This window comes from Neomonachus schauinslandi, chromosome 11, assembly GCF_002201575.2.
Source record: "Neomonachus schauinslandi chromosome 11, ASM220157v2, whole genome shotgun sequence".
NCBI classification, from domain to species: Eukaryota; Metazoa; Chordata; class Mammalia; order Carnivora; family Phocidae; genus Neomonachus; species Neomonachus schauinslandi.
The window spans coordinates 43437502-43581680 of NC_058413.1; the positions used below are offsets into that span (position 1 = coordinate 43437502).

At 42.8% G+C, this 144179-nt stretch overlaps 2 protein-coding genes across 8 annotated transcripts; one reads left to right on the top strand and one right to left on the bottom strand.

The window, feature by feature from the left end:
- Positions 1 to 20382: 20382 nt before the first annotated feature.
- On the top strand, positions 20383 to 74541 carry BTBD10 (BTB domain containing 10). Of its 2 annotated transcripts, none has more exons than XM_044919302.1 (8): positions 20383 to 20483; positions 52202 to 52395; positions 54946 to 55231; positions 57483 to 57585; positions 59277 to 59397; positions 67348 to 67545; positions 70094 to 70204; positions 73422 to 74541. In XM_044919302.1, the coding sequence occupies exons 1-8, from the start codon at positions 20383 to 20385 to the stop codon at positions 73730 to 73732; spliced, it is 1425 nt and encodes a 474-aa protein (XP_044775237.1). In that variant the 3' UTR covers positions 73733 to 74541. The 2 variants fall into 2 exon arrangements, with proteins under 2 accessions (XP_044775237.1, XP_021541459.2); XM_021685784.2 differs by lacking the exon at positions 20383 to 20483 and adding an exon at positions 25295 to 25419.
- Positions 74542 to 75297: 756 nt separating this feature from the next.
- ARNTL (aryl hydrocarbon receptor nuclear translocator like) lies at positions 75298 to 106337 on the bottom strand. 6 transcript variants are annotated; one of them, XM_044919622.1, is made up of 18 exons: positions 106181 to 106337; positions 105155 to 105307; positions 104564 to 104584; positions 102797 to 102835; positions 102435 to 102476; positions 100963 to 101120; positions 99124 to 99203; positions 94516 to 94608; positions 93041 to 93158; positions 91256 to 91405; positions 88621 to 88867; positions 87419 to 87525; positions 85944 to 86094; positions 84984 to 85072; positions 83368 to 83476; positions 80632 to 80725; positions 76867 to 76969; positions 75298 to 75959 (listed from the first exon to the last, which is right to left on the bottom strand). In XM_044919622.1, the coding sequence occupies exons 2-18, from the start codon at positions 105292 to 105294 to the stop codon at positions 75799 to 75801; spliced, it is 1902 nt and encodes a 633-aa protein (XP_044775557.1). In that variant the 5' UTR covers positions 105295 to 105307; positions 106181 to 106337; the 3' UTR covers positions 75298 to 75798. The 6 variants fall into 6 exon arrangements, with proteins under 6 accessions (XP_044775557.1, XP_021541457.1, XP_021541456.1 ...); XM_021685782.1 differs by lacking the exon at positions 104564 to 104584 and having other exon boundaries at positions 88621 to 88864; XM_021685781.1 differs by lacking the exon at positions 104564 to 104584.
- Positions 106338 to 144179: the final 37842 nt, after the last annotated feature.

A 144179-nucleotide genomic window follows, 5' to 3' on the forward strand; every position in this document is an offset into this window, starting at 1 on the left:
CTCCGGACGACTGCCTTTCACGGATCCAGGTGGGTTAATAGCCGCCAGCTGAGCCCGCAGTGGCGATTTCGGAGTTTGCTCAATTGAGGGAAACCTTTTCCCTGAGCACTCAGGGTCCCAGAGCTATTTCTCTAACTCTGGGCTGGAGACGCTGTCCGTTTTTTTCTAACGGTGACAAGAAGTCGAAGGAAAAACGTGGGACTCAAAGGTTTGAGGGTAACTCTGCTCGCAGCCACTCAGACTTCAGGATCGCCTTCAACCCCAGGCTAACGTCTGTGAGAGTAGGCGCCCGGCACTCTGAGACCCGAACCCCCAGGCACAAAGCCCACCCCAAGCTGCCGCTCCCTCAATTGCCCACACCCCTAGCGCCCCGCCCACTCCCGGGCGTCTAGCCGCCATTCTCGCGAGAATACTGCTAGCCTCGCCTCTTCGGACTCCGGGCTCTCGCGAGAAGAAGCTTAAGAGCCGGCCTGTAACCCGCCCGGGCGGCTCTGCTAGCCGCAGCCGCTTGACTGGGCGCCGCCACAGACACCTCCGGAGGGATCCAATTGAGGAGGAAGCGGAGGTGTCCCTTGCCCCCGCCTTTGCCTAGGCCCTCCGTGGACACTCAAGAGGGACTGCAGGTTCGAGGGTGACTGGTCTCAGCTGGGGAACTCGGTGGGGGCGGCGCCGGAGGCTGGGCTTGGCTGGGCGAAGGAGGAAGGGGGCGGAGGGCGAATCTGGGCTTGAGCGCGGGGCTGCTGTGGTGGTGGTCTGGGCGGACGTCCCAGACCCTGCTAGGAGACCGTGGGTGGGGTTCTGGGCTCCGGCAGCCGGCACCCGATTCGGAGAGGCAGGGGTGGGGCTTGGGTTTTCTGGATGCTGTTTTTGGGTTGGGAGTCCCGAGGCCTTTCCTCGGGGATGAAGGCGATACCCTCCTCATCCCTCCTTCCCAGGGCTGAGCTACCCCGTGCCCCGCCCCTTTTTCTGTCACCGCTGGGCTAACGTAGCGACATCCTCAGGAGGGCGCATCACAATAGGGGATAGAGTAGCAGGTAGTCTCCCTTTGGGTGAAGAGGAGACTCCAGTCATGTGCTGCGTGGTTTTATGCTGTTAACAGTATCACGTATGGTAAAGCTTTGTTTTCCCAAAACCTGCACAGAAAAGCTGCCTGTTTTTTTCTTCTTCAGATGCAAATCCCCTAACACCCTTTTTCCTCGTTAACGGGGTGCGGGGAGACGAGACATCATTTGGTAATTTGTTAGTGTGGGGGCAAGGAGACCATCCTTGGGTCTCGTAGGTTTCGTACAGTAGTTGTCAGTATTTAGAGTCCATGATGAAAAGTCACTAATCCACACTTGCTAAAGCCAGAGCCTGACTTACTTGTCTCTTGGTGCACTTAGCATATAAAAATTAATTTAAAATTTCTTAATCTTTAAGAGTCTTCATGCTTTTTGTTTAAATTAATCTCAGTGAAACAACCCAGTATATTGATTTTATTTGGACAATTAGGCATTCCCCACTCCCCCCACACAAATTTAACCAAGAATTTTTAGAAAGGGGATTAAAGATAAATTTTGAATGAAATAGACTGTAGAGATTGGAATAAGAGGTCTAATGGAGAATGCAACCATAAGGACCAAAAAAAAGTTTCTGTGCTGGAGACACGGTCCAGGACTGAAGTCCAAGCCTTGAAAAATGAGGACTGCAGTTGTCATTTGAATGTAAAGTGGAAAGCGGTAGAAAATATTTGGGAAAGGACTTGATGGTGATTAAGACCTAAAAAGTGCGTGAGAATTATTTTTGAAGGTGTAAATATGTTTTATAAATTTCCCAAAATTTCTCAGAGTTTGACCTATCTACTATTGTTATATATAAAGAGAAAGTTAAGAGGGGGAGAATCTGAAGCATGGAGTGTGGTAAGGAACCATGGAGTTAACATAGTGCTTAATCAGGAAGGTTTTTAGTGTCTCAGTGTTTTTGAGTTTTTTTCACCTTTTTTTTTTCTCACTCCCAGAAAAGCTTTCAGATTGGCTTTTTACCTTTATGTCACCCTTCACCAGTCTGAATTTTTTTCTTTCTTACCCTTTCTTCTAAGCCTTGTGAAAAATTTTTATTATTGAGTTGCAAACCAGCAAGATCTGCTTTGTGGTTTTTTACGTTTAGGTGACGTGGTGAAGTGTGAGAGTGAGCTGGAAAATATGCACCTTTCGTAGGAATATGTTATGAATAGCAAATTCACATGCCTTCAGGTACTAGGCAGATGAAAATTAGTGAACTGCACTAGAGAGTTTATGCTTTATCTTAGAGGGACATCCGGTTATCACGTCCACCTGATAACTGCCATACATGAATGTGGGCCTAGTTTTCAGCCTTCTTTTTTTTTTTTTTAAGTCATGGTTCCTTGGCTAAATTTTCAGCCTTCTTAATAGAACACAGGAAATCTAGATTTTTACTTGTAGTCTCTTGATTGTTAAAAATATTGACAACTAAAAACAATTAAAAATAACTTAATGTGGCCCAACCAAACCCAAGTCTATCAGTAGTTGCATCCTGCTTTCCAGTTTTGGACCTCTGTTATAGGTCAGAATGAATAAATTTTACAACTGGAAAAAAAAAAGATTTAAAGCAAATATGCCAATTAGTTTGGAATTTCAAACCTAGGAGGATTTGAGAAAAATGTCTAATTGAAAACAGTAGATAAGTTTAATAGCCAAATTTAACAGCCTTGAAGTATAGTATGGCAAATGGAATTGGTACTTTTTTAATGTTTTAACTATGGAAACAACCAAAGAAGAAACTTCTCAGTATTTATGCTTTAATAACTAATAATAAGCTGAGCAAAGCTAATTTATAGGTATCTTGTAAGGAAATTGATTCACCAAGAGGCCCCTTACTGTACTTGCAATTAATACGTGAAATTAAATTCAGGAGACCCTCTATAAGTCATCTGTAGGTTTGAATGTTTATTGGTTGCTCTGCCATCCCACATTGTCTTCCCAGTCATTGACTTTTACTGGAAGCAATATTAGTTTTTTGGGTTCTGTTCCTGGCAGATGGGGTGAGGGGAAGGTGTATAGAGATAGAAAGAAATGGGGTGGGGAGAGTGTGATGTGAAGACTCATGTTCCTCTTCTTTACATTGTATATTAAAAAATTGATTTAACTAGTTTTTCTTGTAAGAATAGTTATTTGGACTAAGCACAGTGCATTACACATAGAGCTTAGTGATATTTGTAGAATTGAATCCCATGGATTAAAGCACATTTACCCATTAGTGGGAAATACTTTAATCACATAATCTGATTCATACTTAGTTGGACTGAGGGGAATGGAGTTTAGAGGTCAGACCAAGAAAGAAGTGGACCTTAGGCATATTGAAGGCAAGGTGGGGAGTCTTTGCAGGGGATGAGGGTGAGAGAGGAGGCTAGGTGAGGGAGAGAGTTTTGAAAAGGAAGATAAAATGGTGAAGTACCCTTTCATCTACTGTGCAATTTTACAAAGAGCTCTACCTTTTACAGCTAAATTTACCATAACTCATACAAAGACTACAGAGAATATTGGTTTTTCATGAGGACCTCTTGGGTAGTTTGCAGACTTGATTTTCTTCCTTTTAACCCAGTCTTCTCAGGTCAAACTAGTCTATTCTCTCTTCATCCAGTCCCTCCTCCTCTCTATAGTATAGGAAGTGAAACAGGAGATGTGAATTATGTTTGTGAGGTGTTGTTGTTTGAGTTTTAAAATCATTCTGAAGAATCTGTTGTATACTTGTGGAGATTATGTTTGTTGAAGGGGGAAACATCATTTTTCCATCCCCATGTTTCTACCATGACTTGTGAAGTTACTCTTTGAAGTGCTAGCCGCCCCCCCCCCCCCTTTTTTTTTCCCCCAAGTGCCTTCCCAAGAAAGCATTAGGTGAAGTGAGAAGGGATTGAGTGTGTTTTTGCTCAGTGCTTTCTGGTTCTGTTTTTGGAACTCCAAGTTCTTAGGATATACATTTTCTGTTTGTCTGTATGGTAGATTTATCTGAGCAGGCTGGGCCCTATGAGGGAAAAGGAAATGGAATATCTACAAATCTAAGTAAGTTTAATTTACGTTTGAAGTAATAGGAAGCTTTTTTGGCCACTGGTTTTAGCTGTATTTTTATCTTTATTTGTTTGACTCCTGTGTTTTGTTTCTTTGCTTGGTTATGAACCTACAGTAAGGGAGGAAGAGATACTTAGGGGTGTTCATTAATGGAGGAAGAATTATTTAAGATTTTTTTTTCTTCTTTTGGATAGAATGTTTGCTAGGGTTCAAGCTGATGTTACATTTCTCCTCCTATGGCTTGCTCTGGTTTACTTTGGCATCCTTGAAACACACGTCTTGCTAAGCAGGTAGCAATCTAGAGCACAGAGATGGAAGGCAATCAGAATTCAGAGATCCTCCCTGGGAGAGGTTTAAGAGGTTAGTAGATGTTAGTCATAGATGATGGCAATACAGTGAGCTGAGTACTAGAAACAGCATGAACTTGATCATAAAAGAAGAAAGATTTTATGTGGAATACGTGACCTTATGTAGATTGCTAAAGATCAGTAAGATGCTAAAAGATATCTTTGCCTGTCAAAGCATCTTTCTTTGCTCTTAATTACTACTTTATATTTTTCTGTTTGAAAATGTAAAATATCTGGCACTTATTTTTGTCTTTATAGTTGAAATGAATTATCTATTAATATTTTGGGTCACAAATTGAAATTAACATTTAGTATTTGGATGGGGATGAGTCTCATAGTGAATCACTGAAGTACTTGATTAGAAAGTATAAATAACACTTTTCTGAGGTCATTTTAAATTGTAAACATACTTCTCTGCTTGTAATACCCTATTTGGGATCATTTAGATCTGGATTTAAAGCCAAATGTTAGCTCTGTGAGGTTACTTAACCTCTATGAACCTTTGTTTTCTTACATGAAAAATGGAGAGAGAGCACAATTGTCATGAGTTTGAGAGTGAAATAAAATAAAATATGTAAAAGTGCTATGTAAATAGTAAAGTGAATATCACTTATTAGCACTTTGTTCTGTGTTTATGCTCAGAAAATAGCCAATGATCTTGAAACACACCCATCAGGTAAATTTACTTTTACATCCAGCTATCTCTTTTGGAGGGAAACAAGTTCAAATGGCTACTTACAGCCTTGCCATATGACACTTCCACTAGGAATTAGAAATGTTTTTTTCTTTTTCTTTATTCTAGTCAACATTGAACAATAGAAAGCTCTTTTTCTTGCTTTTCATGTTGGCATCCATTGACTGATAGCTGGTATTCTATGTAATTTGAATGCCAGGTAGAATAGTAGCAAAAAGGGAAGGGAGAATACATTGGAGAGATGGTTTCGCATTTTAAAAATCATCTATTAGGATACTGTTATTTACTTCTAAATATAAAATTATTTTTATTTGGATTGTTTCCCTTTTGTTTCTTTGACTGTTACTGTTATAGCAGGTAAGTAGGAAATTATCCTATGTTTACTATTTGTAGATTACATTAAATCTCACCTTAAAAATAAGTTTTAAAGTTCACATACCTCAGAATGTGAATCTGAGATTTCAGGTGCAAAATTATGCAACAAAATATTTTTACAATTTTCTTATTCTTGAATGGTCATACAAATAGTGCTGTATTATTTTAAAGGTAATTATTTCATTCAGGGCAGTGTGCTTTATGGAATGCAAGATTGAATTTGATTTTTCTCACATCTAGAGAGCAAACACAATCTGCTCTGTCCTTTTGGTTCCTCATTTGTTAGAGTTTTCTTAAAGAAGTTCCTATAAGAATAATGCAATATATGTTAAAAAAAAAAGAAGAAGAAGAAGATAGCAGGAGGGGAAGAATGAAGCGGGGGAAATCGGAGGGGGAGACGAACCATGAGAGACGATGGACTCTGAAAAACAAACTGAGGGTTCTAGAGGGGAGGGGGGTGGGAGGATGGGTTAGCCTGGTGATGGGTATTGAGGAGGGCACATTCTGCATGGAGCACTGGGTGTTATGCACAAACAATGAATCATGGAACACTACATCAAAAACTAATGATGTAATGTATGGTGATTAACGTAACAATAAAAAAAAAAAGTTCCTGTAAGATGGTAACTGTGGGGCACTATTGTTTCCTTCTTACTGAGTATTCCAAATTGCCGGAGTTTCTCTTCTGAAAAAGAATGTCAAGTTATTAGAAAGTAGTGGAATTATAAAACCATAATACACAAAGTACTTTAAATCATTAATACTCTAATTTTTGGAAGAGCAGATTAAACCCTCTTACCTGATTTTGATAGAAGTTACTGGCTGGTAGTAGGGAAGCTGAAAATAGAATATAGATCTGCAAGTCTCCTGATTCTGAGTGGTTTATTTCAGTTATCTCCCTACTGGGCTGTATGTACTTCTGGGAGTGTATGGAAAACTTATTTGTTGTGCCATTTTTTTTTTTTTTTAGATTTTATTTATTTATTTGAGACAGAGAGAATGAGAGACAGAGAGCATGAGAGGGAGGAGGGTCAGAGGGAGAAGCAGACTCCCTGCCGAGCAGGGAGCCCGATGCGGGACTCGATCCCGGGACTCCAGGATCATGACCTGAGCCGAAGGCAGTCGCTCAACCGACTGAGCCACCCAGGTGCCCTGTTGTGCCATTTGAAGGAATAAATAGAACTTCTATTTATATATATTTAAAATAATCTCTTTTTCATTACCATTTTTTTGTTTAGTATATATGTTACTGGTAAGACAGTATAAATACATTATTTATATTCATGTATATATATATATATATATGCAACTGTTAATTGAACTCAAAACATTAAGGGAGAAAGTCATATTTTAGAAGAAAAGTGTTGTGACATCTTTGATCATTGCTTTCATGTATCATTCATCAATCAGTGAATGATATTATTTAACAGCAGTCTTGAACACTTGTTGGTTTTGAAATTGTAAGAATACTTTGAAAATTACTTCTAAAAATATATTTTTTGGAGTAATTTCTTTCTGACTATAAAAGTATAATGCATTGCATGCAATTTGGGACATTAAGCAAAGAGCAAGGAAGAAAAAAATGACACTGTAATCCCATGGCCCAATGATAATTGCTTCCATCCCCCCCCCCCCCCCCCAAATTGGGATCATTCTGTATTGTAGTGACTTCAAATTTTTATTTTGAGAAAGTAAAAGAAAATTTGAATGATAGAACAGATACATAGATTTAAAAATTAACATTTCTTTACTCTTTTCACTCCCCTTCTATCAGAAATGCTTTGATGAACATATTTTTTAGGATAAGGTTAAAAATAGGGGTTCTTGTGCCAAAATGTATGATACCTTGCAAGTTTTACAATTCATATTCCCACGAACTTGAGTAGTCATTTTCTCTATACTTTAGCCATCACTGGTTGTCATTAAAACCAACCAATCAACAAACCTTTGACAATTTGATAGGTTAAACATCTCAGATTTAACTTGGGTTTCTTATATTACTACTGAGGTTGAATATTTCTGCTTTTCACCTTTTTTGGCCACTCATATTTTTTTTTTTATAAATTGCTAGTTCATGAACTTTGCCCATAGTGTTGAGGTATTTTAATATGGATATATAAATATTCTTATATATTTAAGATTTTAATTCTTTATTTTGTATTGTAAAACTTCTTATAGGTTTTCATTTCTATTTTATTTATTTGAGTTTTTATGTGGTCTAACCTAATGCTTCTTGAAGCCTGTGTACAGTCCTAATTCTGATCTCTAATGACGTTTTCACCAGTTTTTGTTGAGAATGTTAGCATAAATTGGCTGGCAGCACATTCCTGTTTCACAGACTAGCAGTCTGTCTTGATGGTGTTTTTCTTTGATTTGAGGCTTAGAAATTCCTTATTCTGAGAGTCAGATAATTATTCACTTATATTTTCTCCTTGATTTTTTTTTTTATGGTTTTATGTTGTACTGTGAAGTTTTTTTTTTTTTTTTTGAGATTTTATTTATTTATTTGCGAGAGAGAGAATGAGAGACAGAGAGCACGAGAGGGAGAAGCAGACCCCTCGCCGAGCAGGGAGCCCGATGCGGGACTCGATCCCGGGACTCCAGGATCATGACCTGAGCCGAAGGCAGTCGCTTAACCGACTGAGCCACCCAGGCGCCCTGTACTGTGAAGTTTTTAATGTGGAATTTGGGAGAGATAAAACATGAAGAAGGAAAGGATCTTCTCAAATAATTTTTTTAGAACCTATCTAACCTTGAATCTGTCTATAACCCAGCTATCTTTCTCTTAGTGATTTGAAATGCTACCACTAACTTTTATTTTCTGGGTATAGCATTTTGATGGGTTGTATATTAAATTTGAGAGACTGTATATAGTATGGTGGAAAAAACACTGATTTTGACTACAGAGATGTGTATCTATGTCTCGGTTTATTTATTCGCTATATGACGTTAGGTAAATAACATAATCCCTTTAAGCCTAAGCCAATTTCTCAATTTTTTAAAAAGACATCTCTTGTGTCTTAGAGGATTGATATGTGGATTAGCATAGATAATATATATGAAAATCCAACTTTTTATCCAAGGTTCCCTGAATTAGGTGTATCTAGAAGACCCTGTGCCTCAATCCTACTTGAAAAATCTCACTAGATATTTTGCTAGAGTTCACTTAATGCTGAAACATATTTAATCTACCACCGGTCTGGTAAACTTCCCCAAGGAGGATGGCTTTGTCTTTTTCTTTCAAGAACCCATTTTGATATGTCTTGGTTATTACTTACTATTCTAGATGGAGGTATTTAATAAGAGGTGAATGAATTTGAGTGACATGGCAATCCTTTTTATTGCTACTAAATCTGCAATTACATTTATAATGGACATCTACCATTTATTTAAATAAAGCCAAAGAAACATTAAATGGTGCATTTTTGAACATGGTAGTAGTAGGCCTTTTAATTATTTATTTAGAATATATAAATACATGGTTCAAATATCAAAACTATATAAAAAGAATACAAGTTTTGCTTACATCTGTATTGGTTTCACCCCATTCCCTGTAGATAACCATTTCTATTAGTGTCTTGGTTATCCTTCTAGAATTATTCTTGCAAAAATAAACAAATATATTCGTATTTATGTGTGTATATATATTTATATTTATTTATTCACAAAAGGTAACTGTGTACTACTTGTTCTTCACTCGTTTTTTTTCCCCCACTTAACAATATATCTTGGATATTAATCCATAATAGCACATGGGAATCTCTCTTATTTGTTTTGTTTTTTTAGAGATAGCGTGCACCAGTGAGGGGGGAGGGCCCTGGCAGTGGGAGAGGGAGAGAGAAAGAATCTTAAGCAGGCTTCATGCCCAGCTTGGAGCCTGAAGCAGGGCTCACTTTCATGACCCTGAGACCATGACCTGAGCCAAAATCAAGAGCCAGATGTTTAACAGACTGAGCCACTCAGGTGCCTCTCCCTTATTCTTTTTTATTTTTATTTATTTTTTAAATTTTTTAAATTTTTTAAAGATTTTATTTATTTATTTGACAGAGAGATAGCGAGAGAGGGAACACAAGCAGGGGGAGTGGGAGAGGGAGAAGCAGGGAGCCCGATGCGGGGCTTGATCCCAGGACCCTGGGATCATGACCTGAGCTGAAGGCAGACACTTAAGGACTGAGCCACCCAGGCGCCCACCCCCCTTATTCTTTTTTATATATGTTTAGTATTTCATTGTGTAGATGTACCACATTTTATTCATTTAGCCTTTGCTGATGCACATTCAGACTGTTTTTAGTCTTTTGCCATTACAAATAAGGCCACAGTGAATATATTTTGAATATTTTGATTAGTATTTGTGGAGTTTATCTTCAGGATAGATTCTTACAAGTGGGGCTGGTAAACATTTGTATAATTTAGATATTGCAAAATTACTCCCCATGGGGTTATATCATTGTTTTTCATTAGCAGTGTATGAGAATGCAGAGAATATCTGGTTCTCCCCAATGGTCAAAATTGGAAGTGTTATCTTGCATTTCTTTTATGAGTTAGGTTGAACATACTTTCATAGATTTAAGGCCATTTGCCTTTATTTTTCTGAGAATTTCCCACGTCTTTTGTGAATCCTCTATTTTGGAGGAGGGAGCTTATCTTTTTTTTTTTTTCCTCTGTCTTTTTAAAGAGTTCTTTATATAGTAAAAAGTATTTAAGTTTTGTTATTTCTGCTGTTTTTTGCAATATTGTATGATTTCAACTTTTACATTTAGATAGCTGATTTTTTTGGAGTTTATCCTAGTATTTGTGAGGTGTGGATTCAGTTTTATGTTTTCACAAATGTTTGTTTATCCATTTGTCCCGATACCACTTATTAGTGTCTGTCTTTTCCTCAAGTGATTCGAGAAACTACTTCTTTATCATATATCAAATTTTCTTATGTTTTAGGGATTTATTTCTGAACCTTCTCTTCTGTTGGTTTGTCTATTCATATACAAGTACAACCAACTTTTAGTTTTTGAAATAAGCCTTAATGATCTCTGAATATAAGAAAATAATTTTTATTTTAAGTTGAACACTACCTATAATATTAGACACAAAGATAAATAGTGTGTGTGTATGTGTGTGCAGGTATTTTGTCTCAAGGCAAATTTTAGATTCCTTAATCTAATAAAAGATTCCATTTAGAGGAAAATAACTTTTTTGGCGGGGGGGAGGCGCCGATATTCAGCTTCCAACTGTGCTGGCATATATGGTAGTTAACTAGCTACATACTGCTCTTTAAATTTAGATTAATTAAAATGGAAAATTAAAAATTTCCTCAGTTGTAGTACATTCTAAGTGCTTAGTAACCACATATGGCTAATGGCTACTTTTCGGACAGTGCAAAAATAAAACATTTTCATTATAACACAAAGTTCTGTTGGATAGCACTGTAGTCTAGAACTTGAATCATACTTAGGGTCTTTTCTGGCCTATTGAATTGATGGCAAATAAACAAGCAAAAATCTGAAAGGAATAGAAGGTTATGGGAATAATGAAAAGGGCAAAATGGAACAGCATAATAAAGGTTATATAAAGAAAATATGTAACTTATTTTAAAAGCCTCACAGAGTAAAAAAGAAGAAAACACTGTTTAAAATTCTGTTTAAGGGGTGCCTGGGTGGCTCAGTCTGTTAAGCGTCTGCCTTCGGCTCAGGTCATGATCCCAGGGTCCTGGAATCAAGCCCCGCATCACATCGGGCTCCCTGCTCCGCCGGAAGCCTGCTTCTCCCTCTCCCACTCCCCCTGCTTGTGTTCCCTCTCTCTCTGTGTCTCTCTCTGTCAAATAAATAAATAAAATCTTTAAAAATAAAATAAAATAAAATTCTGTTTAAGGGGTAATGTAGGAAAAAAGAAAACATTGTTTGAGTCTGACTTTGTTTAAAGGATGCTGGTTCTTAGGAGTTGAATGTAATCTCCTTTGTTTTAGGCACTTCATCAACTTATTGGACATTTGCCTTATATTAAATTTTATCTCAAGGTGATATGTTTCAATTAAGATGCTTCCAGTTTTGAAGGCAAAATTTGGTCATAGAAGAAAAGGAAAAAGGAACGTACGCACAGAAAACAAAACAAGATTTTTTTTAGAATACAAAAAAATCGTGTCTTTTAGTGAGTTTTAAGAATTTAATACTGTGAACAGCATCTAATTCTTTACAGTGCTATCCATATAATGCAGGTAATTAGAAAATGGGTAACATATGGAAAGATTTTCAAACATTTATTGATCTGTTTAAGATGGGATAAAACAAAAAAATGAAACATTTCTTGAAGTGTTAATGCCTTGAATAAGAAGTCAGCAAAATTTGAATAGAAATTCTATAAAGTTAGTTATCTCAGAGATTTTATCTCGGGGTCACCTCTGGAAGATCAAGGGCTGAATGTGAGTTGACTTTGGAAGTCAGATTTTGGTGGGATTAGATAAGGAAGCCCTTTAAGGAAAGACAAAGTTCCCTACTTTTAATGGGAGTTCCATGCAATTTTATTAAATCTGTGAGTATCTCTAGCAGTTAGCAAAATGCCTGAAGAGGTGCTAAGTACTTAATGAATAGATTTTTTTTTTTAAAGATTTTATTTGTTTATTAGAGAGAGAGGCGGCGAGAGAGGGAACACAAGCAGGGGGAGTGGGAGAGGGAGAAGCAGGCTTCCTGCGGAGCAGGGAGCCTGATGCGGGCTCTATCCCAGGACCCTGGGATCATGACCTGAGCCAAAGGCAGACGCTTAATGACTGAGCCACAGAAGCGCCCCATTAATGAATAGATTTTGAATGAAAACATAAATCAATTAAATTTGATATCATGGAACTAGTTACACAAAATTTAGTCACATATAATCTGGTATAAAAATATCCTGAATAAAGTTCTCAACTTTATTTACTTGCCTTACTTTTACTTTTAAGCTAACAATGAAATAATTGTTTTCATTTAAGTACTTTAATGACATAAGGTTTTGATTTAGTTCTTAAAACTGTTATCAGCAGTTGTGTCAATACATAGCTCTTTGATGACCCTGAATAGTCTAAGGGTTTTTTTTGTTTCTTTTGTTTTTTAGAGAGAGAGAGGGAGGGGCAGAGGGAGAGAGAGAATTTTAAGTAGGCTTCACGCCCAGCTTGGAGCCCTACATGAGGCTCGATCTCATGCCCCGAGATCATGACCTGAGCCGAAACCAAGAGTTGGGCGTTGGACTGACTGCACCACCCAGGCGCCCCTTTCTAAGGTATTTTTGATGTTAAGTAGAACAGGGAGGGTCAGTTCCCTGGAGAAATTAAGAAAATTCAAAATGAGTAGAAATACGATACCTAATCATTCATCCCCTACTCAAATGTTGTGATTATTTTCAGTTTGTTTGTTTGGAACCAGGACATGGATGATACCATATTCATCTTTTTTATTCCAACCATCTAACACATTATAGGTGCTCAATAAATGTTGAGCAACTACCTAGGAATTCTCATTGTCTTCTGTGATCTCAAAAGGCAAATAGAAAGTCATGAATGAGCTAGTGAAATATTATGCAAATTCTGCATTCAGTAGTCTACTAGAGAAAGTCAGCAATGTCCCCAGCACTATGTTATTATATAAGGTTTCCTGACCCATCTATTTTTTAAAACAATTTGATTGGCAGTTATAGGTAATAGATAAAATAATGGTAATGAGAACTGTGTTGTTTTCTTCACATTTAAGGAAATTGAGGGCTTGGAGGTTAAGAAGCTTATACAAAGTCATACAACTAGTTGTATCTGATTCCAGAACCTTTTTGTCTTAATCACTTACTATTGTGGCAGAAGTAGAAAAGTTCCCACCAGTTTTCATTATCAAAAGTTTATGTATATCTTACGGCAGTGGGAAGATAGCTATTAAGTATCCTTGGGATGGTAATGGGGGCAATAGGATTTACGTTTTTTGATTAAAAATGGGTTTAAATATGTCATGCTAGTATGTTTGATAATTATAAGTATTAACCATCTCTACTTGTTTTTTTTTCTTCCTAAATTTCTTTGTAAATTTACATCCAGTAAAATTCTCTGGTGTATGGGTCTTACGAATTTTGTTTTTCTTTAACTCACAACCCTGAGATTAAGACCTGAGTTGGTATCAAGAGTTGGATGCTTAACTGCCTGAGCCACCCAAGGTGCCCCCAGGTTTTAAAAATTTTGACAAAGGCATACAGTTGCATAACTACCACCACCACAATCCAGATACAGAACAGTTCCATCAGCCCCCCTCCGCCTCAAAATTGTTCTGTCCTTGGCTGTTCTGTTCTATATCCCTATCTTTCTGAGAATGTTATAGAAATGGAATCATCTGTATGCAACCTTTGAGACTGTCTTCTTTAGCTTACCATAACGCTTTTGAAATTCCATTTTGTTGAGTGTATCAGTAGTAACTCCAATTACCAAAATGTATCATTAGATGCTGTCCTACCTGTGTCTACAGATACGTTCATTTTTTTTTTCTCAGTCTTTCTCTGTATTCTTTGGATTGGATAATTTCTACTAATCTGTTTTCAAGTTCCCTTATTTTTTTTTTCTCATCTTGTCTGCTACTGTGCCCATCTAATTGCAATTTTCATTTTAGTTCTTGCTCTTTTCACCTAGAGCTGAATTTTTCATTTTTTGATAGTTTTTCACTTCTCTATTGAGATTCCCTGTCTGCCGGTCACTAAGACCCCCTTCTTATTTTAGTTCTTTGAATATATTCCCTTAATTGTTTACATGTAAGGTTTGAAGTCATCATTTGCTAAATCCTAAACCTGGACCTACTTGGAGTCATTTTTCTATTGATTGCCTTTTTACTTTATTATTTCTTTGCCTCTCATAATTTTTGGCTGAAACCAGGGCATTGTAATGTTCTCATGAGCATTGATTTTTTTTGTTCTAGTGGTCCACTAACTTGCCTGGACTCAATCTGCGAACATTCTTTCCCAAGCAGTGTATACTAGCTGATTATCTGTGTTCAGTTCTACTTCTTCCAGCTACTTGTTTTTCAGATTGGTCTCTTGGGAGTGGGTGGAGGAAAGTTCTCTTCCACCTGTGTAATTTGGTGGTTAGCCAAAAATTTGGGCTGAGATTACATTCAGATTTTGGAGCTCACCCTCTGTGTGGTTCCTCTACTTCTGGGTATTCCCTCTTAATTTCTAGCTCCTCTGCCTGACACCCTAAGCTAGTAAGGCCTTCAACTTTCTGCTGCTTGGGCTGTGTATGGTTGGGGAATGCACTCAGTTTAAAAAGCATCAAACTCATAGATCTTATGCCTTGCAGTTTCAAGGGTAAATGCCTCTATTTTACTGCAGAGGCTACCTGGGGTCTCCCTTTCATACACGTGTAATTTAGCTGAGGGGACTTTATGCTCAGATTTTGGGTCAGTACCTCTATGTGGTTCTTTCATTCCCAGTATATCTGACTTAAATTTCCAGCTGCACTTCCAGCTCTGAAGTGTCTTCTCTACTACTTTGAGCTGTATGCTGTCTGGTTTCCTTCGCCATATTTGTAGGGCGTGGGAAGGGCACTTAGCATAAAAACTTCCCTCTGAACTCACAATTCTGTTCCCTTTCAGAATACTCTTCTTTCACTACTTTGTGCTTTGGGACATTTGTCAGTGCTTTTAACCTGTAGTTTTAAAAATATTTTATCCAGATATAAATCATTGTTATCTGCAAGGGGCTCACATGATCACTCACTTGGCTGCCTTTGCAGGAGGTTTCTTTTCACCCCTCTGGTGTACTTTTCTTTTGAAAGTTGCTTCCACCTCTTCTTTTTCTTTCACAATTATCTGTAGCAGTATTCACTCTCTCCAGCCTCTTCACTTCTTGATGTAGTTGAAATATCTTCTGCATATTTGGCTTTCTGTGCAGCTGAAGGCAGTCCTTGGCTCCTAGCCCTGGCATCACTCTGTGATTTTGTTCTTTTCATTGTTGTCCCTCTTACCTATCAGGTCTTTCTCTCCAGTAACCACCACACTTGAAGAATTACTTTGTTTGCAAAGTTTAAGAGAGAAAAACAATTTTATGTTAATAGGAAAGTTCTCATGTAATGACACTAGTTAGGGTGAGATCTCAATAGGATGGACAAAGCCAAAGATGGCCGAAGTTAAAAAAAAAAAAAGAGAAATCTGCTGGCAATAGGAGCAAACAGATGAATTTCTGTGTACCTAGCTTGCTACATTGGAAAGAACATGGGCTTTCTGTTAGACAATTCTAATCTTAGCTCTAAAATCTCCTCATCTGTGAAACAGGATTATAATATTAGGTTGTTGCGAGCTTTAAAAAGGAGAAAATTAAACTTCCTAGCTCATTGATACATAGTAAAGATGGAATAAATAGTTTCTATATGCTACCCTTTAAAAAAAAATCCTTCTATGGATCATTGCCATTAATTAATACTACCTGGAAATAATATCCCAAAGGCCGCTTATTTATTTATTGTAGTCCTGAAGATTCTATTCCCCCATCCGCCCTTTTTTAGATGATAATATCCAAGAGAAGAGAAGTTATCAATTGCCTTTTTCCTAGCTTTTGGCAGTCTCCTGAATGCATGTCCCTAGCCAATAGGCCAAATTGTTCTAGCCTCTGTACAGATTATTTCTAAAGTATTTAGAATTTAGATTATTTCTGTCATACCTAAAAGTAGCAGTGAACTGTGACATGTTTTCTAAGAACTTTTGTTTCCAGTAGTCCAGTAATTATTTTTTTGATGATTACAAGATCCATACAATAATAAACTTTAGTTTGCCTTGTATGAAGTAGACATTGGGGAGCCAAGAGTCATATTTTATCTTATTCTTTTTAAAGATTATTTATTTATTTGAGAGAGAGTGAGAGCGAGCATGCACGCGCACACACAAGTTGGGGGGAGGGGAGAGGGAGAAGGAGAAGCAGACTCCGCACTCAGCAGGGAGCCTGACATGAGGTTTGGTCCCAGGACCCTGGGATCATGACCTGAGCCGAAGGCAGACACTTAACAACTGAGCCACCCAGGCACCCAGATAGATGTTAAAGTTTTAATGAAGGCAGCAGCCTTATGAATGAAAAGGGAGAGGGGCGCCTGGGTGGCTCAGTTGGTTAAGCATCTGCCTTTGGCTCAGGTGGTGATCCCAGGGTCTAGGGATCAAGCCCCACATCCGGCTCCCTGTTGGGCGGAGAGCCTGCCTCCCCCGCTCCCCCTGCTTATGCTCTCCCTGTCAAATGGGTAAATAAAATCTTAAAAAAGAAAGAAAGAAAAAAAAAGGGACAGAAGGAATCAAAAGAAAGTTTTGAAGTAGACTTGATGTTGGGAAGTAAGTCAAGGATGACTTCAGGGTTCTTAGTGAATAGAGGTGACACTAGCTGATGTGGGAAGCCAAGATAGAGCCTGACATTGTTGAATTTGGGGTGCTTATTGAAGAATTCAGGTAGAGATCATGAAAACAGAGTGTAGGTAGTGTATAAAATCTGGTTTTCCCAAGGGTTTGGTCCTCATGGTTTTGTCTGCTGTCCCCCTGGACCCAGCAAATGATGATGGAATCCTGAAGAACGCCCAGACTTTAATGGGCATGAAAAGTTGGGGTAATAGTGCAACAACTATGCAGGTAGGAGAGAGACACAGGAGTAAGTGGTATACGGAGCCTTTAACTGAAGCTTTTTTGCCTTACTAGGGTGAGTTTTGGAGCACAGGAACAATGTCCAACTTACTTTAGCATCTTAAAATAGATTAGTAACTGTATTTGGTGTTCCATAAGTTCTTGAATGAATGAATGAAATAAAATATAATGTCACCAACTATGGTGCAGAGATTGGTTAAGATAGATTATTAGACATTTCAGGAGCAGCTCTTTCTGCCCACGGGTCCTGTCCCCAGGCTTTAATAAAACCACCATATTGCACCAAAAAAAAAAAAAAAAGATTATTAGACATTTCAAAATAGTATATAATGTGTGACATTTGCCTTTTATCTATTTGTAGTTTTATCTGTAGCTTGTTGATAACATTTGAAAATAATAGGAGCACATGTAGGCAAACACAGGAATATTTTTTCCAGGTATCTCAACTTGAATTTCACTTGTTTTTAGCATGTTTGTAGCCATGACTATTGGGAGTAAGGATTGGGGAGAAGTCTTTCACATGGTGATATCCGAGTTTTAATGACAAATGAAATATAAATATGATTTTCCAGTTGACCTTTTTGATAGCTTACATCTGAAATTCTTTACTTTCTTGTGTCTAGCTGTAAAATACATGCTTATTAATTTTAATAGGATTGATGAGTAAGACATACTGGTATTTCCTTTCTGCTAGATACATGCTACCCATTGTAAAATGCTGGAAAATGTGGATCTGAATTTACCTTATGCATTCTTTGTGGTTGTATGTTTTAGTCACTTCCTCCTATGGTTTAGGATCATTCTTCTCTCAGTGGACATCTTTGGATATCCATAGAGGTGTGTCTTACAATAGTTAAGGGTTAGGAGGAGATAAAATGCTCTTGTAAAGAAATGTTAATTCCTGAAATAGCTTACTGGAAGACCTATAAAGTAAGGAAAAAATGTTCTAAATCTCATTCTACACCTGCTAAGCCTCTCTACATTTTTTTTTCCTTTTTATCAATTTTTCTTTTTTTTTTTTTTTTTAAGATTTTTATTATTTAACAGAGAGAGACAGTGAGAGAGGGAATACAAGCAAGGGTGTGTGTGGGGGGGGGGCAGTGGGAGAGGGAGAAGCAGCCTTCCCACTGAGTAGGGAGCCTGATGCAGGGCTCCTTCCCAGGACCCTGGGATCATGACCTGAACCGAAGGCAGACACTTAAACCAACTGAGCCACTCAGGTGCCCCGACTTGGACGTCTAAAGAGTTTCTTTTTTTAGTAAATACATTTTAATTTTTATAATTAAAAACAAGTGAGATTGAGATTTTTTGTTTTTAAAATAATTTTATAGTTTTTATGTTTATCTGATATCTGATTGATTTTTAATTACTCAGTGATCCTTAAAGAAACAGGTCTCCTTTTTCAGGAGCATTTGGCAAATAAACTGTGTGACATTTGCTGGCAATTTGAGTTAGCCATTGTACCGTTCTTCCCCTTCCCCTTTTCTGTTTTTTTTTTTTTTTTTTTAAAGTTTATTTATTTATTTATTTAAGTAATCTGTACACCCAGTGTGGGGCTCTAACTCATGACCCCGAGATCAAGAGTCTCATGCTCTTCCAATTGAGCCAGCCAGGTGCCCCCCTTTTCTATTATTTTGATAGACCATTGACCTTATATATTTATATATTTATTATATTAAAGTGTTCACTTATTGTAAGATTTTCTTTCTTTTTTTCTTTTTTTAAAGATTTTATTTATTTGATAGAGAGAGGGAGAGAGACAGCGAGAGAGGGAACACAAGCAGGGGGAGTGGGAGAGGGAGAAGCAGGCTCCCCGCCGAGCAAGGAGCCTGATGTGGGGCTTGATCCCAGGACCCTGGGACCATGACCTGAGCCGAAGGCAGAAGCTTAACGAATGAGCCACCCAGGCGCCCCTATTGTAAGATTTTCAGTTGTTTTTGGAAAGAAAGTACTAATTAACTATGAAGAAAAAATTATCAAATAGCAAAACAGTTTCTCTAAAGTGGAAATATTTTTTTATTTTTTATGTTATTCTTTATGGAAGTATTTCTTTTTTATGAGCTCTGAGATAAACTCACAATTTTAATAAGTTTACCTTTGACATTTTTTGTGAGATTGTACTGGAATTTTTTATGAAACTCAGTAAGTATAGAATTTTCCCAGTTCTGGATTCCTTTTGACTTTTATGCATAACTCCCCCACCCTTCCCTCTATCAAATCCATCTTAGAAAAGTGTATAGAAAGCATACAGAGTGGGTGTCAGGAAACCTGGGCTCTGGTACAAATTATAGAACTTTTTTCTAATTGTTTCACCTCATTTGGTTTTTCTTTTGGTGTTTGCAGTCTCTGAACATCAAATTTGATCTACTATTTCCAAACAAAATATTCCAGCCTGAGCATTTTTCAAGATCAAGACTTCATTCTGTATTATAAATTCTCATTGTTCTTTATAATCCTGCCATTTGCCAACATTGTGACCATTGACAAAGTTACTAAACTACTGAGACTGTTTTCTGTTTGTGGGGATTATAAGGTGATTGTGAAGATTAAATTGGATAGTGAAATATACCTCAAAATACTTAGTTCAGGTATTCTGTAAAGCTGTTAGTTTTCTTATAATTTTATGATTATAATAGAAATAACAGTCACAAGTCTCACATATGAAAAGTCATGAAGTATATGAATCAGATCAATACAATATTTTTGTGGTAATTACAATGTAAGGAAACATCATGATGTTACATTCTTTTATTTTTAAGCCCACACTAAGTTTCTATTCAGGGTCTTTTAACTTGATTAAAGAAATAACAACTTTGTTACTTGGTTTTACTAGATGCTTTGTTAAGCATCTTAAAACTTTTAGTAATTAAATGTATTCCAGGTGAAATTTTGTCTGAAAGAATAATTCTGTGGAATTGTTTTGCCTTTTTTGGTTCAATATTAATGTTTGGAAGCATGAGGTACCCAGATGGCAGTTAAGGATATTTAAATATAAATGGCACTCTATTAAACTGTTGCATAGAGAGTAGCAGATTTAATAGAAGAATCAAATGAAAAGTACCTAAAAAGACTTCTGGTGTTTATTTTAATCTCATTTGTGGCATTTTTTATGTCTAGTATTTTATAATCCTGTTCATCACTTTAAAAATATGTCACAGTAATGTCAAAGTATGTAAAATTCTTGACTATTTTATTTTACGTGGAATAGATTTAAAGGTCAACACTACTCTTTTATGTAGGTTATGGGTGCTACATATGTGCTTTCAGAGCAGTAGTGTGAGGAAGCTTGAAGTGGGATGGCAGGACGGCCTCATCCTTATGACAGTAACTCCAGTGATCCAGAGAATTGGGATCGGAAATTGCATAGTAGACCTCGTAAACTTTATAAACATTCAAGGTAGGTAGAAAATATGTATTTCACATATCAAAGCTCTGATAAAATTGACTTTTATAAAGAATCAAACTGCATTTGGTTGTGGCAAGTCCTGTCAGAGGATGGGGGCTGGTTTACAAAAAATAATGGATGTTTGCATTTCTCCTTAAAAAACTTTTACAGAAACATTTCTTTTTAATCTTTTTATATTTGTAATTATTTGAATTTTTGTTTCTGTTTCTGAATAATGTTAAAATCTCCTTAGTTGACCCCATGAATAAATACTGTAATTAGACTGTGAACTCTTGCAAGACAGGTTAGTTCTTTGTATTTAAAACTCTCTAATCAGAATTTATTTTGTGTTCTAAACACATTGTGTGTGTAGATTATACATAATAATTTACAGGCTATGTCATACTGTCTTGTCATCCTAATACTAATGGTAATATCAGTCTTTCTGCAATGATTCTACTTGTTCATTTAAAGTTTGATGCATTAAATGAAATTCATCTCAAAAATTTCTGCCCATTTGTATATGTAAAGCTTTCATTTTGTACTCCGTGACTTAATGAGGAATACCTCATTTAGAATGCTTTATGATTTGATATTTTAAGGTGTTAATTAGCAGCTCATAAACCTTACACATTACAGGTATGTAAGCATGTTTTCATAGAGTATTGTGCTTTTGTAAATATTTACTTAGGGGATATTATCAAACATTTAACTTACTTGAGTGTAAAATTCTCCTAATCACTGATAACTGTTACCAGTTTTCTTAAAAAAAAAATAAAATTAAAACATGCTGTGATACTGAAATCCTTTTTGTAATTTTAAAGAAATAATTCAGGTACTCTTAAACTATATACTACAGCTAGAAAGTATGAGTAACTGGTACTTTTTAAGTCTCCTGACAAGATGTCTATCTTTATTGTGGACTTTTAATGTAGTGAGGTCTAGAGTGAAAAAGTTAAGTTGACTTATTAATTTATAAGTGCACAACAATGATATGAATGTTTTTGGTTTATTTGTTCATTTTTGTGGTGTGTGTGTATATGTGAGTGTGTGTGTGTGTATGTGTGCTTTAGCTGATGCTCTAGTACTTTTTCTCCATCCTGCTTATTATATGGGTAATTATTTTGTCTTTGAGATTAAAGAGATACTAGTTTTATCTCATTAAGTGTGGGATGTTTTTATCTGCTATGTTGTATACATTTTTCCAGGCTAATTCTGTGTTATCCCTCTTAAGTTCTTAATATTTTTCTGCCAATGTACAGTACTGTATTATAAATGAAGAGATGAAAGGTCAAAATAAGCTGTTGTTTGCTTTATAAAAGCTAAATGCATCAATAAGGAAAACTAATAGTACTTTTTCATTCCTGTTGTTTCATTTCAAAAATAACAAACATCATAGCTCTTCCTAATATCTATAACATCAGTAACTTTTTGGTGCTCTTCTCAGGTAGACCGTAGATTGGTTGTTTAAATGAAAAATATTAAAGAGAAATAGAAAATAAATACCAGTACATGATTTGTTTTTAATGGAAAGACCATGAAATCCTTAGTTTTTTATTTTATTTTATTTTATTTATTTGACAGAGAGCACAAGCAGGGGGGAGCGGAAGGCAGAGGGAGTGGGAGAAGCCGGCTCCCTCCTGAGCAGAGAGGGGAGCCCCCCCATGAGTATTGATCCCAGGACGCTGAGATCATGACCTGAGCTGAAGGCAGACATTTAACCGCTTAACCGCTTAACCGACTGAGCCGCCCAGGCGCCCCCTTTGAGCTTATTTTAACCTCATTCATGGAAATTCTGCCCAAGGGAAAACAGCTTATTTTTAGAGACCTTTTGTTCTTATGCACTGAGCATACTTTAAAAATATATGCAATTTGACTTTTAAAAAATGGTATTCTTTTAGTTGATACTAAAATAATTGGGAAGTTTTAAAAACTAACAACCAACAAGTGTTGTTGAGATACTGCACTCAGTTCAGGAGAGATTCAGAAGTTTTTGTCAGGGTACCATCATGGAATGCTTAAAATCCACTTACGGAACAATTAGAGGACAACAGGGCACCAAACTGTGGTAGTGAGTTGTAGTAAAATTAGAGTTCAAAGAAGGAATCAGTATCAACGGAGTAATAATGAGACTTGAGCTAATCCTTGAATGATTAGGTAGATTGATGGACATTCCTGCCAGGGACTTTCTGGAGATAACCTTGACTAGATTTGAAGGTGGAGCTCTATGAATAGTATTACTTTCCCCAATTGACATATGAAAAAAAAAATGAGGTTAATAAACTTGCCCAAGACCATGCAGTTTCTCAATGGCAAACCTAAAATTTATAAACAAGTTTCTCGTTCTTTTTATTTTTAACATTTGCAGTAACTTATTATGGTATATTTTAAATACAAATAAAGTAGAGAAAACAGGTATAATACAGAGGTTATAATACCTCTGTACCCATCTTTCAGCTTTAAGTTATATCAACTCACATGGCTAGTTGTGTTTCATCTCTGCTTCTCCCTACTCATCCTTTTTTTGGATCTTGTGTATTTTATTTAGGGATAGTTGAGCAAAAGAAAGCCAGACTAAACACTGGCTTAAGTTAGAGGTTTATTTTTCTTGTATGTAAGTTCAGAGATAGGTAATGCCTGATGTGGATTTAGTGGCTTAAGGTTGTTAGGATCAAAAATTTCTGATTTTCTTGGCTTTTTCTCATGGTCGCAGGATGGCTTACTGTAGCTCCAGCCATCATGTCCACCTTCCAGACAAGAATGAGGTAGAAGGGAGAAGGGGACAGTGGGAAAGGGGTTTCATTTATATTAGGGAATTAAATTTTCTCAGAAATTTCCAGCAGGCATCTGCTTATAAATCATTGCTAGAACTATGTCATATGGTCCTCTCTGGGTCTTAGAGGCTAAGAAATGAGGTGGGCACATTGCCACCTCAAACAGAGTTGGGGATTTAAATTTATAAAAAGCAAATGTCTCAATCTGTTGAGGCTGCTATAACAGAATACCATAGATTGGGTGGCTTATAAACAAATTTATTTCACATGGTTCTGGAGGCTAGAGAGTCCAAGTTCAGGGTACTGGCACATTTGATACATGGTAAGGGCTTGCTTCCTTGTTCAGACAACTATCTTTTTGCTGTGTCTTCACATGGTGAAGGGGCTAGCGATCTCTCTGGGGTCTTTTTAAATAAAGTACTAATCCAGTTCATGAGGGCTTTGCCCTCAAGACCTAATTACCTCCTCACCTCCAACTACCATCACACTGGGGGAATACATTTCAATATATGAATTTTGGGAGGACACAGACATTTAGTCTTTAGCAGTAAAGAGATAAGCATATTTTATTGGTTCAGTTTTTGTGCATAATTTTAAAAAGTTGTATAAATTTATATTTTGTTCTATTCACATTTTGGAATTGCCTGCATTTTCAGATTTTTTTCTTTTATTTTTTTTTTTTTCCTCCCACTTTTCTTTACTGGCAAGGATAAAACTAAACTTCTTGAATTCTAAAAATGATAATAATAGTTACTATATATATGTACTTACCATTGAGGTTTGAGGGTTTGGTGGGCATTGCTAACGTTTCATTTCCATCTAATAAACTTTAAGGTACTTTCTTTTCTCAATTTTTTTTTGAATGTAGATTTGGTAGGTATAGTACTGTGATATAAAAGACAAGACAAGGAAGCTAATCTCAACATGGATGGACTTCAGGGTGCCTGTGTTCCCTATGGCTTAATAAGCCAGTGCATACAAATAAATTAGTTAAAAATTTACTGAACTTTGTTTCTTTCTAAGTAGTTGTATAGTTAATACTTGTATAGAGGAGTTTGTAGTTTGCTAAGAGGTTAAATATCATTTCAGTTGAAGTGTGTTCGGCCTGAATTGCAACAACTTTCTTTAAATTATAAATTACAAGAGTTTTTGCTACTTAAAAAGGGAAAAAGAAAGCACCTTTTCTGTACAACTAACATCAAAATGGCTAGATTGACAATATGCTTAAAAGCTCCTGAATATTTGAATTGGGTAGAATACAACTATTTAAAACTCAGATCTGCAGTCTGCTCAGGTTACTAAAGATAAACGCATCATACATTCAATATCAGACTTTGCCGCAAGGTTTCATTCCCACATACAAGTACGCATGCTCCTTTCTTCTGAGACTGCGTGAAGACTGAGCTTTACAGTTTCCTTTTTAAGTCACTTCGTAGTGCCAGCAGTAGTTTAGAAATAGAAAAGTTTGGTTGCTTTAAAGAATAGTTCTTGAATGGATTCTTAAAGTACAATATTTTTTTCTTTGGTTTCAAAGAGAAGCTTTACTGCCTAGAATGGGTACACAATAAAATATTGAAAGGAAAAAAAGAAAGTTAGCTGTATCCTAGTTTTCTAAAACCTGGCAGGCTGGCACAGCTAGAATTAGCATTACAGATGGCATTTGGCAACATAGCTACATATCACTAAGCCCTCATCTCCTGAGTTTTCTTCAGCCTGTCTATCAATTACAATATCCAATCGCTGCACAGAGATGGAGAAATGGGATGATCACAGCTCACACGATGCTGTTTGGTTAGAAACGTCAGTGCTGCACAACCCACGGCTGAGTCAGTGTCTGTGAGAAAATGAACTGAATTAATATATAGAGGGGGTTGTATCTCTGAACATTTACAGCCTAAATAACCGCAATAGCATTATTACACAGTAGAGGGAGGAAAGCTAGAGGAAGTCTATGGACAGGGGAGGTAGGGGGAGACTGGGAAATTTTCTGATTGTTCAGAGGAATCTTGAAGATGATGGAAATATCAGATGTGCTAAAGTTTCCTAGTAATGCCCAAGGATGCTGATCTGGCTTTCAGTGCTGCATTGTTTGAAAAAGCAGAGTCCCTTTATACTCTGATCTCAGAATTTTTTTCTTGTTTTTGTGTGTCTACCTTGGCATATGCTAAAGTAAGGTGTGTATTCATTTATTACATGATATCACTGGGTTATAATTCTATACATCTATGAATATGAGAGAGATTGAGAAAGATATCTTTGGCCTTTGTTTCATTATGATCATTTACTTTTCTGGATGAAAAAGATCATATATCTTGATTGTCAGCTAAATGGCAAGTTATTTAAAATAAATGGAGTGTGTTTTTATTGTTTTCATGGGTTTGATGCTTTGTTTTTTATTTCGTTTAAAGTCTTAGAATCTTCATGTAACTTGAGAATGCATTATGTTTGGTATTGTTTTTTATGAATATCATAAACAATTCAAGGAAAGAATAATTTAAAGTATTTTTAATATATTTGAAAATTAAATTCAAGATAGACAAATGAAATCATTGAAATAATTTTCTAAAGAAGAGGGTAAATGTATTTTTATTTTTGGATGAATTAATGATTAGCTGAACCACTTATATGCAGTAGTATTTTACAGAATGGAATATATTTGAATGATAAATTTTAACTGGTTAAAATGACTTTTTTTCTAGTCTCTTAGAACAGAGACTCTGAATAGATGATCTAGATGCTGCCATTGAACTAGAGAGTAAATCAGATAAGTTTTTGGATTATTGCAAAATGATTTTCAACCAGGGAGAATTTCTAAATAAAGATAATTGTTCTTGCTGTGAGATTTTAAATCTTAACAGGTTAGCATTGCTTACTTTATTTGGAAATTTTAGCTGAATATTAAACACCTTGGCTATTTGTTTTTCTTTTGTCTTCATTATTCCTGTCCTATTGACCCTTCATTTTGTAGGGGTTTGGGGGGATATACATCTTAAAATTATTTTATTTTTAATGTTTTTAAATAGTTCATAAGAGCCTTTCCTCGAAATGACAGGAAGTTCTTGTGATTTCCCCCATTTAATTTCTAGAAGTTCAAATGGTCATCTTAATGGTTGTCACAACTTATTTGTATGTTTAGGCTAGCTAGTGGTATCTTGTATTGGCTTTTTTTGTGGTTTGGTGTCCAGAAATGTTTTTCTAAGCTTGTTTTAGTAATAGAGTTATAAAAGCAGAAATCTCAAACTAGACCTTTTTGTCTTATACTTGCTAGAATATTTTTCTCTGGTTTTGCTGGTTCTTTTAAAATAATAATGCCTGTGTTATTGTAAAAGTAATACATATTCATTATATGAATTTGATAAATACAAAAAGCACATAGAAGAAAACAAAAATGTTAAAATATTTTTCTTTTGATCATAGCTTAAATATTTTTGCATATAACCTATTTTTTGTATATGTATAAAAATATAAAATCACACATATATTTAAAAGTGGTTTTGAAATATTATTACTGTATGTACTGTTATATAACCCATTTTTTTACACTTAATCATGAGCATTCCGTGTGTCATGAAATAGTCTTCTATAGCATAATTCTTAAGAATTGTGTAGTGTTTTAGGTGTATATATTTTGTAATTTGCCAATTTGAGTTTTCCTGATTTTTGATTAAAGATTAGCATGATTTCACAGGATACATTTCTCTAAAAAAGGAAGAATGTCTTAGAGAGTTAAGTAAAAATGTAATTTTGATATTTTTTCGGACAGAGAAAGATCCTTAGTGTGACTACACAATAAGCTCTTTAAAGATATGCACTACTTTTAGAACAAAGCAGATAGCTAAGATTGCCATAATAAAGTATAGAAAAGAAATCTTTATAACAATTAGGAAAACAGTGAGCTGAGACTTTTAAAAAATGCTAAGACCAACCAAAAGGGTATCTTATATTACATTTAAAAAGGTAATCAAGGTAAGTGTAATAATAATAATGCCTGACAATGAAGGAAGAAAAAAATCCCTCAGCTCTTACTTAGAAGCTTCTTTGTTAAAGAGGAAGCTCAAACCACCACCAATAATAACAATAAAGCAAACATTGCTGTGAAGGACATAAAAATCAACAGGGGTACAGTGATGAAGAATGCATCTAGTTAAATGAGTTATCTTCTGGGTCAGTTGAAACATCTTACATTTATAAAAGGAACTGCCTGTAAAATTTTAAACTTATTGGTATTATTTGTGATTTCTAATGATTTTAGGAGAATACCAGAAGTACTAAAGATGGAGGATTCTAGGTCTGATTTTGAGAAAAATAGATTTTAGAACAAAAAATGAAAAAGATAGTTTATGACTAACTTGAAGAAAAATAGGTTAAAAATGATCCAGAATGGGTTTGCTAAAAATAGATTGTCAGAGCCATTTTCTGATGCAGTTGGTAGACTAGTAGCAATATAATGTATTTGGACTTAAGCTTAGTTTTTAGTAAAGTCTGTTTTTAAATTTTTGGGTGTATGGTGAAGGAAAAAATGAGTTCACTGTAAGTTGTTTGTGTTAATCAACACATTTTTGATTTTGAATGACCCTACCCAAAGATTATTGATCTTGGAAGGTGGCTTTGTTCTTTGCTTTGTCTCATTGCACATCTGGAGAAGGCAAATTATTAAATTTATAGGGGACGATGAAGAAAGAAGGATAGGAAATGATAAATAATCCAAAATGACCTCTGAGTTTGTATTGTTGGACTAAATTTAAATGAATACTTTTTTTGAGATATATAAGGCTTGAAAAACAATAATATACATTAAGTTAGCATGGCTTTACAACATCACACATGAAAAAGACCTGGGGGTGTTTTTTGCCAGTAAATTTGATAGAAAACAAAAGTACAGTATGGCTGCCATCATTCCATTTTCTCACCCACCCTCCCTGCTTAAAAAAAAAAAAAAATCACAGTGGAAAAGGCTACAGCCACTCTACTGTACACCAAAGTATTATTGTCTTTAGTTCTGTGTATATTCAAAGGAAGGATGTGAAGAAGTTGAAAATCTTGTAAGCTTAAGGAACTGATTAGAGGTCTTGGGGGCAGCTCTGATTGATATTAAATATGTGAAGAGTCACCCTCTGGAAATGACACTAGACTTGGTTTGAGTCAGACTTGTTTGAGGTTGAAAGCATGAGCTCTGAAATTGAACTGCTTAGTTCACATCTCAGACCTGCCATTTAATTTGCTATCTGATTTTAGGCGAGTTCCTTAGCCTCTAAGCTTCTGTTTTTCTCAACTGGGGATGGTTTTGAGGATTACATGAAGATACATGTAAAGTGCTCAGAATTGTACCTGGCATGTATTAAATGCTCAAATCTTAGTGTTGTTGTTGTTATTGTTATTTGGCTCTAGCAGATAGAACTAGGCAGTGGTTCTCAACTAGAGGTGTGATTTTACCCCTCATTGGGCTTTGGCAATGTCTGAGGACATTTTTGGTTAATGGCCGGGAGGAGAGAGTACTACTAGTATCTAGTGGGTGGAGGCCAGAGGTGCTACTAAACATCCTACAGTGCACAGGACAGCTTCCCATAACAAATAATTAACTGGTCCAAAACCCTGAACTGGGGTCAGATGACAAGGTTTAATTAAGCTTCAATGTTAAGAAAAATTGTCTTAAGAGTCAGAGCTTTCCAAAGATTGAACAGAACTGTTAAAAAGAAAAAAACCAAGTTACCCTTACCAGTCATTAACAGCAATAGGTCTGCCAATTCATGGGGACTTGATAGATGAGATTCAGAAATTGGATAGGTGTTTGGATTACATGTTCTAAAAGGGTTTTCCTAAACTTAGATTCTGTGTTTCTGTGAGTATTTCTCGGGATATTTAGGTATACTGAATGACCAGTATCAAAGGGTTTCTGATGCAAATTCTTTCATTCTTTAATTTTATCAATCTAATTTAGTTTAGCAGAGTAGTTTAGATTTTTAATTTTAATTGTTTTATTGCTTAAAACTTTAGTATGAGAATAGAGGAGGGAATTTAATGGAATAAGTCAGTTTGTGTTTTCAAAAGGCCATTTGGAAATACAAGTGACTGTTGGATTGCTATTTTTCTCTAGAAACAGGTTTTGTGAAACTAATTCGTTAAAATACTGACAAATGATATATATTTCTAAAATTAGATCTTGTATTTGTACCTCATATCTTTTTTCCACTGGTTGATTTTTCCCCCTTTAGTAATAAGTAGGATAGATGCTCTAAGAGGTTTTTAAAAGTAATTACAGTTTTTTGAAGCACCTTTAAATGTACGTGATTATGTATGCATTATAATATTATTCTCAGTCGTGAACAGCAACTTGCACAAAATACTGAGTAAATATTTGTTGAATAAATGACTAATTAGTAGATACAAAATATATCTGACCATTAATTTAGATCTGTGCAGTTATTAGTAGTGGTTAGCTATATATATATATATATTAAAGATTTGTTCATTATTTTAGAGAGAGAGCATGCATGTGGGCGGTAGGGAGGGAGAGAGAGAATCCCAAGCATATTCTGTGCTGAGTGCAGAGCCTGACGTGGGGCTTGATCCCACGACCACGAAATCATGACCTGAGCCTGAATCAAGAGTCCCGACGCTCAACCGACTGAGCCACCCAGGCACCCCTGGTGGTTAGCTATATTTTAAAACTACTTTATAATTTTCTATGGTAGGGAGTTGCTTGAGACTGTTAAGTATATAGTGATTTCCAATTCCCAAATTTTTATCTCTAACCTGGACCTTTCCCCTGAACTTTAGACTTGTGTGTCTGACTATTTGATATCTTCATTTGGATGTTGAATAAACCTCTCATTCTTTACAATATCTAAGATATACCTACACTTTCCAAACCCAATCTTCCCACTCTCATTCTCACGCAGTAAATGAACTTCCATTCTTTTAGTTGCTCAGACCAAAATAATAGTCATCCTTGACTCCTCTCTCTCACCTCCTACATTTAATCTCTGAAATTTCAGAGTCTTGTTCTTCAAAATGTATAGTCCACTCTTTGCCATGTGCACTGCTACAACTCTCGTCCAAGTCACTTTTAGCTCTCACCTGAACTATTTGCAGTAGCCTCTGAATTGGTCATTTGATTCTACATTTGCATCCTTTCTTCCATTGTCCACTTGATCTAACATAAGTTAGATTATGTAACTTAAATTTCACTGGTACCCATATCTCAGATCAAAAGCAAAAACCATTTATTTAGGTTTTTAAAAAAGATTTTATTTATTTATTTGAGAGAGCGAGTGTGCACATGAGTGAGGGGGAGGGGCAGAGGGAGAGGGACAGGCAGACTCCACACTGAGCACAGAGCTTGATGTGGGGCTGGATCCCATGACCTGAGATCACAACCTAAGAGACTAAGTTGGATGCTTAACTGATTGCACCACTCAGGCGCCCCTGAGCTGATCTTTTAACTTTGTCTTGCTTTCTGTGCTTCAGCTATCTTGGCCTTCTTGAATGCCATAAAAAAGCCAAAGATTACTCTTGCCACAGGGTCTTTGTACCCTCATATATTCTCATAGTTCTGTTTCTCTCTTCCTTAGATCTTTGCTCAGACATCTTCTCCTCAGACAGTGCCCCTTGACCACTCTATGTAAGATAGAACCTCATACCTCAAAATGAGTATCTCTTCTCTTCACCCTGCTTCGTTTTTCCTCATAGCACCTATCACCATATAATATTTAATGTATTTATTTGTATATATTCTGTTTTTCTTTCCTTGATTGTATTAATTTTGAGGGCACAGGCTTTCTTGGTTATATCCATCAGGACTAGAATAGTAAATCGCATATGATTTGTATTCAGTGAATATTTGGTAGATTGCGTGTTAAAACAAATTTTTAAGATAAAGGATAGGAGGGTAAGAGTACTTTCAGTTATTATAGGATTTAGTTGTCATTGTATGTTGTAAGCACCTGATACCTATTGATGAATTATAACTATGCTATTTTTTAGAACTGAAAAAGTTAGCAGTATAACATTTAGATATTATAACTTCAATTCAGAGACTCCTCAGTTTGGAGAGGTGCTTGCCTAGCAACATCTTCCTTTATTAAAAAAGTTCAAAAACTAGAAGCAAAGTAATAGACATTTTGAAAGTTAAAGAAATCTTCAGCTCCTTTGCTGTTTACATGAAATTAGTTTTTATCAGTTGGGAAAACTTTACCCTGGTAGTAAAACATTCAAGCTTTGCCCTTAAGGGGTACTTTTCTGTCAGAATTTTTAGTATCTAGGTCTTCATTTGACTTCACAGAAAAGATGCTCTTCGAGTGGTCATGCAACAGTATATGAAACTTTCTTTTTATTCAAGTATGATCTAATGGTTGAACGATTCTATATATTTCTCATTGCTCATCAAGATACTTTCCTTTATCTATTTCTCCCATTCCCCCTAGCCATCTCCCCTTTGGCAACCACCAGTTTTGTTCTCTGTATTTAAGAGTGGGGTTTTGGGCGCCTGGGTGGCTCAGATGGTTAAGCGTCTGCCTTCGGCTCAGGTCATGATCCCAGGGTCCTGGGATCGAGCCCCACATCGGGCTCCTGGCTCAGCGAGGAGCCTGCTTCTCCCTCTCCCTCTGCCTCTCTCCCTGCTCATGCTTTCTCTCTCTCTCTCTCTCTACCTCTGTGTCTCAAATGAATAAATAAAATCTTTAAAAAAAAAAATTAAAAAAGTGGGGTTTTTTGGGTCTCTCTCTCTCTTTTTTTTTTTGTCTTGTTTCTAAATTCCACAGGAGTGAAATCATATGGTATTTGTCTTTCTCTGAATAATTTCACTTAGCATTATACCCTCTAGGTTCATCCATGTTGTTGCAAATGGCAAGATTTCATTCTTTTTTATGGCCGAGTAATACTCCATTGTTTATATGTATGTATGCTATATATATATATACCACATCGTTATTCATTCACCTATCAGTGGACACTTGGGTTGCTTCCATATCTTGGCTATTGTAAATAATACTGCGATAAACATAGTGGTGCATGTATCTTTTTGAATTAGTGTTTTTATTTTCTTTGGGTAAATACCCAGCAGTGGAATTACTGGATCATAGGGTAATTCTATTTTTAATTTTTTGAGGAACCTTCATACTGTTTTCCACAGTGGCTGCATCAATTTACATTCCCGCCAACAGTGTAAAGAGTTCTTTTTTCTATGGAACTTTCTTGCTGCTGCCACTGCTTCTGCCTTACTTCAGTTGCTGACTTATCTGGCAATGGAATTTTTAAGGAGAAGAGAAAGATGTTAGGATTTAGGACTAGTATTAAGACTATTCTTGGGCTATATTTCTTGCTATACTTGTCTTTAGTGGGGAAATCTGGGATTTAAGTGTCATTTAAAATATTTCTATGGAAAAAACAGATCAAACCACATACTTCAGTTGACTTTTGAGAGCATAGTTCAGTCCTCAGTTGACAGCTGCCCTTTTCGGTAATTAGCCTTTGTTCCTTGGGGAACTGATCATGTATTAAGCAGAACAAAAAGCTTATAGAAAGGCTAATTGACAAAAAAGGGAAAAGATAAGAGAAATTTGTATTAAATCTGTTGAAAATAGATTTAGAAGTTTGATAGCATTTCTTATATCGTCACAGTTAACTGACACTTAACATTTAAGAATGGGAAAAATTTTCTGTAAAGGGTTGAATAGTAAATATTTTTGGCTCTGTGGACTCTAGTCTTTGTTGCAACCACTCAGTTTTGCCATTATAGAGTGAAAACAGCCATTAACAATGTATAAATGAATGGGCATAGTTATGTTTTAATAAAGCTTTATTTACAAAATCAAGTAATGGGTTGCATTTGGTCCATGAACCATGGTTTTACATCTCTTAACACCTTAAAAATGCTTAAAAAAAGCATATGCAAATTCAGTGCTTAACAATATATTAATATGAAATCATTTAAAAGTCTTAGTTAAAAAAGCTAAAACATAGATGTGATACTTGTTATACTAATAAAAACAGCTTAATTCTCCCCAAAATGAAAATAGAAATTTAAAATATTGCTTTTTTAAGGACAGACTAATGGATAGGAACATCTAACACAAAATTTACAAGGATGCTCATCTCATTTTAAAGAAAAAGTAGGTCTTGGGGCACCTGGGTGGCTCAGTTGGTTAAGTGTCTGCCTTTGGCTCAGGTCATGATCCCAGGGTCCTGGGATCAAGCCCCGCGTCAGTCTCCCTGCTCAGGAGTCTGCCTCTCCCTCTCCTTCTGTGAGCTCTCTTGCTTTTGTTCTCTCTTAAATAAATAATAAAATCTTTAAAAAAGTAGGTCTTAAAACCTTGATTAAATGTTTAAAATAATTTGTAAATCATAAATCCATATCTCCATATCTCTCTGTACACACACACACACACAGAGTAGTGTTTGACAAGGAATAAACAACCGATGAAGGGGAACATGCTTACATGCTTAGATATTATATATACCCTGTAACTTCAGCTAAATTCAACAAATATTAATAAGATACACCAGGTTATGATGCTGGTTGCTGGAAGTGTTTAAAGATAAGTAATATAATTCCTCAAACTAGGAAAGTGCTACCATATAAGGTTGTACCATGTGTATTCTACGTAAGGGTGCCATATATAAGTGCATATGATTCACTTTGTAGATATTTTACTTTTGTGTATTTGTTACAACTAGTGTCTGTTTGATAGCAGCAGTGCTTATTAATATCAGTTACTTCTGGAAATTTTTCATGTGTAATTTCTTTCCATTTTCTCTGTTCTCTCTGAACATACATTATTTGAATGTTGACCTCATTCATTATTTTTCTAATTTTCTCATCCTTTCTCTATTTTCTTTGTCTTTCTTTTATTCCCAACTTTATCTTTCAGCCCTTCTAGTAACCGTTAAAAGCTTCTGCTATTGTGTTTTGAATTTCTAAGAACTCTCATTCTCTTTTTTTAAAACAGTATCCCTCTCCTTGTGTTATGGAAGTAATACCTTTTCAAATCACTAGGTTTATTAATTATAGTTTTGCTTTTTTTGTCTCTACATTGTCTATTGCCTTTTTTTTTTTTTTAAGATTTTATTTATTTGACAGAGAGAGAGCACAAGTAGGCAGAGCGGCAGGCAGAGGCAGAGGGAGAGGCAGACTCCCCGCTGAGCGGGGAGCCTGACGCAGGACTCGATCCCAGGACCCTGGGATCATGACCTGCGCCGAAGGCAGACGCTTAACGGCTGAGCCACCCACGCGCCCTGTCTATTGCCTTTTCTATGTTTATTAAACTTCTTATTGTGAAATAGTTTTAGATTTACAAGAAATTGCAAAAATTGTGAGTTCGTGGGTACTGTCACCCAGCTTCCCTTAATAATAACATCTCACTTAAGTGTAGTACATTAGCAAACAAGGAGATTGACATCGGTACAATATATAATACTATAAACTATAGACATCAGTTTTTATATGAACTTTTTTTTCTGGCATATATTCTGTGATATTTTATCAAATTGTTTTATAGATTTGTGTAACTACCTCTACAATCAGGATACATAACTGTTGGCATCACCACAAGCAAACTCCCTCATCCTGTCTCTTTAGAATCACACCCTTTCCCCCCACTTTTAACCTCTGGCAACCCCTGATTTGTTCTCCATCACTATATTTTTGTCATTTTGAGAATATTATATAAATGTAATCAGATAGTGTGTAAATGTTTGGGTTTGGGTTTTTCGTTTCATATAATGCCCTTGTATCCATTCACATTGTTGTACATATCAGTAGTTCTTATTTCTGAGTACTACTCCATTCTACGGATGTACCACAGTTTATTTATCCTTTCAGAGAATGGCGTGGTTTTTGTTACATATTTTGCAGTACTGTTGGACTTTTAAAATTCTATACATATTACTTTACTATTCCCTCCCATCCCCCATAGGAGTTTTTTGTTTCACTGAACAAAATGAAGGAGACCCTTAAATTTCTCTTCAGTCCTTAGGAAACTGCCTGCCATTGGAATCTGTTGCCGTAATTGGAAATTTTATTTTTTTAATTTTTAAATTTATTTTTATTTTTTAAAGATTTTATTTATTTGACAGAGACACAGCGAGAGAGGGAACACAAGCACGGGGAGTGGGAGAAGGAGAAGCAGGCTTCCCGCGGAGGAGGGAGCCCAACATGGGGCTTGATCCCAGGACCCTGGGATCAAGACCTGAGCCGAAAGCAGACGCTTAACGACTGAGCCACCCAGGGGCCCCCATAATTGGAAATTTTAAACAAATTAGGTGGCAAGGTCATAAGCAGAAATTCATACAAAATGAATATTCTGAAGTTTGATGTAAATAGATATTTGCTTCTGAGAGTGAACATTTTAGTAAGATTTAAGTTTTTTTGGTCAATCAACTGCCTGTTGATCTCATGCTTCAAAGCATGATTTTGAAGTTAAGTGAAAAGTTGGTATAAGATAAATCAGAAGCCTTATTAGCTTATGAAGTTCCAAGATTTAAAAATGGAAATGTTTTCTTTTGGTAGGATTTGTGTTTAAGGTTGGTTTATTTAGATAACTAGAGGTGCTATGAGTGGTATTTCTTATTGATGAAAATTGTGATTTTAGAGGAGTCATGATTAAGGATTCTGATTTGGGTTTCTGTAGTAACTATTGGGTAATATTGATCTGTGAGTTGTCAAGTGGTGATCAATTGGAGATGGTAGTTGTTTTTAATCTTATTGTAAAAAGGCTTTTGGTTTCATGAGAACATGAACCATGTTATAAGAGGGAATGCAAAAATCTATGTTGGTTAGTGAAGGAGAATTTAGGATTTATTAGGAGAAGAAGGGCATGACTTTTATTAAGTGTAATTGAAATGACTGACTAGAAACTTCCTGGGAGGATAGCCTTAAGCAAGCCATGTTTTAGCCAAGAGGCCAGTTCTGGTGTAGAGTTTGATAAGTTTTGATAAAGGTATGCACTCAATGAAACTTCACTGCAATCAGGAGATGAACATACCCATCACACTCAAAAGTTTCCTTGAAGTCCTTTTTTTTTTTTTTTAATATTGAAGTATAATTAACATATAATGTTATGTTAGTTTCAGGTGTAAACATATTGATTCAACAATTCTATACATTACTCAGTGCTCACCAGGAAAAGTGTAGTCATCAGACAAACATTATTACTACAATATTATTGACTATATTCCTTATAATGTACTTTCCATCTCTAGGGCTTATTTTATAATTAGAAGTTTGTACCTCTTAATCCCCAATATCTATTTCACTCCTCCCCCCTACAACATTCCCTCTGGCAACCACCATTTCTCGGTATTTCAGAATCTGTTTTTTGTTTGTTTTAAAGATTTTATTTATTTATTTGACAGAGAGAGACAGCGAGAGAGGGAACACAAGCAGGGGGAGTGGGAGAGGGAGAAGCAGGCTCCCTGCTGAGCAAAGAGCCTGACATGGGGCTCGATCCCAGGACCTGGGGATCATGAGCTGAGCTGAGCTGAAGGCAGACGCTTAACGACTGAGCCACGCAGTTGCCCTTGTTTTTTTTTTTTCCTTGTTCATTTGTTTTTTAGATTCTGCATATAAGTGGAATCATATGGTATTTGTCTTTTTCTTTCTGACTTATTTCACTTAGCATTATACCCCCAGGTTCATTCATGCTGTTGCAAATGGCAAGATTTCATTCTTTCCTATAGCTATATTCAATTATAGTATGTATACTACATTTTTTTTATCCATTCATCTATCAGTGGATACGTGGGGTGCTTCCATATCTTGGCTGTTGTAAATAATGCTGCAATAAACATAAGCATGCATATATCTTTTTGAATTAGTGTTTTTGTTTTCTTTGGGTAAATATGAGTAGTGAGATTACTGGATCATATGGTCTTTGTATTTTTAATTTTTTGAGTAACTTTCACCACTGTTTTCCACAATGGTTGCACCAAATTACATTCCCATCAACTGTGTGGGAGGGTTCCTTTTTCTCTACATTTTCACCAACACTTGTTATTTCTTTTTGATTTTAGCAATTCTGACTGGTGTAAGGTGATATCTCATCATGGTTTTGATTTGCATTTCCCTGACGATTAGTGATTTGAGTATCTTTTCATGTGTCTGTTGACCATCTGTAGTCTTCTTTGGAAAAATGTTCAGATCTTCTGCCTATTTTTTAATCTGATTATTTAGGGCTTTTTGGTATTCAGTTGTCTTCATATATTTTGGATATTAATGCCTTATCAGATATAGCATTTGCAGGTATTTTCTCCCATTCAGTAGGTTGCCTTTTGTTTTATCCATGGTTGCCTTTGCTGTACAAAAGCTTTTTATTTTGATGTAGTTTCAGTAGTTTAATTCTGCTTTTTTTCCCCTTGCCTGAGGAGACATATCCATAAATCTGTTGCTAATAAGGTCAATGTCTAAGAGATATGTTTTCTTTTAGGAGTTCTAATCCATCTCACTTTAGGTCTTTAATCCATGTTGAGTTTATTTTTGTGTATCGTGTAAGAAAATGGTTCAGTTTTATTCTTCTGCATGTAGCTGTCCAGTTTTCCCGGCACCATTTATCGAAGAGACTGTCTTTTCCCCTTGTATATTCTTTGTTATAGATTAATTGACTATATAAGCATGAATTTATTTCTGAACTCTCACTTCTGTTCCATTGGTCTTTATGTCAGTACCGTATAGTTTTGATCACTATAAGGCTTTGTAGTATATCTTGAAATCTGGGATTGTGATACCTCCAGCTTTGTTACTCTTTTTCAAATTGCTTTGGCTACTCAGGGTCTTTTGTGGTTCCATACCAATTTTAGTATTATTTGTTCTGGTTCTATGAAAAATGGTGTTGGTATTTTGAAAGAGATTACATTGAATTTGTAGATTGTTTTTGATAGTATGGACATTTTAACGATATTAATTCTTCCAATCCATGAGGATGGAATATCTTTCCATTTGTTTGTGTTGCTTTCAGTTTCTCCCATCAGTGTTTTATAGTTCTCGGAGTACAGGTCTTTCACCTCCTTGGTTAAGTTTATTCCTAGGTATTTTATTCTTTTTGGTGCAATTGTAAATGGGATTGTTTTCTTCATTTCTCTTTTTGCTACTTTGTTATTAGTTTATAGAAATGGAACAGATTTCTGTATATTGATTTGTGTCCTGCAGCTTTACTGAATTCATTTTTCAGTTCTAATAGTTTCTTGGTGGCGTCTTTAGGGTTTGTTATATATAGTATCATGTCATCTACAAATAATGAATTATACTTCTTCTTTACCAATTTGAATGCCTTTTATATCTTTTTCTTGTCTGACTGTTGCAGCTAGGATTTCCAGTACTGTGTTGAATGTAAGTGGTGAGAATGGATATCCTTGTTCCTGATCTTAGAGGACAGGCTCTCGGTTTTTTAATCATTGAATATGATGTTAGCTGTAGGTTTTTCAGATACGGCTTTTATTATGTTGAGGTTTGTTCCCTCTAAACCTGCTTTGTTGAGAATTTGTATCCTGAATGGATGTTGTATTTTGTCAAATGCTTTTTCTGAGATGATCTTATGGTTTTTATCCTTTCTTTTTTTTAATGTAATGTATCACATTGATTTGCGAATATTGAACCACCCTTCCATCCCTGGAATAAACTTTACTTGATTGTGCTGAGTTACCTTTTAATGTTTTGTTGAATTCAGTTTGTTAATATTTTGTTGAAGATTTTTGCACCTATGTTTATCAGAGATCTTGGCCTGTAGTTTTCTTTTTCTGCAGTGTTTTTGCCTGGTTTTGGTCTTGTGGAATGAATTTGGCAGGTGTTTTTTTCTCTTCTGTTTTTTGGAATAGCTTGAGAAAAATAGGTATTAGCTCTTGATGTTTGGTAGAATTCACCTTGGAAGCCATCTCGTCATAGACTGTTGTTTTTTGGGAGTTTTTTGATTACTGATTCAATTTCATTACTAGTAATTGATCTGCTTAAGTTTTCGCTAAGCTTTTGGAAGATAGTATGTTTCTAGGAATTTATCCATTTCTCTTAGGTTGTCCAATTTGTTGGCGTACGGTTTTTCATAATATTCTTTTATAATTCTTTGTATTTCTGTGGTGTTGGTTGTTATTTTTCCTTCATTTCTGATTTTATTTCAGCCTTTCTCCTTTTTTCTTGATGATTCTGGCTAAGAGCTTATTATCAGTGTTTATCTTTTTAAGGATCGGCTCCTGGTTTCGTTGATCTTCCCTATTGTTTTTTAATCCTCTATTTATTTCTGTTCTAATCTTTATTATTTCCTTCCTTCTGCTAGCTTGGGACTTTGGTGGTTCTTTTTCTAGCTCTTTAGGTGTAAGGTTTAGTTGTTTATTTGAGATTTTTCTTGTTTCTTGAAGTAGGCCTGTGTTGCTATAAACTTCTCCCTTAGAACTGCTTTTCCTGTATCCCCAAAATTGTGGGCCCCACTGTGTTTTCATTTTCATTTGTCTCCATGTATTTTTTTATTTCTTCTTTGTTTTCTTGGTTGACCCATTCATCTTTTAGTAGTATGTTGTTTAGCTTCCATGTATTTGTGTTCCTTCCAGATTCATTCTTGTGATTGATTTCTAGTTTTATACCATTGTGGTTGGAAAAGATGCTTGATATGATTTCAGTCTTCTTAAATTTATTGTGACTTGTTTTGTGGACTAACATGATCTGTCTTACAGAATGTTCCATGTGTACTTGAAAAGAATGTGTATGTTGCTGTTTCTGAATGGAATGTTCTGTATATATCTGTTATGTCCATCTGGTCTAATATGTCATTCAGTCACTGTTTCCTTATTGATTTTCTGTCTGGATGATCTATTATTGATGTAAGTGGGGTGTTAAAGTTCCCTACTATTATTGTATTACTTTCAGTTTCTCCCTCTATATCTGTTAATAATTGCTTTATGCATTTAGGTGATCCTATGTTGGGTGCATAGATATTTACAATTGTTATACCCTCCTGTTGTATTGATCTCTTTATTATTTTGTAGTGCCCTTCTTTTTCTCTTGCTACAGTGTGTTTATTTTTTACTTTATTATTATTTTTTTGCTACAGTCTGTTTTAAAGTCTCTCTTGTTTGGTATAAGTATTACCACCCTGGCTTTTTTTTTTTTTTCTACTTCCATTTGCACGGTATATGTTTTTCCAGCCCTTCACTTTTGATCTGTACATGTGTTTAGGTTTGAAGTGAGTCTCTTGTAGGCCGCATATAATGGGTCTTGTTTTTTTATCTATTCAGTCGTTGGATTGGAACTGTTAGTCCATTTATATTTAATAATTATTGATAGGTATGTACTTATTACCATTTTGTTCATTGTTTTCTGGTTGTTTTTGTAGTTCTTCTCTGTTCCTTTCTTCTTCTCTTGTTCTCTTCCTTCATGATTTGGTGGTTTTCTTTAGTGTTATGCTTAGATTCCTTTCTCTTTATTTTTTGTGCATCTATTATAGTTTTTTGGCTTATGGTTACCATTAGGTTCATATTATAACGTGTATAGCAGTTTATATTAAGTTGATGGTCACTTAAGTTCGAACACATTCTAAAAGCACTAAATTTTTATTCCTCTCTCCACATTTTAGGTATGTGATGTCATATTTACATCTTTTTATTTTGTGTATTCCTTGACTGATATTTGTGGATATAATTGATTTTACTACTTCTGTGTTTCAACCTCCATACTGCTTTTATAAGTGATTAATCCACCACCTTAATTGTATGTTTGCTTTTACCTATGAAATTTTTCTCCTTTCATAATTTTCTTCTAGTTGTGGCCTTTTCAAAGAATTCTCCTTGGAGTCCTTTGTAACTCTTTCCTTCTGCCTCTCTCAACCTCCATATTCCATGCCCATACAAGCACCAGTATATTTTCTGACACTGTACATTAGTTTTTGTGTTTCCTAGAACTTGATATTACTGTGTTCTTTTTTGGGTGGTATAGGGATCTAGCTTCTTTCACTCAGCATAATTTTGAACTTGATGTATGTTGTAATTTGTATTAATAGTTCGTTTCTCTTTTTTTGTTGAGTAGTATTCCACTGTATGTATACACCACAAATTGTTTATCAGATTACCTGTTCATAGACATTTAGGTTGTTTCTAGTTTGGAGCTGTTACAAATAAAGCAACCAACAATGTTTGTATGCTTTTATAGACATATGCTTTTATTTCTTTTGGGTAAATAGATAACAAGAAATGGCTGGATCATATGAGTAGTATATATTTAACTTCCTAAGAAACTTTCAAACTGTTTTCCAAAACAGTTTTTAAAGTGGTGGTACCATTTTACATTACCATCAGGAGTATGTGACAGTTTCATTTCATACACATATTCATCAATACTTGATACGACCATTCTTTTTATTTAGCCATTCAGATAGATGTGAAATGGTGTTACATTGTGGTTTTGATTTGCATTTCCTTAATGAGTGATGATGTTCAGCATCTTTTCATGTACTTTTTTTTTTTATCTTTATATCTCAAATTTTTTGCACATTGAGAGTTCTTTATATTCTAGATACATGTCCTTTATCAGATATGTGATTTAATTCTCCTAACAGTGTCTTTTGAAGAGCAGAAGTTTTTAATTTTTTAAAAAGATTTTATTTATTTATTTATTTATTTATTTGACAGAGAGAGCGCACACGTGCGTGAACACAAGCAGGGGGAGTGGCAGGGAGAGGGAGAAGCAGACTCCCTGCTGAGCAGGGAGCCCAGAGTGTGGGACTCCATCCCAGGACCTGGGATCATGATGTGAGCCGAAGGCAGATGCTAACTAACTGTGCCACCCAGGTGCCCCGAAGAAAAGTTTTTAATTTTGATGTTCATCAAACATCAGTTTATTTTTTTTATTTATTTACTTATTTACTTAGTTTTAGAGAGGAGAGGGAGGGAGGGAGGGAGGGAGACTTAAGCAGGCTCCACACCCAGCATGGAGCTCAAGATGGGGCTCAGTCTCACAACCCTGAGATCATGACCTGAGCCAAAATCAAGTTGGATGCTTTACCAACTGAGCCACCCAGGTACCCCTCGTCAATTTATTTTTTAATGAATTCTGCTTTTTTTCTCCTCAAACTTTTATAATTTTAGGTTTTAGATTTAGGATTGTGATCCATTTTTACTTCACTTTTGTATATGACACAAACTCACCTCCCCTCACCTGCAACTCCCCCCTCCCCAGGTGCTGGAGGTAAAGTATACATTGTATATTCATTTGTTTCAGAACTATTTGATGAAAAGACTCTTGAATTGACTTTGAATCCTCGTTGAAAACGAGTTGTCTGTACGTATGTGTGTGGGCCCTTTTCTGATTCATTGATCTAGTTGTCTGTTATTATTATGTCAGTAGCACACTGTGTTCATTCCTCTATCTTTAAGCCTTGAAATTAGGTTGTGTTAGTGTTCCATATCTGTTCTTTTTAAAGTTATTAGGCTGTTCTAGGTCCTTTGCACTTCTGTATGAATTTTAGAATCAGTTTGTTACTTTTGACCAAGAAACCTGCTAAGTTTTTTGGAATTATATTGTGGTTTTTTTTTTTTTTAAGATTTTATTTATTTATGAGAGAGAGACAGTGCGAGCATGGGCAGGGGGAGGGGCAGAAGGACAAGCTGACTCTGCACTGATCATAGAGCCCCAGGTGGGGCTGACCCCAGAACCCCGAGATCATGACCTGAGCTGAAGTCAGACACTCAACTGACTGAGCCACCCAGGAGCCCCTGGAGTTACATTGTATCTATAGATCAACTTGGGGAGAATTGCTGTTTTAATAATGAATCATTTGACTTGTGAACATGGCAAAATTTTCCATTTATATAGGTTTTTTTAAATTACTCTCAGCAATATTTTGTTTTTAGCATGCAGATCTTCCACATCTTTTGTCAGATTTATGCTTACATATTTCAGTTTTTTGATGCTATTGTAAATGGTGTTCTTTTAAAATTTTAATTTCTAGTTTTTGTTGTTGCTAGTATAGTTGACCCTTAAACAACATGGGTCTGAACTGCACAGGACTTACTTATATGTGGATTTTTTTTTTCCCAATAAATATACATATAGTAGTGTAAGTATATTTTCTGTGACTTATGATTTTCATAACATTTTCTTTTCTCTAGCTTACTTTATTGTCAGAATACAGTATATAATACATATAACATGAAATGTGTATTAACTGTTTATAGGGGTAAGGCTTCTGGTGAACAGGTTATTATAGTTAAGTTTTGGGGGAGTCAAAAGTTATGTGCAGATTTTTGACTGTGCAGGGGTTGGTTCCTCAACTCCTGCGTTGTTCAAGAATCAACTGTATGAAAATACAGTTGACTTTGAATATTGATTGATCTTGTATTCTCTAACCTTGTTAAAGTCATGAGTTCTTTTTTTTTTTTTTTTTTTAAAGATTTTATTTATTTATTTGACAGAGAGAGCGAGAGAGCACAAGCAGGGAGAACAGTAGAGGGAGAGGGAGAAGCAGGCTCCCCGCCAAGCAGGGAGCCCGATGCGGGGCTCGATCCCAGGACCCTGAGATCATGACCTGAGCCGAAGGCAGACGCTTAACCATCTGAGCCACCCAGGCGCCCCTAAAGTCATGAGTTCTAGTACCTTTTTGTACTGGAGTCTACAATTAGTGATTGTATTGTCTTCAGATAAGGATGGTTTTACTTCTTTTCAAATCTGGATGCCTTCTAGATCTTTTTCTTGACATACTGTTCTGGCTAGAATCTTTAGTACATTGGTGAGTAAAAGTGGTGAGTGGACATCCTTGTACTGTTCTTGATCTTAGGTGGAGAGTGTTTGGTCTTTAACCACTAAGTATGATGCTGGCTGTAGGTTTTCCATAGATATCTTTTATCCAGTTAGTGAAATTCCATTGTATTCCTACTGTGCTAAGGTTTTTTTTGTTTTGTTTTGTTTTTAAATCAGGAATGGATTTTGTATTTTGCCAAATGTATTTCGTATGTATATTGAGATAGGTTTTTTTCATTAATTTGTTAATATGGTGAATTATATTGATTAAAAGTTTTTTTATTGAAGTATAATTGACATGTGGTAATTGATTTTTGAGTATTCAACCAGTCTCGCATTTTTAGGATAAATCTCATTAGATCATGATGTATTGACATTTTTATCTACTGCTCTATTTGATTAAAATTTTATTTAAAATACGCATATTCTGAGGGATGTCTGTATTTATCTTATATTGGTTTTGGTACTTGAGTAATGCTGGCCTCATAGAATGAGTTAGGAAATATGTTGTCTTCAATTTTCTGAAGGAGTTTATGTAGAATTGATATTATATCCCTCTTAAGTGCTTGGTGGAGTTCATCAGTGAAGCTGTCCGGGCCTGGAGTTTTCTTAGAGGGAAAGTTCTTAACTACAAATTCAATTTCTTTAATAGAAATAGAGCTATTCAGGGGCACCTGGGTGGCTTAGTTGGTTAAGCATCTGACTTCAGCTCAGGTCATGATCTCACGGTCCTGAGATGGAACCCTAGGTTGGACTCCAAGCTCAGCAGGGAGTCTGCTTGTTCTCTTTCTCTCAAATAAATAAAATCTTAAAAAAATAAAACTATTAACCTTATCTGTTTCTTCTTGAGTGAGTTTTGGTAGCTTGGAATTTGTCCAGTTTTTCTAAGTTGATGAACTTATTTGCATGAGATTGTTTATAATACTCTTCTATTACTCTTTTAATTGTAGTGATGTCAGTTTTCTCATTTCTAATATTGGAATTTGTATCTTCTCAATTTTTTTTCCCCAGTCTGGCTAAAGGTTTATAAATATAATTGGTTTTTTCAAAGAAACTAGGTTTTTTTTTTTTTAAAGATTTTGTTTATTTATTTGACAGAGAGAGACACAGCGAGAGAGAGAACACAAGCAGGGGGAGTGGGAGAGGGAGAAGCAGGCTTCCCGCAGAGCAGGGAGCCCGATGCGGGGCTCGATCCCAGGACCCTGGGATCATGACCTGAGCCGAAGGCAGACGCTTAACGACTGAGCCACCCAGGCGCCACCTCAAAGAAACTAGGTTTTGTTTTCATTGATTTTTTTCCCCTATTTTTTCTGTTTTCTATTATTTATTTTTATTTTTATTATTTTTTTAAAGATTTTATTTATTTGACAGAGAGAGAGACAGCGAGAGAGGGAACACACAAGCAGGCGAAGTGGGAGAAGGAGAAGCAGGTTTCTCGCAGAGCAGGGAGCCTGATGTGGGGCTCAATCCCAGGACCCCGGGATCATGACCTGAGCTGAAGGCAGACGCTTAATGACTGAGCCACCCAGGCGCCCCTGTTTTCTGTTATTTTGATTTCCACTCTGATCTTTGTTACTAATTTTTCCACTTTGGGTTTAATTTAGTCTTTGCTTAGTTTCTTAAGGTGGAAACTGAAGTTATTCTTTAGAACTTTCTTTTTTTCTAACATAGGCATTTTAATGCTATAATTTGCTCCCTAACTACTGCTATAATGTCATGCCATTCTACACATTTTGATTATGTTGGGTTTTTTTACTTGAAAATTTTCCATTTTCCCTTTTGCTTTTTTCTTTGCTCCATGAGTTATTTAAAAGGTGTTATTTAGGATGCCTGGGTGGCTCAGTGGGTTAAGCGACTGCCTTCGGCTTAGGTCATGATCCTGGAGTCCCAGGATCGAGTCCCACATCAGGCTCCCTGCTCGGCGGGGAGTCTGCTCCCTCTGACCCTCCCCTCTCTCATGCTCTCTCTCTCTCTCATTCTCTCTCTCTCTCTCTCAAATAAAATCTTTAAAAAAAAAAAGTGTTATTTAATTTCCAAATATTTGGGAAATTTCCATATATCTTTTTGTTACTGAATCTTAATCTAATTCCATTGTAATCAGATCTTATATGTTTGAATTCTTTTGAATTTATGGAGACTTTTTTTTTTTTTTTAAAGATTTTATTTATTCATTTGAGACACAGAGAGAGAGAAAGAGAGCATGAGCAGGGGGAGAGGCAGAAGCAGGCTCCCTGCTGAGCCAAGAGCCTGATGTGGGACTCGATCCCAGGACCCTGGGATCATGATCTGAGCTGAAGGCAGATGCTTAACTATCTGAGCCACCCAGGCGTCCCTGGAGACTTGTTTTGTTGCTAAGAATATCATCTGTCTTGGTAAATGTTTTGTGTGGATGTGAAATAAATGAGTTTTTTGCTCTTACTGGGTTAAATGTTCTGTAAATGTCAGTTAGGTCAAGGCAGTTGATAGTGTTCAAATTTTATTCATCTTTCCTGATTTTCTGTCTATTTGCTCTATTAAGTATTACAAGGAGGTATTAAAATCTCTGAGTATAGTTATGGAGTTCTTGTAATTTTACCAGTTTTGCTTCATGTTTCTTGAAGCTCTGTTATGAAGCAGAAGAACTTTGGGACCTGCTTTTAATGAATATATCCCTTTTTGTGAATGCCTTGGTAATATTCTTTGCTCTGTGGTCTACTTTGTCTGATACTAATATTGCTACTTTTGCTTTCTCTTGACTAGTGTTAGGATAGTTGATCTTTCATTATCCTTTTATATTGAATCTCTTTGAACCTTTATATTTGAAGTGTGTTTCACATAGGCAATGGTATATAGTTAGGTCTGACTTTTATCTCTAGTCTGATAATCTCTACCTTTTATGGGTTAGGCCACTTATATTTAATGTGATTATAGATAATGGTTAAGGTTAAGTCTATCATCTTGCTGTTTATTTTCTGTTTGTCCCATTTGTTATTTTCTCATCCTCTCCCTTTTTCATTTGCCCTCTTGGATTAATTGTATCTTTTTTAAAAATGATTTCATTTTCTTTTCTTTGTTGGCTTATTTAATTGTTGGCTTTGTTTCCTTACTTTAGTGGTTGTTTTAGGGCTTGTAATACACATCTTTAATTTATCAGTCTACCTTCAAGTGATATTACTTGACACAAGAAATGGTTTAAGAGCCACAATAGTGTACTTTTATGTCTCTCGTCCCAAACTATGCTATTGTAGTTATATGTATATGTTATAAGCCCCATACTGTATTGTTATAATTATTGTTTAAATCTTTTAAAGGGATTTAAAATTTTTTTTTTTTTTTAAGACTTTATTTATTTGCGAGAGAGACAAGGAGAGACAGAGAGCACGAGAGGGGGGAGGGTCAGAGGGAGAAGCAGACACCCCGCCGAGCAGGGAGCCCGATGTGGGACTCGATCCCGGGACTCCAGGATCATGACCTGAGCCGAAGGCAGTCGCTTAACCAACTGAGCCACCCAGGCGCCCTAAATCTTTTAAAGGGATTTAAACAATAAAAAAAAACAAACATGTAGTTACTATTTCCAGTGTTCTTCATCCCTTTGTGTAGATTCATATTTTCATCTGGCATTACTTTTTCTTCTGACTAAAGGGCTTCTTATAACTCTTCTTATAATGCCAGTCTGCTCATGATGAATTCATTCATCCATCTTTTTGTATGTGTGTCTGACACTGCATTTCCCTCTTTATATTTGGAGGGTTTCTACTAGATAAAACAAACATAGGTTCACAGGGTTTTTTGTTTTGTGTTTTATTTTTTCTTAAAATGTGGGATTTGTTGTGTGTGTTACATGTAGTTTACATTTCAAGACATGATTTAAATATTTTTTTCTTTTTTCTACCTTTCTTCCTTTATGGACTCCATTATACTTATATTAGGGCATTTGAAATTGACCTGCAGGTCACTCATGCTCCATTTATTTTATTTTTTATAAGGAATACTATATTTATTTTGGATATTTCCTCTGGCTGTGTCTTCAAATTCACAAATTTTTTTTTTTTTTAAGATTTTATTTATTTATTTGACAGAGAAAGAGAGAGAGCGAGAGCAGGAACACAAGCAGGGGGAGTGGGAGAGGGAGAAGCAGGCTTCCCGCCGAGGAGGGAGCCTGATGTGAGACTCTATCCCAGGACCCTGGCATCATGACCTCAGCCAAAGGCAGATGCTTAACGACTGAACTACCCAGGCGCCCTCACAAATCTTTTCTTCTATAATGTGTAATCTTCCATTAATTCCATTCAGTCTATTTTTCATCTCAGATACCATTTTTATCTCTGAAAGTTTGATCTGCATCTTTTTTATCTTCTATATTTCTACATAACCTTTTGGAGGAATATGATTATAATGACTGTTTTAATGTCTTTGTTTCCAATCCTGAGACATGTCAGTTCCACGTTGATTTTGATTGAGTTTTTTCTCTTACAGCTTATGTTTTCCTACTTATTTGCATGCTTGGTAATCTTTTGTTGGATGCCATACATTGTGAGTTTTGCCTTGTTTGGATGCTGGATATTTTTGTTTTTCTATAAATATTCTTGAGCTTTGTTTTAGGATTCAGTTTAGTTACTTGGAAACAGTTTGATTCTTTTCAGGTCTTGCTGTTAAGATTTGTTAGATGTGACTAGCACGGTGCCCAGTCTAGGTTTAATTCCCATTTCAGAACCAAGACCCTTTAGATTCTTTCTCCAATGCCCTATGAATTATGAGGTTTTCCAGTCTGCCCGGGAGAAGTAGGTCCTATATGAGTCCTGGTCACTGCATCTTCTAGTCCTTTGAGTTGGTTCTTTCCCCAGCCTTATGTAGTTTCCTCAGATGTATTTGCTGATTAATACTCAGGTCAGTATTCCAAGAAGACTCTGCAGATCTCTGAAGTTTTCTCTGTGCTGCTCTCCCTTCTCTGGTACTCTTCCCTGAGAACTCTAGGCACCTACTATTCCCAAGCTCTCCAGCTCTGTTTGCTTACCTGAATCTACCAGGTTCTGCCTGGGTTTCACCTCCCTGTTTACTCTGGAAACTCTATTAAGATAGTAATCTGGGGGGGAAAAACAGTAATTTGGAGCAGTTGTTGGGCTTATCTCATTTGTTTTTCATCTTTCAGGGATCACTTTCTTTGCTGATGTACTGTCTTGCAAACCATTGTTTTATATATTTTGTCCATTTTGGGTTTTTTGTTTTTGTTTTTTTTTCAGTTAGGAAAGTCAATTCAGTCCTTGTTATTCTGTCTTGACTAGAAGTAGATGTTGGGGCTGATGTAATCTTCCATCTCCTTACCTGTCTTCAGTTCATGGATCTCTCTCTCTCTCTCTTTTTTTTTTTTTTAAAGATTTTATTTATTTGATAGAGACACAGCGAGAGAGGGAACACAAGCAGGGGGAGTGGGAGAGGGGGAAGCAGGCTTCCGGCGGAGCAGGGAGCCCGATGCGGGGCTCGATCCCAGGACTCTGGGATCATGACCTGAGCCGAAGGCAGATGCTTAACGACTGAGCCACCCAGGTGCCCCTCTCTCTCTCTTTTAAATGCAACATGAGGGGCGCCTGGGTGGCTCAATCGTTAAGCTGCGCTTTGGCTCAGGTCATGATCCCAGGGTCCTGGGATCGAGCCCTGCATTGGGCTCCCAGCTCAGCTGAAAGCCTGCTTCTCCCTCTTCCTCTCCCCCTGCTTGTGTTTCTTCTCTCGGGTTGTCTCTCTCTGTCAAATAAATAAAATCTTAAAAAAAAATAAATGCAACTCATGCAGACTTATCCCCTCTGAACTTGCTTCTCCTCATTTTCTTTTACACATATTAATTATTTTTGCTCTTAGAGTGCTTTTCTGATCTAAAATTATTTAATTAAATAGAGTAGGACATAATTAGTCTTCCATGACATCTGATTTTGAAGGTCTGATTCAGAGTACATTCCATTTGGGAATGAAAAGAAAGAATGGAAGTATGACACCTTTTGCATTTATTTAAAATCTAAACAGTTTAGAGATGAAGCCATAATTTTAGCGAATGAATGCTTAGTAGCATTTAATGTTTCAGTTTTAGAGGTGTCTGGTAGAAACGCTTTTTAAATTAATCAGTCAGTCTCCTTGGCCCTTACTCAAACTGAACATTTGCCTGCATTTGCCTTAGTTGTAGTTATGTTTATACCTTGTCCATTAGATTAACAGTTAGATTCCTACTTAAGCACATTTAAAACTTAATAGCTAGAATAATTTGAGGAGTTATTTTTTTTTATAGGCCTTTTTCTATTTGTGTAGATTGTTTTCTTTTTCCTACTTTAAGACACAAACCAGAAATTCCATTGTTTCTGCTCTGAGGTTTTTAACATAAATGCAGTAGGATCTTTTCTATAAGAAGGAAAAAATTTTGTTCCAAGGATGCAATCCTCTTCTGATCTTTTTCACTAGAAAGAAGGTGGGAGTAGAACTTTTTTTTTTTTTTTCTTGTAGGTTTATGAAAGACAACTGATAAAGGTTAACAGGTTGCCTTTATTTCCCTAGAAGTAACTTTTAGGGTAAATACAAAGTTAGCCTTATCTTTTATCTTTGTAGTCTGTTATAATTTTCATAATGAAAGAAAGATTTAAGATTTGAGATTGAGATTTAAGATTTAAGACTGATTTTCATAATGAAAGAAAACACTAAAATAACAAAGAATTGTAGATAATAAGCCAACAGAGGAGATGTCCCAGAAGCACAATGGGATTTAAAATTGAATCAAGAAGATTTAAATTTTAACTAGTGTGGTTTCAGTGATGGAGTGCAGACTAATATTATGGAGGGGGCACTGGAATGAATCAAAAGGCTTGGGTTACAGTATTGTTAGCATATCCACTAAATACTCTGTGACTCTGAGCAGTCTTGTAATTGAACTTTAATATCTTCATCTGTCATAACTAAATAAACTAGTATTTAATGGGTGATTCTGTTGTGCTAGGTACATTGTTGGTTAGCGTACTTATATTTCTTTGTTTAATCCTCATATTAACCTTACAAAGTAAATAGAACTATATTTTACAGATGAGGAGCTGAGTTTCCAAAATATTAAGTAATACTCAACATGTTGAGCAACTAAGTATTAAAGTACAATTTGTATTGTACTTCTGTATTTCTCTAAAGCCGTGAACTTTCTTCTGTTTCTACTTATAAAAAACACTAGTATTTTTAAGCCATGCACCATGGTATATGATAAGATGGTAAATTTCCAGGCGTATTAGTTCTGGCTCTCTCATTTTTGTTCCTGTCAGTTTTCCTATCTGCAGTGTATTTTGATTATTAAAATCTTATTTGGTTGCCAGCACCTGGTTCACCAGTGATAAACTCAAGTCTACAGTGATGTCTTCTTCCTCTGAGATATTAAAGCATTTATTATCTCTCACTTATTAGTTATATATTTGAAATATATTTAGCAGTTTTATATTTGAAATTTGGGATAACTCTTGAATTGTTTAAATTTCTACATGTTTATGTATTACTGATAGACATCTGTTACTGATACTGATACACATAAGTTCCTTGAGGGAGCTTTTCTACAGCATTGTACACATAGTACATATAACTTTATAAATAATTGTGTGACTTAATTCTATCAACTAGATTAGTTAATCATCATTCTCAGTTATTTACTTCTCACAAGCAAATTTACATAAGATGTTTTAAAATTTTAAATTCTGTAACTTTACACAGCACAATTAAGCTTTTTAAAAAAGAGAAATGCTTTCAAAAAAAATTTTTTTTTCAAAAATTTTGAAAGGAGTTCAATCAAAATCAAGATGAGTTGATTAAAGTAAGCATGTAGGCTTATTTTATTTGGCAAGGAGACCAGTTACTTTGCCCCATAGCTCATTTTTTAAGAGTTCTGGAAGCTGGTGTTCTCTCCGCCCCACCTACCCCCCATCAAAGAGAGCAAAATATTTGAGCAATATTTAGGAGATCTGGGTGGTCTCTAGTACTACTACTATTACTACTAACTCAGAAGTTAATTAATATTTCTGGGCTTTAGTTTTCTCATTCTTAAAAAAACTGAGTTGGGTTATGTGATCTTTAAAGATACTGTGTTCCAGCATGTATAAAACCTGTAAGTTTAAGGTAATTACATTTCAGAATTGTAAGGTAGCATTTGATTCTTAAACTTCAAAATAGTAGTAGTTTTATGTTAATTGCTTTTTTTCTTTAAAAGTATTTGTGATCTCATGTTCCACTATTACGGTTAATTTTCTTTTCTGACTTACCAGTACTCCCTCACGTGTTGCTAAAGCAGTTGACCACACCAAAATGAGTCTACATGGTGCTAGCGGGGGACATGAACGATCAAGAGATAGACGAAGATCAAGTGACAGATCACGAGATTCATCTCATGAAAGAACAGAATCTCAACTCACTCCTTGCATTAGAAATGTTACTTCTCCAACACGACAGCACCATGTTGGTATGTAAAATCAACTAATCTTCCTGATCGTTTTTAAAAGCGTGCAGTTACCTTTTTAAAACAGTAATGACAGTGAATTGTGCCTAGTACTTCAGAGTAAAATGAACTTTAGTTCTATTCAGTTGCTTCTATTTTAGCTTAGCTTCATTCTTGCTATAAAAAATCAACTTATTAAATGAAACTTAAAAGTGAATTTTTTTTGACTCTAGGACAGTTTCATAAAAGAAGTCATGTGACAAGCCTTTAAAACTGTGATATGAGATTTTTAAATCTTCTTTTATTTTTTAATTTTTAAAAATACTTGAGAGAGAGCGAGAGCGCATGCACGAGTGGCAAGTGGAGTGGCAAGTGTCGGGGGCCGGGGAGGAGGGAGAGGCAGAGGGAGAGGGAGAAGCAGGCTCCCCGCTGAGCAGAGGCCCAATCCAGGGCTCCATCCTAGGAGCCAGGGATCATGACCTGAGCTGACGGCAGACACTTAAACGACTGAGCCACCCAGGTGCCCCTAAATCTTTCAAATTGATTTTTATCTTATGTGATACATAAGCAGTGGTTTATTTTTTAAAATTTGTAGTAAACTATTGATAGGAATTCTTGGTTAATCATGGTAGAAAAGGAAGTGAAAGCTAGAATAACCATGTAGTAATTTATTTTGAGTTTTGACAATATTTTAAATTTAATTTAAAAAATAGATGAAAAGGAAGGTGTGAAGTGTTTTGTTTTCTTGGCAAGTAGGTTAGGTCTTTTTCTTCCTTCCTACTCATTTGTATAAATGAACATTATTATATTTCAGATAAATGAATTGTGTGACTAAGAGGTACATTAGCAATGTGAGCTTGCTGATTTTCATTTTCCCTTGGAGAAGGCGCAAATTTAATACCTTGATTTACCATTTGACGTTGTTTTTGATTGTTATAAATCAAAATCATTTATCTTAGGGCTTAATTATACAGAGAGGTTGTCAGGATCTAAGTAGGTCCTCAAAGTCAAACTAGTACTGATAAGCCAAAAATCCATGCAAGTATAAATAGGAGTTGACAGTTTGTTAATATGCTAAGTTCAGTGTCTGGGAAGAGAATAGGAAGATATAATAAATGATTTTATTAATTCAGCAAATTTTGCTTTTGGGATGCTACCAGCATTCTGGAAACGGGCAGTAAAAAGGAGGTGTCAGAATATCTCTGGAGATATAGCAAACCTAATTATATAATCAGTAAAGCTGTACAGAGTGTTCTGAGTAGCCTGAGTCATGAAGGAATTTGGCAGAAGCTGATGAATCTGATGAGATGGAGGTACATTTTTAGGTCACCTTTAAAGTGTAGTTATCTAGCCTCTAAAGGGAACTTATCACAGAATCTTAGTTTTAATTTTCCCTTTATAGAATATTGGAACAGCCAAAGAAAATCTTTTTTTTTTTTTAAGATTTTATTTATTTATTTGACAGAGAGAGACACAGCGAGAGAGGGAACACAAGCAGGGGGAGTGGGAGAGGGAGAAGCAGGCTTCCGGCGGAGCAGGGAGCCCGATGCAGGGCTCAATCCCAGGACTCTGGGATCATGACCTGAGACAAAGGCAGATGCTTAGCGACAGAGCCACCCAGGCACCCCAAAGAAAATCTTCTGAATTTTAACAGTATTTCCTACCTAATTAAAATTATGGATAGTAATTATATGATCCTCTAGAGTTTGTGGCAGTGCTTTTATTCCAACAAAAGTGAGATTGAAAAAAAACCCCAATGTATCATCAGCTATTGAAGCCATTTTATTTGGTAAACATTAAAAGTCATTTGAAAGAATAAATACTCTTTTGTGTTCTTAGTGACCTTTTTTCCTTCCTTTGGGACCTTGTGTAAGATAAATTACTAGTTTGGGGATGGCCTAATTAACATAGTGAGAGTCCAGAGTTTGTACTTTGTGTTCTCAGAGTACTACTAATACTTTCAGTGTTTAGGACAGTTAAAGTTGCTATTTTTATTAATCTTTTACTTACTTCAAGTGCTTATTTAACTTGTAAGACTATTCTGTTCCTTGGGGTTCATATATTTTTAAATAGCATAATAGCATAAAATTTACCTTAATTTTGATCTTAGTCTGGGTGAGCATTAGTCAGCTGTACATCTTTTTAAAAATCTAGAAAAATTAATTTAGAAAACATTTTGATGTTTTAGGTTTTATTCCTGGGAAATAATATTTATGGTGTTCTGTGAAAATGTTACTTGAAATCAAAAAGCAGAAATGCTTTGTTTGATTTTGATTTGATTTTTTTTTTAAAGAGAGAGAGCACGTGCATGCGCATTCACAAGCGGGGTGGTGGGGGGAAGGGCAGAGGGAGAGGGAGAGGCAGCCTCTGCTGAGCAGAGAGCCCAACGTGGGGCTTGATCCCAAGACCCTGAGATCATGACCTGAGCCGAAGGCAGACACCAGCTGAGCTGCCCAGGCACCCAGAAATGCTGTGATTTAAAACAACTTTTCTACATCAGAATTTTTAAAAGATATATGTGGATCTTGAATTTTTTAAAGGACGATTTGCATAATTTTAACATCTTTATTTCAGAACGAGAAAAAGATCACAGTTCCTCTCGTCCAAGCAGTCCTCGTCCTCAAAAGGCATCTCCAAATGGTTCCAGTAGCAGTGCTGGGAACAGCAGCAGAAACAGTAGTCAGTCAAGTTCAGATGGTAGCTGCAAGACATCTGGGGAGATGGTGTTTGTATATGAAAATGCAAAAGAAGGAGCTCGGAATGTAAGAACGTCGGAACGAGTAACACTAATAGTGGATAACACTAGATTTGTTGTAGACCCATCCATTTTTACTGCACAGCCAAATACAATGTTGGGCAGGTTTGTATTATTGCAGTTCTTTGTATTACTATAAAGCACTTTCACATTATTTTACTTAAGCTTTACAGTAAATTGTCTGTTGGAATGTAGTATTCCTGTTTTACAGATGAACTGAGCTTTGGAGGTTAAATGTAACTTGCTCAAGTTAATACAGCCAGAAAATGGTAGAGCCAGATCTTGAACTTGGTTTTATTTCTAACAATCTTTGCTGTATTAGCAGGAAAAACAAACATACTAGTTAATGAAGACAGGGTCCTAAACGATCTCCACAGGTTGAAACCTTAAATTGTATCTAACAAGGTGAATTTAACAGTTAAATGCTTTTTTCACTTGGGGATCCCAAATTCAACCCCCAAATACAGCAGGTATCAACATTGTTTAAAGAAAAAAAAAACAGTTTGGTTAGCTGAAAAGTCAGCATGAATTGTCAGTTTGATATAGATACTTAAAAAAAGGAATGTTATTAACAAGTAGTAGAATGAAGGAGAGATACTTGTAGTCATCTTATCTGTGCTGGTCTAGAGTAAAGGTTAATGTAAAGTTTATAGTTGTGGGAACTGCAGTCTTAAGAATGATACAGGCCTTATAGACTTGATTTTTCAGTGTGTCCAAAACTAGGATCAAATACCTTTTCATTGTAAAATTAGTATCTTTTCCTGTTCACTCTAATATAAAATGGAGGAGCATAGAAATGAAATAGAAATTTATATGATGTAAAAAACTTACGGTTTTTTCCTAGGTTGCATATGAGTAACCATTTAGGATGCCTTTGTGTGTACATGTGATTTCTCTGCATACAGAATAAAAGCTAACATATGACATTACACATTTTGAATAGTTAAATATTCCTTTTAACATTGCAGTTAGACTTTACATCTCTGAGGCAAAAAAACCAAGTATGGCTTTTGTGTATTTTTAGAAGCACAGAGGAAGATTACTGATGGAAGGTGTCAGGAGGATGACTTGACACTATGAATACTTTTAATTTTTACCTAAATTTTAAAGAAACACACTTAAAAAGTAGATATTTGAAATTTTGCTTCATTTGTTAGGCTACATTTTCTTAAAAAAAAAAAAAAAAAAAGCCCAAAATATTTGTGTGTGTGTATCCATATTGATCTGAAAAGCAGAGCATTCTCCTTTTGTAAAAAAAATTTCAAGTATTTGAGAAAATTGCATGACATTTGATTCCTGAAAGACAGTTCTTGCCTTTTTTGTTTTTAATCCATGAAGTCATCTTTTCATGCCAGTTTAGTAAAGCATATCTTTGGGGATGAAAATTAATATTCATGGGAACTGTAAAAAGCAGTTAGCATTCTTTTGGAAACTTTGAAATAAAAAAGCTTTGTTCTTTATAGATTTCTGTGTTCTAACAAAAGAAGAAACTATTTAAATTGGAAAATTGTTGAGTAGAATACTTAAGAATGATGGTATCATTTAATTCGGAGGTTCAACTTCCTTTAACCACAGTTTTTAAATTTTCTTGGGAGTAATGCATTAAACTTTTGATTTTGAAGAACATACTCTGCAAGTTTCCTCTTTTCAAAATACTTACTATTAAAGGGCCAAGAACGTTACTGGAAAAAATAGAAATCTGTATTTTCTTATGTAGAAATTAATATTAAGAGCTTTTTACTCATTTGTTTAAACTTTTGATTTACCGCTTAACTTCCTCATTCCTCTTTACCCGAGCATTTGATTGCTAATTTTTCAGTTCTAGGATGCAAGTGTAAGAATTTTGAGTGTATTTCTTACACGTATAGTTACAGTTGTGAAAAGTGAAACTAATCTGCCTATCTTTTTCCTGCTTTACTGTATGTGTTGCACTATAGCATTAACTTTGCAGTGAAGGCAGCGGTTTTAAGGAAAATGTACTGATAACATGGTTTCCCTTTTCCTTTTTTTTCCCTTTCTGGTAAGATTAGTATAAAAATCACTTTTTCCCCTAGATTGATTGATTTTTTTTTTTCCCCCTGAGAAGAAGGAGCTGAAAAGTTCTTTAGCTTCCGAGCTTTATCAGCTGATTTGTTTGCTTATAGGGAATCTATACTACTATTCCCTCCCATCAGGAAGGAAGTATTTTTAATAATCCTTCATTTATTACATTTGTCAGAATAAATTGCTGATAAGAATTTTTTAACTAATTTACAAATAAATTATAATTCCTTTTTACTTTTGTACATGAAATAAATTTTCCCTTTGAAGGAAGTATCCTATTGTTATATTTCTCAATTATTTACTAATATCATAGGATGTTTGGATCTGGCAGAGAACATAACTTTACACGTCCCAATGAGAAGGGAGAGTATGAAGTGGCAGAGGGAATTGGCTCCACCGTGTTTCGAGCTATTCTGGTGAGTGCTTATTTCTTCTGTGTATTGACTTAATCATAGAACTCCTTTTTGGTAGGTACTTGTATTGGAAGCAGAGTTCTGTTTGGATGTCTCTATGCAGAATATTGTTTTTTTAAAAAAATACCATTTTATTCTTTTTTTATTTTAGTACATAAAGATAATATACAAATATAGGTCAGGGGATGATTCATCTCTTAAGTATAAGTAGGCGGTTCTTTCAAAGGGTTTAGTGGTAATACTTCTGGAGTCATGTTACTCCTCCCTCCCTAATTCTCTTAAATGCAGTAAGTTGATCATTTTTGCTACCTGAGAATAAATGTGATTACTTGAATTCTAATATTTTATTGCATATAATTGGCAATGTGGACAGTTAACACTTAAAAGTCATCTAAAATGTTATTTGTTGTAGGGGTGCCTGGGTGGCTCAGTTGTTAAGCGTCTGCCTTTGGCTCAGGTCATGATTCCAGGGTCCTGGGATCAAGCCCCACATCGGGCTCCCTGCTCTGCAGGGAGCCTGCTTCTCTGTCTCCCACTCCCCCTGCTTGTGTTCCCTCTCTCGCTGTGTGTCTCTCTGTCAAAATAAATAAATAAAATCTTAAAAAATAAAAATAAAAAAAAATAAAATGTTATTTGTTAGCATTTTTGTTTTAAACCTTTTTTTTTTTTTTTGAGGTTTTAACCTTTTATTTTGAGGACTATTTGAATTAGTATTACAGAGTCCCTACTTGTAATTTCAAATCAGTGATAAAGCTTTGATTTATAGTGTGTGACAATTTATGCCACAGTCTGAAAATATGGTTTCCTCAAATAATTTTGGGGAAAGTGGGCAGGGAGGATCCTGGGGTACAAGACAGGAATAGAAGTTGATTTTGATTGGGTTGTTAGTACTTGGGCAAGTACCAGAAGACATCTTGCTTGCACTGGTATAGCAAATTTATTATGTTATTGTGGCTCGGAACCAAGCTTGAGGCAGATCTTCATTTTGGGGGTGTAGGGGGGAGTGCTTTTTCAGCTAGCCATACTTCATTTAACCCCCAATGGAGTTGACAAGTAAAAAAAAAAATTTATGACTCAGCTGTAATTTGGGGGCTAGCCCTTAACAATTTTTAAGGGAGATTTTGGAAATAAACACTATTTATTGTTTGTAATATGGGACACACCAAAGACTAGTATTTGGAAGAAGAATATCTAATTGTGCATTCTGTTTACATATATTAATACTTGGATATGACTTTGAAGTTCTTTACTAAGAACCATAAATCTTGCTCAGTTCTCTAGGTAATATTTAAGGTACCTTAAAATATATCACTTAACTTTTTAAAGTTTTAAAATTTGATAGTAGTTACATAGAAAAATAACTTGTAGAGGGGAAAATACATATGAATTGGCATGATACAGTAGAGAGAAGAAACACATCAGTAACGGGGAGACCTGGGTTCTAATCTTTCCTCTGCTAATAAATAATTGTTCGACTGGGTGACTAAAGGAACCCATTAGGGCCAACGTTTTCTTATTGGTAAAATGCAAAAGTGGTTAGGTGAACTGAGATCCCATCTAACTGTAAAATTCCACAGTTCAGAAATCTCAGAGCTCCACTGTTTCTGAAAATGCTGCCAGCTTAGCCTTAATAGTAAGGTTTTGGCCACCTTGTGCTCTAGATGTTTTATACATTCTTTTTTTTTTTTTTTTAGGATTACTACAAAACAGGAATAATCCGTTGTCCTGATGGTATATCTATTCCTGAACTGAGAGAAGCATGCGACTACCTTTGTATTTCTTTTGAATATAGTACTATTAAATGTAGAGATCTCAGTAAGTATGATGTTTTGTGTGTGAGTGGTTTGTGAGTTACAATATATTGGAATGAAAACCCTGAAAGAGTGCTATTTATGTGGACATCAGATATTTGTTTAATTGGATTATAAAGCATTGTGATACCATGAGGATGATTTATGGAAGCCTATAGAGATTTTTATAAGCTCCTTGTGCAGTTTTCCAAAACTTCAAAAAAATTTTATATACATGTATGTATGTATATTTGTATGTATGTATTTATTTTTGATGGACTCTCGCAGATTTCCTCCTTGACTCCATCTCTGTCATTTGTTGCCAGTCTTTATCTCCCAGCTTGGGAGCCCTGGCTTTGGTCAAGTATGGTATTTGGTTTCACTCCTGAGATCACATCAACCAAAAATTTATAATTTTTTTGTACTTTCCATGTAAGGTAATATCCTAAGCCACTGTGGAAGATACAAATAATTCTCAAAAGCAGTATTTGTCATTAAAGATCTTAGATTGAATACCAAACCCTCATTTATACGAAGGGTTAAGTGACTTTGTCTTAAGAACAGCACACAGCCTCAGAGCAGAGCCTAGAACTTTGGAAATCCTAACTTTTTGATCAATATTTTCCCCTCACCACCTCCCCAGCACCGCTCCCTCTCACCATTTTGCCATGCCTGAGGGAAAAAAAAGGTGATTATACACAGAAAAGTCAGAATAGGAGAATTTTTAGATGTTGACTTGGATGCTGAGTGGTTGGAGAAGTTCAGAAGGAGAGATCATTGCGTGCTAGAGGGATTGGGGAAGAGTTCAGAAGAGACAGGTAGTAAAGAATAAATAGGAATGATTAGAAAGAGTAGAGAAGGAGGCAATTCTAACAGCTGAGATTTTTGGAATAAAAATGCAAAAGAAGTACTTTGGAAAGAACCTAGTTGGGGCAGAGACTTTATATCAGGACCAGAAGGAGATGAGAATAAATAGGTGGGCCACATTGTGGAAGGTCTTTGATCCAAACTAATGTTCTTACATTTTATCCTATATATGGTGGGAAGTCATTTTAAAAGCTTCTTACACGGGGTGCCTGGGTGGCTCAGTCGGTGAAGCGGCTGCCTTCGGCTCAGGTCATGATCCCAGGGTACTGGAATCGAGCCCCGCATCGGGCTCCCTGCTCGGCGGAGAGCCTGCTTCTCCCTCTCCCTCTGTCTGCCGCTCTGCCTACTTGTGCTCTCTATCTGTTAAATAAATAAAAATCTTAAAAAAAAAAAAAAAAAAAAAAGCTTCTTACACGTGGTTATAGCCTTATGTTAATCCCGGACTTATGGTTATCTTTACTTCATTAACCTAAACTCACCTATAGCTTGGCATACCTTCTCAAAGATTGGTGTGTTAGAAACTGTGAATGGGAAATTTTAAATGATTTTTTAAAAGATTTTATTTATTTATTTGAGAGAGAGAGCACAAGCAGGAGGAGTGGCAGAGGGAGAGGGAGAAGCAGGCTTCCCGCTGAGCAGGGAGCCCGATGTGGGACTGGATCCCAGGTCCCTGGGATCATGACCTGAGCTGAAGGCAGACGCTTAACAGCTGAGCCACTCAGGTGCACCGTGAATGGGAAATTTTATTTAAAATTTTAAGGCACCTACTGTATACTTAAATATAGCTGTTTTCTTCATGCTTATTTAAGAGCTAACTCATTGAAAATGTGTGGTCTTATTAAGTCTTCCCCTAAATACTACTTTATTATTGCCAAACATTCTTTAAAGTCTTCATAAAAATATCAATAGGTAGGATAAAGTGGCTGGTCTGCCTCTGAGTCCATTTCTCTATAAATGATATTTAAAAGTTTAAAGTCAAATAAGTAGAGGATACATGTGTAAACTCGAACAAAGTTTCTGTTTTTCCACATCTTAAAAAATGTTTTTACTGAACCATGAACATTAATTACTCTAATTGTAGATCCTTGAGTTCAAGTGTTGTGGTTTTTTTTAATTCATGGGACCATTTTAATTTCTTTTTTTTTTTAAGGTTTTATTTATTTATTTATTTATTTTTAAAAGATTTTATTTATTTATTTGATAGAGAGAGACAGTGAGAGAGGGAACACAAGCAGGGGGAGTGGGAGAGAGAGAAGCAGGCTTCCCGCCGAGCAGGGAGCCCGATGCGGGGCTCGATCCCAGGACCCTGGGATTATGACCTGAGCCGAAGGCAGACGCTTAACGACTGAGCCACCCAGGTGCCCCAAGGTTTTATTTATTTATTTGACAGAGAGAGACACAGTGAGAGAGGGAACACAAGCAGGGGGAGTGGGAGGGAGAAGCAGGCTTCCCGTGGAGCGGGGAGCCTGATGCGGGGCTTGATTCTAGGACCCTGGGATCATGACCTGCGCCGAAGGCAGACGCTTAACGATTGAGCCACCCAGGTGCCCTGGGACCGTTTTAATTTCATTTCATATAATTAGATGTTGAATTTTGGGGACTGTCAGAGAAAAAAAAAAATGATGTGGATTTGGTTTTGTAATCGTTTGGACATAGACCCTGTCATCACTGTTAAGTCTCATTTATTTGTTGTGAAATTAAAGGTAAGTCTTAATGTAAAATATGTATAATAATGGTTTTTCTAGACTTTTGGCTTTTAAATAATTGTAACTGTTTCTAGAATACTTGTAATACATATTTTTAAAAATACAGAAATTCTCATAGACTTTATTAAAACAAAACTATGTAGAATTTGAAGAGACAGAATGGCCTTGTAAAAACATAAAAGGATACTGTAGGTGTAGACGTGAGTCCAAAACTGAATTGTTTCCTATTAATATGTGCCTTTACTATTGGAATGGCATATTACACTAAGATGTCTGTTTGTGTCTTAAAATTATACAAGGAACTCTCTATACCTTTTTGACTTTGCGTCCATAGTGCCTGCCTGCCACATAGTAAGGACTCAATAAACATTTGCTGAATGAATAAATTATTTTATCCCCTCACTCATTTTTTAGGACCCCATTCTAATTGTTGTCATCTTCTCTAGTATAATTAGTCTTTTCCTCTATATAGAGTAATCCTCAGCCTCAAACAGACTCAGATCTGACGTATGTCTGTTGTAGAAATTAAAAAAAATTATTTAAAATATTTTAAGGTTTTCATTGGAATTCTTTGAAGTTAATGTTTTAGAAAATTAACATATTTACTGTCTCTTCCAACTGCTGTCTTTCCGTTTACAAAGTTTTATGTTTTTTATTTCTGCTCTGATCTTATTTTTTGATACTTTGTATTTTTGTTGTTGTATGTAGAGTATGTTTAAATTTTCTGCTAACATATAAGAAAATTATTGAATTTTGTATATTTGTATTTAGTTACCTAACAGAACTCTCTTTATTTCTAATAGTTTTTCAATTGGTTCTCATATATTCTTGGTGGATAATTGGCTCTTTTGTAAATAACACTTCATATATATATTTTTGTCTTAGTGAATTGGCTGGAATATTTTGAACAATGTTTAAAAATTTAGTGGTAATTCTGGCATCCCTGTCTTTGAAGGCATTTTCTTTAGATGTCACTGTTAAGTCACTCCTTTCTTCTTGACTCTTTCTTCCTTTGGCTCCTTGACATCCTTCTTTTAGGCCTTCTGTTTATCCTTCTCTCACTTGATCCTTGATCCTTGATCTCTTGAATGTGCTCATTCCCAAGTGTTCTGTCTTAAACTCCCTTCTTGCTCAGAATCTATACATTTATTCTAATCTACATTTATTCATCATTATGTCTTCAAACACTCCGTATACACTGTGGATTTCTAATACTTTATCTCTAGTTCTTAAGTATCGGCTATGTGTTTCTAGTTTACTATTTAACTTGTAATCCCCCTGCCTCTTACTCAGGCTTTTTGTGAGTTCCATGAATATAGTAAAATAGAGTGATGAACAAGACAGACCTTGTCCCTGCCTTTGTGGAGTTTACAGTCTAGTAGAGAAGAGAGGCATTCGACAAGTAATGAAAAGCGTGAAAAATGTGGTGAAGAAATGAGATGCTATGAAAAGTGTATGGTAAAAGGGCTGTGCAAAGTCATTATCAAGTGACATTAAAGCTGAGACCTAAAGGAATGGCAAGTGGATAAGATGCTGACTGTACCAGGCAGCAGAAAAGGTATTTGCAGAGGCCGTCAGGTTGGGAGGAATATGATATGCTTAAGGCACTGAAAGAAGGGGGAAGTATGGCTAGAGTGGAGGGATGGAGTGTGAGTGGTAAGAAGTAAGGCCAGAGAAGTAGGGAGAAAACAAAATTTGTTAACTGAATAAATATCTGATGACTGTTCATTCTCTACCAGTCTGTTCTAAGTTCGGGGATGTAGCAAAACTTCCTGTTCTGATGGAACTTACACTTTTTTGGGGAAGACAGACAAACGAGGTGAACAAATAACATGTGGTATAGTGATCAGTGCTGAGGAGGGGGGAAAGTAAGGAAGGGGCATAGAGCAGCCAGAGAAACCTTAACTGGAGAGGAAAGCTTAATTTCAAGCAGAGGGTAACAATGATTGCAAGGGTTGAGGCAGCTTGCCTGGCACGTTTGAGAGTAGCAAAGAGTTGGAGTGAAGTAAGTTAAGAGTGTCCGCAGTAGGAGATGGAGGGTAGGAGGGGACCTAGGTCATGTAGGACCCTAATCTTTCGGTTTTTACTCTGAGTGATGTGGGAAGCCATTGGAGTGTTTTGAGCAGAGGAGTGATATGATCTCCAAGGTTGTACCATTTCATGGGAGCACTGTTTACACAGAATTCAGTATAGAGTTGTGCAGTGCTGTAGTCCTGATCTGACTGTGGTTTAAAAGAAGTACTCTTGGCTGTTGTGTTGGAAATGGATTGCGAGGGGAATTAAGGTAAAAGTAAAGGGATATTTAGGAAGCTATTGCCATAATTCAAGTAAGAGATAGTGGTGGCTTAAATCAGGGTGGAAGCGGTGGAAGGTGTCAAATTCTGGATATATTGGATGGCAGAGTTGTCAGGATTTGCTTGGTGATTGAGTTATGAGATGGGGAAGAGAGAGAGGACTTTAATTAACTGGAAATGTGGAGTTGCCATTAAGTGAGATGCGGGAGACTTCATGGGGAGCAGAAATTCAGAAGCTTGATTTGGGACATGTTAAATTTGAAATACTTATTAGACATCCAAGTGGAAGTGGTTAGTGAGGCACTGGGTATACATGTTTAAAGTTCAGGAGAGAAATATGGGCCAGACTAAATTTATGTGCAGGATATATATATGTGTATATATGTATGTGTGTACGTGTGTGTGTGTGTGTGTGTGTGTGTGTGTATGGACTAAGTTGAGGATTTGGGACTTTTATTTTAAGGATAGTATAAGCCATGAAAGATTTAAACTAGAGGAGATGCATAATTTGGGTGCTGTGGGGAAGATGAATTACACAGGGGCAAAAGTAAATGTTGGGGGAATGTAATTAGGTTTTATTCCCCAAGCCCTATCCCCTAATACTTTATCTCTAATTCTTAAGTATCAGCTATGTGTTCCTAGTTTACTATTTAGTGGGGGCATTGGGGATGGAGTGTGTTCTGGTTAAGTATTGCTATGTAACAAACCATTCCAGACTTAGCATAAAGTATAATTTTTATTCTGTGTGTCAAGAATTCAGACAAGGTACAGCAGAGGTGGTTTGTGTCTGCTTCACGATGTCTGAGGTCTCATCTTATGAATAATTGAAGGGCTGAGGTGACGCAGAAGACTGCAGGCTTCTTCACTCACAAGTCTGCTGCTTGCACTGGGACGACTCAAAGGCTGGGTTCAGCTAGGACTACATGTGGCCTCTGCATGCATCTTGGGCTTCTCCAAGTCTGGAGACTGGGTTCAGCAGGGAAGCACTTGGAGAGTGAGCATTACCCAGGACCAAAGCTAGACCGCAGTCATGCACTGTCACCTCTGCCATGCTCCCCTGGTTACAAGCAAGTCAGTATGACCAGCCTAGGTTAAAGGGGAGGGGAATTAGACTCCACCTCCAGGGAGGAGATGTCCCATTGCAGAAAAGCATGTGGCATAAGAGATTCTGCAGTTATCTTTGGTTAGCGTCTTCCAGAAAAGGAAATGACACAATTCAAGGTGCATTTAAGAGGTGGACTTGATAGGGCTTGGGGAATGGTTGAATTAAGAGATGAAAGAGGAATCAAGGATTCATATATTAATTCTACAAGTATTTAAGTTTCTACTATGTGCCTGCACTCTTCTGAGATGATTTTGAGAAATGGATGGATGATGATGTCATTTACTGGTTTGGAAAACACTGCAGGGAGAGGCAGATAGGATTAAATTCACTTCTGAATATATTGAGTTTGAGGTGCCTGTGAAGTAGCATCCCAGTGGAGATTTCCAGAAGGTAGTTGAATATAATATATCTAGAATATAGAAGACAAGAATTAGTGGAATAAATTTGGGAATTACCAGCATAAGTTACGTAAGAGAGGAAAAGAAAATTGTTTTGAGAAACATCAGTATTTAATGAACAGCTAGAGGAGAAAGGATTGGCAAAGATGATCAAAGAACATCCAGAGGAGAAAGAAAACCAGGGATAATGGCATCAGAGATTCTTAGGGAAGAGAGTGTTTTGGGAAGAGGGTGGTGGTCCCTGTAAGAGATTCAGCCCTGAAGTCAGATAAGAACAGGATCAAAAGGTGTTCATTATTTGTAACAATCTAAAGGTCATTTGGAGACAATATATATTGAGAGCAGTTTTGAGTAGTACTGAGTGTGGAATTGGTTCAAAAGTTAAAGGAAAAAGAACGTGTTGATATATCTAGGAGTTTGGCAATCAAGGGAATGAAAAAGAAGTCATAATGGAAAGTAGCCAGCCTAGAGAGAGGCATGGCTAAAAATGACATGAATTACTTAATCACTTATTATATCACTATATATTATTAATAATACGTAATTAGCAGCCTGTTTTAGGGGGAAAATGCTCTCCCTTGGGAGACTATAGATTAGATTGAATTCTAGTTCCTGTTCTAACCTTCCCAGTAGTTCCTGAACTAGTAGTGCCTTAAATAGGAGAGAGGACACTGCCATTGTCATAGGAAAAAAAAATTAGGTCAATGCAGGTGATTTTGTGATCGTGTATTTGGGAAATTGAAGTTACTCGTTATGTCTATACTTGAGGGTAAAGCGAAATTATCTTATACCCCTCTGACTTCTAGGGTCAGGTCTGCTATATAACTCCTGTACTATGCTGTATTTTGCTTGGCCTTTGCCTTCCTTATCCCAAAGCCAGTTCATTTCTTTTCCTATGCTGAAATATTAATGTTTGTGAATAATTTTCTGAAAAAGAAAACATGGGATATGGAATTATGGGAGCTATTTTAGTTCATATGGACAATCTGAAAACATCCTTAAGATATACTTTTAAAATATAATTGCATATGTTGATGGAAGACAACATGATATAGTAAACTACCCTGGGCTAGGGTGAGGGTGGGGAATTAAATTCTCATTTCGCAGATTCGTTTTATAACATTAGGTAGATCACTTCCTGAAGTATATATATATTTTTTAAAGATTTTATTTATTTATTTGAGAGAGAGAGAATGAGAGAGAGCAAGCACATGAGAGGGGGGAGGGTCAGAGGGAGAAGCAGACTCCCTGCTGAGCAGGGAGCCCGATGCGGGACTCGATCCAGGGACTCCAGGATCGTGACCTGAGCCGAAGGCAGTCGCTTAACCAACTGAGCCACCCAGGCGCCCCACTTCCTGAAGTATAAAATGAAGGAGCTTGTGTTAGATGCTTTTAATTGGCTCTTCTTGCTGTAAGATTCTACAGTTTGTAAAATCTCTTCCTAGGAAAAGTTTTATTGACTAAAGAATAACCACTGTATTTTGTCTCTAGGTTTGCACAGTAGATGCTGAAATAATCTAATGTTTTGTGTGTGTGTTGCTTCTGCTCTTTTACTCATCAGTCATCAAAAAAAAAATCAAGATATTTTTGTGGGTTTCATTTCAGGTGCCCTAATGCATGAGTTATCAAATGATGGTGCTCGTAGACAGTTTGAATTTTACCTGGAAGAAATGATCCTGCCTCTCATGGTAGCTAGTGCCCAGAGTGGGGAAAGAGAATGCCACATAGTAGTCCTTACAGATGATGATGTGGTTGATTGGGATGAAGAGTATCCACCACAGATGGGAGAAGAGTATTCACAAAGTAAGTACTGTGACATGTTTTCTCTCTCTTGAATCATCACAGATTCTGTGTTTATCTTTTAGAATACTGATCATAGGACAGTTTTTATAAAGAAAGTACATTGAACTCTTACCTACGCCAAGAGTCAGCAAACTCTGGCCTGTGGGTCAAAATCCAGCCTCTTGCCTGTTTTTAGAAATAAACTTTTATGTATTGTCTATGGCTGCTTTTGCGCTACAATGGCAGAGTTGAGTAGTTGCAACAGAGACCGCATGGCTCGCAAAGCCCGAAATATTTACTCTCTGGCCCTTTACAGAAAAAGTTTGCCCATCCCTGTCGTGCACAGAAACGGTTTGCTCTTTGTTGAGTATCTGGATCTTGATGGATTTTTTTCTTTGCATTTAGAAAGAAGTCGTCTAGGAAGTAGATTCTGGAGTAAAATAGATTATAAACAATCAGCTGGTTTTTTGGATGAATTGTTATTTGTATATACAATGAGAAGCTACAACACATTGATTTCTAGGGTGACTTTAAGTTCTAACATGTTTCCTTTTTAGTATCCTATGTGTTCCTGGAGGATATAGTGACCCTTCAGAAGGCTTTGTGGAACTATAGTTAGGTATTCTTGAAAGCTTTGTGGAACTATAGTTAGGTATTTCTGACCAAAACAGCTTATCTTGAGCAACAATGACTTTTTCCTTACTATACTTGCAAACCTTTTCTGATTAGAGCTTTTGAATTTTTGGTTGTCAGAAAATTTATATTATTTTTCTTGATGAACCCAGTATAGTATTTTTGAGCTGTTTTATAGATTTGAGAAGATAGAGTTAAAAGAATGATTTGAGGAACTAGGTAAAAATAGGCCAGCATCTTGTTCTGTACTCTGGTCTGTGTTGACTTGGTAAAGAATACAGTTTAAGTAAAAAATACAGAAATATAGGAAGTTCCCAGAATGCTCAATATCTCATTTTTTCATTTTACTTATCCTTGTCTAAAATCAAAACAAAGCAGACTCCGAGGGATTTTCTTTTTGACTTCTAAAGATTTTCAAAAGATTATTTTAACATAAAGTTATGGTAGCACTTTTCAGAATTTACATCGAGATGTTTCCTTTGCATGATATACTTAATGAGTGTTGTGATTCTTCTCTGAACTTGCAGTATCAGACATTTTTGTTGTATTTCTTCATTCCTAGCTTCTTTGTTGACAATAGTTTTCTGTAATAATATGTGGAATAAAAAGTTGAACAAAACACAGGAAAAATGAAAGGCTAACCAAAATTAAAAGAAATATACTAAATTATTTTCCACTAAGAAAGAGGAATGAACAAACCAAAATAAATTGCATTTTAGTTTTCAAGAAGTTTGACTCCGGGACAGTGGTCCCAGCTATGGAACACAGAAATGACATTCTAGTGGTAGAGGAATTATGGTAAACCTGGCTTGTCCTTGTCAGTTGTTGCACTTTCCATGTCTGTGTTTTTGGTTTGTTCTCTTGTTTTTCATCTTAAGCTTTGAAGCTTAAAAAGGACTAGAAACATTTTTACTTAATTTGTCTAAAAATATTTCATTTCGTGCCAACATGTTTCAACCTAAAGAAGATTCATTTGAGGAGGCACAGCCTCTTCAGCCTGATTTTCCTAACTGTGACATTATGACACCATCCATTCTGAGATGTCAGCAAATCTTTATCTTAAAATATCAGTAATCTTAAGGATGTAAATCACAAATTTACCCCCTGAGTAGCATCTGTATACGTATTTTCCTTTTATTGGCTCTTAAACCAGCATGTTTGGTTTGTGAGTGTGTTTTTCTTTTTTTGAAAAAACCTTTGCAGTTCACCTTTTAAGGGAGATAACTCCACCTGAAAGAGAGAAGGCGAGGAAGGTCCATCAGTCTAAGTCCTTGAAGTTCCCAGCACATTTGGAAGACTCAACATGTTGTCAGTGGAATGTCCTTTGCAAAGCCAGTTTGCTCTAAACAGACTAACCGAGGCAGAACATGCTCGAATCTGCCATTTTTAACATCAGTATTAAATGGGGCTGTTCGCCTGAATTGAAAACAGTTTGTGGGGAGGGTTTTTGCCTTTTGGGGGAATTATTAATAGTTGCTCAATCCATGAAATATAAGATGTATCCGTTTTGTCCTCTCTGACAATGCAGTTTTTCCCCTTCCAGACAAGGCCTTGTAGGCATCACAGCAAAGTCCTTTACTTTGCCCGCTTGATGATGATGTGATATTGCCATCTTCTTTTGGTTCTTATTTGAAGAATGTGGGGCAGATCCTATTGCAATAAGTTTGTATATGATATATCTTTCAGAAGGAGATTCTTCCTATGGATTGGGTTACCTGATTGATTATTAAAGCTTTTTTGTTTCAACTTAAGTAGACATTTGCTTATACATTAACTGTACTGAATTATCCTGTCATGTTGGCTAGTCATCCTTTCGCATCACTGCATCCATTTGGGCTTTTAGGGTTGTCAGGCCCCTTTGATGATCAAGATAATTTTAAGTTCATCTCCCAAGTACTTTGATTTTAATAAAATATTTTTGTTTTTTTGTTTCCAGTTATTTATAGCACAAAATTATATAGATTTTTCAAGTACATTGAAAACAGAGATGTGGCCAAATCAGTTTTGAAGGAGAGGGGTCTTAAGAAGATTAGATTGGGAATAGAAGGTAAGACATTTTCATTACTTTCTATTAATTTTCTTTTGGAAAAAAAAAAGCAAGGTTAAAAATCAAATCCCATTTAGAATATAGTTTGAGAAATGCATACTTTGTGAAAACTCAAATGATGACTGAATGAATGCTCATGCAGTAGACCTATAAATAACAAAACTTGGGCGCCTGGGTGGCTCAGTTGGTTAAGCGACTGCCTTCGGCTCAGGTCATGATCCCAGGGTCCTGGGATCGAGTCCCACATCGGGCTCCCGGCTCAGCGGGAAGCCTGCTTCTCCCTCTCCCACTCCCCCTGCTTGTGTTCCTGCTCTCGCTGTCTCTGTCTCTGTCAAATAAATAAATAAAATCTTTAAAAAAAAAAAATAAAAATAACAAAACTTAACTTCCTTTATCTGAAAAGATAGAAAGCCATTAGAAATTATTATTTAGGGGCGCCTGGGTGGCTTAGTCATTAAGCGTCTGCCTTCGGCTCAGGTCGTGATCCCAGGACCCTGGGATCGAGCCCCACATCGGGCTCCCTGCTCCGCGGGGAAGCCTGCTTCTCCCTCTCCTACTCCCCCTGCTTGTGTTCCCTCTCTCGCTATGTCTCTCTCTGTCAAATAAATAAATAAAATCTTTAAAAAAAAAAAATTATTATTTATTCCATAAGATCTCCTAACAACAGGGAGAAGTGAATTTGTCTTTTCTGTCATAGGTCATCACCTGATGCATTTTTGCCTGAACCCATGTAGTGTGTTTGGGCACACGTGTACACGTTCCCGTAAGATTGGCAGGGCTCTTTGCCCATTAGTGATCGTTGGTGTTCCTCAAAGCCCAACAGAACTAAAAACTACTATCTGAAAATGCTTGTAGAAGCATGTTAGTAGCTTACTGGTTCTTAAGATACTTATTTTTAAATTAACTTATTTTCAAATTAAATACAGATTTCAAATTTAATTTCAGCTTTTTGAATGCATACATTTTTAGATTGCTTTTACTTTGTGATTTAAATGGATTTTTCCAGATGCCACGTCAGATACTTTTATTTTAAAGTGTCCTTACTAAGAACAAAGTGTTTCCCTTGGCATAACGTGGCATAGTGTAAAGATTAAAGGTTCTGGAGCCACATTACTTGTGTTCAAATCCTATGACTGAATAATTGTATGACCTTGGCCAGGGCACTTAACTTCTCTGTGCCTCAGTTTCCTCATCTAAAATGGGAGCATTAATAAGTACTTTATAGGGTTATTATAATGACAGAATGACCTAATACCTGAAAAACACTGAAAACAGGGCCTGTCACATAGTGATTTACCAGCAAATGTTTGTGATGCTGATAATGAAGATAATGGTGTTGATCAATGACCAGTTGAGCTGTTGGAGATCACAGTAACGGGCTGCTGAGACATAGGAGAAAGAATGACCAGAAATAGGATCTTGGCAGGAAGGGGAAGAGACTTTGGGTTTAAAAACATAGTGGAATTGTTGACACATTAGCTTCACCAGTGTGTGTTGTCTTCTGTCATGTTGTAAATAGTGGTATTTAGCTGTTTGATTTCAGAGCTAGAGAGAAGGCGCCTGGAAGCTACTGCAGATTAGGAGGATGAGGAAGGCCTCTCTCAGGCAGAGATATTTGAGCTGAAGCTTGATGACAAGAAGGTTGGAACCAGGTTGTAAAAAAGCCTTATACATTATGTGAAGGACTTTGGACTTTCCCTTGAAGCATGAGGAAACCATTGGTAGTTTTTAAGCAAGGATGTAATATGCTTGATTACACTTGTATCAGAGTGGTGATTCTGTGTGGAGGACAGATTGGACTATGATGAGGTGGGAATTTTAAAGACTAATAGTCGGGGCGCATCTGCCTTCAGTTCAGGTCACGATCCCAGCGTCCTGGGATCGAGCCCCGCATCGGGCTCCCTGCTCGGCGGGAAGCCTGCCTCTCCCTCTCCCACTCCCCCTGCTTGTGTTCCCTCTCTCGCTGTGTCTGTCAAATAAATAAAATCTTCAAAAAAAAAAAAAAAAAAGACTAAGAGGAATCAAGGACAAGGGAATAGAGCTGGAGACCTTTCTGAACTCGAGTGCTGCCCTTCAGATGGTATTGACTGGAAGTGTGAAACAAAGAATACATTCTCCAGAGGGTCTTTAATACATTTTTAGCCCTGCTTGCCCCTGAGCCACATACATACAGTTTTTTCTGATTCCAATACAGTCTGTAGCCCATGAGCCCATTGCCTGTCCTCCCCCACCATTGCCTGTTTTTTATAAAGTTTTATTGGAACATAGACATATTCATTTATGTATTTCTGTGGCTGATTTCACTTTACAGTGGCATAGTTTAGTAGTTGCAAGAGAAGCTGAAAATGAGCCTGAAATATTTACTATCTGGCCCTTTACAGAAAATGTTTGCCAATCCCTGGTCTAAACTAGCAATTCTTGCTAGTAGGAGGGAGGGATAGACTTATAATAGTTTCTAAGTAGTATATATCTTTGGAAAAATTGCGTTACTGGTAAATGACTGAAACTTTTCCCTAACTAGAATTGTCTTCACTAATTGTTACTTTTCAGTAATTATCCAAGAAGAGGAAGGTATAATTAATCAGCTTTGGAATTGCCAATCTGAATGAACTGCTTGGTTTTTGGGAGTACTGTTAAAATGATAAAGGGCTTAAAATATTGGCTTTGCTGACCTAGGTGCAGAAGTATACCTAGAACCAGTGAAGCTGGAGAACTCTATAGCTCTTTATCTTTTAACAAAAAAAGGAAAGAAAAAACCGAAGGCAATATAAAGATGAGATTTAGGTTTAAGGAAATTAGAAGGCTAATGTGGCAATAAATTGCAGGCCTCGAGGCCAGATAATCCTGTGAAGGGAGGGGTTCAGGGATATTAGGGATACACAGGTAGAGCCCAAGATGCACCAGACTACATACCATTGTATTTAGGACCTATCCCCTCCAGGTTTTTACTTCAAGAATATTTTTCTGGTGGTTGGTGTATTGAGTGGCTGAGAGGATGGTGGAAGCTTGTGTGAATTGCATCAGTAGGATTTCTGTGTCTGGCTGTTGAACTGATGACCAAGCAGATGGAATATTGGTTTCCTTTCTTTGTTTTGTTTGTTCAGGAACGACAGCCGAAAAACCCTCTTTAGGCTAACTTGGGTGAGAAGTGTGCAGGACTGTGTGCACGCTTGTGTATGTGTATATCCTCAGTTTTTAAAACTTTTCTCTCCTCCAGGTTATCCTACCTACAAAGAAAAAGTAAAGAAAAGGCCTGGGGGCCGCCCAGAAGTGATTTACAACTATGTCCAAAGACCCTTTATTCGAATGTCTTGGGAGAAGGAAGAAGGAAAGAGTCGGCACGTAGACTTTCAGTGTGTAAAGAGTAAATCTATTACCAATCTTGCAGCAGCTGCCGCAGACATTCCCCAGGACCAGTTGGTAGTCATGCACCCAACTCCACAAGTGGATGAGCTGGATATTCTCCCTATCCATCCCCCTTCTGGCAACAATGACCTCGATCCTGATGCACAGAATCCAATGCTGTGATGCTGATGTTCCTTGAAACCATAGCATGCTACTCTTCACGGTGACGCTGCACTCTCCACATTCTGCACTGCAAGGCCGCTCTCTTCATCGTGAGATGCACATGCCAATGTTTAGGATATTGCAGTGTAGGCTTTTTTAAAGACCAAAGGTAGCTGAATGGTTTTTTTTAAATGAGTACAACTCTAGCATCCTGAGGTTCCAGTTATATAAATGTATTTGTTTACCAGTAGGTTTGTGAAATTGGTTCTTTGTATGGGGGAACAGTCCTTTTTCACACATCTCGATATTTTCAGAAGTGGTGAAAATTGGCACCTGGGGTATTTTCAGCTTAGATTGATATTCATCACACCCCAGATAAAATGTAGAATATTATATAGTTGCACTTTATAAATGGTGGTTAAATGGAACTGTTCAAGCCATTTTTATAGTTGTGATGCACAATATAACTGAAATAAGTGCTTCTATCAAAGTATTCCTTCAGTAAAATGTGTATAGTTTGCTGCCTATGATGGGCAAAAAAGGAGTATTTATCATTGGGCTGATTTGAATGATTTGGAGGAGACCCAATGCCCGTATCTTATTTCTCTCCAATGCTGTTTTTGCCCTTTTAGAGTGAGTCACATGCAGGAAGTGTGAACATCAGAGGTGGTTTATTATCCAGTCTGCCTTACCCTTAATCTGTTCAGATATTTATTTACTAATTTTTTTTCCTTAAGAGTTATGGGATAGGAAAATGAAGTGTTTGCTCTTCATTTACTAAATGATTGTAAACTCAAGTTTTTCATCAAAATAAAATTCCACTGTTTTAATGTTTCTGATCAACTTTATAGACACCTTGACCAGATCCTTAGTCTCATAATTAGATTTCCTGTCTTGCTGGCATCCATATAAGTAGAAACCACCGAGTAGCTCATGGAACTCCCGATTTGGTTTGTGTGTGATGAAGCACTTAGATTCCCTAGAAATCCACAGCAGTGTCTGACTGAAAAAAGAACATTTTCTAGTCAAACCTAAGAAGAAGGGTGAAATAACTTTACTAGGTTGTAGGATAACCTTAAGCGTCAGAACCAATTTCTGACACTGGTTCGGTGTTTTGTCCATCATACTGTGCTGCTTTTCTAAGCAAACTATTAGTGCAAAGCTTTTTAAAAAAATACTCTGTGGCCCAACTCAAGAAGGAAGTGGATGGAAGTACTTAGGTGCTTTGGGTCCAGGGTCACTTAATGTGTGAAGCCACACAACCGTGGGCGTAGAGGAGTTGTAGGAAAGCAGCCCATCTGTTACAACTAATCTTGAATTTGTAATTTCGTAGGAGTTGAAATTTGTGTTTAAGCAGTAACATCACTGTACTCACATAAAATTGCAATAATTTGGATAACTATTTTAACAGTACAGCTAAGCTAACAGGGAAATTATGTTAAGTCCTGGAATGATTATCAAAGGCCAGAAAGGCACTGTAAATGTTACTGGCATGGATTGTCCTGAAATAGCCACGGTAGAAAACTGATCCAGCCCTGCAGGACAGGGATTTTTTTCTATTTGAAAGGTGAACAGTATTTATAGAACAAGGGAAACATTTATTAAAAATATTTAACTGTCTAATACATTATACTTTAACCCATATTTATAGTAAAGGATTCTTACAAGGAAGAATAAACGGCTTTATGATACAGTTAGTATAAGAAATATCCACATGGGGGACTTCTTTGTAGTGTAAAAACACCATACATCTGAAATGACCATTTGCATATAAAAGCTACCAATGATGCTTCTGTGCACGATGATTAAAAAATTCAACACAAACAGAATCCAAAATATACAATTAATGCAAGCTATCCACAGCTAGCCCAATAATCAATGATGAGGAAACACTGGAGCAGGCTTAGTTCCACTTTGTCTGAAGTTACACATAGTAAGATTGACTTGTATCAATGGCTCTGAGATGGCTCTTATGAGGACAGTACATAAAAGCTGTTCTCTCTTTATCCAGTAAGCTTCACAGACTGTAAAACTCCACCAGTAATGCACTTTGATACTGTAGCTGTTGCCAAAGCAACATGTAGTGTTTACAGCGGCCATGGCAAGTCGCTGAAGTCAACAGGACCACCCAGCCCAGCATCTGCTTCCAAGAGACTCATTATGACAGCCATCGCTGCTTCGTCATTACTGGGACTGCTTGAGCCTTGGTCGTTTTCTATCATGTCTATGCCTATGTGAGGATTCTCACCTGTAGGGGGAGATAAAGACCGGTCCGTCATAATACCAGAGCATGTTTAACTTTAGTAAGCAGTTCCTAAGCACACTTTTAATAAGTACAATGTTCTTAACAGGAAGGTGGGAATGGCGGAAGAGAATGCTTTTGGAGCTGCATTGCCATAATATATTTTCTTTAGAAACAAAGCGCTGAAAATGCAATAAAGATTAAAAGCATTTGAGTTGACCTCATTTTGATATTCTGACATAACCAGTTACAAGGAGGGAGATACAAAAGGAAAGAAACAGGAAAGTAGGGATTGGGGGGGGGGGGAATCCAGAAAGACAAATAGCAAAAAAGATGGGTGAGATGGGAGAAGCAAACTCTACCACTTTTAATACCCGCTGAAATACTTACTGATCATCCTTCCAGGCTTCATCTCTGACCCTTCATCAGCTCTCCCAATGAAGAGCTGATGGCCCAGGTGGGGGGAAGAGCCTGTATGTATCTAGGCTGCTGGAGTCTCCTTTTGAGCTCCAGTGACAAACCTGGAGGCTCCCTCCTCCCCCGCACTCAACCATTAAACTCAACTTTGAAGATTTAAACCGATTTTAAACCTTTAAACTTAGTTTTTATCAAATTTATCTAGAACTAGCTTGTTTTACTCAGGTTTTTTTTTTTTTTTATTTATCTGAGAGAGAGAATGGGAGACAGAGAGCATGAGAGGGGGAGGGTCAGAGGGAGAAGCAGACTCCCCGCTGAGCAGGGAGCCCGATGTGGGACTCGATCCCGGGACTCCAGGATCATGACCTGAGCCGAAGGCAGTCGCTTAACCAACTGAGCCACCCAGGCGCCCCAACTCATTCAGTTCTTAAAACTAACTTTATGCCAGATGTTGTGCAAGCTCATTGTAGTGGAAAGGAGTAATAATGCTACTTACCAAGAATAGAGGAACTATCAGAATATGGATAACCTGGGTTTTCCTGAGCCTGCCCTGGTAGTAGGCCACTGGAAGGAATGTCTGGAGTCCCTCCATTTAAAATCTACAAACAAAAGTGAAGATTTCATATCAACAGTTTCAACCAGTACTGTACTCAAGATCATCAAGAAAATGAAGCATGTTGGAAAGGTAGGGGGAAAGTGTTCAGTTTCCTATTGGAGGATTTCAAACAAGAAACTGTTAGTAATGGTCACAGTAAGAAAAACCTCTTCCCAAAGTATTTTCTCGGTATAATTCAACCCACACAGGCACTTTAAAGGCTGAATGAAATCCCTAGAGCATTCGATTATCTTGGATCACCTTATTCACATGATTAAGGCCAAGGACTAAATTACCTTGGTGAGCTGATTAGATTTCAGGAGAGGCAGTGATTTCAGATCTTGCCAGTAGGTGGCATTACAAATTTATTTTCCCAATCCAGCTTTTTGGTAGGGAAACCTTTAAGAATTGAGAACTCCAAAGAACTTTTGCTTACATGTATTTATCAATATTTACTATATTTGAAGTTAAAACTAATAAATTTTTAAAATCTAATAAACTTATTAGATGTTAACATGAATAGCATTTTAATGAAAAATAGCTTTTCTAAAATAGCAAAAAGAAATGTCATTTTTAAAAAATTTTTTTGCAAACCAAATGTCTGCCTCAATAGGATTTAACAGGATTCTCATTTTCTGCAGTCTATTTAGATGTCTGATTGAAGTATATGAAGGAAATCAGGTATGTAGTTGGGAAAGGGAGGTCCTATTTAATAGCTTTTTCCAATAACTTTGGTAGTCTTTGATACTACATCAAAACTCAACAAGTGGAAGTTTCTTAAAGATTAGGTGCAGTGTGGAATCGGAAACCGTATCAATGAAATTCTTGTACTCTATTATATAAAAATCCATTGGTATACATTTGCATGATTTTGAAGTATCTTGCTGCATTGGTCATTTGGAAAACACTTGCTGATGTTGACACATTTCATTTATTATAACGCAAAACATCCCCATTGTTAAAAGGTATTTCTGATGATGAGGTAATAGTAAGTTTGGGGAAGCTGTTGAGTTCAAAGTAGCAGATACGAGTTTTCCAAAAACTCTAATTTTTGCTTGAAAGCTAAGTTTTATCATGGGCAACAAATACTGTCAGCTGTCTTCCTTGAACTCACCAGTTCATTCATTTAAATGTATGCTAAATACCCAAGTCTGAACAAGCATAGTTTGCAATAGTAACAATGGTGTCCCTTGACAAGAGCAGTTCCTTTAGCTCATAACTTAGCACGCGGGTACTTTTCCCTGAGACGATGGACCATTGTACTTCAGTATGCAGCACAAGTGCTTTACGCATACTTCCCATTTTGTAACAGTGTTAAAAAGGTTTACTCAAGGATTTTATAAACTATTTTTACTGCTTATTAAGGATATCCTTAAATGAAACTGGCTTGAATTTTTTTTTTTTTATTGTGAGTATATGGTGGTGAAGACTACACGGACTAACTAGTCCTGGTTGGTGCCACTGTCATGATTTTTGCCAAAGCACCAGCAGTTTTACCCAACGCTGCTTTTTGCACTATTAGTTCATGTATCAACACAGTGAGAGGGAAAAAAATGTTTTAGATTATGAAAATAATTTTGACCTTGCAGATCCCTGAAAGGATCTTGCCTCCCTCAGCACCAGGGAGCTGCTGCTTTAACTGAACCTGCCTTAGTGCCTCTGGATGTCCAGACTCCTGGAACCTAGGAGGTGCACTCAGAGCCTCAGTTTTTTAGCTTGACCCTGAATGAAATAACGGTCAAGCTAAATGGCTCATTTTTGGACCTGCTCAATTTAAAAGTGACTGGGAAGGGCTGGAAGCATGGGGCCACCTTTACTCTCCTGGCTTTGGTACAATGCTGCTGTCCTTTCTAACTCTCGTCTTGTTTAAGCTACTCTTACAAGTCCTGTTGCTGAGGGTCAGAATGTATTCAGAAATTTTTTCTGCCAGATCCATTTTTGTAAGCCCAAAGAAAAAAATTCTTCCATTAATGCCTCAAAAATACTTGGGGTTTTGTGACGTAGAGTACAGTATTAGATCTCTGAAGTTGTTGGTGTGGAAAGAATCAAAAGTCAAGAGACCTGACTTTAAGTTTGGGGCTATACTTGTTAAATGATTAGCCCAGCATTTAATATTTGGGAGCTTAGATTTTGCCACCTATAAAGTTGTGAGGCTAAGATGAGAAAATGTACATAGAAGTTCCCTGAGTAATATTTAAGCACTATATTGGCGTGATAACCTTTCAAAACAGGGTAGTGGGATTCTTGGTAATACCAGGAAGTCAAGTGCCTAAAAGTTGAACTGAGAAGCAGAGAAAGGGATACCACCCCAAGGAGATGGTGGATCCAACATGGAGGAAGGACCTAGGGATGTAACAGGAGAACAGGCCTAAGAGAAAAACCTGTAAACAGGGATTGGGATGTACCAAGCCTAGGCTTTATGTGTTGGTGCTATCTTCTGAGTCATTACCAAAAGCCAGGCACTTTCACATATATTACCTCATAACAGGACTTCATATACAAAGATGCTGAGTGTCCTAACCTATTGGAGCCCTGTTATAAAACAAAAGTAGGGCTAAATAATTATACAGGGCCACACAGCTAGCACATGGCAAGGCCAGGCTTCAAGACCAGGTCTGTCTTTCACTGATCACTCTTACCCATTAATTTATTGACTTTGAAACCTTTGCTGGGGGTAGAATCAAAACTTCTTTTCAAAGAGAAATTTTTACAGCAGATTCCTGTATAAAATAAAGCCACCCTGGTAGAAGCAGGAGTCCTTGCCCTCTCTACTCACTAACCACCCTTGCCCCATCCTACCTGGTAGCACCACAGCTCCTGGTAACCTGAGCCTCAGAGGAATGCAGTTCGGAAAACCCATATCCTGCTTTTGATACAATTTGTGTTCTAGGAGTCCTGTCTATGTAAATTACAATATTCTTTCTCTCTGTATGTTTTGGGAGGTAGGGGAAGGAAGACTATGTCCAAAGATTTCTGGATCATCCTAACCTGTATTACCATCAGGCACTACAGATTTATGATTTGCAATTAACATGGCTCTACACTTGTAAATTCTCTGGCAAAGATGAAAACAGATGAGTGGTTTCTAAGCTTATTGATAGTGTAATCTTCTAGCCAACTCTTCATGAGCGCTGGCGACTGATACAGTACTTGTACCCAGTGCTGTCCTATCACAGGAAACCCAGGCAGCAGAGCCCCCACGTAGTCTGCAGCTGCGAAGGCACGGCTTGCCTTCCAAAGCACCAAAGTGCTCCTGCTTAGTATTACCGTTTCCCGTGCCTGCACTAGCGACTAGTGATATTTTCTCCCTTGAAAATTCTTGGCAGTGAACTAGATAATTTTTTTCTGTGAGGTACTCACTAATCCTTCCTTCATGGGAGCTCTTGAATTGTTCCCTCAATGCAGTGGCCTCCCCATTCCTTAGAACATTCTTTCTGCCTTCCCCTATTCACATGGAATAAATCCACTAAGGATATCAGCAACCTCTCTAGCTCCACCCAAATGCCTTATACCTAAACTCACACAGATGCCTTTATTTAAAAGAGGGTCCAACTTGTTTCAGCAACCACAATGGTAATCACATACTCCCACCCCCAACATTTCAGAACTTGGGCAAGAGGCTCTCTGGATTAAGAAGGACCTTAGTTGAAGAGTCATCAGCCTTACCTTCTTGCCTCCTGGAGAAGAGGCATCAGGGGGAGGTGTACTTGTGATGTTTAATGGGCTGGAGCCACAACTGGAAGGTGAGGACCCTCTTATTCTGTCAGAGAAAAGAGGAGTTAGTTATATTGCCTTTCCTTTTCTTCAGTGGGGTGTCAGGGGTGGGGGGTGGGAACAAAGAAGGATGAAGAACTAGAATAGGGATTGGCAAACTTTTTCTGTAAAGGGCCAAATAGTAACTGCCTAGGCTCTGTAGGCCAGAAGGTCTTGATCCCAACTACTCAACTCTTGCCACTGTAGCTTGAAAGCGGCCATAGATAATATGGAAATGAATGGGTGTAGCTGTGTTCCAATAAAATTATGTTTACAAAGCAGGCAAGAAGCTGTTACTTATCCCACAGGCACCTGATCTAGACTGCAGTCCCTGGAGTCCAGCATCTCACTGACAAAGCCTTAGTTTAGAGTTTGGATTTCAGGTTGTTGAGTTTCAAGTAAGTGGCCAGTTTCATTTCTTATAGAATCTAGATCTCAGAGTTGGAGGGGACTTGAGAAGTTCAACCTCTATCTTTGATACCATAAACTAGAAACCACAGCAAGTGATTTATCCTCTTCCCTACAAACACTTTTCAGCTAGTGAATACTCTTAGGAAATGGAAGGTGCTGGGGTGGCTCAGCTACACCTAGAAAGTAGCCTTGCAGTAGGAGGAGTCGAAGGATGAGGAGGAGGGGTAGGAGTAGGGCAACTCTTCCCACCGCCTTCAAAAGCAACAGGTGATGAACAGGGGTTCCAGGCCCTCTCAGCTGGTAGGTTTCTCCTCATAGGAGATTAACAGAGAGAAAGTCTTAGAACTGTAAACCCACACACACGCTCGTCAGGCTGAGGGAGCGCAGGAAAGGAAGGAACGGCCTGGCGGGGAAGCCTGTGTACGGTGGCAGCTGTGTGACCACCAGGCCCTTAGCGTCTACAGGGACGAATACAGCTTCCGGGTTAGCCAGGCAGCCCGCTCCCAAGTGCTCAGCAGTCCTCTGGCCATTGGCCTGCGCCGCCTGGTTCTGTAGACTTGGGAGTGAATAAGCTTTCTCCAGGATCATAAGCTCCTCAAAGGCAGGATACAACTATATGCCATGCACTCTCAGCACACACAGATGGGTACTAATCGCTTACTAAATTGCTGAATGCCTCCCATCTTCCTTTACTTATGTCTAGGAAGCCACTATTTTCCTGGGTTCCCCATCTTGGCATTGCCTTTTCATTGTTATTTCATCTTCTAGTCCTGAAATTACTGATTTTTCTTTGGGACAGTATCATCACTGAGGGATGGGCCTCATTCCTGGGTTATTAAGCATGTTCACCTTCATCTCTTCCTATTCCAATCCAACTTCCTTATGCTTATTAGCATTAACATAAGTTATTATTAACAACATTTTGGACATCCGTTCAGCATCCTACAATGAATGGGGTCTTACAATTTTTTTCCTGTCTAAACTTCAGCATTTTTTATTAGGATTCTTAGCAATCTCCTTTCCTTGCTTCAGCTCACACACACTCCCTTTTTTTCTATTTTCATAAAGAAAATAGACTTCTCAACCACTGTAAGATCCTTGAGGTCAAGGACTGTTTTACACTCTTCTTGGATGGTTTCAAGCAAGGCACAGAGTATGTCCATAGTGGCCAGTAAGAATCTGATTATCACTGCACTCTGCCCTGACATCTTCCTGAAGTAGACCCAAGGGGTCATAGCCACCATTCCCACAGGGTTGGAACAGAACTGTCCTGCCCACTGGGATAAGAGCCCCTCTATGGCCAACTAGAAAACAAGACCAGCTTTTAATTGTCCTGAGAGAATCAATCCAGTGGCAGCAGGGAATAATTTTTCCCTTCTCTTATTATGTTCCATTAAGCGTGCATTCCTAAGGGCCTGGTTACTACCCTCTCCATCCCCCAAATTCAGATGAACATGTAACTGCTTCCCTCTTAATCACTACTCTTAAAGACTCAGATTTAAACAACAATTTCTGGGCACTCACCATATGTCAGTTTCTGTTCTAGAAACGTTCCTGAGACCTCTCACACTCCTAAAGCAATCCTTGAGAGATAGTTATTACCCGCCTTTTATGGCTTAACTCAACAGAGACCAGAAGTTAAGTGAATCTCTTAAGCACAGTCAAGTAGAGGCCCAGAACTCAAACCCAAGTAAACTACTTCCCCTCTCTTTTCATATGGAAAAGAAGCCCTCTCAAGAGAGCTTCTGCTTGGTCTCTATTACTAAAGCTAGGCAGCTTTTTGACTAGAAGCAGCTAATGATTTGTTAAGGCCCAGATCAAGGACGGTCACCGCTCCTGCAGTCCTGTATTGTTAGTGTTCATCCATCCTCATTAGCCCCTTGAGTCATAATACAAAGTAACAAGAAAATTGAGTCTCCCAAAGAATTCCCTTTAACTCTGGCCTGTTTGGGTTTCACTCTTTAAGGCAAGGTTTCTCAATCTCGGCACTACTGGCATTTTGGACTGGAAAGTTCTTTGTTGGGGGTGGGGGAAATGGGAGGGAGGCTGCCCTGTGTACGACACGATGTTTAGCAAGCAGCATCCCTGGTCTCTATCCACGGGACTGTTTAACAGCAACATCCTACCCGATATGACAACCACAAATGTCTCCAGATACCGCAAAACATCCCTTGAGGGGTAAAATGCTCTGGGTAGAGAACCACTGGTTTAAGGGTGCAACTAGAAGGTGTTACTTGCCTGTGGATCTCCATGATTTCTTCAGCAATCATTCGACCTATTTTGCCTGCCCCAGCCCTGGTTCCCCCTGGAATCCCTGGAACAGTGGGGTGGGTCCTCTTTGGGCCACCTACAACAAAGGAATCTGAGAGTGGGAAAGGGCGACCAAGGAAGAAATGCTATTATGCGTTAAAACCAGTTCATCTTGTGATCCACTTGAAGTTCAACCTTCGGGTTACGGCCCAAGGGGCAACAGAGCACAGCTTGTCAGGAAAAGACACTCCAGCAGAAGGCTCAAGTCTGCATCCAGGATCAGAGACCAAAGCAAAGCATCTACTTCCCCGCCCGCACTCAACATCTGTTTCCTGACCACCACCGTATGCAAGCCAGGGTCACAGAGGTAAGTCAGCAGCTCTGCCCTCAAGGAGCTCACAGTCTAACAGGGAGACAGACAAGATGACCAATGGCTGGAACCAAGTGCGGTAAGCTTGACCGGTAAGCCCCAGGCACCCAGCTCCTCCAGGGCCATGGGGCAGCTTCCTGGGAAAGTTTAACTCTGAGCTGAGTCTTGAGAGAGGACGAGAAATTAGCTTGGCAGAGAGGTGAGGACGGGAAGGTATTCCACCCACAGCCACGAATATACACAAGAGCACGGAGGGGGGACGAAACTTGGGAGACTACTCCAGGAGCTCCCTCATGAATGAGATGCAGGGGTAACAGATGACACCACAGGAGCCACCCATCTGATCCTGAAAGGTCTTGGGTACTGTACTAACGGATTTGGATGGGCTCCTGAGCATAAGGGGTGCCAAAGCACTTCCCACGGAAAAGGCACTTGGACTCGGTTACTGGAAAGTCCACTTCACAGAGAATGAATGACAGTGGAGAAGGGGGATTGGGTGGGGGAGTGAGACTAGGGTTAGAAAATTCTCTGCAATGATCCAGGCGAGGGAGATGGAGAAGTCTAACAGGTAGAAAGGACAGGATTTCGTGTTCAGATAGAACGGGCGAGAAGGAGGAGTCAAGGTTTCTGGCTTGAGCAACCAGAGGAGTGCAGAGACTGGGTTTGGAGATGCTGAATTTCAGGTGCTTTTGAGACTCCAGGTGGCTCGGTCCAGGAGGCAGCTGGAGAGACAGACCTAGAGCTCTGGAGACAGACCGGATGTAGGAGTCCCTGGTGGAGACGGGACTGAAGGAAGCCATGCAAGCAGAGGTGGTCCCAGGGAAGGATGAGTCAAGTGCAGAGAGCAGGGGCCGGGGCCGGGAGGGAGCCCCGCTCCGTATAGCGCATAGCCCGGTGCTGACAGACACCCTCCACCCACCACTGGAGCCAGTGACAGTCACCAGAAGGCACCACGTCCCAGTCACTGGGCAACATGGGGGAAAGCCCAAGAGGAGCAGGGAGTTTGCTGTTTCAAGGGCTTCCAGGGTCCAGGCAGCCTCAGGAAAAGCAAAAATTGAGCTCCCTGTATTCCAGGCTCAACAGAGAATATGAGAGGACAACGTCCTTAGTGCTCATCCCCTGGAGCCTCCTTTCTCACATGGGGGCTGGGGACACCAGCTACTTGGGGACAGGGTACGCTGGCCAAAGCGGCTTCTCACGGGCAAGCCCCGATGCCCCTGCAGCCCATAGTTACCTTCTCCAGAGGGCAGCATGCTGTCCATGCTGTGGGGGGACGCTGTGAGCTGCGGGAAGGCTGGGTCCCCGCCTTCCAGGACGTTGGCTCTGTGAACATCCCAGCAATAAGGAAACATGAGTCAGGCCTGCTCAGAACTGTGCACCTTTCACCTTGGCCAAGGTGTCCGGTGTCCACTCTGGACCTGGACAGGCCAGAAAAGGAAGTGTCTGTCTGAGTGGCTCAGCGGGGCTCCTCGCCGTTTGAGGACAGGACGGGCAGCATTCCGGCCTTGGGCCGCACTGCCTGCCTGGGCCTTCCTGGTCCGTACGGGACACACGGTCCAGCAGAGAAGGGGACTGTGGCCGCCCGCAGCCCCCGCTCCGAGGCCTCCTCCCCCGCCACTCTGCAGGGGCACCTTACCCCGGGCCCCCCCCGCCACTCGGCTCCAGCCACGGGGGCTGGGTCCGGACACCACGGGGAAGGAGATGTGCGGAGCAGTTCTGGCCAAAGAGCAGGTCCTTCCCTTCTCGCCTAGCTGGGGGCCGAGCCTCTGAGGCAGGCTTCCGGCTGCCAGCACTGGGGCCACCGGCCTGGCGGGCGCGGACACCCGGCCATCTGCAGCCCGGGCTGCTCTGAACGGGCCGTCAACCCTCCCGTCCACGGCAGCACCAGGGGCGCCCGGGGCGCAGGGCCGCCGGGACTTAAACGCTAACTGCTGCACTGGGCAGGAAACGCTGCTGTCTCCTGGCGCAGTTCCCCAAGCCAGGGGCCTGCGCGGTCTCCGTCTGGAAGCGTGTTCTGTGTTAACACCCCTGTGGGCTTCTGCCAGCCCTGAGGCTTCAGAGGGTATCAGCAAGCTAGTGGGGAAGGCTGGGGTACTCGCTGCCACCCGCGCCCGCGCACCCCTTCCCAGGGAGAGAGCCCCAGGCACCTAGAGCTCGGAAGCAAGGGAGCTTCTGATCCGGGGAGAACACTTACAAAACAACAGTGTTGGTTGAGACAATGTATTCGACTTCCTTGGTCCAAGGGTTCATGAAACTGAACCATCGACTCCGCAGCGTGATGAAAGAACCATCTTTGATTTTAAACTTATAGCAGTTAGTCGTAATCTTTTCTCTCGTCTGTAAAACTGAAAATGGAAAGAAGCCATGAATATGGTTCCCGTAGGCCAACATACGAAACCAGCCAAATCCTAAGTGTGCCAGGTTCCAGAGCCATCACTGTGTCATCAGCCCGGGGCGCGGGCCCTCGGAGAACGGGTTGTTTCCGAGGGCTTCATCCAGAGCCTTTCGGTTCATGTGTGAGTCACTTGCTGTTGCTCAGTGTCTGAAACGAAGGCTATCGACATCGGACTGAGATGAGCCTTGAAGGGAGCAACAAACGTCCCGGGGGCCCGCGTCCTTTCCCCATCACAAAGCCTGATGGCGGAACAGCATTTTTAGGACCTCTGACTCCAGGGGGTCACCCACCTAGTCAAACTTCATTCTTCCATGTCACAAACATGTAACCGGCACCTTTCACGGGCCGGGCACTGGAGAGAGAAGGGAGACAGCACGCGGCCCTGCCCTCAGGAGAGGAACGTGAGAGGCAGCCACGCAGAGGAAGAGATCAAAGCCTCGAGGCAGGAGTACAGGTGTGTGGACAGGAGGGAGGGAAGAACCCAGCAGTGCCCGGCGCGTGGCACGGCCTGGTGGGGGCAGGAAATGAGGAGATGTCCCTGATGCCTCTGCAGGCGGGGGGGGGGGGGGGGGGGGGGGTGAAGCGGGGGGGGGGGGTCAGGGTCAGGAGGCGGAAGGTCCCGAATGCTGGTCAAAGGTTTTAAAGGCAGGAAGTTTAAGGAAGGATGGGATGTTATCAAGCTTAATCCATTGGGGCGTAAACAGGACAGCTATGGAAGGTGGAAGGTGGAAGGTGGGGCAGAAGGGAGCCTGCTAGGAGTCTCTCACAATTACCGGCTGGGCCCAAGGGCCGGAACTAGGGTTGCAGTACCAGAGGCGCAAGAAGGGGCCTCTTTGGAAACGCACGTCTGAGGTGAATGAACGAGGGAAGGGCTCAGGACCGGCTCCTCTCTCGGGAGGCTGGTATGTGCCCACGCCACAAAGCAAGAGGGAAATACAGGAAGCATGGCAGGATTTTACGGAAGAGAGAATCAGATCTGTTTGAGCCATACCAAATCTTTACAGGGTCCGTGTAACAAGACAAGGGATGCTTTCCAGAAAGCGCGCTGTCCTATGTACAGGAAACTGCTAGGCAGTCCAAGGTGGGTTCACTGTGAGGGGATAAACGGGGCCCGGGAACATCAGCCTCTTCTCAGACATGTTTTGGCCTGAAGACTCCTGGCCTGGCTCACTCCCACATCATTGGGGGCAGATTTCTCTGGAACCTTTATGTGGACTAGTTTCAAAGCAGGGGGGCACCTTAAAGTTAAGACCTTTTGTACCCGCCCAGCTTACCTTGCCTATGACATTCTGCGAGATGTCCTATGTCATCTTGGTGAAAATATTCATAACATGATGTGCCTAGAAGTTCTTGTGGTAAATATGCCAAAATAGCTGTTGCCCTAGAGTTTTTTTAAAAAAGAAAGTTATTCAGACAATTAACAGCATCTCTGCAGTGGATGAACCCCACTGCGCTGATGAGAACAAGGTCCAAGCTGAGTGGATGTATTTTTTTTGTGCAACTGAACTTAACCAACACTCTAAAAACAGAGGGAAGAGAAAGAAAAGAAGCCTCTCAAAGGGGCCGTTATCCCAAGAAAGGAGACTTAAAAATGGTAACTATAGTAGTCAGATAAAAATGTGACAGAAACCCAAACCTCAGGGCAAAGCTTCTCCATTTTATTACTTTTTTTTTTTTTTTTTAAATCAAATGGCCAAACATTAGAAGCTCCAGTGGCGGGGGCCACGAGGGCCTTGAAAAGTGGCGGCATCCTTTTCCTGCATGTAGTGACTATTTCTAATAGCCAGAAAACGTAGCAGCCTGTGAATATTCTCAAGGAGGCCACGGAGAGCAAACTGGGCACATCAGGGTCCTCAGCTCAGGTCTACTACTACCATTCCGCTGTGAATGGGAGGCGGCCAGTCTTCAGGTGGGGCCCCAGGTCCTCACCCAGAAAAATGAGACTGGACTAGATCAGTGTTGCCAACGGAGCTTTCTGCAATGGCGATGTTCTTGATCTGTGCCATTAGCCTCACAGAGCGAAAGAGTACCCGTAATATGGCTAGTGAGCCTGAGGAACTTTTAGCTTAGTTTTAACCAAGACTTGAATGGCTGTATGAGATTGCCATAGCCAACGACCATTGCATTGGACAGCTCAGGACTAGATCATCTTTTCCAAGTCCTACATTCCAGAATTTTAATCACAGCCATGGTTCTGAACATTCCACGCACATTCAGACAACATCCTATGCCTACCATTTCTCTCCTGGCCATGGACATCGAACCACGATGTCACCTACTTAGCTGTCTCTACGTGCCAAAGAGTGTTAAAGAGAAAATCTCTGTATCTATGATGATATTCCGAAGGGTCTCATTTTTTAGCAGAGATCCCCATCGCTTCCTTCTCTCTTTACCCTGATGGCCCAGCCTGCTCTGCTTTACTCAGACGTGAAAATCTTACACGATTAGTGTTCACGGGTAACACGCAGACTCTCACCTCTGGTCTACAAAAACAAACTTCCCGTCTATCGCGTGCCGAGACACATACTCCATAGACTTCACCCTGATTTCCCCGTTCACCGGCTGCGGAACCATGTGAGAATGCAGGCGTCCGATGGCGACAAGGCAGCTGAGGTTACAGCCCTCGTTGTCCGGTTCGCTGTCCTCGTCCAGCCCCATCTTTGTGGGTGGCCAGCTCTTCAGGTACCCTGTGCTGTGGATGGTGCAGAAGCTCTTTCGATCTGCTAGAAAGCAAAGTCTGCGGTCAGTGTCAGGCTGGGAGCAAGCAGGCTCGGCAGCCTGGGGTGGGCTGGGATGCGGGGTGGGAGTCAAACAATAAACAAGCTTCACTCTCCAGAAGGGAGACTCCAGAGAGAGAGGAAGGCACGGAAGTGGGCCGCTATCATCCAGCGTCATCTGTGTGGGGCTGGGCCCGTTATGCCAAGAGCGTCACGTCTGCCAAGGAAGAAGTAGCTCCATCTACCTGGGGAGAGGAGGGCTGCCCAGGAAAACCAGGTAGGAGGTGGATCAAGAAGGATGAGCACCAGCTAAGGGACTAGAATGGGCGAAGGTCGAGAAGGTACAAAGCGCGGAGGTGCGTCCGGTATGAGAAGCAACGGAGGGCTTGGCGTGGTTGAAGTGGAAAAGGGGGGCCTGGGAGGGGCTGGACACAGAGCTGGACAGGCAAGTGGGCGCAGATTACTGGGGTCTTAGGCTATTTGCTAACAACCGTGTGTTTCTCAGACAGGGAAAGGGGAGCTTCCAAAGGCACGTAAGTGGGGAAACAGCAAAAGCAAATGGTGCTTTGGACACTGCAGGAGCAGACTGCTAGGGAAACCGGAGGGCTAAGGATCAGGAGGAAGACAGGCAGGAGCGGAGACGGCGAGAGATGGGGAGGGCTGTGCTCTGGTGCCGCAGTGAGGATGGGCAGGCGGGGAAGCACGCGGGAGAAGCTTCTGAGAACTCTTGAGATTTGCTATGGATATCAGAACATTTGGTACGAAAGAAAGAAAATGAACTTTTTTGGAGTGCATGCTTGCTGCTCACAGACTCAGGGAAGAGAGAATAGAGAGTACGCTGCAGAGAAGAGGGAGGATTTCACTTGGGGACACACTCTGGGGAACCACCTGTGGATTTTGACAATAAACACATCCTTATGGAGGGTTTATGAAGCAGCGGGTCTGTGCTAGTTACTGGGAAACCGGGAAACCCATCAGACGCGCCAGCATGGAGTTTCTAGCCCCTGGGGGGAGACAGACGTCCAAGTAACCTGAGGGGGTGAGTGGCGGCCCCGGACGCCCAGCTCTAAAGGACCAGCTGGCTGAAGGCAGCTGGCGGGGGCCGGGGCCAGCAAGAACGGACGGAGACCTGGGGCAGAAAGGGGGGCGAGGCGTGGACAGGAAGTCGGCACAGCTGAGCACCTGGAGTGGCGGGGGGTGGAGGGTGCACGGTCACGGACTCGCAGCTTCTCTCCAAGAGCAGCGGGGCACGCTGCAGGGTTTTAAACAGGGAGCCGATAGAAAGCTGTGCTTCCGAAAGATCATCCTGGCTGTCGTGTGGGGAGATGGCAAGTGTGAAGAGCCGTGGTGAGCGCGCAGGGGGGCCGGGGTCCAAGGCGGATACACACTTCATCACCGTAGTGGGAGACGGAGTGAACCGGGCTGGGGGTGCCTCCCCAGCTTCCAGTATGTGAACTGGGCGGCGACGGTGCCATTTACAGCGCAGAGAAGCTTGGGTGGTCACTCTTACACAGATCATGTTCGAGGAGCCCGAGGATAGCGGAGCAGGCAGATAGAAGTGGGTTTATGGATCCGGAGCTCAAAAGAGAAGTCTGGGCTAGAAATCTAAATTGGGCATTCCTGGCGTATACGTGACACGGCAAGCTAACGGAGTAGATGACATTACCTAGGGGTCAAGTGTAGATAGAAAGGTGGCTCAGGACACATGAGGAGCCAGCAAAAGGAAGTCGGAAGAGGGCCTACCATGGCAGAGGATGGGGGAGACGAGAAGAATGAGGTTTCGTGGAATCCTAGGGGAAAAAATATTTCAAGATGGAAGAAAGACGAAGTGTCCGTTGTGTCTAGCAACAGGACAGTCCTGGGTGAACTGAGCAGGGGTCATTTCGGTGGACGGGCGGGATGCTCGGCGTGGTTGGCACTGTGGCTGAGGGTACTCTTTCTCAACCACTTTAAAGCAGACTGGATTTACATGGAGGAAGCTTTCCCACGAATCGCTGTCTGGGTGACAACCACCAGGGCTTCCCAATCTCTCCTGCTCCCCAAAGGCCCTCCCCAGTAGAGGGAGAATGGCACTGGCTGCAGTCCTGGGGTCTGCAAGGGACCACCGAACCCATGCCCTGCTGAGCCCCTCAGTGCACAAAGCCAGCCTCCCCTGTATTAGGATTTTATTATTTTTTGAAAAGATTTTATTTATTTATTTGAGAGTGCAGGAGGGACAGGGAGAGACTCTGAAGCCGACTCCATGCTGAGCGCCAGAGCCGCACGCGGGGCTCGATCCCACGACTGCAAGCTCATGACCTGAGCTGAAACCGAGAGTCGGACGCTTCACCGACTGAGCCCCCAGGAGCCCCCCTGCCCCACTGTATTAAGATTTTAAAGAAGTGAAGTGGTTACCTTTTTTCTTTGAGCAGGTAGAGGGGAAATCCTTGTCTTCCACCTTTACTGAAGGCCTGTTACACTTCATCCTACAGAAGAAAGAACGTCGTGCTCCAGAACATAATCGAGATGGCCCAGGGGTTATATCTGTTTTAACTGGAAGTCCAGCTGCAAATCAATACACAAAATGTGATAAACTGAGAGTAGTATTGTCTGTCAGGAGGGGGAGTGTGACCTTGAAGAAAGCCTCTTCTTTCCTGCCTCACTGTTTTATAATGACCACACCATTCCTCCTCAGTTTAGGCCATAAAAGATGCAACATGGGGAAGTGGGCCATCAATCTGGAAAGGTCTCCAGATCACCTCGAATGCAGCTACTGGTAGGAGGAGCAGGACCATGATCCTATGAACACTGGATACTGGTCTACAGACCGTGTCCGGGGATAACACGAGCCCACCATGGGGGCGACCATCAGAGGAGGGGCCGCTGCCCGGGGCTCCTGCTGGGTGTCACCCCTCCAGCCTACCTCCCACAGCCACCCCGGGGATCGGAATGCGCACGGGCCGCCCCCCCCCCCCCGCCCCTGCTCGGTTTGCTCCAGCCACAGAGCGGGCGCGACACCTGTGTGTCCATCCAGAAATCGCTTTCCCTGCTCTGTTCGTCTCTTCACCGCCTGGCACACAGTAGTCATCCTTTCAAACGCACCTCAGCTGTCACCTACTCGGTGATGCCTGTCCTCACGCCCACACGAGAATGAGTCGTCTGTTCTCTGTGCCTGGTACTATCTCTATGGCAGAACCTAGTATGCGGGGTGCTGTCTCCTGGTCTCCCTGACTATATGGTGAGAGCCTTAAAGGCAAAGACCAAACATCACCTTCTTTTTCTCCTCACGTCACTACCAAAAACTGCCAGGGCCAGACTATAAAAGGCAACAGGTACCAGGGGCCGTGTTGAACTTTTAGGAACTCAATGAAAATATCACAATACTGCCAATCGTGCCTACTGTGTGCCAGGAACTGCCCCACGGGCTTTATGTATATTAATATATTTAATCCCCGTAACTACCCAATGAGACAGGTACTATTTTGCAGATAAGGAAACGGAGGCACAGAGAGGTTAGGTAACTTGCTCAAGGTCACACAGCTGGAAAAATCAGGGAACCAGGAAGTGGTTGCCAGGAACCTGGCAATCTGACTCCAGGCTCCACCACGTTCTTAATGCTGGAGCCACAGGATTGATGGGAGGAGGGCTACAGGGCCTCACTCAGGAGACATCGGGGGGGGGGATTGAACGGTGGTTCCGCTGCTCAAGAAGGAAGCCAGGAGCGGGAGCCAACTAATGAGGAACCACTTTGGCCAAAGAAACTTTTATGTTTCATGTTTTCTTACTTTTATCTAAGGAGGCTGCATGTGTGTAACTCAGGTAAACCGAGGGAATTTTTTTCGGGGGGAACCAATCAAACTGGCGTGAGCCCTTGAAACTCAGGAGCATACAAGTGGGAAGTTCTAGATTCTGGGGGGGGGGCGGCGGCGGGGGGAAGACTGAAAACCAGAAAGAATCAAAGTAGCTGTTTTTCCTCTCAGTGGATTTGGACATTGAGTTGTTGCTTCTTTATGTGAAACAAAACAAACAAATAGGAAGGAAGGTGGAGGACTGCCTTGAGCCAAAGAGAGCACCTGTGACCCGGATAAAGGGCAGAGAGGAGGGGGGCCAGGGGCCGAGCGTGGCGGCCACAAGCGGCTGTCTTCGCTCGCGGTCAGAGGGAGCCCCGAGGATGCAGCCGCAGCCTTCTCCTGGACTCACTTTTTGCATCTATGAGCCGCTCCCGGGGCGCCGTGTCTGAGGACGAGAGCTGTTCCTTCACTTTGGCGATGTCTTTAGGGTGCAGGTAGTCAAACAAACTCTGACCGATCAGATCATTCTGCGGGGATGAAGCACGGAAACGAGTCAACGGCGCGTGGAACAGAACTTACCCAACAGGTGCTTTGCCTTTGTCTTTCTAAGCAGGAGAATTTCAAAGATTTCCCATGTGAACATGTACACCTGTCCAATCACTCTGCCTAGATAGAGATACAGGGAACGAGGCATTGGGAGTTTGGTTTTGATAACACACGAGGGGAAAAGGGCTTAATTATATGGATACTTCTATAAATAGTTCATGCTCCTCAAAGGCAGGAATCTTTCAACTGCACACATTCCCTTTGATTGATTTCTGATGCCCACGAAAGCCCTTCTAGGGACACAGGGCGTGGGTGCAGACTCTAGCCCGAGTCTCCGTGCTCTTCAGCCGCGACCACCTTCATAACTTTGCTCGAAGACCAAGAAGAGCAAGACACTGTGGACACATTCAACTTACATCCCTTCAAATGTATACACATGTTTTTTTTGATTCTTCTATTCTGCTGCCTTACCAACTTCCCGTGCAAACACCAGCAGGTGAAGGAGTGAGTGAATGAATGGATGAGGAAAAACGCTGGGGACAGAGTAAGTGAAAAACTCTGCTCTAGAAGCTTTTGGGAATGTTTATCTTATTTGATCCTATGAACAATCATAAAAGGTAGGGGTTATTAGGGTCTTTTTTTTTTTTTTTTTTTTTTTTAGAGGAAGCCAAGGTTCAACAGAATTAAAAAGGGATACATCATCACAAACAAAGTATTGGTGGATTCCCAATTGTTTTATTCTCCGGTATTCTATTACCTGCCTTTCCTTGTTAGAGAGCCCCTTGCCTCCCGCCTCCCACCCCCCTTCAGTTGTGGCATAGTCATTGGGTGGCAATAAGAAAGTATAAAGCTGCTGATGAGATCACAGTTAAACCTTCCTGTGAGGGAAACGTGGAACATATGCAAAAGTCTTTTTTCTAGGGGCCCCTGGGGGGGCTCAGTCGATTAAGTGTCCAACACTTGATTTTAGCTCAGGTCATGATCTCCAGGTCGTGAGATCGAGCCCTCCATCGGGCTCTGCACTGAGTGCAGGGTCTGCTTAAGATTCTCTTTCCCTCTGCCCCTCCCCACCATGCACGCATGCACACGTGCTCTCTCTCTCTCTCAAAAATAAATGAATCTTTAAAAAAAAAAAAAAAAGATTTTTTTTTTTCTTCTAGGTTTAAATTCATTTCTCTGTTAAGAAATGACAAATTTTCTGGAAGAAGCACTGGGTGTGTGTGGGCGGACGATACAAGCATCTTCCATGTGACTTGTATATCATAATCATTCTAAAACGTGGGGTGACCTTTCCGGCTGCTGTGAGGCTGCCCACCACCAGCCCGACAGGAGTCATACCTGACTGTAGTTGAGGATCTTGAAGACAGACTCGGAGACAAAGAGGATCTTCCCTCGGTCACATCCTACGACAAACAAAAATCCATCTGCTGCCTAATCAGGAGAAATGGATAATCAATTTATCACACTTTAGGAAACACGATTTGTAATCACTCTGATAGCAAATAAGGACTTGTCTGCTAAGTATCCAAAGCAGAGAACTGTCCTCATTGACAGTCACAGGATGCTCACAACTAACGCATCAGGAGAGGAGGAAGATGCTCTCCAAGGCAGGTCCGGACACACAGATCATCTAATGATTATAGGGGACGGTCCAACTGAAGTAATTTCTGTTACAACAGTGAATTCACTTTACGACTTTTCCTTTGAGGGTATCAAGGTCCGGAGAAGTCCTATTTTATTGCTTTAATTATAACTATGTAGAATCATAGACTCTGAGATTGAAAGGAACCTTTAAGATCAAAACCCCCTCTCCTGTATCCTGACCACCATCTGTCCTCAACGTGAACACTTCCGTGTACAGAGCACGCTCTCGAACAGTGCTTCTCAACCTGGGGAGTGGTGTGTTGTTTGTTGTTGTTTTTATGCTCATGGTCTGGGGTGGGGCTGGATCAGGAGTCTTGTTCTCACCCCTACTCCAAATGATTCTCATGTACAAGGACTGAGAACTACTGTTCTTGACTATCATTTCTTGATCCAGGGCTGGGCTGCTTATATCCTAAGGGAGACAAGAAAAGCAAAGCAAAAATTTCCCCTACATTCTTCTTCCCTCTTCTTCACCTTAAGTACAGATAAAAATCTAAAGTCCCGGGACAGGCGGCTATCGAGGCCGGACGCCGTTAGGCCAAAGCGGATAAGCACTGGAGCCGTGGCGCCTGAGACACTAGGCTCCGTGGTGTGTGTGTGAAAGCTGCCCACAGCTCTGCAGAAGGCCAGCCACTCGGCCCCTGCTGGGGGCTCCCAGTGACGGGGAGGGGGCTCCACACTCAGTCACGTACTTGCATTCATGCTCCGCTCCCACAGTTCTAATTCAACATCTTGCTTTATTCGCCAGTCCTCGGTGTCTTCTGGGGCAAAATCTAGAGGAACTCTATTCCCCTTTCCACAAAAGGGCCTTGGGGGATGTAATATAATTCAAAGAAGTAGGAAACGAGCTAATGTGCCGGAGGAAAATCACGGCACACGCACCAGTGCGGCCATGACGGCGGCAGCAGGGACCGAACCACCGCCCCTGGGACTGTGCCTGGCCCCTCGGCCGGAAGGGAGCTGGGGCTGAGCTCTTCCTAAGCTAGCACAGGGGCGGGGGAGGACAGCGGAGAAGAAGAGACTTTCCAAGCACCATCTGCTGGAAGCCTCATCCAGTCAAGAGCTAGGGTATTAATAACTTGCAGGCAACCTCCCATCTCACAGGAGAAGTGTCTTGAGGCTTTTCACGGATGAAGTGAAGTGGCCCAGAAGGGGCCTCGGAAGAAGCTGCCCATGACATCCTGGAGGGAATGCTGGGCAGAGTTGGGCCTGAACCCGTGACATCAACAAAGTGGGTCTCAACACGTCCAGGGAGAGCGAGAGGGCTCCAAAGGCCAGTGAATCGTCAGTGAGGAGAGGCTCAACATGTTCTGACTCAGTTTCCCTCGAGCAGATAAACGCCACCAGGTGAAGGAGCTGGGCCCAGGGCACAGCAGATGAGCAGAGACTAAGAGAATGCCACCAGCACCACGGGGCCACATGGAGACAGGACAGGCTCCCTCTTGGGGGAGGACAGGCTTAGTAAGGGACACAGAAGCCCTGGTGGGGTCTGCCTAGCTTTCAGAAAATGGGGAGGTGGAGTACCCAGCCATCATCCACTGATCAGGCTGACTGCTCCCTGACACACCATCATGGAAGCCATTTGGAAAGCTCTCAGTAGAGAAAGTGGTCCGTCAGATGCACACTGGGAAGAGAACGCAGAAGTCCAGTTCCCGTGGCCGAACCGCTCAAACACCGTCTGAGCGGACCCTGCTTTCTGTTGAAGCAAATTCCTGGGAACTGGGCAGCTGGAAGTGGCGAGGGATTGGACCGTGCTTCGTCACCACGGACGCACTCCAGGGAGGGCAGAAGAGTTTCATCAGGAGAGAGACATCACCACTGTGTCCTACAGATGCTGGAGGACACGGAAGGGCAGGAAAGGCAAGCCCAAGATGAGGTATTTAGCTTCAATGGCAATGAAAATCCTTGTGCCATACCCTGACAAGTGTGGGCATCAGACAGGAAATTTAGAAAAAGAGAAAATTATTGAGCATTTGCCATTACAAAAGAAGTTTATATATATTATATGTAAATATATATAAACCTGTTATATATAATAGGAACTTCATAAAACACATTTGTGGAGTACCTAGGTGGCTCAGTTGTTAAGCATCTGCCTTCGGCTCAGGTCATGATCCCAGATCCTGGGATCGAGCCCTGCACCGGGCTCCCTGCTCTGCGGGAAGCCTGCTTCTCCCTCTCCCTGCTGCCCTCCCTGCTTGTGCTCACCCTCTCGCTCTCTCTCTGACAAATAAAATTTTTAAAAAACAAAAAAAACCCATCAAATTAGCAGTATGGCAATCAGGACAAACCACAGGATTTGTGGGGCCCAGGACATAATGGAAAAAATGCAGAGACCCTTGTTCAAACATGCTGCCCTTCCAGATGGCAAGAGCAGAGCATTAAACTCCCCGTGTGGCCGCAGAGGCCGCCACCCATGAAGCCAGCCCTGGTGGTTTCTCCAGAGATGCTGCAGACACAGTCTATCTTACCTTCAGCAAGTCCTCCCTGAGAACAGGGACAGCTTTATGAAGGAGGATGGAGAGAGGAGTGCGGAGCTGTGCCCTGAGGGAGGTAGCCCAAGGACCATCACAAACTTGCTGGGACACCCGGCCCCCCCCCCACAATGTGTTTATTGTTGACTTGGATGTACCTAGAACAATGCCACGCACACAGAACTAAGTCTCAGAAATATCTGTGGCATTAGTGAACGAAAGACCTCGAAGGCATGCCTATCAGCTGTACCAGTCACAAGAAGCCTCGAAGGATCACTAACGACAAACTGGAATGTAAGACCGTCCAATAAATAGATTTTGACAGAAACAGAAGTTCAAAAAAACAAACTGCACCAATACAGGATGGAAAAAACTTGGCCTCACAATAATCCCCAAGAGAGTGGGAGGGACGGTATCACAGTGGTCCAAAACGTGGCACTAATATGATGGCTTCTACGGCAAGGAAGGAGCCAGGCCCTTTCAACCCCAGGCCAACCAGACCACAGCTGAAGTTCTGCACTGGGTCCTGAGAGCCACTTCTGAAGGAAAATCTAGCAAATGGATGTGGCTCTGGAAAGTGTGTGTGGCCAGTGCTGATGGGGGACTCTTGCCTGCCTCTACTGGGAGGCTGGAAAAATCTAAATCCTTGCCCTGAAGCTAGTGGTCAATTGACACCTTCCGGAGAAGCTGACGTCTACTACTGGGCTTTTAGGAAGGCATATCCTTTCTTGAGAAAAGGGACAGCTGGTCCAGACCCTCCCCTGCTCCTTGCTTCTGGCTGGTGTGGCTACACCGAGGAAGCCGGCTGCACACGAGCTCGGCACGACTGTTCGCGCAGACAGACAGGGCCTGGTTCCGGCCACCCTCACTGAGCCACCACACCAACCCCTCCCGGCCTACCACAGGACAGGCTGTATTTGGGAAACAAAACCCTGTCTGTTCATCAGGTCATCTGTTCCTTGCAGCTGAAAGCTTTCCAATTGAGAGAACACGTCAGGAGGGGATGGACAGAGAATGCTGGAGTGAGCACGCATGCCAGACTTAGAGGACCGGAAGCCAGGCAGAGCGGAAAGTCAGGGTGATGACAGAGTGGCCTGGGGCTTGAGGCCTGGCAAATGTCTGCTGAAAGCAAGGTGCCCAGATGCCGTAGGGGCTTGGCAAGCGACGTCCACCCTGGCTGTGGGGGGACGGAGGCGGGTGACATTTTTCTGTTTTTCTGTTTACAACTGGCCAGAGGACAGGCTTCTGAATCCCGTTTCTTTCCCTTCAATTTCCAAGTTGGTCTCGCTCCACCCGGAGGCAGACCTGATGCCACGTGGAAGCCAAGTTCTTGCGGCGCCACCTCTCCGCAGAGACGAGCAAGACAAGCGAGCGCGCCGGTCCAGAGGGGAGAGCCTCACCGCCCCCATTTCTTTTCTCCCTTGGGCAGAGGGGTCTTTGGAAGCTTTCTTGCTTTGATGGGATTTTAGTGTCAAGATGTACGCGGATGTTTTTGTGCTAGCGGTTAGGGGAGGAGAAGACAAATTCTCCGTTGTTATCAGTGCCCGTCCCTTTCTAAAACCTTCATGCAGGAATGGGGCTCTTAACTACCTATGTGTACAAAATCCTGCCTCCTTCCATTTAAAAATCACAGTAGCCTGGGCCTTCGATTTTTGTCTAAGCAGGAGTGGAAGGACTGTGGAGACTGTCCAGACAGACAGATGTGGAGACCCGAAAAGACGAAGTCAGCCTCAAAAGGTCCAATGTTTAGACATCAAATTCCCACACTCTGGTACCTCACTCTGAAATTTGTAAGCGTTTATAAGACAAGCTCATAATTATGACATACCCTGAGAATGAGGTGTTTCAATTCATCATCTGACAGAAAAGTTGGTTTGTAGTTTGCTTCTGTGTATGGGTTGGTGGCACCTGAGGGAGAAAAAAAAGAGAGTTGGTACACTTTCTATTCAGGGAATGGCTCATACCACTTCACTGCCTCCGACCTTCCAGATGTCGGCCTTGTCTCTACCATCTGGGACGTCAATGTTCTCTTCTTTTTCCTTAACAGACACAGGGCTAGGTCGGGCTTCGGACAGAATCCATTGAAAAGACAACACTGCTGCCCACAGGGGACCTAACAGGTTTGCTCTGGTCACTGTAGGGGAGCCAAGAGGTCATAGATGGAAGTAAAAATCTGCTTCAAAGAGAGAAGGCAGCTTTGGAAGTCAACCAGCAGAGGCTCCTGGGAGGGTCCCCTCCTCCCAGGGCCGACATTAAGTGCGTTGTCTAGCAGTCCCTCAAATGGCCACGCTGAGCCTTCCTGGGAAATCACCCAGGCGTCCAGGCTCTGAGTAAATAAATATACTGTAGAAGGCATTTAGTGGGAGTGCTTCTTCCTCGGAGTGAGGTAAAGGAGCTTGGCAACCCAGAGAAATGCATTACTCCAGTGAATACAACTCTGGCTCCTCGGGCTGAAAGGGGACAAGATGCTTAAAAGGCCATCCGTCTGGCACCATAGAGAGAACACCGTACGGGAGAACACCGTATAGTAACAGAGAAAAATGCCAGCGGCAATGACCTTGGAATCTGCAAAAACGGTTAGAACGGTGAAGAAATAAAATGGAAAAGATCTGTAGCAATTCCCAGTACCACGGTGAAGGGGGAGGTTGACAGAATGTGTCTGGCTTTCATACCAGCTAACAAGGCACACACTGAGCCAGATCCCTGCTTTTTATGTAACTCGAGATTTGTCCCTCGTTTCCTTCCAATTTAATAAAAATTAGCTTATAATAATTTAAGCCCCACAATCTTCCCTAATAGGAACATTTAGATGCCACCCTCACAGCACAGGACACGATGCTGACGTGTCTGAATAGTGATCAAAAGGCAGACGGAACTGGCTACTCCTTTCTGGCGGCTTTGTGGAAACATAAAGACGCAATTCTTTTACCACGCAGGTCAGAGGTCTGACTGAGCGCCCACTTTCCAATTTCCTCAAAGGGTCCAAGACAGGCCATGGAACATGCCAGGCCCAGCGTTCACTAAAGTGCCTGCGATACTGCAGTTTTCTCCTGTGGTTTGGATAGGTTGCTTCCACGTTTCTGCCTCTGTGTTCTCACCCGCCCCACACTCAGAAAAGAAGGAAAATACTGCCTCCCTCATAGAGAGTCTATCTGGTTTGGGAAAATTCCAGAAACATGAAAATATCATCAGTGTTCATCCCTGACAGTAAAACGCAGCAAGAACCATCAACCAGTGACTCACTCTTTAAAGGAGCCGCGGTGAATTTTTCCCCTTAAAAACAGCAACGGACTTCTCTGCGTCACCAAAGGCACCTGCATTTCTGATGGTGATCACTGGGCGGGTGGGGCCCAACGCACACACACAGGCAAGATGTGGGTCCTCTCTGACATGCACGTAGCCTGCCTACCACATACACGTGCAGATGCGCGCGCAGACCACAGCCTCTACCGCCCGGGGATGTAGGCATGCAAAATCCCAAATGGACACCCACATAAGCTCAGGAATCACTTCATTTGGCATCAGGTCTACTGCTGGGAAGGACAGTTACTCAAGGCTACACATTGGCAAATAATACACACGGTCCTGGGGACTCAGGCACACCCTAGGCAAGGGAGGGAACGTTTGTGGGCAAGGGCATCAAGAACAATAACGCCCGCAGTCTTACCTCGTAGTGTTTTCATGTGCTGAACGGCCATCCTCAGCACAGTAAGTTTATCTAATTTCCTGGACATGGCGTTGCACGTGGGCACCAAAGAAGCCAATTCATCAATGAAGCTGTTCATTTTATCCCGACGCCTCTTTTCAATCTGACTGTGAGCTTCCCTGCACAACAACAGGAAAAATGATTTCTAGAAAATGAAGTCGAGCCTCAAGGAGACAATGACAAAAATAAGTTATCACGGCTTCTGACATTCCCCCGACAGGGCACGTTTAGAATCTGCACAAGGCTTGGAACTCGACTTTTCTACTAAAGGCACCAAAAAAAGTGGCCTCACTGCGCGGCGTCAGTATTGTTTGTATGCTTACCTCATACTTAGAATTAAGAAGAAATATTACAAAAACTGTCTGCTCAGAGTAAACTGGATTGGTAATTTCTCCTTTCTTTTCCTCTTAACCTCTGTAAAGTTGGAATTTAAGATGGGCATGGAAGGAAGGAGAAGGGAGGTGGAGTCTGCAAAGAGCAAAGCATCCAGAATGTCCATGGCGGGGTGGGTGGATCCTGTAGTCCCGCAGAGATCTCTGAGGTTTGTGAGGAGCCCGCTGTGTGGCCTGTCAGAGACTCCCCGACTGAGTCCCTAGGTAACTAGCGCTGCCATCTTTGGATCAACCATGACTCCACCAGGACACAGCAGATGCTCCATCTGTCCCCAAGAGCTTCCTCTGAAGAGTGTCACGCTCTTCCCTCCCCGGAGTGGCTGCCCATCAAGGCAGGAGGATGCGTCCACAGGCACACATGCTCTCCCTGATTGGTTTGCACCTGCCCTTTGTGATTGTCCCCTATGGAGTGCATCACCAGTGGAAAGGTCGTTTGCTGCCATAGCAACAGAGCCACCAAGAGGGACCTCCCACCACAGCTAGGCTGTGCGGGCAAAGCTAGAAGTCTCAGGTCAGTCCGATTCTGCAGCACTGGGTCTGTGTCATGACAGCCTCAGAAGGCCCTAGAGTCACTGGCAGGAGAGCAGACCCACGTGGATGAGGTCAGCAAGTGTGGCTGGAGGCAGGAGGGACCGAGTTCGAGAATCTACTCAAGGGCGCAGGCAGCCCCAGGCCTCCCTTGCTGTACAAGAAGGACCACTCTGAGAGGCAAGGCCTGGCCCAAGAATGGAGTCACTGAGCCAGGTCCACTCTAGAGGGCCCTCGAGTCAGGAAGGAGCAACCTGCTGGGGAAGAGCTTCAGCCTTGCAGGGCTTTCTGCTACTTCCAAAGTCCCCTGCAGGTTAAATGTGCTTAGAAAACCAAGAGTGAAGGCCAACTCAGTGTGGAGAGGACAAGTGGCAGGTGGCCACATCCAGCCAAGGCCCCCACCCCCATCCCCGAAGGGATGCTTAGACCGACAGGGACCAGACACGCACAGCTGGCTCAGCTGCACTCCAGGCGCCCAGAACCAGGACGGTGTATAGACAGGTCCACACTTACCTTGCATTTTTGATCCTTCCTTGGTGCTCTGTGTATTCTAACCTGGAAGGGAAGGGGGAAAGAAAAGCAAAAGATCAGACACAAACCCTGGGAGACTAATGGCAAAGTTACACATCTCTCTTTTCTTCCCAGCTTCATTCATTTCCCTGCTTAATCCCTGTCATCTCTCTCAACACACAAGGGCTCTTGTTATGCACACTGGGGGCTGGGGCCAGGGGAGAGCATCCAGAGCTCCCAGGCTCCCAGCCTCCTTGCTTATCCCCAATCAAGGACACAGGTGGGACCTGCACCAAGTAACAGAACATGTAATTATGCAAGGAAAATAGCTAGCAGGAGGAAGGTCACGACTAGGTTCATGGTACCTTCCGTGAGGGTCGTCTTTGTCTGTGTCCATGCTTTCTCTAAAAAAACAAGAGAGAACACGAGTATCTGTCAATAAAGACATACAAAGCTGCTTCTTACAACATGGAAGGCTCTCATTTATCCAGAAACCAAATAATCAGAAAGTTCAAATATCCACAGTATTGCTGATTGACGCAGACTAGTCAAACAAACACAGCTTGCCCCTACCATGCAACTAGGACCAGTTTTCGAGATGACCAAACAAAAGTTACGTACGGTCATCAATAGAGCATGCTGTTAACATATTTTACGCCATTATTTTGGAAATCGGGAATACAGAGCATTTATGGAAATTCTTAATCAGAGTATCCAAATAACTATAATACCTCATTCCCCTCATCATTCTGGATAAATGGAGTTTATTCATTTGTAAAACATACCAAGCCTCAAATATATGTGTGCATACATATATATTTGGTGGGGGGGGTAAAGTGAGGAGGGGAGACCAAAGAACCCACAAAGCAGCACTGAGCAGAGCCCTGAGGCAGCTTTTCAAAGACACGGATACACAATGTTCTGGTTCTCAGCCAGGTGGGAACCCCCGAGGCCCGAGGAACTGGGAGACAGGGCACGAGTGGGGCTGAGGGGCATGGAGCCCTGGTTGGCTGCAGAGGATCCTGGGGTCACAGCAGGGATCTACCCCCCTTTTACAGACTCCAGAGGTCCAAGTTTCACGGCACCTCACGGTTTAGTAGAAAACAAACTAAAATCCTCCAAGGAAGGAGTTCCAAATCCCCCTGGGGTCAGCTCACACCCTTCTCCAGCCCCTAAGCTTATCACCAGGAGGGCACTCCCTGGCACCTGGGCCTGTCTTTCTCTTTTATCCTGTAAGAACAGAGGCATACGGCCCTTCACACAATGTAGTCTCAAGGGCAAAAACAACTTTTCTCAGGAGCACTGAATCACAGCGTGGGCATTCTAGAACAGGGGTTCCCAACCAGGAGCCCTTGACTGCGTCACAGGCAGAGAGCTTGTCTAGCTAGTCCTAAAGCACAGAAGACAGGATTCAGGCCACAGGGGAAAACCAAAACTCTCCCTCCCCTTTTGTCTTGGCTTGTATCTGGTCACTGAGGCCAGGATAATCATCCCAGGTGAAGAGAGTTCCGCCTGACCGATCAGACACATTTAGCACAATGAAATGACAGGGAAAGGGATGAGGGGTGCTTAATAGGGTCTCCACGAATCATAGAAGATTTGTAAACGGGGTCCATGAGGGAAACCTGGAGCTCTTGGGTGGGGACAAGATTGGAAACCACAGGTTTAGATAGCAGAGGTCTTAGAAGGCACCAGTGACTCCGTCCGCCCAAGACAAGTGGTCCGTGGAAAACATCTCCTGGCCTCCCTGTTGGGGAGGGGCTGCTCCAGAAGAACCCTCTCAGGCCTCACACCCACTTTCCATCCCCTGGGCGTTGGCTTGCTCAATCATCTGGGATCACTTACATATTAATCATAGCATCTCCTAGTGGGCATCTGACCTTCAGCCACTGTGCTCCCCAAATTCGACCTGTGAACTTCAGCAGAGAGGACATCTGCTGTGGGGGAGATACCTCCTTGGAGATTTTTCCCTCATTAAACAAGAGAAAACCTCTTAAGTGGACATGGAGAGAAGATTCCACGCAGTTGCCTCAACAAAACAAAACGTGCCTTTGAATGTTCTATGCGGCAGTCTATTCCCTGGGCGTTTGTACAGATAAAGAGTTGACTGTTAAGTGTGCAAATTTACTTACTCAAAAGAAAAGTCATCAAGTCTAAAAAGAAACAAAAATACTATTTAATAAAACAGGTACATACTAATTTGAATAATGTTTCAGGGCAACACCAATGTTCCTATAGAACTTTCGGAGATGACCTGCACTCACTCCTTCCACAAACATAATTAAGCAACTGAGGTTTTCCTCAGAGAGCGCCTCAGGCAAAGTCCTCTTTGAAACCACGGAGATTACATCCAGGGGCTTAGCCATCTTGCTCAAGGGAGCCAAGGAGGTCAAAGGAAAAGGGTGAAAGGCAGACCTTGGCTTTAAGGCTCTTCCTTTTCCCTTGATGTGGAACAGTTTGGGGAGGGGAGGGGGGGTGGGGTGCCTCAGCAGGGCTGGAGGCTCCCTCCTGCTTGCAATCTAGGGGGAAGATAAAAGCAAAAACAAAACAAAACAAAAACAAAAACAAACCCCACTGCGGGGACACCTAGACTTGGATCTTTCATGTCCATCCCTTTCCACAAAGAGGACCCCTTCTTCCAGGAGGAACAGCAGTTGGCCCCTCGATGTGCAGGGAACGGACACCAAGAGTAGCCAGGGGAAGAGGAGCCCGGAAGGCCTTACTGGTAGTCGGTAGAGCTGCCTTTCCGCTTGCGGTTGCAATCCATGCCGCCTGTGCCGAGGGGGCTGGAGAGCAGGTCGGTGGGGCCCGGGGACATGAAGTCACTGATTGTCGAAGAAATGTCCATTCTCTGGTCAGCCATTGGAGGTCTGGAACTGGTACAAGGAGGCACAAAGGTGATTTCTACATGCTCTTTCTACCGCGGTGGAGGGCCAGGGTGGTCCCGCGGAGGGTCGGGGTACTGGTCTACTGCACTAACACAGCTCCCCCAGGGCCAACTGGATCAGGGGCGCGGCGGGACGGAGAGAGCAGAGGACATGCTTTAGGAGTTAGCATAGATAAAAAAAAAATATGAGGTTAACCTGCATTAAGATTTTATTTGACAGAGAGAGAGAGAGCACAGCAAGGGGAGCAGCAGAGGGAGAAGGAGAAGCAGACACCCCACTGAGCAGGGAGCCCGATGCGGGGCTCGATCCCACATGACCTGAGCCGAAGGCAGACGCTTAACCGACCGAGCCACCCAGGCGCCCCCTGCTCAGATTTCTGATGCAGATCCAAAGTTCAGAGCAAGTGGACAGCTTCTCCTGGGTCCCCGTACCAGGGCATGCAAGAACAATTCCAGAACCCAAGGCTCTAAGACTTAGAGCCCAGGGCTCCTCCCACGGAGGGGACCAGATATTCTCTGACAGTTCTAATTTTATTTACTTCCAGTCCATAAAATAAGTATGATTTACTGGTTATCTTTGTGTTTTTGTTACGACTTTTGTAAAAGTCATAGGAAAGCAGAAAATATCCTTTCTCAGACCGTGGGTCCCTCCCGGGAGCCAGGAAAATATGGTCCCTGTCTATCAGTGGGCCAGGCAAAGTCTGTCCTGCCTTCCCTGACTAGCCTTTGCGCCCAGCATCCCCTGCCAGGAAAACCTGCATCAGGACATAAAGACATTGTAGACCAATTTGCAACACATTTTGAGAATTTATGTTTTATAAGCGTGGAGTCAGCCGGCCCAAAAAAAGAGGCTGCCAAGTACCTTGCAAGGGACTCCGACTCCAAACCAAGTTGAAGAGGGCCGCGCACTGCCCACAGACGGGGTCCCAGCTCCACACCACGTGGCTGGGGCTGTCACTCCCTCTCTCTGGGCTCAAGTTTCTTCATCTGCAAAGCAAGAGGGGACTGTGAGCTCAGTTTCCTGATTACGGTTCCGCCCACAGATGAGTGCACCAGGGTTGGGTGTGGGCTAACTTTTCACTTTCACAACCACTGCCGGAGGGAGCATCTTTGTGCTCTAACTCCAGGCCCTGGAGCTATTATCGCTCAGTCTATAATGTCTAAAAGCAGGACAAAAGGGAACACACATGGTATGTCTTGGTACGTTCTGGAACAGTGTGCTGCCAAAAAGCTCCAATAATTTATATTCCCAACAAGAGCTCCTGTCAATCTGAAGGAAAGCACAAAACCCCATTGGTTTTTACTTGCATTTTTAAATGATTACGGATGCTGTCCCTATGTTTATAGGCATTTCTCTGGTTTCCTTTGTGCCCACTCATGTCCTTCCTACCATATTTTCTTCAGTATGGATGGGACTCCTAACTCATGTTCACCTGTGCACCTGAGCCGGGGGGGGGGGGGAAGCACACAATGAACTGGCCGCTCTCACTTTCCATCCACGACCTCTCACACTTCCAACACCAACCAGCTCTGCCCAGTGATCCTCAACCCCCTGCTCTGTTTGTTCCCCCGCTCTGAGACCAAGAACATCACACCCTCTCTCTTCTCTGCAAGCCTCCGACAGCTCCCCATCCTCACTCTCAGCAGATACTTGGCTCTCTACCCCACTGAGTAAAGGAAGCACATCCACTGGCCCACCCAGACGCTGCTGGTTAGGAACCCCCCCGGCCGCTGCCACCCCCAATGGATGGGCACTCCATCGTCTCTCACTTCTGAAGACCATCACCCCGCAATTCTCTCCCTGCCGCTCATCCTGCACCATCCACTTTCCCCACCCTACTGGATCACTCTCATTTGGATACAAACAACTCTCATTTCGGGGAAAAACCACATATTTTTTTGAACTCCATTCCCTTCTAGTCAGTACCCCATTTCTCTGTTTCCAATGCTTTTCCTCTTACTCAGTATAAGCCAACTCAAATCGGGCTTTTGTTCTCATCATTCCAACAGAACAGCCCCTATTAGATTCCCCGGTGAGCTCCTCATTGCTAAATCCAGTGGCTGGTTCTCCATTCCCTCCCTACTTGCCCCATTCCGACATCTGCTAGATCTGATCTGTCCCTCCTGTCTCTTGGCTTTGGAGAGGCCATCTTCTCATTGTCCCCTTCTATCTCTGTGGCCACTCTTTCCATGCTGGTCTCTTCTGTGGGTTCCTCCCCCTCCCTCACCTCCACATGAGAGTCCTGCAGATGTCCTCAGACTTCCTCTGTCTACAGCCACTCCCTAAGAGATCGGTCTAGCTTCGCTGCTTCCAATATGATCTAGGCTCTGAGAACTCCCAAACTTACAGCTCCAGCCTGGACCGCTTCTGAATTCCAAACTTAAAGGACCATTTCCCTGAGGTCTCCCTTTGAATATACAATAGAGACCTAACTGAAACATCAAACCAAACCCCTGGTTCTCCCCAAGCCAAGCCCCTTCTCACATCAGTAAGTGGTACTTCTGAATGCTCAGGCCCCAAACCTAGAAGTCATCCTGACTTCTTGCTTTCTTTTACAACCTGCACCCAATCTGTCAGAAAATCCCATCAGCTCAACATTTGCAAAGACATCCAAATTTAACCACTTCTCTCCTTTCTCCTTCATATTTCTTCTCAAAGGTCATTTCTGCAGTGAAGCTTCCCTGAATATCCATATACTGCAACCCACCCCCACTCTGCTTCATTTTTTTCCATGGCCCCCATCAATAATCAACTTCTTTATTTACCAGCTTCCTCTCCATTAGACTATCAGCATCAGAAGAGCAGGGATTTTGTTTTACTACTTGCACCCTAGTAGCCTACAACACTTTCTAGCATATAGTAAGTACTCAATAAATAGATGTTGAATGAATAAATAAGTTTGAACATTAGGAATATTTATTCCTTGTTTGTCACAGATGTCATAAATACCCACACCCTTTTTACCTTTTAGCTTGGCTTACAGTATTTGTATGTGATACTAAAAGTGACGTGTTTAAAAAAAAAAAGGCTTTTCACCCCAAAATAGAAATATCCTCTTTACTAATATTTTTATAATTTTATTTATTTGGCACTTAATCCATTTGGAAATTACTTTTGGTAGACTACCTAAGGTTGGAGACTTCTTTCCCTCCAGTGGATAGATAACTGTGCCAACACCATTTACTAGACCAGACATGCCTTCACCAATCATTTGGAATGCCACCTTTATTGATTTATTGTCTATTTCTGGACTTCCTATTCTGTTCCTTTGATCTAGTGACTTCCAATCCAGTACCATACTATTTGTTATAGTGGCCTCATAATACATTCTACTATTAGGTAGAACAAAACCTTTTCCTCTTAGGACTTTTCATTTTCAGAAATTTCCTAGTTATTCCAATTACTCTTTGAGAAGCATTTTATAGTCATTTAATCACGTCAAAGGCCCTGATTGGCAGTTGCTAGAAGTTATCATTATCACGGACAAGAGGAGAAGTAGATGAGGGAGGAGTACAGAGTCCTCCGTTCAGGGTCTTGGCGAGCCTCTGGGCCGCCTGGCAGACATGGGGGGGCCACCTCTGGCCCCCACTCCCTCTTTATGAACAGCTAGACTGTTGCATGAGGTGGACTCTCCCCCAAGTTTTGGGCTGCAGGGAGAAACCACATTTCCTGAAAGAAATACCATGGAAGCTGCCAATGATAGCAGGTGGGGGCTGGGGGTGCGATTTTATTACCTGAAATTACAGTTCTTAAAGCTCAGATCCACCTTGGGAGGAGCAAGGGGCCACTGGACTTATGGGTCACCTCAAAGCGGTTTTCATGTTTTGCCGTTTCCTTTCAGGCAGTCAACTTCTTCCAGAAACCTACAGTGGGGCCCACAAGAAAAGAAAACCCACACAGGTCACTTGCGGAGGGCGTACATGGAACAAGCCCCCGACAGCGAGGGGAGAGGCCCAGCGGGCAGCCTCCAGCCGCCTGCTCAGCCAAACTGCGAACACATGAAGCAATCTGGCAGGAGAGCTCTTCTAGGACAAACAATGCTTTTGAAATGATTAAACATGGATTCTTGGATGCGGCCTTACGAGAAGGATAATGGGACTTTTCATTTCTCCTCCTAGGTCAGGCAATACAATTACTAGCGAACATTTCTTGTGTGCTTGGCGTCAGGCACCGTTCTGACGGTGTTATGTAGACCCACTTATTGAGGCCTGAAAATAATTCTGAGGTAGATACTGTTTTTTTTTTCACTGTCTGGATGAGAAGACGGAGGCAGAGAGAGACTCAAGGAGGACACTCGCCAAGGTCACGCGGCGGGAGGGCGCAGGGGCTCCAGAAGCCGCATCACGGCCAAGGACAGCCGCGCGCCCGCCCGACGGCAGACAACCAGCGACCAGGGCAAGCGGGCGTCCAGGAAGCAGTAGGCCGGACACATGGGCACAGGCCCATCTCTAAGACCGCTGGAAGCAAGGCAAGACGCTTAAAGATGTGTCCGGGAAGCTCAAGCAGTGCGGGCACCCAAAGCGAAGGGGAGTCAGTGGTGAGAAGGCGCCGAGTTAGCAAACGGCCTGTGGCCCTGCCTTCTCCTGCTGGAGGGGCGGGGTCTCCACTCCGCCCTGTGGTCCCTGCGTCTCTCTGAGGAACTGGCTCCACGGGCGGCTGCGCCCGCCCTCCTACCCCCTCCTGGCTCTGTCTTGAGACGGCAAGACTCAGGCTGTGAATGGGCCTTTCCTGACCTTTCTGAAGTGAAACTCCTGGGCTTGCACCTTCTGCTGGCTACTTCTTGCAGCCCTCCGATTACCTGGGGCTTGATCGTGGCAGAGGTCTTCAAATGAATGTCCAGGAATAGGGCTGCTCTTGTCCTCCCAACTTACTCCTCTTTGCTGTCCGATTCAGACACCCTCGCCGTCTGACTCTGGGAGCCAGTCTGGACGCGTGCAAACAGCACGACGGGATCTTGGGCTTCCAGGCCCTAAGCCTCTGTGGAGCAGCCCCCGGACACCAGGTCCCCAGGGCAGTGCTGCCCGAGCGTTTACCATATGCCCTTTCGCCTCGGTCTGATTCCCCACCCAGGTCCCATGCTCTTCTCCAGTCCCCAGATGAGCAATCCGGGACCCACGTGGGCACCCTCTCCTTCCCCCACCCCACTAGCCCTCTGATGGGCAGCCCTAGCTGCTCCCCTCTGTCCCCTGGCCACTGCCTCCATCCAGGCTGCTCTCCTCCCCACATTCGCCCCTCCATGCCCCGGTCACAGAGAAGACACCCCCTTGTTTAAAACACTTTAGTGGCTTTACTGCTCTGCTCCGAGCCTTCCAGAAACGCCCTGCCAGGAAACAGCAAAACTCCACAATGGACTTGCTCGCTCGCTTCTTGTCCTGTCTTACCCTGCTCTGCCCATCTGATGCCCAAAGCTCTAGGCCACCGGAATACTTAAGTTCTCAAGAGCACGTGGCCTCAATTGGGCCCACGCTGTTTTGCAGGCGCGGCTCCCTTGACCCACCTGGTGAACTCCTGCTTTCCTTTCAAGTGCTCTCAGGGAGCACCTGCTCAGAGAAGCCCCCTGGCTCTGCCCGTGCTGCTCAGGCCCTTCTCCTCACACCTGTGGCCCCTCCGCCCCGTGATCTCACTATTGGGGGGCTCCCAGTACCACACCTCACTCACTTTCCCCCACTTCTCTGAAACTTAGACGAACCTTCTCAGTACCAAACTCCATATGAAATTTCTTATCTGGACTCATTGTTCCAGTACTCAAATTTACTTTATAGAAATAATGAATGCTAGCATAAACTTTGGCATTATATTTTGCAAAATAAAATTCAGAAGGCCTTGACTGGCTTTGGGCTCCCTGCTCTTGGGCAGTCTGCTCTCCCTCTTCCCCTCCCCCCACTTGTGCTCTCCCTCTTCTCACTCTCAAATAAATAAATAAAATCTTTAAAAAAAATCAGAAGACCTTTCTTATATGCTTAGACCAAGTAAGGAAGCTGAATCAGCTGTGACAAGTATTTCTGGAAAACTGTTTTCTCTCCAAGAAGGTGTTCTTAGATGTAAGACAATGAATGAAACAACAAAAGAAAAAAAACCAACTCTCTTTCTGTGCTATTTCCAAAAGAGAACTGAGCCCAGGGAGGGGGCTCCAAGAGACCACAGGTAACTGGGAGAGGGGTCCTTGCCCAGGGGAGCTCAGGGCCAGCCTTGGTGCTGCCATCCAAGTGACACAGAGTGAAGACACTCTGGGGAGAGCCTGGCCTGTGGTTCTGGAATCAGGGGCCACATGTGTGCCCACTTCTGAGCTAAAGACTTCCAAAGCGGGGGCGGGGGGAGGCTCCCTGGATGTCAGAGGAAGAGAGGCATGAAGGGACTTGTGCAGTGTGCTTGGGGAGAACTTGGTGGTTCCCCTGGTCCCCCCTCAGTCCCCTCATTCTCCTTGGAGCTCAGGGAGAAGAATCTCAGGGGCTCCACACAGAGGAGCATGGCTAGAAGAGACATCCCAGCCCCGGCTCCCCTGCAGAGACACCTTGGTGGGTGAGGGTGTCAACCACTATTAGGCACCAACAGCAGACACAGCTGCTCCTCTGAGCAGAGCGGGGTGAGGCTGAACAGCCCCTGAAAAACCCACACATGTCATCTACAGGATGACCACCCAGAAGACCACCGATCGCAGACGGGCATCTCTCTGCTTTCCCTCCTCCCTGCCCCAGCACCCCAAAGTGCTACAAGAAGGGGAGGGGGCGTGTAGATTGCATTGCGGTTCACACTCTTAGCTGCCCCTCCCCACAAGGACAGCCTGCAGAACGCCCCAGGCTCAGGCCCGGCCACGTGACTGGCTTGGACTGATGAATGTGAGTGGAAGGGACAGCCCTGACTCTTGAACAGAACTTTACCATGAGTTCCTTTGTCTGTGCCGAGACTGGCAATTTCCTGGATAGATGCTCCTCCTTTTGCCGAGGTCCCGGATGGATAGCAGCACAAGGAAGAAATAAACCTTTGCTCCTGTCAGCTACTGAGATGGTGATGGTGTGTGTTCTAGGGTGACCGACTCTTCTGTCTGCCCCAGAACTTCCCACTTTAGCACTGGAAGTCCTGCCTCCCAGAAAACCCCTTTGTCCCAGACAAACCAGGCCAGTCGGTCACCTAGTGGCTCTGGCCGAATCTATCCCTCATCCTAAACTGACCGACACAGGCAGGATGAAGGACGCACAGAGGGGATGAAGGAACCACAGATGGAGCCCCTGATCTGGGAGGAGGGAAAGGGGACAGAGGTGTTCCCGCCGGACTCATTTTAGCTTCACGATAACCCATCCCTTAATTGTGCTCATCATCCCGGTTTTCCACATAAGGATTGAGGAGGCAAAGCTATCTTGCTCAAGATGACCCAGCTAGCAAGTGGGGACTGCAACCCAAGTGTGTCTGGCCCCATGCTGGTTCTTCTGACTACCACATCACTGCCAGTCCTGCCTCCAAGACCACCCCCACAAAGTAAAATATAATGCCCCCCCAAACAAGCCTTCCTGGGGAAGGCATGAGGGGAAAGAAGAAAAAAGCAATCCTAGTTCAGGAGAGCCACAGAACCTGAACCAACACGTTATCTCTGGGCTTCCTGGCACGCAGGGCGGAGAAGGAAATGTTCAGCCCTCACACACGCTGGGAAGCGTATCCTATCACTTCACGGGGACAGACCGAGCAGGGAGGCTCTCTCAATGGGACCTGAGCGATGTGCTGCCGAATGGCTCTGGGGAAACCAGCCCTGTGAAAGAATAGAGTGCTTCCCCTTTTAAAATGGCACCTCAGTGAAATGGGACCTCTTGCCCCTCCCCTCAGGTGTGCCAGCTTTTGAAGCCCCAGGATGTCACTGGGGCAGTGGCTTTTGATGATGTAGCTTAATAAAAGGGCACGGCTTGGAAAATATGGAGGCTCGTGAGTGGGCATCCTTGATTACCCTGTCTACTAGCTGTCTGCTTACTGATCTGCTTCCCCCCAGCCCCAAACTCCCCAGTAAGGGCCCCTGGGTGGCCATCGCTGCATCCCACAACCTTCACGGGCTGGCCCTGGGCACAGATGTGTTCCGGAAGTACTCTCCCTCCCCGGCCCCGAGAGCCATGGCAGGTGGCCCTTGGCCTCCCCTCCATATTCTCCTGGTGCCCGGCTCCAGGTTTACTGAGGGAATGGATGAGGAGTTGCTCTGGTCTGTTCAGCTGGTGGTGGTCTTTGAGCAGAGGCAAGAGGCTAGAGGGGCTCTGTCTCCTCGGCAAGTCCACCTTGGCCCGCCATGGTTACTCTGGCTGCCTGTGGGGAGTTCAGCTGCCTTGCTTTGCAACAGATGCATTTAGAGAATGTTCACCCAGGGAAACCAGATGCCCTGTGCCTAGGGTAACAGGTGTTTGCATCGGGATCATTCAGCAAGCGTTTCTCCGACCCCTGGGGCACTGGGGACACAGGGAGGAATCCGCAGGCCTAATGTTCAAGATCCCCTCAACCTAACTGGAGAGACAGGGTCTAAATCCAGACGTGACAGCATGCTCACTGCCACAGGCAGAGCCGTGCTTACAGTGGCGCGAGCAGCGCCTCGCACAGGATGCGCCTCGGCTTTTGCTAAATGGCAGAGATTTGCGGAGCCATTCTGACAAATTCCCAGCAGGTGGCAGTCAAGCATCTCGAGGAAGGAGGGCCCTTCTTGGCTGTGAAGCATAAGCAAGGTACAGCAGCAGCGTGGGGGAGAAAAGCATGAGCTTACTGATAAGCTGGTGTGTGCGTGGTGGGGGTAAGGGGAGGAGAAAGAGCGCGGGAGGCGGTGAGGCTTGAAGTGGATGTCTGCCTGGTGGACCGGGTGGTGGGGAGTCCGTTCGGAGCCAGGAGAGCAGCATTTGCAGTGGCTGGCAGGAGCCCCGGGGACCCCTGTTCGTGGTCCTTGTGTACCCGGTCCTCCTGGCAGCTCTAGAGGCTTGGAAATCCTGAAATCAAACACAAAGCAAGGAGGTTGCATTTGGAAGCACTCAGCTTGGAGGGCCAGCTCAGAGGGCCTCACGGGGGCAGGATCTGTAAATCCTGCGGTACTTTGTGAATGAAAACAAGGCTGGTTCTTGTGGGAGAGGTCGCCGATACCATCGATGGAGGAGAGTCTACAGAATTCCAGTCTCCGGGGGCTACTGAGGGCTGTTAGAGGGACTCAGAGATGTCATCAAGAGTCACAGCACAGAGCATGCACCTAACCCTAGCACAGTGCTTAGTAAATGTTGGTTGCATGAATGTAAAAGAGACACTGTCTTACACCTTTGCCAAGTCTATTACTGAGGTATCGGAAGGAGAACATTTCTTCTTTTTTTTAATGTACAGAATAAGAGAGCCTGGCCCTAAAGACTCAGGGGAAGAACACAGTCCACCAAAAGACTTACTGCCTGAAGTTGAAGAAAGTTCTGGAAAACATCTGCATCTTGTTCTAAAGGAAACAAAAGGATGCGCTGCTGTTATTTCATAGTCAACTGCAAGATACTGGGGTGAGGCAGAGCAGAGTCAAGGTTGGGATGGCCTAGGAGGCGCTTTGAGTCTCAGGTTCGGGCTGCGGATGGAGGCAGGCTAGGACAGGCGGCAGGCGTGGGCCCAAGGAGGGCTGAGACTCAGAGAAGAAAAGGGATCCATGCCTTTTTCGAGAATGAGGGCAAGGTTGAGAGACAATGGGAAGAAGATCGAGGGGCGTTTATCCAGAGCCGGCGGGCCAGGCCTGTGAGGCCCCCAGCACCTCTGCAAGCAGGAGCGGGGCTGTGGCTCTCCCCCCACAGGGGGCAGGCAGGCTGTGGACAAAAGGGGAAAATGATGGGCACATGAAAAGCGAGGGCAGGGCCTCTGGAGCCAGACAACCCGGGTTCAAATCCCAGTTCTGCCACCTACGGGGTGTGTGTCCTGGGCCAGTTCCCTGACCTCTGGGAGCTGCAGTTTCTCACCTGTAAGAGGAGGAGGATGCCTCCTCACAGACTGAATGAGCTCCGTATCTGAAAAACACTTAGAATGCTTGTCAGGTTAACTGTGCTTATTGAGATGGATGACCTCACGCTGGTGAGAAAAGGAGGGGTAGAAGGCTGTGGAAAGGTAAGCTCTGATGTCAAAGAAAGCAAACTCAGAAGAGAAATTTTGAAATGAAGGAGCTCAGAAATGCTAAGAGCAGACAGAGGATGTGGGCTTGGTGGTGGAGTGCTAGCAGTGGACATAAAGGAGCTTAACATTGAGGGGATCCAGGACAGTGGGCTCTGGGGACCGCGAGGGAGCCCGTGAGGGGGGCTGGGGAAAGGCTGGAGAGAGGGTCCTGGGGCTGGGGTGGGGAGGGGGGCCGCAGAACAGCCCCAGAGGCCAGCATTTTGAGCAGGAAGCACTGAGGACTCATGACAGTTGGAAAGCTGAGCGTTATTTCAAGTCCAACCCCTTCGTTTTACTTGAATGAAACCAAAATACAGAGAAATAGCTCCTCCTACAGAAAGCTGGGAATTGGATCACGAGAAACTGAAGTCAATGGGTGATAATAACAAAACTTTGAAGCTGCCCAGGAAGGTGAGATGGAGAAAGCACAGGACAGTGCTTTCCCTACAGAGATGGACACCACAGCCGACAGCTACTGCCCAGGGCGGGGCTGCCCGGGGGCTCTGGGGTGAAATAGCGACACCCCAGAAGTGTTGGGGGACAGGGAGGTCGATGTCCCCCTTACGACCCACCTCCCATAGGTCTTGCTGACAGGTACGGAGGCCCCAGATGGTTACCACGGGCCCAAGGCCCTAAAGCAACCCATCCAAGGCAATTTCCTGAGCAACCATATATGCCAGGTCGTTTGTACCGGGAAAGAGTTGAGAATCTGAGTAAATTTCCACCACAGATTGCATGTGGCAGTCCAATTTCAATCGAGGACAATGTTGTAATAATGAAGACACTGTTAGTGTGTGGGTCCACAATCATTCACTACTCTTTCAACAAATATTTACTGAGGGCATCCAAGTGCCAGGCACCGTTCTCCACAACAGGACTGCGGCGAAGACACAAAGGTCCTTCTCCTCATCTGGTATACATTCTGGTGAGGAAGGCAAGCAAAGGAGCCGAATAAGTAAACGACGCTGGGAGGTAGTGAGTGCTGGGGAGAGAGCTCAGAGTCGGGGCAGGAGGAGCTCTGGAGATGGAGGTGGTCAGGATCTGAGAAGGTGAGGCGTGGAGGGGGGAGCACTCCAGGCCAGGAAGAGCTGGCACAAAGGAGGAGAGGGAGCCGAGGGGGTGTCAGAGGACCCGCCCTGGACCAGGGTGGGCACAGACCACATGGTGCCTGGCAGGCCCCTGTAAGGGCCTTGGCTTTGACTCTGAGAGGAATGGAGGGTGACAGGCTCCCACCTGGGGCTCAGCCTGGCTGCAGGTTGAGAAGAGATTGTGGGGAGGGGGACCTGTGTGTGCAGGCGCATGTGGGGGCAGTGGGGCAGCATGTGTGTGCAAAAGCACGTGTTGAGTGTGCACACCTGCCTGCATGTGAGCTTGCACATGCATGTGAGAGAGCGTGTGTGCACGTGCATGTGTGAGAGGACCTGCACATATATGCATGTGAGTTGCTGTCGATTCCTGGCAGATTCTGGAGGAACAGCTAACCGGACTTCCTGATTTTTTCTGGCACGAGGGGCAACAGCCAGTCCATCAACTGCACAAAGGCCCCCAGCTATGGGGGCCACTGGGGGTAGACGTCCAACCTGAGCTCCACTTGCCAGGCTGCATGCCCTGTGCGATAGCTGGAGGAAGAGGGCCCTCTTGCTGTCCACCTAGCAGCCAGGAGCTGTTGGTCGGGGAGCTGCTAAGTGAGAGGCACACAAGACGTCTAAGTTACAGCACAGACTGCAGGGCTGAGCACTGTGTCCCCGCTGCCCACCCATCTGGGGCGGAGACTACCTCCCAGCTACTGAGTGTCAATCATGCTGAGGATGGTGCTAGCTCATGACCTTTCGGGAAAGGCATTATTATCAACATCGTGTATAAGACGGCACTGAGGCTCAGAGAGGTATAGCCACTTGTCTGAGATCACACAGCCAGGAGGGGGAACAGGGACCCAACCCCGATGTGCCCAACTCGAGAGCTGGGCCCCCACACATGCTTTGGTGTCTTCAGGAACTCTGCAGAGAAAAGCAAAAGCTCTGTCCCAAGTAGGAGAAGTAGGGCGGGGCCGGCGTGTGCCCCTCCCAACTCCCTCCTACAAGCCAGGATGTCAAAACGTGTAGCAAGGACAGAATCGACCAGAGTGCTGGGGGAATGGCCGTGTGCCTAATAGATGGTCCTTTCTGTTTCAACTCGCAACTGGAAACCTTTCTGAAATGCACTTGCCCGTCCTGGCGAGCACAGTTTGAGGAAGACGATTTAATCTTGCGATGAAGCTCAAGGCCTTCCTCCAGTGCCCAGATCTCAGATGTTGTTCTGAGCGTTTCCTGACCCCAGGAATGACCCTGCAAGTTCCTCTTTTAGCTCAAACGGAATCAACTTGTTTTCTTTCATTCCTACGCGAGGAATAAAACAATTATTTCAGTGATTTCAGTTTCATTTTTCTGAGCTTTGGTTACAGCAAGGGAGTGGTAATTGTCCAAGGATCTGAAAAAGCATGAGTTCTTGAGGTACTTTTTTTGAGAAAATATTCAGTGCAAGGATCACAAGAAAAGTAAAAATGCAAAAGCTGTGGCAGCAGAAACCACACACTGGGCTTGGATTTTGTGCCAGTCAGTGTTGTTTCATGTAGTTTTCAAAGAAGTAACTCATTCTCAGAGACTTAAATAAATTGCCTGAAATTCTGAGCTCATGAGTGAGAAAGCCAGGATTCACACCCAGGTCAGTCTGATTCGAAAGCTCTGTGGCGGGGAAGGACTATTATCCTTTCTTAATTAAACAAAACAAAAATAAAACCTCCTATGAACCAATAAAAAGACAAACACCTCAGTGGAAAACTAAAGAATAGAAGAGGTAATTCACAAAATTCACACCATTAATTCGTGCAGGCAGAGGCCATAAAACAACATGGTAAAGGGCAGGGAGGCTGGCTGGTTCTCCTTTCTCTAAAAATCTGCAAATGGATGTTAAAAAAAAAAAAAGTATGTGCAGGTGGGAGTGGTGGAAAAAAAACAAACAAACCAGAAACAGCAAAGATGAAGAAACATGATGAAAACCATGTTTCAGACTCTTTAAGATTACATATTTTCTAAAAGGGACAGGGGAAACATCAAAATACCTTATTTCTCTGACAAAGGATGCTATTAAAAATTCTGACTTCCATTACATATTCTTATGTAAAAGGATATTTTAAGAGAAATGAAACCACTTTTTTAAATTCAATTTTTATTTTTTATTAAAGTTTTTTTTCCCCCAGGGGCTAGTTTAAAGACTCATAAAGTTCTACAAGGCTACTGGAAAAATATCTGTCCCCAGGTTCTCCTGCCCGTTCCCCCACCCATTTCCAGAGGCAACCAGTTACGGAAAGCACCTCCACATTTCTGAACAACAGCTTATGGTACCACTCAGTGATGTTCCAGTCTCAACCAGGATCTACCCACTTCTCACCATGGGAGAGGAAAAGGCACCTCTCTTCCATTATATCTGTCATTATAGGCGCACATAGGAACCTACCCTCCCATTCAGCCAACAAAGTTACATAACTATTTGGGGTAGATGAATATTCGGCTTTTATATTTACTATGATCACATAAATCCTAGGCTCAGAGGAGCCATGTTGGATATTCTGACCGCATTCCTTTGTTGCATACCTCTCTGGTTTCCTTTAGTGTTACTTGTCCTTTCTAAAATTAAAAAAAATATGTATGTATATATATTTAACCCATTTGTCTAAGTTTGTCTCAGTCTCCCTTTGTCTCCCTATATTTGTCTAAGTCCCCCTTCAACTTGTTCAAAGAACCCGTTTCTTTTAATTTCAGTTTCATTCTAAGGTTTCTCCGGCTAATTTATAAGCTAATACATACACGTGCATGTGTGCGTGCACACACCCTCTCTCATACTTTCAAAGATTCAATACAAATATTTTTAACATTCTTTTCACTCTCTTGAAATTTGTAAATAGTATAACCTACCAGCACTTATAATTTCAAAAACAATCAACACAATACCCTAACTAAAATACAAAGAAGAAAGGAAAGTTCGTTAAAATATACTACATCCAGAGTCAATATGCAAATGTTGGGTACAGCTACTCTAGAAGACATGATGAAAGATGTAATGAGGTCCTATTTATAATGAACAGGTAAACTTCAGATGTTTGGTAGTTGTGTTCCTGGAAAATTCAGTATATATTAAAAACATGCAAAAATTATGTGTGTTTATGCTTAAAGTGGAGTCAGATTCCAGGCTCAGATACTTGTAAACAGAGTTCCACCTACATGAATGCCCACTGAACTTTAGGAGGTTGTGTAGGAAGTTGGACAATCTTTTGTTCTCCATGGTTTGCATCTAGCAAATCTGCTTCTCCCCAGACAGCCCTGTCCCGCATTACCGGGACAGCCAAATCGCCCTACACATTCCCAAGATGTCCTATAGGGGGCGCTACGTACCTATTCAGAACCAGTAGCTGGTTCAACTCTTACCTTTTCTACAAAGAGAAGGGGCAAAGAGAGTTTAAGATATTTACCCAAAGCCATATAGGAAACCAATAGCAGTCGGGACTAGATAAGGAGAAGGGGCAGACAGGGGAGGAGAAAGGAAATTATTCTAATATTCATATTTATTAATTGCTAGACATTGTGCTAGGTGCCTTTTGTTAGGCTCCCACGGTATCTCGTCTAATCCTCCTAACCTCAGGGGTTAGTTCTATTACCATCCCCAATTTTCAGATACAGACACCACATTTCAGGGAGGTTAGGTCCTTGCTCAGGGCCCCATTTTTAGTAACAACAGAATTCGATTTTGTCCAGTCCTTTTTCTATTACTTTAAGCTGCTCTCCCTCCAGGTGTCTGGGCCCACACCTTGGGGACCAGGTCCCTCACTTTGCTACTTCAATCTTTAGGAAATTGTAACTGGGGTGCAGGCTGTCTGAAAAGCAATGAGCAAAAAGAAAGATGGTTCAATCCCAGCTTCTTGGCCCTTCGGTTTCAGCCAGTGTGTGGCCTGGACCCAGCGGTACCTGAGCACAGGAAGCAGACTCTTGATGAAGTCATAGCCTCCTGCGGGAGCCCGGCCTGACCTGCCAGGGGTCAGGCCAGGACAACCAGTGTGACCGCAGGGACTTTTCCTGCCCCGGAAGGCCCATGCCTCCACAGTCCGTTTCACACTCCACAAGGTGGCAGGCAGCCAAGGGGCTGGAGCCCACACCACAAATGCAGGAAAGGCCAGACAGTGAGCGAGGGCTTGGTCACCAAACTTTGAGGTGTCAGGTGTGGGGAACACTCCAGAACAGTCACTACAGCTTCGTGGCATGTCTGCCTCTGCTTAATTACCCTCCAGATCATCCCTCTGAGAAGATAGTGTTATTTCCACCTTCCAGAAGAGGAAACCAAGACCACAAGTGGCCGGCAGCTTGTTACACAGCTGGTCAGGGGCAGGGCCAGCCCTCCAGCCCAGGCCAGACCGGCCTGACCCCCTCCCTCTCTCCTGCACATTTAAAAACCCCTCCTGACTTATGCATTTCAGAAAAATGTGTATTTGGCACCTACCATCCAGCTTTGGCGGGCAGGTGGGCATCATGTCCCTCCGCCCCATAACTGCCGGGGCTGTCTTGTGGGACTGAACACTGGATCAGGGGCTTGAAGAGGGGATCCCGTCTGATAGTCCTTAGGCACCTTTCTCCCTCCGCTTTCTGGCCACAAAACCGTGACTAAGCACTTTGAACAAGGAACCCATTGCATCAGACTTCATGTTCAGGAAAAGCAAATGCACACAGCCCCTATTTGTCACACTGATCCGAATGCACCCCATGGGGCCTGGCAGAGCTCAGATGAACCCATTTGTTCATGACAGTGCACAGGTCTCTGCCCGGTCGTCCGCTGTGTGCACACAATCTCTGAGGAGGTTTCACAGAACAGGGTCCGACTGGGGCTCCGGTCGAATGATTTCTTGCAAAAAAGTCAAAGTAGGGCCAGCCCCAGTCTCGTGTGCCACGAGCTCACTGTGAGCGCTCGGGGTGCGAGACAGAATAGCCCCTCAGCCAGAAGCGCAAGCGCCAGACCGCCTGAGTCCCCACCTCTGCCCTGCTTCTTACTGGTGCGGCTCTGGACAGGATCGGACCTCTGTTCCTCAGTTTCCCCATGAGTAAAATGAGGATATTGACAGTAGCCACCTCACAGAGTGGTTGTAGGCAGTAATAGAGACATTCATGTAAGAGCTTAGAACCGTGCCTGACCCAAGGTGAGCACTCAGGGTTGCCTATGGCTGAAATGAATACTGACTGTCCCGTCACAGAAAGAACAGCTGAGAGCCCTGCAGAACATAAACCCTGCAAGGGAGATAAAGGGGGGGAGGGGAGTGAGGGGAAGGGGTCCATGAGCACTACTTCCAAACTTCAAAAGTGGAACCATGCCACACCCACGGGCCTTTGTTCCATATTGCTACAAAGGGCTGACCTAGGTCAATGGGGAAACAGAGCCAAGAGGCAGCTTTGGATTAGAATAAAGAAGGATTTTCGAACAGGCAGACATGTCCACAAAGGGGGAGCAGGATGCCTGGTGTGCGGGTTCCGGAGGGGGTCAGGGGCCTGCCTTCCTGTCCTGAACAGTACACAGGCAGTTTTCCTGCCCAGGAGAGTGGCCAGGGGCAGTGACCCCTGACGCCCCTTCCCACAGGACCATTCTATCACTCCGATAACGAGCAAGTAAGTGCTGATAGCCAGGGTGTGGCCCATCAGCCCGAAGGAAGGAGGAGGGACTTCGGACTGTCTTCGTGCACACAACCTTCAGGACTTTCACTTCATTGTCTCAGAACACCATGGAGTGGGGAGGCTTGGTGGCCATGACCAGCAATGGCTCCATGAAACTCAACAGTGTTTCCTGAACACCTGCTGGGTGCCTAGCAAAGTGATTCCCGGCAAGTGTGAGATGACAGAGCTGTGGCAACAAACTATCAACATTTTCTTACTTTGGAGAATTTAAAGACAGCATCAATTACTAAAGCCACTGTTATTTGGGGCACACAGTACGAAGTCATCAGATTGGCCAGCTCCACAGGCAGCTTCCCAGCCATCTCTCTGGCAAGGTTTCAATGTTCTTTACCACCGAAACTTTTACTGACACAATCCCTTGGCCTGGGTGTCCTTGGTCTCCTGGGCTGAGCTGCACACAGGAGGAGATGCTGGGACATGGGGAGACGGCCAGGAGCAGGGAACTAGAGAGAGGAAGGGGCTAATCTGCTCCCTGAAAACTGATTCGGGAAGTATCCTCCATCATGAATGTTATCACCTTTATAAACTACAAAAATGGAAAAATTTTAAAAAGTAGAAAACATTTTGTCATTGAAAAATTATCAGACTGTATAAAAACTACGACACAAATGCAAGAAAAAAATACAAGATTCTGAGACTAAAGCTCATCAGCTATTTCTCAGGTATCTCCTGTACAACTGTTAACTGCTCATTCATAGGTGCCCAGCTCTGAGGACTCAAAAGCAGATCAGCAGCTGGAGGTATCAAAAGATTAAGGAAAAACAATTTATGGAGATGACACCAGAGACATCCTATGTACTGACTTCCAATTCTTTGCACCTCCTGGAAATGCCTGCAAATATTTTTTTTTTTTAAGATTTTATTTATTTATTTGAGAGCGAGAGAGTGAGAGAGAGCATGAGAGGGGAGAGGGTCAAAGGGAGAAGCAGACTCTCCACTGAGTGGGGAGTCCAATGTGGAACTCGATCCCGGGACTCCAGGATCATGACCTGAGCTGAAGGCAGTTGCTTAACCAACAGAGCCACCCAGGTGCCCGCCTGCAAATATTTTTGAGAACCACCGTCTGGAGCAGTTAGGAACTTATAGGGCAGGAAGACAGAGAACATCTCCTTTCAGAGAGAAGGTTCTCAATACTCCACAGGCCCCAGCCTGAGTAACTCAGGCCCCCAATTCGCTGGATCTGCCGGGAAGGCCCTCATTCCTCTCTCCCCACCACGAACCTCCTCTGCCTAGTGGGTTCCTGTCCCAGCCCGTGGCTGTCCTTCACCCTCTGGTTGGCTGTCTGTCTGCAGCTAACCCCCACTGCTGCTTCCTCCCTGTAAGCTCTCCTCCCCACTTGCCCCTCTCCATGCTGACTGCTACAGCCTTAATTTAGGCCCCGGGCACCCCCCTCCAGGCCTACTCACATCCTCTAAAACCACTGGCCTCCAGCACTGCCAAGAGGTGACTTTTCCAGAAGCTTCCACAGTCCATCCTTCCTCATAAAGGTTTCTCTCACTCCCTCTGCCTCCTCCCAGCCGCAAAAAGAGACCTAACCCCCAAGAGCGCCGCACTCTGGCCAGGCACCATGCAGGGCCATTAGCCCAGCGCAAGGCAGAGACAGGGTGCAGCTCCCAGGCCAGCTCTAGCCCATGGATACTGGCTGCCTGGAGAGCTGTACAAAGGATTCTGAGTGTCGGAAAGAAGCCACCATGAGCAGTGACTGGGAGCCCGAGGACTGGGAATGGCCGTGCCCAAGCCACCCGCATGCCATCCCAGTCTGGGCCAGAGCACTCTGCAGCACTCAGACCCATCTGTCCCTGGCCCGTGCTCCAGGCTTGCACTCCCTTTGGTATTCCCATGAGATCTCCTCAATGATCCGCTTTCAGGGCTCCTCCCAGACCACCATATCCACTTGCCCTGGCACCGCCCCGCCGCCATACTCTTCCTCCCCCAATACTCAGCAAACACGCTGCACCTTCTTCCTTTAGAAACTTTACAGCATCCATAAAGCTTTTCCAAATGGGCCAGAGAGCGGCTGATTTGACCTCTGCCTTAGTGTCCAAAGACACAGATTCCCAAGACCCCCTCTTACCATCTCCCCCACTCGTCTGGCCGGCTGTTGTACTCACACAACCCTGTCTACTTAAGCAGATGGTGACTATTGGACTGTCTTGATGTCTGTCTGAGACTGGGAACCCTGCAGGATAGAAATCTGATCTGTTTAGTTCACTGGCTCCAAGCTTGGCACAGGAGGGCTCTGTTAGGGGAGAGCATAGGGACCACAGCCCCAGCCCCGCTCTGCCCTGACCTGCTGTGGGGCCCCGGGAAAGCCACTCTCCTCTCTGGGCCTCAGCTTCCCCACCTAGACTAGGATGTACTTGAGCTAGGGGCCCCTGAAGTCTTGTCCAGCTCTCAGACACTATGAGAACTTGGGCCACAAAGCACTGGATTCGTGTCCTTCATGCTTGTGTGGGTAATAATCACTCAGCAAGATATCACAGGACAGCTCCTTTGAGCGGCGCAGATCCGCCATTGCGGGTATCGAGGACCTCTCTCGGGTATCCAGTGCTATGGGATGTGTGCTTGTATGGCTAAGCATAATGGACAAGGAGGAGTGATTTTATCTTCCTTTGAGAACATAAGTACACTCTTCTATATTTATACATTCCATCTCTTAATTTAGACAGTGTAGAACTTTTTCTGATCAGCACTCACTTGCCAATAATTTCGCTCTACATCTAAATGAAGAATAGGAGTCATATAAGTTCACAGATTGAATGGATGGCTGATTTACAAAGCCCTTAAAATGTGGCTGCAGGCCGACGCTGGCAACCCCATAATTAGATATGGCATGCTCTGTGATGATGTATTTTTTACTGTTTTTTAATAACTCAGTTCTCCTTCTGGGATGAGGGGAAAAATGGAATTTGTTAAAAATAAATCGAGATTTAGTGGCTTTTCAGCCTTCTGCTGCTTGTTGCTCACAATATTCTATAAATAAAAGAAGCCCTGCCCTATAGTGCACTGTAAACACCCACAGACACTCAGAGCCAAATTCTTCCAATTATGACCCTGTACCAGTTGCCAAGCTACTGCAAGGACCCACTTGAAAGGCCGCCATCTAGGCCACCTCCTGATTAAGCCGCCCGGCAGCAAGGAGGAAGGCCTGCTGCTCTGGCACCGTATCTAGTCTGAAATAATTGTTCCATTTTCTTGAAATTAAGCCCTTTCCTTGTGATCGAATTACAGTTCAGAGGTAAATGAAAAACTAACCACCTGTCCATCCGTCCATCTGCCTGGGTCATGTGTACGTAGGCGATCCTGGGCCGTCACATGCTGGGCTTAAGTCAGGCGGCAGAAGGGCCTTCACGACAGTGTCTCTAACTGCACCAACTGCACCGAGCAAATCAAGGTCAAATTAAAGTAGGTCAGCTGGGAACATGACAGGTGAGTCACAGGCAGCCCGCCCTTCTGCTCGGCACCTTTCCTCACTAATCAGTTTGGGTCCCTCTTGTTCAGTGCAGCAGACTGAGCCGGTCACTTAAAAACCCATATTCTACCCTGGGAGGGATGATACTGGGTGTCAGGCTGACGCTCTGTGGTTCAAATGCCAATGCACGAGCTGGGGCGGCCCTGGCTGTCCGGCTTCCGTGGCCCCAACGAGCCCTTAAAACACTGCAGGCAGAGAATCTGGAGATTGCAGAGTGCCACAGTCTCACTGAGAGAGAAATTACTTCCAGTTCCTTAGAAACCGGAATGCTCAAAGTAGCACTGGAGCAAAATGGGCTCCGGCTAGAAACTTATCACCCTCCCTCCTCCCTTCAGTGTCAGCTCCACTGGGTGAGCGCTCCTCTTGGAGCAAAAGGCCCTGCGCCACAGCTCCAGCCCCAGAAGCTCACACTCTGAATGCGGAGCCAATGGGTAAACAAAGGCCGCCCCCAAAGAGAACGGATATGTGCTCTGTGGTCAGATTTTCCAAATTCAAAACTGGGACCTATACTTTAAGGGGGAGAGCTGTTCAAAGCTGGAAAGCCTGGGACTTGGAGGTCACAAAGCATGGAACCTCGTCAGAGAGGTCTCCTCTGGCTGTCCAGTCTCAAGTGGCCCTTCCTGGGGCACCTGGGTGGCTCAGTCAGTTAAGCGTCCGACTTGACTTCGGCTCAGGTCACGATCTCAGGGTTGTGAGATTGAGCCCTCACGGTGCGGGGGTGGCGGCGGGGGGGGGGGGGTCCTGCGCTCAGCGGGGAATCTGCCGAAGATTCTCTCTCTCTGTCTCTCCCCACACTCCAAAATAAATCAATCTTTAAAAAATAAAAATAAATAAAAATAAAGTGGCCCTTCCTGTGACTCACCCACCACCTGTGGGTTCTCGTTTCTTAATTTCTGAAATGGTCTCATTTCTTTGCATCTCCTCGGATTAGAATGTGAGCATCATGAGAGCAGAGACCCCCTCTGTCTTGTTCTCGAATATTTCCAGAGCAACTAGAATGGTGACTGGTTCACAGGTGCTCAACAAATATTCACTGAGGAAACGAAACGAATCCACGCCAAACCTCCAGAAGAGCATTCTATGGACCAATCTCCCTCGGTGCTCACGGCAGTGTGATGAGGTGAAATCATTACCTCTTCTGTAACAATGAGAAAATCAAGGCTCAGAGAGGGTGTGTGTTTTTCCCAGGGCTGCACATCTAATGAGTTCATGGAGCTGGAATTCCAAGCCAGGCGCGAAAAGTTCTAATCCTGGCTTTGAAGTGAGCATCTGTTGCTTTTATAATTTAGAAAAAGCAAAGGGGAAAAACTTTAGAGGAAAAACTATGTATCAGAAAAAGCTTTACATCAAATGATCTAATATATGACAGATTCGGTTCCTGTGTCCCCAGACCTCAGCCCCGCCGCTGTCTGCAGAGGGCATCGGCACCACAGATGCACAGCCAGAGTGGAGGAAGGGTTCCTGAGCCCCCATTATGGAAGGTTCCTTCCTTCCCTTCTGTGGAGCTCGGGAGACCAGGCAGGGAGGGGAGACGCCATTGGCAGGGACACCCGTGACTCCTATTGCTGTGAGGATCAGCAGGCTTACTCCATAATTTGCTGGAAAGTTTCCAAGGAGAGAGAGGCCTGTGAGCAAGTTAGAAGACTATAAAGTGGGCTTGGCATGTGCCTTCCCCCATACCCACACCCTGAAAACTGGAATAAAAAAAAAAAAAGGAAGCACACTTTTTAGGATTGAAATTTCAAAAATCCTAAAATTGAAAAGTAGAGATTTACATTTACCTGAATTTAGAACACTGAACCCTGCTGAAGCTCAGCATATGCACCTTTATAAGCTGTGTATCACAGTACAATTCCTATTAGTCTGATACCGGGGGCCAAAACTCCTCCCCAGGCTGTCTGCTAGATGCAGGCTATGGCTTGAATTAAGTCAGCAGGTCAGTCTCATCAAAACGGCCAGCCAATTCTAGTATGTAGATACACTTCTCAAACACGGGAAAGAAATGAAAATGGCAAATGGTATCGATAAAACAGGTTTTTCCAAATGCTACCAGGATGGCCTAGCAACGCGTGAATACAAACACCCTACAGACACTGGAAGCCCTTCCTGATTGTGAATGAGTGGGGGTAAGATGACAGACAAGCCCATAAGCTAACCTTCTGATTCTGAATTTCTGAGCTAGAATTCCTGGGGGGGGCTTCAGAGCAAATGTCTCATGAACAATGTTGGTCTTGTGAGACTCTGTCACGTGCATTTTTTGGAGGGAGGCTCCATAAATGTCACTAGATTCACAAAATGATCTGTGACCCCGAAAGGCAGGGACACCCACCAGCCCTTTCTGCTGCCACTCCTGTTTTCCTTGGACAATCCTGTGACATAAACAACGACATGGGGAGCCCCCCTGGCTTGCAGAGTAGACAAGATGACATGGACAATCAGGGAAAATTGTCCAAGCTCTTGCCCGAACAGCCTGGCCATGGGACTGCTCAGGTCAATGACTGAAATGAGGTCACTGGCCAGAAGGCACTGAGGAACTTCTGAGCTCCAGCTTGAGCCCAGTGCCCAGGCACAACCAGAAAAGACCAAGAGAGCAACCTCAGGGACAGAAAGTCTTAGGCAGCATGAACTTGGGAGCAACAGCCTGGGACAGGAGACGGAACAAGGGCTTGGCAGCCAGGCAGGCCTAGGTTCAATCCTGACCCCACCCACGTACTAGTCATGTAGCCTCGAGACGTGAGCCTTGAGGGATGATGACGATGACGGTGAAGATGACGACAATGGCGAGGACCACGACAATGAGACAATAATATCTACGATGAGCTATTACTTACTGGCAGCACGAAGTCTAGAGTATAGCAGACAAACGCTTCTATGCTCATGAGATAACACATGTTGTTTACTTTTCACAGTGACACATGACCCCCCTCTCGATTCTGTCTTCTAAGATGTGCAAAAAGAAGGTTAAAAAGATTCAGTAGCATGCCCAAGGTCCACAGTTAGTGGGGATTCAAACCTGGGTCTGTTGGGACTCTAAGCTCCTGCTCTTAACTCCACTGCACTGCCAAGTCTCAGTTTCCTCATCTGTAAAAAGATTAATACTACTCACCCTCGCAGGGTGGGAAGGGTGAGACAGAATGCATGCGAAGTGCTTAACACAGTACCTGGCACTCAGGAGCTCGACGGCGTAGCTATTAATGTAATGTAATGTAATGGCATCTGGACCTTTGGGAGAGAGAAGGACGGTGGGAGGTGGGCATCTGGCCGTACAGATGGTGCAGCATTTCACTTCACGGGGCTCGACAAACAGGATTAGGAACTTTGGACCAAGGCTTCAGAGCCTGGGCTGGCATATTCTCAGTGAGGAACAGAGAGGGACACCTCAGCAGGATGGCTAGGAATGTATTTACTCAGAGATGAAAGGCTTTTCATTGCAAGTTGGAGAGGACTGGGGACTTCTGGAAGAAGGAATAATTCAAGCTCCAAAAGAAAGTTTTCAAGAGGCTGCAGTACCGAACAGCATGGCTCTTCCTGGGCTGCGAATATATGCCCACCGACAACCTGACTCTCTAACACCCCAGGGAGAAGAGTCCCCGTGTGTGTTTGTGGTAAGGGAGATGCCGAACCCCCACGTTATTGGTAAACCCTGTCTGGGACATGGGCAGAGCAGAGGCGTTCTCAAAGAGAAGAGAATTTGTTAGAGCAAGTCTCCTTGGGAGTTAAATATGAGGAAAAGTACTCGTTGCAAGAAGGAACCAAAGACTTAGTGGGGTTATAGTGTATAAGAGCAAAGGGCACGTCTGCAGGAAGAAGAATCGGTCTCACTGATACCGCCATCTTGACTACACTCTGACCGAATGTCTGAACAGGGGACTCTGTAGAGCAGCAGAGTCGCTCCTCAGAGAGCCAACGGCACCGCAGAGACCGTGCCTCCCAGAGCTGACATTTGCTTGAGGAGAAAAAACTCCACAGAGGATTGCTAGCCTCTTCCCAGACCAGCTTACCTCCTGTATTTCTGATAGAGGAATTGCTGTACCAAGTTACCCCAACAGGAACCAAAGATCCTCAAAGGCCTTCACACCCTGTCATCGGTCCCCTCTCCGCCATGCCCACAGCCCTACCCAGGACTCAGCATCAATTTCCTGGACCATTTTAACTGCCTCTAACTAGTTCTGCTGCCTCCTCCTACAGTCCAGCCCCCACACTGCCACCAGCTGGCTTTCTAAAATAAAAGTGCTGACCACGTCACTCACCTCCTGAAAGATGTCTACTAGATTTGCACTGCCTACAGAATAAACGCCAGAGTCTTCACTTGCATTAATTCATTCATTTTTTTTTTTCCCCCCTCACCAATCTAATGTGTGATGATCACCTCCTGGGTGCCAGGCTCTGTTTTATGTCCTGGAGATGGAGTGGTGAATGAGACAGGTAAGACAAGCACCCAGCCTCAGGGATTTACATTCTAGTAGGGTAAGACAAACAGTAAGGAAGACAAATAAATCTATCATATAAAGGCAGGTAGTGATGAGTGCTAATGAAGAGAAATAAAGCAAGGTAAGCGGGCCGAGTGATGGGGCCAGGGGTGGAATAGGACAGTGCATTTTTAGTCCTTGAACACAGTGACCGTAAGTCCATTCCTCTCTGTCCCCCCCACCCTCATTTGAACAGAGACCAGAATGGAATGAAGGTCAGCCAGGCAGGGATGTTGGGGAAGACTGATTCAGGCCGAGAACAGTAAGTGCAAAGGCTCTGAGGCAAGAAAGAGGAACAGCAAGAAAGACACAGCAGCTGGGATGGAGTGAGCAGAGCAAAGAGTGCGAAGTGATGAGACCAGAGAAGCAGGATGGGCTGGCAGGCCATGGCAAGGAGTTCGGCTTCTATTCCAAGGATGCTAGGAAGCCATCGGAGAGTTTTGGCAGGGAAATGACATAATCTGATTTACTTTTTCAAAGGTCACTCTGCCTGATTCTGTGGAAGACTGATAGCAGCGGGGCCAGAACAGAAACAGGGAGACTAGCTGCGAGATGGGCGACATCTGGACGAGGGTAGGGAGATGTGGTGGCTTTCAAGATACACTCTGATGGAACAGCTATCAACAACCCAAGCATTGAGGTGCCAGGGAAGGAGCAGGATCCAAGACAATGCACGTTGGGCCTGTGTAACCAGGGAAATGGGCCTGCCATGTAAGATGGGGAAGATTGGGGGAGGAGTCATATCTTTGCCTTTTTTTTTTCTTTTTAAGAAAAAATATCAAGACCTGTGTTGAGTTATGTTGGGTCTGGGATGCCCATGAAACATCAAAGTGTGGATGCTGGAGTGGGCAGCGGGTATGTGGGTTGGGGCTCGGGAGAAAGGTCTGAGCTCATCACCGTTCGGATGACCACCAGGTCCTCCACCTCTTGGCCCCAGCTCCAGACCCGCCCCCAGGCATCACCTTGTCTAGGCTCTGGCCTCCGCTCTGTGGTTCCCCCTGCCTGGAATGCTCTGTCTTGCACTTCTCTAGGGTAGACTCCTACTCGTCTCTTAAGACTTGCTCAAAAGGCACCTCTTGTCTAAAGGCCCTCCTGACTGCCCTCAGCCCTCCCTTCTCCTGCGGTGCCCCGGCGCGTGCCCCGATGACCTTGGATCACCCCTATTTGCACCTTTCCTCCTTGTGAGCTCCTTGAGGGCAGTGACCGTGAGACTATTCCTCTCTGCAATCCCCTCCTAACATAAGGCCTGCGCGTGGCAAACTGCTAAACGAACGCAGTTCTCCTCTCTGTAACGAGACACACAAGAAAGTACACGCGTGCGCAGTGACGCACACCGCGGCCGCGGTCTGCGAGGCAAACGGGGAACAACGAGGTGTTGCCCCTGGGGCAGTAGCTCAGCTCAATGGGGTAGAATGGTGCCTGCCCTCCAGGAGTTTCCTAACAGTACAAAAGAGCTTCAAGAGATCTAAGGGCTGAGTATCTCGGGGTGTTGCGAGGTGTCATGAACACCACCGCACTGGAGAAACGTGTCTTGGGTCTCACTGCAGAAACACCCAGCGAGTCCAAACCCAAAGCACTCAGGCGTCAGACACAGAGGGAAGGAAACCGCCCTCGTTTACATGGCCTCCTGTTCTCACGAGAGTGAGCCTGGAAGCAGGTCCTCCTTGCGCTCTTTTACAGATCAATCTAAACCACGGAGTATCAGAGCGGTGAGGTGATCTGCCCAAGGTCACAGGGCTGGGAAGTACCGGAGCCAGGATTCAGTCACGTCTTCCTGCCTATGTTCCTTCCAGCACATTCCACAGCCTCCCCCTATCACACCAGCTCGGAGAGCAGCCAGGAGCCTTAGGGACCCATGAAGCCCCAGAGTGTGCCGAGGAAATGGAACTCTGGAGAGGGGTGTGATGTGCCCGCTGTTACTGGGGAGTCACCAGTGGAATGGAAGCTGGAATCCAAGCCCCCGAACCCCGGGCCGGGCTCTGGGAGCACTGCACCTGCACTCTGCCAGATATTTCTTACAGGGCAGAGATAAAGCCAAACACTTTAACAGTCTAACCTATCTGCTTACATGTACCCTAGAAATAAGAGCAAGGGGAATGGGATACTGTCTTTTGTGTCAATGATGACTGCTGTGTGATTCTGGGACCCCCACTAATAAATGGGACACTAAGTGAGGAGCGCTGTCACTGCCCCAGGAGGGTTACAAGACCAGATGCGTGGGTAGCAGTTCTCTCGTTCCCTTGGGACAAATGTTCGCTGCCCACCTACTGTGTGCCAGGCACTGAACAAAGCAGTGGAGGCCAGGGGAAAGAAGCCCGCAGTGGAACCATGGCTCCCCGACTTGTGTAAGAATCAGCATATCAGCCTCTCCAAGCCTCCGTTTCTTTATCTGTAAAGAGTCCCTGTTTCACAAAGTTGTTCTGGCTGCTAAATGGGATGACACATGCCCCTGGTATACGGGAGTGACGCAGCGAGCATCAAATGGCTGGTAGTTGGTTCACTGCTGAGAAAGCAAAAGAGCTTACTCATACTGTAGGAAAAAAGGGGATGGAAAGAAGGGAGCTATACTAGCGCTCTTGTAAAAACTTTGCAGAGTAAAGGAGCATCAATCCTCTGAGGATTTACCAAAGCATAAAGGAATTCTTTGAGAAATTTTGAGTGGCTGAGTATCTTAAGGCTGGGAGGGGAGAAGGTGAGGAGGCAGAGGAGAGGAAAAAGGAAAAGAGAGAGGATGAATGAATATATCAGTGTATTGGTAAGAGTCAATGAAGTTAACATATAGACATATAAAATAATGTAACTTGATGGCTAATGAACAGAGTTGGCTGTTCATTATCTATCGCCTTATCGTCTCCATCAAACTCCTATTCAATCTTCAATACCCTACTTGTTTTGATGACTTCTTCCCCCTCACCCCAGGTTAATTAATCTCTGCTCTGTTAATTGATTCTTACCAATGTACACATCACATCGTGTCTGCGTATTGGGTTCCCCTACCTAATAGTGAGTTCCTGAGAGTACACATCCTGTATGAGTCATCTTGGTGGCCCTCCTCTGGCCCCAGGATCCCCAGCCAGCAGCCTGCAGTTTGGAGCATCCCAGAGGAGAACCTTCTCTCTATTGCAGGAAAAAGAGCCAGGACTGACATTTATACGTATCCATTCTGCGCTGAACATAGGCACCTTTTAAATCTTAACTCATGTATTCCTCAAAATGCCCCATGAGAGAATTATTATCCCTATTTTGTAGAAGGGGACACTGAGGCTCAGGGAGGTGAGGTCAACAGCCAAAGTTTCATACTGCTAGTAAAAGTGATGAGTCAAGGATTTGATCCCAGGTCTATCAGACTCCAGATCCCTGCTTTCACTAGACCAGCCCCCCTGCATGGGTCTAACGAAGTTGAGGGCATCCTGGAAGGATGAATGGTCTGGGCATCAAATCTCCCTGCAGGCTCATCAGTAAGGTGAGTGCTAAGGAGCTTTGGCCAACACACGGTAATCTGGTAGCAAAAGCCAAACACCAGGTCAGAGAGGCAGAGAGGAAGCCTCTGGAGAAGACAGAATTCAAAATTTTCGCATGCAGTTAGCACGTGGTAAGTTGACCATCTCCCCAGACCCATCCTGTCTGAGAAGGAGATACATTCTGGGTCAGCGGTTCTCAGCCACGTGTGATCAGCTAAGTCCCCTGGTCGAGAATTCACAGATCTTTCCCAATTGCTGGGGAAACATTCAAGAACATGATCATGAGTGTCAGCACTGCTAGGAGAAAGTTGTGGGCATAAGCGACCACAGAAGTCTGGGAATGTCCCTTCCTTATCCTATCTCCACCTCCAGCTCAGTAAAGGAAACTTCCGTGATGTGCTGTAGGCAAAAAGCTACATCTCAGCCTCGCAGGGGTTTGACTCCACCACACTTGGAGTCAGAAGACCTGTGTTCAAGGCACTGTTCCTTACCAGCCGTGCCACACGCCGTACGGCAGATCTTCTCTGGGCCTGAGTGTCCCCAGGTATAAAGAGGGGGAAGAGGGGAATGCCGGCTTCACAGAGAGGTTGTAGGGAGGGACGCTATGAGATAATACATGTGGGAAGAATCTGTCCATGTAAAAGTTCAGATGTAAAGAAGGGGTGCTGGGAACCTCAGGTACCTCACTACCTCACCTGCAGCCCGTGTAAATGCTGACCCAGCCTCTGTACTGAGGGCTCTGGGGTAAACCCAAGCAGCCCTGGGAGAGCCCTGGAAAAGGAAGCTGTGATTTGACTGTTACTCTTCCAGAGGCTACCTGGCACAACTACGATCCTTAAATACATTTTTTTTTAAGATTATTTATTTATTTATTTGAGAGAGAGAGAGAGAGCACAAGCAGGGAGGAGGAGCAGAGGGAGAGGGAGAAGCAGACTCCCCACTGAGCAGGGAGCCCGACACGGGGTTCGATCCCAGGACCCGGAAATCATGACCCAAGCCGAAGGCGGATGCTTGACCAACTGAGCCATCCAGGTGCCCCTTAAGTATTTAATAATTAAATTGGCTACAACGGTTGAGGAACATTTTTGTCATCATGTAAGATGATAACCATCACCAAAACCAAAACATGAAACTCATTTAATTAAACCTATAGACTAAGACAAATGTGTCATTTAGACAGCACATGTGTGACTTTTTTGAAGTTTACTTTTCTTCTATGTGCTCAAGCAAAAAAAGCTAGATTATTAACGCCATAATTGGATACTCTTGGGAGGAGCATGAATTGGTCCAGGCTTTTGGAAGGGCAATTAGGCAATACTGATTCAAATTTTAAATGCAAACTATTTAAGCCAGAAGTCCCACTTCTTGGTATCTACACCACAGAAAATCTCACGCAGAAGTTCACAAGTGGGCACGGCCACGGCTGCAGCAGCAGTTGGTGCAATGGCCAAAGATCGGAACCTGGGTGTCTGCTAGTACGGGAATGATGCAATAAACCTGAAATGTATCCACACCATGGGGTACAGCTGTCAAAAATAATTATGGCACATTTCCCTGTACATATCAACTTGAAAAGATGACCACAATAATTGGGAGGTGGCCACTGAAAGTCACAGAACCGTACGAAGAGAGAAATTCCATTTTTACAAAACAGAGGTAAAAATGCAGGGGTGCCTGGGTGGCTCAGTTGGTTAATCGACTGCCTTCGGCTCAGGTCATGATCCCAGGGTCCTGGGATCGAGCCCTGCATCGGGCTCCCTGCTCGGCAGGAAGCCTGCTTCTCCCAATCCCACTCCCCCTGCTTGTGTTACCTCTCTCGCTGTCTCTCTCTGTCAATTAAATAAATAAAAAAAATTAAAAAAAAAAAAGAAGTAAAAACGCGTATATTGGGGATAAGGGCAAACGAGGGAGGGGGAACACCGAGCAAATAAAGTCCAGGCCTATACCCAACAAAGTCTCAGAAGTACCTATTTTTGGAGAAAGTCGGGGGTGGGGAAGTCAGGAAGACTTTCTTCCTTCATGTGAATGCACTTCAGTGTTGCCTGCATTTGTTACAAGTGTATACTCTTTCCTGATGACAGAAACAAAAACTAGATCTAAAAGGTCATAGAATGATAATAATTTTTAAAATTTCAGTGTTTGCAAGGAATCCCCTAAGTAACCACCTCCTCTCCCGTCTCTGCTTGCGGCCACCGGTCCCCTGTGCACTCCTGGGCTTGCCCAAGAAAGGACCAAAGGTGGGGATGTCCTCCAGGACTGAGAATCTCAAACCTCTCCCCTATTTCAATAGGAATTCTGCCAAATTACAACTATGTCAACAAGACGGCTAATAAAAAGGATTAAGTGTCTTGTTCAAATTTACAACATCATAAATTACGGAACTAAAGTTCACTTGTTTTCAACCTCTCTTAAATAGGGGCAATCAAAATTTATATCCTGCATTATCCAATATTTTATGTTGACTTATTAGGTCAGGCTGAAGAGTTCTTAAAAACTGCTAATGAGGAAATCCCACGGGGAGGAGAGAAGGTGACTCTCCTAAATCCAAAAGGGCCTAAATGAAGCTTGGGTTCTCATAAAAATGTCAACTTATGGGGTGAAATAACCTTCCTATCTATGGGCATAGTTGCTCATGAAAATAACTCTAAATTGTTGCAGTGTCCAAGAGGTATGGGTTCCGTTCAGCAGAGACTGCCAGCTCAGTGATCTGCAGGCTGGGTAAAGATGCAGGGTGGGGCCAACTGGAGAGACCAGTGCCTCGAGGAGGGACCACCACTCTCTTTTGAGCATTGCCATGAAGAAAGATGGACCCCATGCTGTCAGACCTGCAGGTTTTCATGCAGAGCTAGAAATCCAGATTTCTAGACAACACCTACCAAGTTTCAATTGCCGCTAACTGTAAAGTTTTAAAATAGCGTGAACACTGAACCAAATACACCTGCAGGTCAGATACGGCCCATGAGTCGAGTTTCCAACCTCTGCCCGAAAGTATCTACATTTTTTTAATGGGTAATTTTCGTTCAATTTTATTTTCAGAAGGATGGGAGGAGGCAGGGAAATAATATGGAATGAGAGTCAAGCAGTTGATATTAGGAATATATTTCTAACGTACTTGAGAAAACAAGGGTAGTTGTCCATACCAAATTGTGAAGACATTGTTTAAAATTACTCGGCTATCCTAGGCATAAAAACACTTGAGAGTGAGAATTTCCCAGGTCCAGAGCAAATTTCCACAATTTGCTGTCAGTGAATCTCTAAGAACTTAGCCTACTACTATGTGTTAGCTGTTTATCCTAAGACATTTCAAATAACAACAGCAAGCACAGAAAGGTTCCTGGCGCCAGGTGCGACTTAGGCGTTTGGCACCCAGGAGCACCAGTGTGGGTCACACAGCCTCTGGGCAAGATTCCAGGGAAGGCCTAACAAATCTCCCTCCAAAATGAAAAGCCAAAACAACCAAGAATTTAGCCTTAACATCATCCAACTGTGCTCAGTCATTTTTTCCAAAGCCCAGACAACAAGATATATTTGTGCTAATAACAATATCTGCACGTAATTCACAATTCACGAAGTGCCTTTCCTAGACCTTATCTCACTCCTCAGGGCCTTTAACTGCATTTTAGACTTTGTATCTTGTCTAAAGTCGTCTCACAGTTGTTATTAACGATACGACTTTTAAAGAACAACAATAACAGATCCTTGGCATTTTCGACATGCCGGGGCTCAGCACATTGTCATTTCACCTGCACAAGAACCTCATCGAGATGATTACTATTATCACCATCCCATTTTACAGGTGAGGAAACAGGCCTACAGAACTTGGGTGGGTCGTCCGAGCCACGTCACTCGCAGGCACAGACTCTGACATTCCAGGGCCAGGGCGTGAGACCAGCATGCGAGTCCCCTTTAAAGGTGGAGTCTGGGCTTTAAGCCAGCCTCAGTTTGCTGCGGGCAAATGTACCCAAGGCGTGGCCAGCGTCCTCCTGCGGCTCCTCCCCCATGCCCACTTTCCCCATTTGGTCAGAAGCCATTTATTTTATTTTTATTTTTCCCGCTCAAAGCCAGGGTGAGTCACTCGGAGCTTGGCCAGCCTGGCCCCAGAGGGCCCTGGAGGCCTGGTGAGGTGCCCCCCAGGGAACGGCCTGCCTGCCTCCAGCCTCAGCAGGGTAGCCCAGCCTGCTGGGGTCTAGATGGGGCTTTCGCGGCACGGCTCTCTGAAGGGGGTCTGGGAAGCGGGTGCTGACAGTCACAACAGCCCTGTGAAGTGGTCACTGAGGTACCAAAGAGGGGGAGGGAGGAGGAGAGGCGCCTGCAGCTTGGGGGAGGAGGAAAGATCTATTTAGCCCGTGGCTATGAAATATCTATTATTCAAGGTCCCCGCATCAGAGCCATGAGAGAGGGAGACACGTCTCTAACATGTCCCAGGATAAACTATGCAAATGAAAACAGGGAGCGAGAGGTACACACACCCCTTGGCCCACACATGCTACCGACGCAGGCACACGCACACACAAACTGCATCAGCAGCTGCTCTTAAGGTAGTGACTTCTGTCCCCCCTTACCTGCGTCCGCAGACCCCGCAGCCCTGACTCTACACGGTGCCGCCCTGCCACAGACACCACACCCCCGTGGCCCCCAGGGGCTCCGGAAGGACCGGGAGGGCAGGCACACGGGTCATGATGGCCCTCAGGGGTCACAGCCATCCCCAGAGTGTGTGCAGGGCCGGAGGAGCAGAGGAAGGTGCTGGCTCCATCCTTGGGGGAGAATGGGCTCCACTTCCTTAGGAAGCTGCAGAAAAGGACCCAAGTTGCAGAAAAAGGACAAAGGGAGGGGGCCTGAGGGTCTGAGAGGAAGGGACTCTGCTGAGGTACAGATGCTTCCTCAGCACAGCGGCTCGGAAGGGGAAACAGGTGAGGACAGAGGCTAACACGTGCGGGGCCCCCCAGGAAGCCCCTCTGCGCTCCCGGCCCAGACGCCCATGGTGCAGGGGGCACAGAGAAAGAGCGGGCCATGGTGTGGAGCACCTACCTAGCAGGCAGGTCCCTGCAGTCCTGGGCTCACCGTGCTGCCCGGGGCAGGGCAGGGAGAGGGGGGCAGGGCAAACATGCGCTTATCTACAACCACACAAATAAACAGAGACTGGCCCCTGTGGCGAGCGCCGCGGACGACAAGCGACGAGCGGGAGGGCGGGCTGCACGCACGCGTGGCAGAGGGACAGTGGCACAGGAAGAACGGGTCAGAGCGCAGCCCGGTGCTCCACAACCCAGGCACCTGCGGCAAACCCGCGCTCGCCTGTCCTACGTTACCTGGGCCTCCGTCCCCTAAAGGGGGTCTGTGGGGTACTAACGATGACACTTAGCACAGCCGACACCCACCAAGGCCCTGGTACCAAGTGCCTGCCCAGCAAGCACTGTCCCAGCACATGCCCCCTGGCTAGCAATCAATAGGCCGTATATAATGATAATGGTAACAGTGACGACAGGACCAGGTCTCTTATCCGGGAGGTTGGGGGAGGCTTCCTGGGAGGAGGCAAATCAGAGAGAATGGACGCGGACGAGGCAAACCAGAAGGAAAATGCCTCCATGCAGCGGGAGCGGCTGCTGCAAAGTCCCCGAAAGGGAAAGCAGCATTCTACGTCTTACCGGGAGAGGACAGCAGCTCCAGTGCCTGCTGGAGCACCCTGGTCAGCAGGGCACCTCCGCAGTAAGAATGGCTCCTTCCTCGAGGAAGCCCTCCCAGATTACTGTGAGCCCCCACGCAAAAGCTGCATTCTCGGTACAATTTCCCAGTTCCCTGTGGCAGAACTAGGAAACGGAGAAGGTGCAACAAGCATGGAGCAGACGGCCCCACAGGGAAGCAGGAGCACATAGACTGGCGGCTGGCCAGGTGCACGGTGCCAGCTCGTATGGGGGATACAGACACTGCCCTGGCATCTCGGGTCGGAGCCTGGGGGCATCTCCACAAAGGACCACTAGCTGTCCTCCTCTCCCAGCCAGAAAAGCATTCTCAGCTGGACGATGGGGGAGGGAAGCTGTCAGCGGTGAGCAAGAATCATTATTTTGGCTAATATAGGAAGTGTGGGACTCACCCAGGATGAAGCTGGGTAGACCTCATTCCTGAGCATTCCTTGACGAATTATTTTTCATTCTGAATTGCTATTACTATTCCATCAACAACAGGAATTTTTTTTAAAGTGAGGGGCAAAGACTATAGAGAAGTGACATTCCTCAGGCCTCAGTTTGCCGGGAGACCCACAACGGGTAGCGCCCAACCCAAACCCCCAGCAATGCATCTTGCACTCAAAGCTGAGGGGAGGGGTGGCCCTGCCGAATGCAATGGCCAACGAACCTCCAATTCCAAATACATTTGATCACATTATAGATCTGTTGTTTGGCTGCACAGACTTTGCTATCCCTCCTCCTTCAACAAACACTTCCTGAGCCAGGTGTACTGTGCTGGCTCCGAGAACCCAGAGATAGTATGTATGCGTGCACACGTGCGTTTGTGTGTGTGTGTGCACGCATGCACACGCATGTGTCATCCCCACCCTTAAGGAGCGCAGTTTACTGAGCATGACAAGTAGTAAATCAACAGTTATGCTGATAAGTGCTTTGGGAGAGAGAAAGGCAGGGTGTTCTGGGAGCCGGCAGGAAGGTCATGTCCAAGTCACAGAGAGGAGCAGCGTGGGAAGGAAGGTGTCGGGAAGATTGGAAACCTGTCCTGAGCTGCTGAAATGGGGAGCAGGGGCTGGGTCATTCCCAGGAGGGTCCAGCGGGGATGGCTGGCGGGAGCCTGGGCTGAGGTTAGAAATCCGGGGTAGGGCATGAGGAATGCGGCCCAAGGCCCGATCATGAAAGACCGCAGGCCCGCCGAAGGGGCTTCGGTCTTATCCCACAAGCAATGAGGAGCCCTCGGAGAGTCTGCAGCAGGAGCGAGCCATGATCAGATGAGTGAGTTATAAACATCATGCTGTTAAGGAGTGTGGGGGTGGACTGAGGAAGGACAAAAATGGACACAGGAAGACCAATTAGGAGGCTGTTGAAAGGAATCCAAAGGATGAGTCCTAAGTGAAGGAGCAGGGAAGGAGGAGTGAGTGGACAAATCAGAAGATGTCCCCTTCAGGAGGACGCAGTAACCAACAGAACAGGACAGTTGGGGGCAAGGACAGAGCTAGGGATGGCTCGTGCAGGAGACACAACTTGGGGCTGCAGTCGCGGGCAAGGCAGGCAGCACGGGGAGACAGACGCACTCGCGGCAAGGGCAGGGGTGAGCGCCAAGTGCCTGCGGGCAGCAGCTAGCGGTGCGGCCTGGGAGGAGGTTCGGGGCTGGCTCTGCAGTTCTGGGGGACTGCAGGGTGGAGGTGAGCAGTGCAGGGGTTCACCCGGGGATGATCTTTGCAGCAATGAGGAAGGGACTGAGTAAAGCCTTATTAAGGGTAAGGACCAAGGAAAGAGAAGTGGCAAAGCAGGCTGCGGAGGCGAGGCCTCTGAGGCTGGAGGAGAACCAGGAGAGGCAGGCCAGGTAAGGAGATTGCACACCTACCAGGGAGGGGAAGGGAGCACTCAGCGGGCCGCAAACACGGGGCCCGAACAGGGGCTCCGAACTGCTGGGAGCAGTCAGTTAGCTGTTAGCCACCGGGGCCCAGCAAAAGAATTAAGAAGAAGTGTTGACAGTTCAGCTGACGTCTGTAGAACCCTCAAAGAGAATTGTTATGACTTTGTCCCCAAAAGCCACTCTGTCTCGCTTCATTTCTTGGTTGGGCCCTTCTCGATGACCCTAACTAAACTACTGGGCCCATCACCCTCTACCCCCTTCTCTCACTTTATTTTACTTCAGAGCATTATCATGCCATTATACATCTCACACATTTGTTCTGTCTCCCCTATTAGAAACATTCTCATGAGTAGCCTCATGAGGACAGAGAACTTGTCCTTTGTCACCCCCAGAACCACAGTGCCCAGAGCAGTGCCTGGCACACAGAGGAGGCTTGTCCCAAGCCTCCCGGCTCTTTAGAAACAACAAATATATACTGAGTACATCCTACATGGCAAAACCATGCTAGATGCTGCAGGGAGTGCTGGTAAATAAGACAAAACAGGACCCTGCCCTCAGAGCTGAAAGTTGGAGGTGAGCAGAGAGAAATGCCAAATATTTAAACAAAAAGTAGATGACAACTACCATCATGTGAGGCCTGGGATCTGACTGTCATGCCTCCTAGTGCTATTTCCTTTCCAAATCCAAGACTGTCCCCAACTAAGGAAAATTTTACCCGGGGAAACAGTTAAAGTATTTGAGATTTGGTCTTGGTTTTTTTCAGAGATCCCACGCTTCCTCCACCCTTTCAACAGACTCCTAAGAGGTGGAAACACCCACTAGAGGCTCTGAATATTTAACCTGTACAGCTCAATCTTTCTCTAGTCCTTCTACGTAAGTAGGAGGAGAAATTCCAGACTCAAAGCGAGAGAAAACAGGGAGCAGTGTAACCAGGGTTCAGATCTGGGTTCAAATCTCTTGTGACCTCGGGTAGGTTTCTCAACCTCTTTATGATTTGATTTCCTCACTGCTGAAGTGGTAATACTAAAACTCCGTGTTGGGATTGTTGCAGAGATGACATAAAATGACGCGTACCGAGCACCCAGCTCCAAGCCTGGTACATAGCGAGAGTTCGATAAATGGTGGCTCGAAACCAGTTACACCTGTTGCTTTTATGACCAGATCTCAAACTGCTGTATTCACACCACCCAAGCCAAAAAGACCGCAGAATTCAGACCAAAGAATGGACACCTGAAATACTCAGAGCACAAACTGACATCTGGTTGGATGGCTTGAAGAATTATCTCGAAGTCCCCTATGTGGGCAGACGCGGCAGTAAGAAGTCTCATTTCAGTTCCTCGGTCTACCCTCTTTTCTCCCTCAATTTAGGCAAATGCAACTATCTCCCCAACAGATCACACCTTGTCTTACGGCAAGAGTCCAGACATGGGCTGGATTCCACGCTGCAAGTTGTGGCAAAGCTATGAGCACCACACCTCAAAGGGAGCAGAAGAACACAATCACAAGCCCAATGTATACACAAACCCCTACCGAAGCTTGGCTCCAGAGAAGGAAATGAGAACTGGTCATGGCATGCTGGGCCTGCCTCAAAGCTAAAGAAAAGGTAACTGTGACATGCAAATGTCCAAATCGTATGTGTACCTCCCTTCTTCTACCACACTCTCTCTGAGTGGCCTCTTTCTTTCACTCATGTCTCTGATGCTTTATCCCTCATTTATGTGCGACCCTGTGCAGCCTGGAGCCCTCAGCCCCCATTCCCCTCTGTGGCATCACGTTCCTCAAGGCCATCTGTAAGCAACTGGTCACCAACTCAGCAGCCTTCCTTCAAGCCCTCCTCCAGAGTCTCTGCTGCTCCCTCCTCTTCCCTTTGTGGGACTCTCTCCTCCTTGGCCTCCGGTTCTCTTCCACCTTCTTCTTCCATCCAGAGTTACGCACACTCCCCAAGGCTCGGCTCTCTGCTCATCACGGGGAGAACTCATTTAATCCTATGGCTTCCCTTCTACATCTCCGGACCAAACCTCAGTCCAGGCTTCCGCCCTGCATCTCCAATTGTCTATGGGACATTTCCTGCGGATGAACCACTGTCGTCCTAAATTCAGTGTATCTAAAACCAGATGCATCAGGCACCCCTCTCCATCTCCAGTCTGTACATTTGTCAATGGTACCACCGTGAACTACCAAACTTTCGTTTTCTTTGGCCCCTGTCTTTAAAGTCCAAGAAGACTATAAATCTTATGGTTCTCCCTTTGCAATCTCTCTTCTATTGGTCCTTCGCTCTCATCTGAACCACTGTTAGCCACATGATGTCACACGTGGGTTGCTGCTGCTCATTTGAACAGGCCCCTTGCCTCTTGTCTAGCTATCAGATGAAAGGTCTTAGCATGTCACTTCTGCCATTTCAATTCTTTGCCCAAAATAACCTCAATGGCTTCCCACGGCCTCCAGGATAAAGTCCAAGTGTCTCAGCCTGACATTCAGGGTCTAGAGATGGAGTCTGCAAACTGGAGCCCACAGGCCAAATGCTACCTACCACTTGTTCCTGTAAGTAAAGCTTTCCGGGGACCCAGCCACGCCCATTCATTCACAGATCAGCTGTGGCAGCTTTCATGCTCCAATAGCAGGGCTGAGTCGCTGTGACAGAGACCACATGGCCTGTGAAGCCAAAAATATTTACCAGCTGACCTTTTGCAGAAGATGTTTGCTGACCTTGGTCTAGAGTAATCCTATCCTGCCAAATGTCTTGCCTGTGACTCTTCTGGATAAAGCTCTTACTCCTGTGGGTTTGCTGCTGTGAGCCCACTTTCTTTATATCTTACACCCAACTTCTTGAACCCAAAAAGCTTATTTCACTCCTTTTGGACTTTTCCTTCCAAACACAGCCAAAGTCCCACCCCTCCATGAGGCCAGCTGTGTCCATCCCCTACACCCCCGGATGCCCCTCCTCCGGCCCCCCTCTCTGCATCTATCACAGAAACAGTGAAATTTCACTTTTCCTGTGAGTCCTTTCTGCCTGTACTACAGGCTTCTCTAGAGTCT

What these genes read in the sequence shown, in the direction of transcription:
- BTBD10 (XM_021685784.2), top strand. Translation starts at nt 25,295, where the DNA reads ATGCCCAAGGATGCTGATCTGGCTTTCAGTGCTGCATTGTTTGAAAAA. An exon ending in CCAAATACAATGTTGGGCAG is followed by an intron (nt 55,232 to 57,482) that starts GTTTGTATTATT and finishes CTAATATCATAG; the next exon opens with GATGTTTGGATCTGGCAGAG. An exon ending in GGGAGAAGAGTATTCACAAA is followed by an intron (nt 67,546 to 70,093) that starts GTAAGTACTGTG and finishes TTTTGTTTCCAG; the next exon opens with TTATTTATAGCACAAAATTA.
- ARNTL (XM_044919622.1), bottom strand. Translation starts at nt 105,294, where the DNA reads ATGGCTGACCAGAGAATGGACATTTCTTCGACAATCAGTGACTTCATG. An exon ending in GGCAGCTCTACCGACTACCA is followed by an intron (nt 104,585 to 105,154) that starts GTAAGGCCTTCC and finishes GTTTCTTTTTAG; the next exon opens with ACTTGATGACTTTTCTTTTG. An exon ending in GGAAGGATCAAAAATGCAAG is followed by an intron (nt 101,121 to 102,434) that starts GTAAGTGTGGAC and finishes GTTGTTGTGCAG; the next exon opens with GGAAGCTCACAGTCAGATTG.